A 144179-nucleotide genomic window follows, 5' to 3' on the forward strand; every position below is an offset into this window, starting at 1 on the left:
AACGTTTAAGGAGTGTCCAGGATCATGGTTTGAAAATACAATAAAAACTCAATTTTGACCTTCGACGAGCATGTCCCCCCTTAACAGTACGGATAATATATCATCAGTGCCTTTTCTCAATGTTTTTCCTTTTATGAATCTTTAAAAGTTTTTCCCGTCTTTCACCAGCCGGGCAACACTGCTGAAAGATATATTTTAAAATAAAAAAGGGCAAAGGTATGCGAGCTTTGCATGTTCTTTGAATAGAGCCGCTCGTTAATGTAATTAACTACGTCTTTCTACTCAGTTTAGATTAGATTTTTCTTCAAGACTATAAATTTGCTTGCAGTTTTTCCACTTGAGAAAATTTTATACAATGCATATTTTTATTAGGTAGATAATTGAACAGGGAAATGCGCTAAAATAAACGTTGTACATATTATTCTTCTAAAATTTATATACTGTCAAAGATTTTACTGAGCATAATTATTTAGTTATTCAGAATATATACAGGTAATACAATTAAGATAATAGAATATTAATTCTTCTCATTTGTCAGAATATCATGGTTGAGGATCGTGACTCGGATGATTTGGCTATAGAACAGCCTTCTCAACAGCTGTTAATATAATAACCTGCCTATCAATATTGAAATTTTAAAGATATTCCGTTGCTTCACATCGTCTTTGTTAATGCCCAGCACTCCGATCAATAGTTCAATGTTGCCTTGCATTTTTAAGAGGTTTACTTTAATTTCCTCTAAGAGAAGACTTTATCTGAAGTGTCTCTGCAAACCTTAGTGCTGGGATGTGATAGTGAATTTTCCCAAATATTATTTTTCGTCTGTCTGACGTGCCGAGCAGTTTTTCATGGAGAAAAAATAGTTTTTAAGAATTATTCTATTAATGAGGTGTGTTTCTAGCCGAAGGCATATCTTTCATTCTTTCAATAAATTTTTCCTTATTTTTTAAATTTTCTAAGAGATTGTGGGAGCTTCACCACGCTTCTTTCATATATTCCCCATCACTGAACGATTTTCTATATAATTATAGTGATTATGTTTTAGGCAAAACAACAAGCAGCTGCTATAATCTTTGAATGAGAGCCGATAAATTTTCTTATGTTTATATTGAATATTTTTATTTTTAATTGGCCGATCATTAAATTCTTTTTGTTTGTCCTTGATTTTCTCAAGGATTGATTAATCGTTTGTCTCATGATACTTTGTTCTGACTAGATTCCGCATATAAGTCCCGTAATGTCCCAGAATACAAAATACACACTGCTTTATTGCTGTCATTAATCATGCTATACCCCTCAGTCCACCAATTTTGAAAGTCTCAGCTGCTCTTTTTTAATATTATATAAGTACCTATATATTTATTTGAAAAACTTTTTTGTAAAGTAGGTACATTTTTTTCTTTAAAATAAATGCCATGAAAAAGCTTCTCGCATGCCATTACTGCTTATTTGCTGTCATTAATCATGATATACCCCTCAGTCCACCAATTTTGAAAGTCTCAGCTGCTCTTTTTTTAATATTATATAAGTACTTGTATATTTATTTGAAAAACTTTTTTGTTAAGTAGGTAAATTTTTTTCATTAAAATAAATGCCATGCAAAATCATCTCGCGTGCCATTGGTTCGCCACCACTGACTTAGTGGGTTTTATTTACTAAGTAAGTATTTTCCTACTAATTTATTAGCTCTGTGATCCCAGATAGCAAATACGCATGTAGTAGCCTAACTCACATACATTTACTTTTTGGCTTAATTGACTTGGGGTACCATTTCCTTGGTAGATCTTATGTCTCAGCAGGCACTACTTAGCAATAAGTAAATAACAAATGGCATACAATATGTCCACTGCACAATCTGTATTGCGTTATTGAAGCCTTGGAGGAAGGCTTTTTTATTGAGAAAGACGAAACGCATGGATTGAATCAATAAGTGAACATTATGCACAAATGGAAAAATGTATTATTTAAATTCAATATAAAATAATATAGTGGCATGACATTGCGACTGCATACATTTTATTAAGAGGTCACATAATATAATGTACATTATGTTTTAACATTATGGGTCTTTCAGGCATAGATTAGACCATGGTTTCCCAAACTATGGGTCGCGACCCACCAGTGGGTCGCGAGCGAATATTGAGTGGGCCCTCGCCACCGTATAAATGAATTTAAAAAAATAGGAAGTGATAAATTTGATATTTCATTCAGCTATTTATAATTCCTAAAAATTGAAATAAACTTAAGTTACGGAAAATATTGTATGTAAAAATATAAAATAATAATAATTTGAATTGCCAATGCACTGCAGATGGCAGCACAGTCGCGGAATATCGCCAGCTAGCGCTGGAGCTAGCGCCAGCCATACTGACAGCGCAGTCGGCGATAAATGGTCGGTGAAAAATAGTTTCAATCGTAAACAGTTAACGAAATTCTGACTCTCAGTTGCTGATAATTATCCTAGCCTGTTCGATGAAGCTATGAAAGTCCTCCTCCTCTTTACTACCTATGTGAGGTCGGATTTTCGGCTATGGTTAACATTAAAACTAAATACCGAAATAAATTGGATGTATCAAACTCACTGCGATTAAAAGTAACTAACGTTGAAGTTGATGCTAAAACAATAATGAAGAAAAATAAGAAACAGATACATCCTTCCCATTGAAATAACTTTGTAAAAAAACCTTGCAGGTGTAGGCATTTAAGTAATATTTTTTTTATTTAAGTTGTGTTTCTTATTTCAACAGTCTTTCATTCATATTGGTAACACTTATAAAAATTTAATTTTTTTATTTCAATTAGAACAAATAAGACAGCATTTAGTAGTTCCACGACTCGCCACTAGGGAATCTGAGTATTACCAATATGTATGCCCTCTTTTCTCTAAGACAGCTAAGAGGTGGGTCCTAAGATTGGAAATTTATGTTAGATGGGTCGGAGCCCAGTCAACTTTGGGAACCACTGGATTAGACAGATATTCAAGTGTGTGAGAAGTGTAGAATTTAAAAATTTGTATTGCTAAGAATTTCAACGATCATAATATTAAGTTTCTTTATTACGCTGATCGATGTATGCCCAAATCTCATAAAAAATCACATAAAATGACTCAAAATTGCTAGTTACATGTCCAATGTGACGAGTTGGGTCAATTTCTACTACGATTGTACTTGATAGTAGCTTGAAGGCAATAGTTGTGTAACAAAATTAATTGTCTAGAATTGTGTAGTATTTTATTAATAAGTTATAAAAGTGTATGTTTATCGTAGTTTTAATACATCTATTTTAAAACAATAACCCCTATCCTATCAATAATAATACTCTCGATGTTTGTTTTTTTAGTATATTTTTTAAAACGTTTTTCTTAGCTCGTATTCTTATTTGTCCGGTGGTTGTTCGTCCGGTACAAATCTTTCAATCGATTTTTAACTAACTTCCCGACTAGCTAGATATTTGAAACTTTTAGAATATATCAGAACACGATGCCAATGCATTTTTTTAATACTTTTAGTCATCTTTAAGTAGAATTTAATTCATTTTCAGTTAATTCTGTTTTGTATGAAAAGTTATTTCGATACCATTATTGGTTGCTAAGTGGGTGGTCATAGCAACTAAATTATTAATATATACGTGCGTTACTATGGAAATCAATAAGAAATGACATTTCATTATTCAGTATTTCTATCAAGTAGGTACCTACAAATTTTTTTGATCGTTTAAGCTACTCAAGTCAAGTTTATATGATTCAACAAAAAATTTACGAACGTTGTATATAAAAAGTTCTTTTTATCTTGTAATTTTATTTATTGTGACCCTACATGATAGGTAGGTTTTCACCTACTTTATTGTATTGATTTGTTTTATATATGTTAGTTATTATTATATTATATAGTATTCGTTGTCAGTGTTTATTTAGCTGTAGAGTGTACACAGTGCATGAAGATGCCGAAAGGCGAAACCCGGGTCGCAAAAAACGACTCAAACGAAATAGCACAAAACTTAAATCCATTAGAATTTAAATTCAAATTCCATCAAGTACCTTCGGTCGATAGTATTAATATTATTTTCTTTAGCTTAGAACATTTATCACGATTCGGCAGAGGCGTCTTTATATGGCGATCAATCATTTCACAGCCGTTAGCTAAACTAGAATATAATATATTTTATTTATAAATAGTTAAATTAAATACTTGATAATCAAAACCGTCTTCGATTTGATAGTCGTGGTTTTGAGTCTCGACCTCTCATTTCACACGCAGTAACCTACGTGGTAGTTGTCAGCGGCTTGTTACATTGGGGTTTATCCAACCGACAGACTGGCATTCCGTATCAAAGGTAATAGAGATCGACATGTCCGATATTAAATAATAACATTTCAGATTGTTCTGTCTTTTCAATGTCAGAAATTTGTAGGAGAAAAAAAAATAAAATCCCCATATAAGCAAATAATGTTTTTGAACTGTTATTTTTTGCCGTCAATTAAGTTTACGGTATATTGTCTGCGGAGCTTTAAAAACGTCTTGTTATCATAAGGCTCTGGTGCTAAACCAACGGCAGAATGACAGCTTCTATGCAGGTACCTAAATAATATAGTTTGTAACTATTAGATTGTAAGCAGGGTCGTTCAAATAATATTTGAAATTCGGGGTAAACTACTGTGTTTTAATCCCCTCCTTTGAAATGTAATTTGTGACTTACATAAAGCTCGATTGAAATATAAAATATGTACACTTTTTTATTTTGTAGAAAAATCACGTTAAAAAATATATCTACCTACTTACAAATTAATACATTATCAAAATCTTTCTGATACTGCTTTTATGATTAAGGAAAAATACAGTAATATGTCATCATCATCAGCCTGAATCTGTCCACTGCTGGATGAATCCTGTGCGCTACATTGCCATGTACTTCCGCAGAACTTTATCATTTCATCGATCCAGCGGCCTCTAGGTCTACCTTGCGGATGTTTTAAACCTGATGACTCATGTATTCTCCATTTATGGGAATCCCTTTATCATTCCAGTCAAGTTGCCTGAATAAGTGAATATGACGTAATAATCAATAAAAACCTTTCACCACAGAACAGGTTAATAAGATTAGTTTATGACTTAAATGGTGGTCATGCCATAAAACGTAAGAAATACAAAGCCCGATACATGTTACCAATATTGAATGCGCGTTTCGTTGACGGGCCATCTTTAATATATGTTATGACATCGATGTAACAATTAAAAATAACATTCTTTAACATATTGTTCCCATTATCCCATATTTTTACATATTCGAGATTAAAATTAAAATATATTAAAATTATTAAAACTCTAATATAATTTATCAGTAAATTATTTTGAATTGCATGCTTCGTATGCTGTCGCTACATGCCTCTAATAGTACTAATAGAGGCTTAAACAACCCACGGCTAGTTCTTCCAACAACTTCTTCAATCTATCCTTATCCTGGGCCAGTATCCTACAGGTGGTTGCACCAGCCGCTCTAGCATTCTTGTTGACATCGCCCAACCACCAAAGTTTGGCCATGCCAGAAACACATTATTTAACAAAAGTTTTCACGGCTTTGCGCCAAGAATTTTAAAGAGTTATCTGAATATTTTGTTAACCATCGTCAGTCAATAAAATGTTAGGTTAATCTAGTTTATATCTCGGCCATGGTGTCTTACGGTGTGAATTTGATTCGCGGATTAGCAAGCGATCGTACTGACCCACGTAGGGCATACCCGCATACATCATCTAGACTAGAATAATTAGTCAAAACAATATATCTACTTGCCACTGACTAAAGTGACCGACCGGTTGTCTCGTAATAGTTATCATATTAAGCCCAATACGTGACAAACATCAGTCGATTATTGCATTGAAACATACTTTCTCCGAATTGTGTTTCCATCGTGGATAAGGCACTTGCTGACTTACATAATATCTTTTGTAATGATAAAAATTATCATGCAGTGAGTTAAGTGGTGTGGAATAATCATAACTTGTTTTGTGGTAAGCCTGTATCCGGCACTCGGCAGTACTTGTGCGTGGTCGTCATCACGGAAAGTTTCTTTGTGATCATTCTGTATACCGAATGATAATAATCAACTTCGAAAATCCCAGTCGCTTGCCGATCTTCTCGTGGCTTCCTTAGTAATGGCAGCATCCGGTACCTTCATCGAAGATACCATGTAGGTCAGAGATGGCGAACCTATGGCACGCGAATGTTTCATTTTGAAGAGAAAAGAAATATTACTAAAGTACCTACTTACTTATATGTAATATTAAAAAATAATGACATCTCCATGCGTATTTTCTTCGGTTTTTCATATTAAGTTTAGGTACCTACCAATCGATGCGGAAACGGAAACGACGAAATACATCCATAAATAATGACAACTCGCATTGTATAAAGAATTGCAGGCAAATCATTTTAAAGAATAATCATTACGTTTAATGTAAATATACGATTAGATAGGTCGGTCCTTAGGATCGGGCAATTAAAAATAATAATATTCAATCAACAAACCTTATGAAATTAATTATCGGCAGTCACTCATATATAATAGCTGCTCGTTATTTAACCTCAAACATAATCTCTAAAAATGGAAAACCGCTCAGTGATGGAGAATATAATATGAAAGAAGAATGGTTTAAATGCTTCCACAACCTTTGAAAACAAGGAAAAAAAATATTCAAAGAATAAAAGACAATATAGAAATATAGAAATACGGTGAAAGATAGAATAACTCCATTGTAATTTTTAAACCTTTTTACTCTAGCTCTAAAAAACTATTTTTTAGAAAACTAAAAAAAAAATTCGCCATAAAAAACTGCTTGGCACGTCAGACAGTCGAAAAATATTATTTGGGAAATTTTGGCACGCGTACGTAAAAAGGTTCGCCATCCCTGATGTAAGTAAACTACACAGTGACGTGTGGGTAGGCAGATTTAGCGTCGCTTGGAGGCGGCAGTAGGGCGGCAAATCGACGAGAATCATTTGGTATATATTGAAATAGCTACCTAAACTTAGTAATTAATAACGGAAATATCTTTCCATTTAAACAATCAGCTCAGTGGTAGGTAACAAAATGTATTAATTAACATACAAGGTTTAACAGTTGTCAGCGGGTCTATTCTATACAAAAGGCGACTATCGACCGCTAAAGTGCTAACGTGATAATGTGTTAGTATTTGTTACATACATTTTATACTGAAATATTATAATTGTAATTGTATTGTAATCAGTTAATTAGTCGAAACTGTCTCTCTCTCGCTCTCTCTCTATCGCTCATGCTCTAAATTTTAGCACAGGCAGGGGGCATGCCGTTAAAATATATCATTTATTGCAACAATTAATACCGGCTAATTATAATTGTTACAATATGTGTTAATAATTTGATACAAACATACCCTAGTTAGCGGTTTTAGCGGACGAAAGCAGCCTTTTGTATAGAAGGTGTATTTTTTAAAACACCTATCTGAAACCGTGGACTCACACTATTGTCTATTGAAGTAGAGATGGAATTTAAAGATTTTTAAAGATTTAAATATTAAAAGTTTCAATGATTAAAAACGATTTTTTTCGGTTCCGTAGATGTTCAAACACGCGCGTTGACATGATCTTACTTCCTACTCAGCGCTCGAAATGGAAAAGTTTACGAACCGGAGCGCTCGACAAATTTTCTGAAGATATTTACATAGTCATCAAATCGTATGTGTATTTTATGAAAATAAGTTTGTCAGACTTTCTATTCTATGGCCTATCTAGCTCAGACGGTCAACACATTTTTTCCACGAGACGGAGCGATAATTTTAGAAATTTCACGAGCCGGAACGGCGCTCCGGTGCGTTCCGTTCCATTTCGAGCCCTGTTCCTACTTCATTTATCGTTTGTCAATTTATAGCTACTGCCACAATACTCTACAATAGAAATGAATCAACTTTCGTTAAAAAATATATACTTCCTTACGTAGTCAAAAATATGTATAAACTATTATTTATAATCTAATGTATTTTAGTTTTGTACTATTGTCAGTGTGTGTTTGCCTTTGGTGAGTGTACACAGCGCCTGAAGATGCCGAAAGGCGAAACCCGGGTCGCAGAAAACGACTCAAATGGAATAGTGCAAAACATAAATCTATTAGAATTTAAAATCAAATTCCATTAAGTACCTTCGGTCGATAGCAATAATATTTTTTATACAACGAATAATTCACAATATTAATGTAAAATTATTTTTACTTTTATACCCACTTGAAAAAATCTTATTTAAACAAAATATGACACCCAGCTGGACAAGAACCCGTCTCCAGTGGATTCATGCCATTATACATTACCAATTATTGGTTCTCGTGCATCATATCTAATTACGACGAAAATACACTAAGTAGTTTTTACATCTCCAAGCTCTTAAACAAATTGGATTAATTTTTGGCAATCGGTTTTTGTGTTTTTAAATCAAAATCTCAATAATTTACCTTAATTAGGTATTAACCAGCGTCAGGGTTTCTCCAAATTTTAGATATAACGTAATTGCACTTGCTAATAATTTAATAAACTATTTTTTATTCAATGAATAATTCACAAGATTTGGGAATGTAACATTTTTTTATTGAACATACATAATTTTAAAACACCTCAGATATATATTTTTCGAGTACGTATTATGTATGTCCAACAAAATAAGCATAAAAGTATTTTTTTGTATATTATTAATTTACACATACCTATAATTTATTTCAGTCTCTTAATTTGTATAATATTATATATAATATATCAACGTATGTACAACATACGTACATACTAATTATTATGGTCGGCCCTCGTGGTCCAGTGTGTAAGTCGCTGGCCTTTAATCCAGGGGCTGCGGGTTCTAACCCTGTTAGGTCACAATATATTTGTGATTTTCTCAGTCTGGGTGTTTGTAATTTCACTTCTATTACTAATTTCAGTACTATTTCACTACACTGCTGTCATGGTCTGTTGTAGTCACAGAACCGATAGGCTATTATACTAATACAGTAAATTTTGACACAGGGTTTTGAATGCGTGAGTGTCCTACGAAAATGAACCACGTATTATAGACGTGCAGTAGTGTGTGTAATACACCAATATTAAATGAGCGTCAATGCATAAACCGAGAGTAGTCAGTATTCGACGTATGACGTATTCTTGACACGTGTTCAAATCTATCCCATTTTATTACTTACTCGAGAACAGTTGCCTGCTTTTCCTTACCCGTTAGGTATTTCAGTTCCCAATATTTCAGAATTCCCTGGTTGTAGTGTTAAAAATAATATGTAAGTACATGTTTCATGTATTTTATTTTGTTCGTATTTTACGACTGGATTTTTGCGATGCCCCTCCCCCCATTCAGTGTTAAAACCTAGGGGCGGGCTAAAATCTAGGTTATATGAAAGTATGGTGAAGCAGGCAAGTATGGTGAAAAAGTATGGTATAGAAGCAGGCTGGTAATCAATTTACGGAAAAATTTCCACATTAACATTATTTATTATATGGGTACGTTTTAATGCCCATTCAGTGTTAAAACCTAGGGGCGGGTTAAAATCTAGGTTATATGAAAGTATGGTGAAGCAGGCAAGTGTGGTGAAAAAGTATGGTATAGAGGCAGGCTGGTAATCAATTTACGGAAAAATTTCCACATTAACATTATTTATTATATGGATACGTTTTAATGACCAAAGTAAATTCTCCGTGATACCCTGCATTTTTTTTTATCGCGTCGCTATTTCTCGTAAGTTGTCAGCTATTGTTGGCCTGCTTCATTCAGTTGTATGAGAAAGCCGATTCCTAAAACTCTCTTTTTAATTAATACCTCTATGGTTAAAACACAGCAATGAAGTTGTATTGCAACACGTAAAAACCTCAAAGTAAGCACCCGTTTTTAACTATTTTACGAAGCAATCGTCTCATGTGATTTGAGAAAAAAACACCGATTCGTATAATATAATAATGATGATAGCTATGTCAAAAATAGTTAGTTAACTATATTATCTAAATCTGACTACTGATTTATTTATTGATTTATTTATAGCTTGATAATATTAGTACCTACCTACTTATTCTCAATTGAGTAGGTAAGTTAAATAATATCTTAATATTTCAAGGCTAAATTTGTTAATACTTTTATGGCAATTATGATGCATACAGTTATGGAGAAATAGTGTTGTGTGATATGGTAAATAATATTGTTTAGCAATAATAAACAGTTAATTGAAGAGAAATTCCAAGAATTTCGTCGTTAATGAGCGATTTACTGGAAAGAGTTCATTCGTTCAATACAAACTGCTTTAAAAATAATATAAGAACTAATATATAATATATGTTGTGTAAATTAAATGAACCTTCGAGTACGTTAACTTTCTTTCTGTGATATGAAATTGATTTACGGTGTGTTATCGCCGATAAAAATGTTACCGAATGAACTAATATTACTAGATACTAGTACATACAATATGACAAAATTCTATAACATAGGTGTGATATTATGAGATTTGTGGACATCAGAAGCAAAGTGTCATACTTGCAGAAATCAAAATTTTTGGTTGAGGTAAAAAATTAATTCATTTCGGTATCTTCTTTTGTCATTCACTTACTTGTAAATGAATATGTTTTGATTGTTTTCAGACCGATGGGATAATAATAATACACTCACTCCAATAGTTTAATTTAATTTTTGATAAACTAGCATGTTTCCAGTTTAATTCAAACTAGTTAGGTAGGTAGGTACCTAGTAAAAATAAAATTATATAATCTCGGAGAATAAATACTGCTGTTTATTAAATGGGCTATCGCATATGTATATATTTTTTTACTAACGTACATAGTGAGCTTTCTCAAGTATGAGGACCGAAATTTACATTTGAGTTTGTATAGGGTTATTATAATTATTGATAATTCAATACTAAATATATAGTAGGGCTGGAAAGGAAGCTATAATAATCTGTGAAAGGGATAACACATATTTTTGCAGGGGGGATACCGAAGCTGTCTGTGCCTCGAGGTCTTGAAACTTGTCAGTGGCCTGGGCTTACACGGACCCAAAACCGCCATTCCCCATAGTTAATGACTCATCGATGTAGGGTAGAAAATCAAATAATTAGAGCGAATTATGTAGGACTAAAATCACTAAGATCTCCGATCTTAGTTTAAATCGCCAAAAATGGAGCTTCACCAAAATAATGGTAGAGCGATGCTATAACTAATGATTGATGCACATGGCCCCCACAAGGGGGGGCTGACAGGGCTGTAGCCTAGGGGCCCGGGCTCATGGGGGACCCGGCGTGGCTAGTCGACCAGATAAATGAGATAAACACACATCTTAAATTTTCTCTATTGGCAAAAAAGTCGCCTGCGGTGCTATTTTACTTTGTTAAGAGATCATTAAAAATACACTGAATTTTATTTGACCTCGAACACCATTTGAAAAACGCCACTGTAGTGCGACAGACTGCCTTTAACCTAAGCGATGGGTAGGTGGGGCCGCCAAAGATCCTGGCCTGGGGGCCCGCTTCAGGATGTGGGGGCCATGCTGATGCATCACAGTTGTGTACAAAACTACCGAAAAGCATTCTTTCAAAATCTCATAAGGGAGCATTGATACACAGCATAAAATAATAAATCTACATGCTCTATCAGTTGTGGTGTCTTTTTTTCGGTTATTAAACTTTTTGAATATTTATTTCTTTGAACTTTTATCCACCGTCGTCCGCAGTGACGTCCCGTGGGGGTAGGCAGAATGAGCGTCGCATGGGGGGGGGGGGGCAGTTACTCCAAGGGCGGCAAATCTAGGTGAATCATTTGGAATATATAGAAATATCTACCTAAACTGAGTACTTAATAATGAAAATATCTTTCCTTTAAATAAATCAGCTCACTGGTTGGAAACAAAATGCATTAATCAATATAACAGGTTTAACAGGACTGTATTTTTTTGGCGGGTTCGCGATGTCTAGTTTACTTCCGTTGCCCTTCGACATCCTTGGTGACCAGAAACGACACGAACACGGATGATAAAAAATATTGTAAACAAATGTGGGGCGGCATTATGGCACTGCCCAGGGGCGGCATTTTGTCTAGGGACGTCACTGGTTGTCCGTAGAATATAAAATATATCAATATAACTATAAAGAACAATAAACCGCGTTAAGTCATTTTTATTGGGTTTACGTAAATATTTTGAAAGGGGTTTTTAATGCAGCTGGAGAACGCACAAGTCGTTCTTTGAAAACGTTTTTATTTTTATTCGACTATGCAGTTAAACAATATGCTTGATAGACCAGCTTGCATTTGGTAGTAGATGTTAGTACTTAGGTGATTAAACGTGTACTTATACGGAACTTTATTAATAAATCTAGCTGTTTAGACAGCCTATGGTTCAAACATTTCTTTATTAAAATCATAATATTGCAATTATTGAACTGTGGTCAGTTTTTAATATCAGACAATCGCTATCTTTTTTGTCTATTCTTTTTTATTTGTCTTTTATCTACGTAACTTTGATAATATTATTTTATTACAATAAACAATTATTATTAAACAAATAAATATTACAATAAAATTAAGTGCGTGTCTGCAATTAAGAAATATTTGTCTTTTGAACTGCGTTTTGATTCACAAGCACAACATATAGTTTGTTTTTTAATTCTTTCTGTGTGTTCTGTTATTACTAAAAAAATACTGGGCATCTTATAATAAAGAATATACATAATTTGAAAACAGCTCATGCATATACACACTATAAAAAATCATTTTGTATTAAAAAAATACGACACCCGACGGGACTTAGTACTTAGGACTAATATACTATAACCGATAGCCAACATTAATGCAATTCGATAAGCATTTTTTGTGACAACTACCTACTAGTTAAAATCGTCGTAGTTCAATGAGATGCCCGTAGCTTATTTGGAAAAGTATACACTGGCGTGAATCCAGCAGATACAGGGTCAAGTCCCGACGGGTGTCGTATTTTTTTCTACAAAATGATTGCTACCAAAAGTTGGTAAGTCGATAATTTAGGTATTTTGAGTTAACAACGGATAATGTGTCTATATTATTTATAAATATGTATGCTAGAAAAAAGTCAAGGACATCCGATATATAGAAAATGGAAGCACAAAGAAATTAACATTATGCCTGATTTTAGAGGGAATGTCAAACTTCAAATTGCAATTACTCCATAACACGATTTCGAGACTTACCAACTTTCGGCAGTAACCCCATGATATTATATATTATGTGTGTTAGGATTCACGATGAATTATTTATTATTTTTGATCCCATGCCGTAACCTAGATGTTATACTTAAATATTTTAGTTCAATTTCTTATATTATTGTTTTTATAATTTCAGATTCGTCACAGATGTGCGCCCTGAGTGACGTGTCTTTTCCGGAGATCAAACGCTGAAGACACCCTCAACTCATCAGCTCCTTTCTCTCACATCCACATGTGAAGAGAGCAAGAATGTCCAAATCGAAGAAAGTCACCTCCAAAATGGCAGGGGTGATTCTAATACTCGCCCTATTTTTTATCGACCGAACGTGGAGTGCCCCAACGACGCGACCACTGGAACATTCTCCCAGCGACTTAGCCTGGGATGCGTGGCTTCAGCAAGGATCGCGACAAGTTCCTCCACCCAGAAGGATAACAACAAAATCTCTGTTTGTATTCCCTCAACTCGGATCAGAGTCATTACCACCGTGCGCTGAGGGATATCGTCCTGATGCCATGAACCGCTGCGTGAAAGTTGTCAAAGTGGACGAAACGGCACATCTTGAGTTTTTACTGCAAAAGCTAAATTCTCAATTTGCGACAGAAACCTCTGGAGGAGGACAAGACGAATCGTATGATTATGAGACAGAAACAGATGCCCCAGACTCAGCTGGACCATTTCAGTTTAATATACCAATAGCTTTGCAAATAAAAGGACCTAAGCCAGATGACCACGATGGGTCCGGAGAAATAGGTCTACTGATAAAGAAGAAAACACCGCTAGTTCCGACGTCTTCGCCAGAAGTTGTCCCAGAATACAATAGTGACAAGAACCAGTTTTTTCTTGACAGCGCCCCTGCGGAGTCTCAGGATATTCCTCGCAAGAATACTTCAGATGCTGCAGGGCCTGTATCGATACTTATTAGGAACTCAACCTACTCAGGAGTTACGCTTTTACTCTCGTCGAATGGAAAGTTTGAGAACGTGACGGCCCATTCCAGTGATGAAGAAGATCTTTTGGAAGAGTTGGAAAATGTCAGACACAACAGTACAACCGATTACGAGACATCTGGAGAAACTAAGTATGAAAAGGATACAATCAAAAAAAGTCCAGAAAAAGTAAACTCAGAACACTCTCATGATGCAGGAAATAAAACATCTACTAAACAAACTGAAGGAAAGGGAGAAAAGAATATGTTGACTGAAAGAACAGAACTTGCACCAGAAAATCTCATGTTGAAAGAGAATCAATCTCCTTCAATTGTATCATCTGCTACACCAAATGGAGATTTTCCTCAAGTCAATCAGACATCTGATACTATTGTGAATGACACTGTATCTAAACCTGAAACTTTGGAAGATGAAATAGCATTATTGAAGAAAGATCAGTCAGAAATTCTGTCACTAAGTTCAGACAAGAAAAAGCCTGTTCCAATGAATGCTTCAGAAGAAAAGGGGATTCACAATAAAGATGAAAAAGTTCCAGGAAAACTCGATGAAGAGAAAAATAAAAACTTCCCTAAACTGAATATTTTGCCAGCAAGTGATTTTGAACTGGACAAAGAATTGGGATTACTTCCGTCGAGCAACAATGATTTTGAAGAGACAATTAAACTCATTAGTCGATTTGCCAATGTTTCAAGAAACACTGATCCTGAAGAAATAGCTCTACACAAAAAGACAATCGAGAACCCAATTAAATTTCCCAATGAGTCTCCTGTTGCAAACAATGTGAATGAAGGGTTTAAGATACCAGCATTGGACACTGCTTCTATCAATACTGTTAAGTTTCCATTTGATAATGCCAAGCCTCAGAACATTCAGTCAGATCGACAGATTCCTTATTCCCTGGAGTACAACGAAAGGAATCAACCCCTCCAGGATATACCCAAGCAGAGGTTACCGTACTGGTGGTTACCTTACGGATGGAACGTACGGAATTCTGCTGAAGAACGCGAATTGATGGATTTCATATCAAAGGCTCCATCCGTTCAAGAGTATCCTTTTGATGTACGACTGGAGCACGAGCGACACCCTTCGCATTATCAGACTCTTTATCCGGGATCTCATCATTCTGAAGGAAGACTTAACGTAAGGCACACGGCTGTTAATCATCGAAGGGGCCGTATTAATAGAAAGCGGCAGATCCAACTTGAGGATTTGATGAACTATAAACGGGGAAGGCACCCTCATTTTAGAGAATCCGGAGAAAAACTTGATGGAAGATGAAGGACTCAATTCGAGAGAATTATGTAAATATCACTCAAACGTTACCACACATGGACACTAATTTTTTATGTGTTTCTTATTGTAATCAAACCAAAAATCTGTAATATAATTTTTCAATAGTACAAGCATTTATTTTTAAGTGTAAATACTTTGTTAAGGTAATTTAATTTTATGTTATTTATAATTTAATCAATAGTTTTTCCACAGTCACATTGATTGATAATTTAAGATTTATTATTATTGTATTTTATTACTTGCTAATATTGCCAATATTTATTTAAATAATCAATTTATTTTTTTAATATCATTGCAATCAATTTTCTTCTAACATAAATCAACTGGTCAGCATGTTGGACAACAAAATTCAATAACTATTCAGTACCTATATATTATTTTTATTGTTTTCTATAAACTCTGTTAATATTAATAATTACCATTAGCTGTCAACATATTAATTCAGTGTATATTTAATAAATGCAATCATATAATTTGCAATATAATTGCACATAGAAAATTGTCTCGACTGGGATATGGTTATGTTGTATGTGATAATGTTGCAATTCTCATCAGCATGCACATGCTAGACCATGGATAGTGACGTCACGTGGCTAGCCGAAACAAATGACAGAGCAGCTCTGCAGCGGACATTTGGCTATTCTGCTTGCCCCCCATGTCGATTGAAATTTATTACACTCGACAAGCAGATGTTTTTTGCGACAAACAAATTCGACGTGTTGCAGTCAAGATGAGTTTCTATGTGCAATCGGCTTAAATGCACTATTGTTGAAACTGTATTTAGTCCCAATTTTGCCACCAAAAGCAGTCGTATACAATGTATATATCCCAGTGACGAAGACTGAATGAAAACGAAAAGAGTAATAAAACACATCTAGACAGTGATAAGTTTGTTACAATATATATATAGTAAATTATCATTTTCACTCCTAAACAGAGCATATGGAGGTCCATAGAGTGGAGGTTATATTAATAGGTTTTTTTGTGAGGAATTGTTGTAAGCCATTTGCCAAACCTAGTGGGTCCTTTCACTCAATCAAATAAACTTTATTGAAACCGTGATCTACGGCTTCGTATTTATACAAAAATGTCCACTCTACCAACTAGGCAACGTGAGTGCTTAAATATTATCTGTAGTGTAACCAAGAAACAAGCATTAATTTGTTTAATCATATTTTTGTATAGAAATTGAATCATTCCAATTTTTCCACTTATTACTTGTTCATACAAATATTAATTAATTTCATTTGTTACTCGTGGAATAATATATCAATTTTATTCGTGATACTCATCGAAATTGCGTTGTAGGTAACTATAGGATATTCTCATATTCATGGTAATTGTTAAATGACAGCTTAGTTTCAAGTCTTTGGCACTGGTATATAATATAATTCTGGTATTATTTTCACTTATTTATTATTACATACATATGAAGCATGGCCGTGTATGATTTGTGAAATTGGGACATTATGAAGAATATAAGTTTACAATAATATAAATCTATAATATATTGTGGGGTTACTGCCAAAAGTTGGTAAGTCTCGTAATCATGTTATGAAGTAATTCCAATTTGAAAGTTTGACATGCCCTTTAAAATCAGGCATAATGCTAATTTATTTGTGCTTTATGTGCATGTTCTATATTATTATTATATCAGATGACTTTGATTTTTTTCTACCATACATATTTATATATAGACTAGTGGTGAAGGGTGGAGGTGGGCTGTTAAGATCAACCATACATAGTGCAACTTAAACTTTGTCAAGCGTATGTATTTGTTTTCATTGAAATAAGACTAAAATTTACAGATGCTGTTGGTTAGTTTTTAAAATTCAATTAAGCTCTGCGAAAACCAACCCATTATAGGTAATAGTCAAAAAATACTCGTCTATCTATAACATATCTAAAATTATGCAATTAAATCATACATAACTTTGGAAATTTTATAGATAGAATAATATTTTTTATCTATTGTAGTTTGGTTTAGGCAAACATGACCAAACTAACTAACACCACTTGTAAATTGTAGTTATAGTTCAATAAAAACAAATACGTATGACTAACAATGTTTAGTGTACTATTTATGGCGGATCTTAATAGCCTACCTCCACCCTTCGCTATTGATATAGACACATAATCGGTTATTAACTCTAAATACCTACATTATCGACTTACCAAGTTTTGGCAGCAACCCACGTATAATAATCTACTTATTATATTTTGGCATTCTTAGAAAAATACACCATATTGATTCAGAACTATTTATAATACAACAATTATTCAGATAATTCAACAGGTTAACAATAATAATGTATTTTATAATTTCTAATATTATATATTACTGGAAACTATATAATGAGATTCATCACCCCGAAGAGCTCAAAAGTTAACTTTTACTACCGTGCATACAGTCAATAATTGGTAGTGAGTGCTAAAAATTGTTTGTGCCCCAGGCAGGTAAAGGAAATACTGAGATTTTAGTAGACAATCTAATTAGCCATTTTTTCGTGTCTATAGTTATTTAGAAAATTTTGTCAAATATCTCGCCTAGAAGGATCTTTGATTTATTTAGAAATAATATTTTTAGATTTTTTTAATTTATTGTTATGAAGAATTATTTCAGATATAAGCTTGTCTAAATTATTTAAAAAAAAATATTTATATACCTATTGATGTATTTCTAATAATGTGAAATTTTAATAATTTTATTTTGTGTAATCTAATCAAATAAGAAAACAATAAAAAAAATCCCACATACTTAATGAATAGTACAGAAAACTAAATTTAAATTGATACATTTTTGACTAAATTTTGTAAGATCAAATCTATTTCTATAAAATAATACATAAAAATTCCTTTGAATCACTATATAGTATATTAGTCTATGCACCTGACTATACTCTTGTTAACTTTGAGATTGGGGAATGTCGTAGATATCTTTCAAAATTGCTCGTAAATTTTAAGAATTTTAGTAAGTCCATGAAATCATTATTATTAATAATTATACTTTATGTTCAACTTCCTACCACCTATACACATAATTTTAAATATTATTTTAGTATAATCGAAATAAGAAAGAAAAACAAAGCTTTGCCAATTTGATGTATTGAATAATAAATGTTTCTCATTGTAATCATCGAATGTAATTTAATTAATAACTTAGGAAGAATTTGAAGTATTACGATGTTTGAATCAATCTCTATATTTGTATATTTAAAATGGCCTAATAATACTGACTTCATTAAATCCATTGACTTAATTAGCATAATTATAATATAACAACGGTGAATATGCCAGCTAATTTTTTGATTGAATATGTTGTGACAATCTGTATTATCAAATGAATCTAACTGCAGTGTTTATTATGTACATGTAAATTAACATTAATAGTGCCATACATTTTATTACGTTATATTAATCTGTTTATCCAACTTGGTCATAATAAAATTTTTATTATAGTCAGTACAATAAACTGTAAGGCCATCCTCCCACGGCGCAACTTATGTCCGTCGGAACTGAAACTAAAATTCCAGCCAGTATCTAGCTAATGTATTTCAATGGCGGCTCGCTGACGGCGAGACTGGAGTCTCTCAGCTTCAAAACGGTCACGAAGAGACGCGACATGCTAGTCGTGCGGTCTCTGAAGTTTCTAGTCACCGTAAAACAGTGGTACCGACATCATTAGATTCGGTGAAAAATCATATTTTCTTACCAAAATTGGTCGCACTGCGAACATGTGTCATGCTATAAAAATCATTAACAACCCAAAACGTAAAAAGTACAAGATAAGCAAAATTGAAATAACTTAATTCTATTCGAATAAACGCAGCAGCGTGCGTGTTGTCGGTTTTTGTACAAAACAGCTGATGGTTCAGTTTGACAGTTTGAGGTTATGTGATTATTATTTCAAGTGGTTTCAGTAGCGCCGTGTGCAAAGCATCACATCGGCCAGTTTATGAGTTCCTTCACAAACCAGGTCAGATTTCAGTTGCGCCGTGGGAGGAGGGTCTAAGCCATTGATTGCAACCCCCAAAAAACATCCCTATTACTAATCGTGTATTATTGTCTCTTATTTTAACAATAATATAATCATCCACGAATCTACATTACAACTTTTCAACAGCTCTGATAATTTTCTGAAATCTGATGAAAATTGGAAGGAAAAATATAATCATTTGTCAAAAAATTCAATTCAAAAAGTCAGAAGTTAGTCATGTGGTCAGTAAATCAAGAATAAAGATTGGAGTAATTGATTGATTAGGGTAAAGTGCTCAAACTATTCAAAATGGTTGGACCACGCTTTGTCTGGCTTTGCCATCCACGGAGCACTGACTCCATGAGATCCACCCTTACTGCACTCTATTGTCCATAACACTCTGTTTGCTGCAAGCTTCCTCCACTGATTTATTTCTAAGGATGGTTGTTCCATCCGCTCCATTGAAGACTAATTTCCTGATTGTTTTCTACTGTTGAGCTTGGATTACCCAATGATATAATATATTCAAATACAGTCCCAAAACTCTTCTCAATATTATCTTCCCTTCAAGATGTTTTTTAAACCTACTTAGGCTGGCACTGCAGACCATTCAGGTCCATAGCCGACTACACAATCGTCTCTATCTCAAGCTCCCCTGTCCAGTCAAGTCACACTCAACCACTGTGTACCTTTTCACGTTATCCGCATATTACATCTGGGAGCAGCCCAGGGACCGTGTGCCTACATAGATTCATTTTCCAGAATCAATGGGTACTTTATGAAACTACTTCTGCAAACCGACGACTTCTACGGGGTGAACCGCCGTTAAAATATAGTAAATATGACATGCTGGTAATTTCTATTAAACATCTTTTTATATACATACAGATTCTTTTATCATCTCCAATTTTATTTGTAATTTATTTCTCTACACCTTTGTATATTTCTTATAATATGTGAACACATTTTTAATTCTGAGTTCTGTGTAGGACATACCAGTATATTATTTAAATGTTTTTGAATAACCTATATTATTTCTGGCGCACACCTTATTTAATATTACCTATTGTAATATCTGTCAATGATCATGTTAAAGATATCACATTTTTAAACTGACCAAATTAAATAAGAGTTATGACTGCCATCTGCTGGCAAAACCTTAAATTAAAAAAAAAATTGATATAGTCTGATTTTGGTCTGTCAAGTTTTGAATTAAGAAGATAAAATTTTTTTTTTCTGTTTCTCTCTTCAATGTTACTGATTTAAGTCAATGGTTTAATTATAAATTTACCAGTAGTGGTGCCAAACAAAACATACTTTTTACTTTTCTGTATCGTTCTTACAAACTATGTAATATGTAGTGCCAAAAATTAAATTTATTGGCACTCCACAACTAAAAAATATTAATTAATACACGCTAATATATTGTAATATCTTATTTTACATCCATGAAATGCATAAAAATGATCAACATTGTTATAATGTCATGTGTGAACAAGGATTAAATAATATGATGTACTGGTTTGTGTTATTTTATATATTGAAATTTAGCTGCAAGGTATTGAATAAACTGTCTGTGGTCCTATTCTAGCTGTTGAGCTAACTGTTAAGACAATACGTAGTACCTTTTAATCACTTACTCGGTCCAAGTCCGCTCCTTAGAGCATACTATGGATACCACACTATGCCTCCAAAAATGTCAATTGCTCGCCAGTTTTCTTACGTCACGGATATACATCCATATAGGAACCTACTAAGATACCGTAACCTGTTTGAGACTCTTTTGAAGTATCTGTAGCACATACCAGAGGAGCATGCATTCAAGAGGCTGTATGATCTGCCTTTTTATCTCCTTGCTACTCTTAAAATCACACCAATATTCACCGCAAGCATATTCGTTGTCGAACCTCAGTATATGATTGCTTCGTAAGGTGTCATGACTCGCTACTGTAAAGAAGCACTGTGAAAATGCAAGCGTCGAACAGGCGACATTTAGTTTTAACTGAGTATAGCCGTGGGTCCAGACATTCCTATTCGGATAGCGACCTCGCTTTGTGGAGTGCCATCAGCTTTCATAGATATGCATAAAGAATCTGCATGTGTACAATAGCATAGTAATAAATAATGGGCGTATACTTTTTAATTGCGTGAAATGGTGCTAAATTTAGTGTAAACAGTATAAACATCTGTTAGAATAGGACTATTGGTACTGTATATAATTTCCCAGTCCCTGTGTTGCCTAATAAAATCGACACTGCATACCTTCTAAAGTATAAATTTAACAGAATAGCTGGCCGGGACTTGTTCAGAGTGTAATTTAGTGTAGAAACACAAATATTGATAGAGTAATCGTAAACCAAGAAATGTGTGTTGCCAACTATTTGTGAATAATATTAATTAATCAAGTAAGTTGTTTTTCTCGTGTTTGATCAGGTTTTTTCAATGTTGTTCAAATAATCATTCTTGTTTCAATTTACATAATTAAATTGCATTTTCGTAAAGTGTTAAACTAATGTAGTACTTAGCATGTATCTGTGATTAAGTATACATTATATTTATTATATTCTTTTTTAGACTTTTTACAATGTCAGTCTGCCATTTTCAACGTCAGACTACACATATTCTGAAGTAAAACAATTTATAGAAATTATTACTCAATTGAATTCATAAATTTTTAATCATTAATATTATTACTATTTTTTTAATTTGTAAATCATGCTTTGACTGAATTTTTATTGTAACACAAATGTATTAATTCTCTTTATTGATGAAAGAAAGTATTTTCGACATATAACATGAAATTATTATAAATATTATTATTTAATTAAGTTGTATTATAAATTGTGTATTATTCAAAATTAAGTATTAGTAAATAGCTTCTTAATCATATTGACTTTTTATTTCTTTAGTGAGAGATGAATTATAAAATTATTACTATTGAATATCAATGGATTAGTTTACAGATGTTGTATGTCTAGATTTGTATGTTTTCAAGAAATCTAAATTTAAAGATGTGAAATGGATATTTGACAACATACAGTCGAACTTGGTTTTTATGAGGAAGATGGGACCGACTGAATTTGCTCGTTATATCAGAGAATAGGTATTTTTAAATGAGTGGTCACATAACAAAAAAAGTCGAAAAAAACGTTGAAAATTAACAATCTGAATAAAAATCCCCAAAAGAAGCATGGCCTTCATAAACTACAAAAGAAGTTGTTTATTGTAATGAACGCTGGTAGGTACCTACGGACTTCACAAACCTTGAATTATTCAACCATGTGTGTGGATACTTTTTCATTATTGTCGGCGAAAACAACAATTAGACACTTAACTAGTGTCATAAACTTAATCCATCCCCCGGCGGCATCCTGTCCGATCGGATTTTATTGCTTTGGGTCAAAATATTTTTTAACGATCGACCCATTAACAGTATTTTAGCTCGGTTTATCCGATAAGTTGCTTGTCATAACAGTGAATAAATGGAGAAAATCATAAACCAAATGTAAACGAATGTTTCCTCATTACATCCGAGATCTCGCTATGTCCGAGATTATAATAACCGAGTTCGACTGTATTTGAAAAACACAATGATAGCATATTATTTGGACATATAATATTTTTATAACTCAAACATATGCAGATAGGTATTTGCATTTATATTAATTCAATTTTGCTGAAAACTGGACTTACAATATCTGTGCACTAATCCATAGATTTATTAGAATACATCGTAGCCCTCATAGAATAACTAAAGTGAAAAATGGCAATAGTTGACTGTTGTTGTGAAGTAGTTATTTAACACTATGTGAGTGTGGTGTAAATGAATCGCTAGCTTTCTCAACAGTAACAACACAAGTTTAAGTGAAAGATTATAAAAATGACGTGTAGGTTTTAATAACTTTACTTATATTTTATGTAGGTAATACTGTGCATTCATTTTGTACTTTTGTTATTCTATGGCATCCCTAACAATACGGGTCAATTAATTTAATAAACATTTACTTTCTTTTTAATTAGGATATTTAAAATAAATAAATAATACTTTTTGTTTGCTCTAAGAGTAGGTACATAGAGTACATCTGCTTTTCATGGCCATGTCGTGTTTTATTAGGTTTAAAATAATATTTGGATGTATCTTAATGACCTAGCTGCTTATTATTAGATGTATTTCTTCACATTATTCTATTTATATTGTGACGTTGTATTGAAATAATAAAAAATAACCAAAGTGATAACTGGAGAAACGGTTTTTAATTATTAATGACATTATTTCAAGCAAGATTCTCATTTTATTCCACCCATTTACACACAACACAATTATTGGAACAATGAGTAGGTATTTACAATAAAAACAATGTTTTATTATTATTGGCATAATGCCATTAATAAATAATTAGGTAGAGAATTCAATGTAGGTACATTCGTAAATCCAGCTGTTAAAACATCAGACTACACTATGGAAAGGTATAATAATTAGTAAGGCCTTGGTAAGTAGATGCATTCAATATTGAAGACACAATCAAAGATATAGTTCAACCAATAATAGTTGTAAGTTTCCCATCAAGAACAAAATATAATATATATTGCAAAAAATACTTCAAAACAGCGAACATCTATTAACGCGGTCAAAATTGGCGGGCGAATGCTTGACAGATGATTGCAGTGTTGCTAACTGTTGTATCACAACATAGATTAATTTTATAAACATTATAATGGTCGATTTTAAATCAATTATTTAACCTTTTCAACCACAATGAAATATTGTCACTTACAAAAAGAATTCAGCGATTGAATTAGTGAGTATTGAAAGTGAATATTTTTACCATAAAGAGTTAAAAGTAAGGGATTTTAATTTTTAAAGCTGTAAATGTTTTTAGTCTATTGCCAATCGTATTGAAGTGAACTGAGATTGGACAACTGTCAAAAAACAGCAAAATAATAATATTTTAATTCTTAAATAGTAAAATTAGTCAGAAGTCTTTCGCTTTTGAAGCTATAATATTACTATTATACCATGAATACAAGTTGAAATAGTAATATCTAAAGAAGTTTATACTACAGAAATGTCTTTTAACATTATATTTAGAAGTTTCTCTACATGCCGAGCAGCATTTTCAAGAGAAGTTCTAAAAGATGCCAAGCGGAAAGGGAAGAGCTCGCAAGATTGGCTTTTGAGGCAAATTTCGGACCCTTATGTTGAAAAAGCTAGAATGATGAACTACAGGTTGATGCGAAAATAATAAATTATTTTAGACTTCTAAAAATACATGTGTTATTGTTATCAAGAGTTATCTTGTCTTCAGTATTGTTGGTCATCAATCAATTTATCTCTTTATTGCCACAGTCGTATATTATGATCGTTACAAGTGATTTTTCTGTATCGCGATGAACAACAAAATAGTTGCTCAAGTTATTTTTAATGAACTTTTGAAAAAGTCATCAACAAATCTGCTCCTAGAAAGGTTTGTGGTTTATTAACACTGCAAAATTAAACAATCAAACTAGTAAAGAATTCTTAGCCATTTTCTTATCACATCTCATTGTTATCTTATTTTTCTTTAAAACAATATTGATTTGATTATGTAACACTAGAATTAGTTTTAAGTACACCTAGCTAGACATATTTTGAGAAGACACAAAAAGTACTCCATATCGTCAAATAAAACTAGAAAAATGGCCTGTAATGCACATTCATATCTAGATAAACGTATGCTACACCCATTTAAACCATTTAAAAATACCTCTTGGTGTCTGTCGACAAGATGGCAAGCTGCCTGATGGTATTACGATGATTCCATAAAAGGAAGGGAAATGTATGATTGGGATGTCACTGTGGTGGATACACTTACAGCAACTCTCGTGGTGCAGTGATGGCCTTTCATCCGGGAGCTACGGGTTCAATCCCTGTGAGGTCACAATATATTGAAGTGATTTTCTCAAAGCCTGTGGATTGTTTCACTTATGCTACTAAATACACTACCATTTCACTACACTACTGTTATTGAGCCTCTTGGCCTGTGTAGTGTTTGTTATTAAGAATATGTATATACTTACATATTTTATTTATTTAAAAAAACTTACCTGGATAAATCAATTGAATCATCAGGTTCAGCAGCTCTTTTAGCTGGGTCTAATAAGGTCAAAAAATACTACCACATATTATCACCAAATGATATTTTGTCCCCTGGGTTTCGAAACATTTCAACCCTTGGAACCCTCTGCTTTAAAGATGTTGGGTGAGATCGGTCATCGCTGGACTGATAAAACAGGTGACTACCTGAGACAGCGAATACGCATAGAAATCCAAAGAGGTAATGCTGTCGCTGTTTTGGGTACTAGCATCTGCCTCCATTCAGATCTGTCCAAAACCGTTTCTCTCCAGTTTAGGACGCACTAAGTTTTATTCAAATATTTTTGATGTTTTTAGATGTCGGAGTGCTTTCAAGCTCATAGAGATGAACGATAAGGTCAAGTTTTTGACTCCGGGACAGACTGTTGTGGATATTGGAGCTGCACCCGGGTCCTGGACTCAGGTGGCAGTCGAGCTAGTCAACGCAAATAAAAAAGATGCCGATCAACCCGCCGGATCTGTATTTGCAATTGACAGGTTGCAAATATTCCCAATTAAAGTGATTATGATTTTACACCATATTTTATTATTGCTGTATTTATACTGTACGTATTGTTTATTTTGATTACATGTAAAAATTTGTACAATTACATACAAACACTTAATTAAAAACTACTGGAATACAAGAGAAAAACCCAAGAAATTAAGTTAATAATACAATCAATGGTCTACTCTAATTCAATTTATTACAACATTACTGTCTGTAAATAAGCGTCACATCTCAAATAAATAGGACACTTTTTTTTTTAATTTTAAAAATTACCACTCGGTGAAATGCTGGTCAAATAACGTGTATTATGGTCTCGAAACTTTTCAGCCATCTGCAACGCGTTCAAGTGTTTTCGTACAATTTACCGGGTATAGTTTCTTTTATATTTTTCTGTTGCATTTTTGAAAAGTTACATTGAGTATTAGAGCATTTTTTATTTGTTAATGGTAGAATATACATTAAAATACACTTAAAATGTGTTCTTAATGTTCTCTGCATATTACGATGGCTAGGCATTACCACAAATCGCAGGTTCGATGTTCAATGCAGGAACAGTTTGAACATGAAGATATCAGGGAGAATAACTTGCGGGTATTGCTCATACTCCCGAGTATTCCACCGTCACCACATGCAATACCCGCACATTCCCCCACGTGATAGTACCACTATAAGTGTATTCGTCCAGTGATTGTCCTCTCCTTGAGCGATATGTCTGGCCCATTGACAATTTCATCAGCTTGGTAACCTCTATTACATCGCGTACTCTTGCCTGCCTCCTTATACATTAGTTTCTTTTATGGTTTTTCTGCATTATTGCCGGACATGAACCATTGCTTTCGGATTTTTCTTATGTTAAAACTAAGTGTACGTATTTCGCTTGAAAGGATTTTATTATGTTGATTTAGATATTTTAAATTATAACCTTAAAAAGAGAATCTTTCACGAGTAAATAGTCTCATCTTCTCTTTGTCTCTCTTAAGTATTTATAGTTTCTTTTTTATGTTACAGGGGGCCACGATCTTGAGTTCTTTAGATTTCGAAACAGAAGAGGCCCAAACCAGACTGAAAAACCTCCTGAATGGTACCAAAGTCGATACGGTATTGTCAGACATGGCGCCCAATGCCACCGGAGTACGGGAGCTAGACCAAGACAACATAATCAGTTTGTGCTATAGGGCTTTCCGTTTTGCCGCGCAGGTCTCGCAGAAGAATGGAAACTTGCTGGTGAAGGTTTGGGACGGTGTCGAGGTCCCCGTACTTGAGATGGACCTAGCGAGGTTTTACAAAACTGTCAGGATACTAAAACCCATGTCGAGTAGATCGGATTCTGCGGAGAAGTTTCTATTGGCAAGGGGTTTTAAAGGATTGCAAGAATGAGTTTTTTTGATGGTCGTTATTGTAGTTTTTACCGTTAATAAAGTTAATGAGATTTTCAGCAAAAAAAGTTGAGCAGTAGTTAATTTTGAATCACTCTAAATGAGTCAATAGTAACTCGAGATAAGAATGTACGGCAGCAATGTATTGATAACTAAAAATCCCATTTTCAAAAGGCATTCTCTGAAGTTTTTTTTGCATCATTTTATATCGAGTTTGCCAAGTTAAAGGTTAAAGTTAAAGGTGGCTGATAATAATTTCATTCTTTACAAGAGGGCAATTAAAAATATCAAAATTATTGGTGTCGTCGAAAGCTGTTAAATCTTCCATTATGCGCCGGCTAGACGGCAGCGACTTGCCTGCACGGTATAGCAACTTGCCTGCGCGGTATAAAAATATGGAACACTTTTCGGTACTTTGCGCGTACAGTTTTCCCGTCCATACACACGGGCTTCCCGATACAAACCGGTTTGCGCAGGTAAGCTTGTGGTAAAGCATGAGCGTCTAGCCGGTGCTTTACACTAAACTAAACTTTTAAACTAAACAAACGCCTTACCCAGTTTGTATCAAAAGTAGTAGTAGAGGTTCGTATATTTAGACTCCCATCTCTATAGGGGAAGGTTCTTTACAACATTTTTGAGATATTATCATGAGTGAGAGCTGTATTAGTTCGAACTTAGGTTATCAAATTCCATATGTTCACAGGCATCCATCTCAAATCAAATATCGTTACATGTTTATGAGTTTTTATCCGAGTTACCAAGTAAATGTGTCATTTGTTGGGGTCTCTAGGATTTTATGATTAATTACTTGAAAATCATAATAAATATAATTGTATTATAATATAATTAATATAAAGACGTAATTTATTAGACACCCCAAGGCTTCTCGTGTCCAGAAACTTGTATGTATGCAGTTCGCCGTATCACACTTTACCGTGAAATGTTGTATCGGACATATATGGCCGTATATTAAAGACCGTCCAACTTCTTTGATAATACTGACATAAAACACGGTTCTTGTCGGCTTACACTTTACAGGAAACCGGCAGCAAACAAATTTTGAAAATAGGTTAGGTTAGGTTTTCATTCTTGAATTCAAGAATTTTGCCAAAATCAGCCATGAAAATTGAATTAATGTTCATATAGAATCTAATAATATTGGAGACCGTATAGTATACAGCCATCTCTTTCCGATAAGAGAGCTCACGGCGAACTGTGCCACAGTAAAATGTTTTGATGCCCGCATTTAAAAAAAAAGAATTGATTAAATTTTATAGAGAATTTAAAGAGAATTGATGTGATCAATATCTCTATAAACTTATATAAAAAAAAATGCATTATTCTCAAAGTAATGGTTTTGAAAAAATTGTATATAGATCTAATAAATAGTTGATAATTTCACTTAAAAATTGAAAATATGTACAATTTACTTGTAACCGAATCTTCTGCTTGTTATAGAAGAGTCAAGCTCGGTTGAGACAACTGGCGCACAAAATGGATGTGTCTATATCGGATGTTACTGTGTTATCACTTTAAATTGTATTTATATGCATAGAAAACACCTTCCTTTATCAAGCTAATGAATTGAAATACAGAAAAAAGTAATCCTAGAAAAATACAATAAGTATTATTATGGTATCATATTTATTGATTTTACGTGCAATGTAGTGTTCAGTTTTTGATTTCGGCTCCATTAAAGGATAATTTAATATTTTTCTCTTCGATCATCTGCAGATAATGTTAGTTGATAATTTTTGTAAGATGTCTTGTACTCATTTTGTGATTTCCTAATTGTTAATAAATAGTATTTTAAAAACGTTATAAAAATTTCTTTATGATGACTGTGTTTGATATTCAAACATCGCTAGATTATTTAATGAATTAGACGAATGACGTGTTATCTCAGCAATACTTTTAAAATAAAATTTAAAATGTTTTATTATTGTTTTATTTTATACAAAACCTATGACCCAATATCTTATTAGAAATGAATCGGAATCGATGGGACCACAGAACAGATTAACACAATCACTGCTGACCTTTTAATTACCACATTTAATGGGGTATTACCCAATTCACTGCAGGGTTTTGAATGCGAGTGTCCTACGACAATTAGCCACACATTATAGACGTGCAATAATGTGTGTTGCAAGCTAAATACACCAATATTGAATGAGAATCAGTGCATAAACCGAGTGCAGTTGTCAGAACAAAGTACAAGCATATTCTTGAGACGTGTTTAAGTTTATCTCATATTCTTCCACACTCTTGTCTGTTACTCCACACCCATTAGGTATTTTTGTTCCCTGAATGGGGGTTTCCCTGAGGAGCTATTGTACATAATGCCACCATCAGAGTAAGATATACACATTCACTATTTTAGTCAGAAGCTATGTGGTATTATGTTTTGATTCGAGTTTTGTTATGCTTTGATACCCGAAGGTATTATTTGGACGGTATTATGCAACAAGGAACCAACCCTCAACATGTTAAAATATGAGTTAGTGCTATGTGGTTCCCATAAGAGTCAATTTGTTAGGAAAAAAATGCCACGCGTGTAAGTGAACAGTACTGCCATTTATCATTGTAAGTCCCAACCAACATTTATCTATGGACTGTTTCAATTTTGCAACAAAGAATCATAAAAATGCATTAGTTTCCTCAGATAAAGCAAAATTTAAGTGCACAATATAAATAAATACTATAAGGGTATTTTAATAAAAAAAAAAAACTATAAGGGTATAAGTAGGTACTAATATATAAATAAATTACTACTAAAAAAACTAATAAATAAATTCGTAAGGGTTCGTTGTGTTGATGAAGGCGAAACTATGGCGAAACCTGAGCTCGTACCTACCTCACCACAATAGCTCACTATACACTGATAGAGTCACGGAAAGCCGTGTGTACCGTTGTCAGTATAAGCAAGACTATTATGTTGAGATGAGTTTGCAAGAGTAGCTCACTGTACACTGATAGAGTCACGGAAAGCCGTGTGTACCGTTGTCAGTGTAAGCAAGTCTACTATGCTAAGTCAGGGCCAAGCTGGCCCAAGGTTTACTGATTTGTTTGGGACTGCGTAGCGCCTTATATTCTCATCCGGGCGACCCTCTCCTCGCTGTCCAGCCGAGACGCCGGCGCGCGCAGGTAGGGAACGCCTCGATGGGAGGCGCCCGCGTGGACTGTAGGCGACGGCCGCGGTGCGAGGGAGAAAGTATTCGGTGCGAGTGAGAGGTCCCGCGCTACAATACTTAATTAGTTTCAATATTTTCGAAGTCCCGAAATGGTTGTTCATGAATACCACATTTTTTACCAACACATAACTTAAAGGCATTTATCTCAGAAGTAGATTTTTGTGGATTGGTTCTTTGTTGCATAATACCGTCCTATTAATGATTGATCATTCGGAAGTGGATTTATGTCAGACTTCAACTCCGTGCGTCTGCAATAATGGAAGAGCGATTTAAACTTTGTTATCTCTTGAAGAACGCAGTCAACAAAGAGTCTGAATTTATCATTGTGATCGTGTATCAAACTGTTGAATTAAGATTGTTTAGAATTATTATTTTTTCCAACAGCCTGCAAGAAATAAATTGCTCGCAGCAGACCAGGAGGCAGCGGGGCACACTTTGAATACCATGGCTCTAAATTGTAACCTCAGCAGCATTAAATTAAGATGTGAGGCAGATGAGTTTTAAAATTTCTTGGTTATAAAATAGCTCTTTCAAGCATCGACAGAGAGATTAAAAAGTTGGGTTCTCTTAAAAAAGGGTATGTACGAGGGTGGGTCAATAATTCCTTAGAAAAAAGCATTAAAACAGGTTTTATTTTTGTATTTTTTTTTTATTTCTCAACATAATTTCCTTGGAGCTCAATACACTTGGTTAGACGTTTCTCAATTTTTTTTAAACCGTCAGAAAAATAAGTTTTCGGAAGGTCCTCAAAATAAGCATTTGTCCGATCGATGACTTCTTCATTTGAAAAAAAACGTTGTCCACTTAGCCATTTTTTTAAGTTTGGGAAAAGGAAAAAGTCACTGGGGGCTAAATCTGGCGAATACGGTGGGTGGTCGACCAATTCGAACTTTAATTCTTCAATTTTAGCCATTGATCGTAAACATGTGTGAACACGGGCATTGTCCTGATGAAAGAGGATTTTTTTTCTGTTTAAATGAGGCCGTTTTTCTTCAATTTTGTTTTTTAGCTGGTCCAATAAAGATGCATAATAATCCCCTGTTATTGTTTTTCCTTTTTCCAAATAGTCAACGAAAATAATTTCACGTGCATCCCAAAATACAGTAGCCATAACCTTACCAGCTGATTTTACGGTTTTCGCCTTCTTTGGACATGGTTTGCCTTCGCAATCCACTGCTTTGACTGTTCTTTCGTCTCGGGAGTATAGTGGTGTATCCATGTTTCATCTACAGTCACAAAGCGACGGAAAAATTCATCCGGATTGCGTTGCATGAGCGACAACAGGGCTTTAGAGGCCACCACCCTACTGCGTTTATTGTTGACTGTGAGCAAACGCGGCACCCATCTTGCAGAAATATTTTTCATGCCCAATTTGTCATGTAAAATAGAAATGACGCTACCTTTTGAGATCCCTGTAACCTCAATTATCTCACTCAACTTTAATTTTCGGTCACTTAACACCATATCGTGGATTTTATTGATCATTTCTGGTGTAGTCACCTCTACAGGACGTCCTGAGCGTGGTTCATCCTTTGTTGATGTACGACCACGTTTAAATTCATTTAACCAGTTATAAATAGTTGCAAGTGAAGGAGCAGATATGCCGTGAACTAAATCCAATTAATTTTTTATTTCCTTTGCTGTTAACCCTTTTATATTAAAATGTTTAATAACAACTCTAAACTCAATTTTCTCCATTTTCCATTTTTCCATTTTCCACAAGCAAATTTTTTTTTTAAATGTACGAGAAACACACAACAACCCGACCAATCTGATTGAAACTTCGCAGCATACTGAATCGGTAGTGCCGCTGCATGAAAACAAACCGCTTGCAGTACTAGTCGCGCCACCTGTCGGCTTTTCTAAGGACTTATTGACCCACCCTCGTATCTTAATAGACGTAAATAAAATCTGCTCAATTAAAATTATCGTTTTTCTTGATTTACTAAAGGAACTGATAATAAACATTATGCCTAATCCAGACCAAGAACATCTGTATGTTCCCGTCCAGGTGGAACACAAAAAACAAGGTTGTTAAATTTGTATCAGAACATTTAAAAACTTCCTAGATGGCAAAAAAATGTTTTGATAAAACTTACAAACAGTTTTTATAGAATGTTCATTAGTTCAGAAACAGATGTATCTGTTCTTTGGACTGTAGTCTGGACTAAGCATCAGACTTACCATTACACTGTAATGAAACGTGCATGTTGAAATGCAACTTCTCTCGTCGGTGTACAGTGGTGGTTGGTGATAATAAAATTAGGGAGTGCAAATAAAGACATGCATTTTCCTTTTCGTGGTTTTGAAAAAAAATTGGCATTAGCCTTCGAGGTGGAGGTAGGCGTATGCTAAACGATGCTTACATTCCCGGACAGCATTTATTTGTTGCCAAAGTTACAAAGTTCAAGTCTCTGGTATGATAAGTATGATGCAAAAGGCAATAGGTACACACTCTTTTCGATTTTTATTGTAAATAATTACACTTCATATGTGCTGACATAGTTACCACGTTTGTCACTCCTAAACTTTCATAAATCGTAACTGATGTAAGTATTTTAGATATGTGTCATTGAGAAAAAGCCGCAAATTCCTCATTTGTCATCTCACATTATTCTCATAAACGCGCTGTATTATTTTTATAAATACTATGGATCATTAATTTTCCAACGGGATTGATTTGGACTTGTTACTATCTGTTAAAAATTTGCTACTACTTTTGTACACCTTAACTCCAGAATTGCACTCCAAATGAGACTGATTTGAAAGACATTCAACGTCAAAAATAATAGTATAAGTAGGTACTTACGTAAAAAGTTGTAGTACCTACATGTTATTATGCAAAGGTTATTAACAGTATATTATATGTATTATGTTACTTAACTTCCTTTGCTGTAGATTTATATTAAAATTATTTAGCGTTTAATTTTGAAATGTAAAATAATTATAAAATTGGTATTTGTATGTTGAGATTGCTGTGTGCTGATCACAATATTATTCTAATCGATATTTTGATTGATTCAGTATTAATATGGCATCATACAACGGAGCATTTACCACATAACGTATGAAATAATAATATAATATTTTTAAATACTGCGCGGGAAAGTTATACCTACTTAATAGGCGCATACGTACAATATTATAAACGCGCCAGTCAACGCGTGATCTGTCGGCTAGGATTAGAAGCTCTCATGGGGAGAATACTGCACAAAGCAAGCGAAAAATTGTACGTTCGTTGCGCTTACATATCGGCAGCATGCAAAAAAACCGTGTACGGGCAGGCAGTACAGATCCTCTGTAACACATTCAACAAATACTATGAAAGACATACATGTATTCATCCAGCTTCGCGTCCGGTCAAAAATACTACAGAAATATACGTGCATGCGCGTAGAGGACGGGCGACAAATTAAAGATATTTTACAATAATTAACTACTTATTACAATATGTAGGTATTTGAACACGTACATATTATTACATATAATAATTTGGGAGATCAATGCACACTTTGCTCCTATACAAGAGCCGTCCCTGCCTGTGGATAATTATAAATGTCTAACAAGTTTGTAATAAAGCTTAGAAAAAATACTAATAGGCTTTATAATATAATATTTTAAAAGGCTTAATATGTCACATTCGCTTTTTATCCATAACACAAAGTGGATATTCGCCCTTACAATTATCGTTTATAAGTACTTTTCTGCGGAGATACAAATTCGCCGTTTTTACACAACAAAGCTAATGAGGTACATATTATTTTTTCATTAAAATCTCAATTTCGCCAAAATGGTCGATTCGCCCTTTTTACAAAACATCCGCGATATGAAGTGCCTAGTATCACAACCCCCTAAAACGATTTTAGGCGGTTTTGAGAAAAATGTGAAATACTCATATCTATGAAATTTGTGAACTTTATGTATTTATTATTTAATATGTACATTCTAAAGAGTATTTTGGCTTATCTATTTTAGGGGTATTTGTAAAGCACACCCAACCATTTTAGCGGGTTTTGAAATTTACCCTAATTTTTGATCATACGTATTGACGGTTTTTGGTGTTTTTTAAAGTTCAATTGTTGGCCATCATATAGGTAACAAAAATATCTATCTGAAAACATATCTAACTCAAAATTTTTCAAAAACTGTTTTAGGGGGATTTGAAACCAGGCGCTTCATATTATGTTTCTATGATTTTTAAAACTTCCTTCATATCTTTATTATAAAGAATTGCACTATGATTATTTTTTTAGGTAAAGTATGCAAAAATATGATAGGTAAGTACGTAAGTAGTATTCATCAGTGTGTCGTGAAAAAATTATAGTTTGAATTGTGCCTACCTTGAAAAAGGTTGGGAAACAGCATACGTAATGTGTGTACAATTGTGATGACCATAATATACATTATATCGTATTATGATTTAATAAATTTTATTCAACACGGTTCAGTTTTCAGTAATTTATTTTAGTTATTTGTTACTCACGCAAATACATGATTGATTATAAATCATTATAAATAATATTATAATTGTTATTTCTCAAACAGTAAAAGCATAATATTCAGTCTACAGATAGGTGTATTAAAATATATCTCTTATATACAATAGTTATAAAATTACAAATATACATAGGTACAATAGAACCTTGAACACCCTCAGACTGATTAGGAGTGAAGATAGTTCGGATAATTAAATCATATATTTTTCTTACAATCTTATTAAATTGATGATCATATTATATAAATCTATTCTACCGTAATTTAATTATAAATATATGTACTGATGAAATAATAATTTCATTTGTACTAAGTAGTAAACATTTTGATTATCTATTTCTGATTTCCAATACATAACATTCATAAATAAAGAAAAATATAATAAACACTAAATTAACAAAAATATTCTAAAATACTCTCCTTCTTTGTGTATGTCTAAAATATATTATTAAATTCATATCAATGGACTTAAGTTAAATTATAAATAGTAATTTTGACATGGGTATAATTTTTCAATAAGTTTTTTGTGGTCTTCCATTTGGTATATGCAAATATTTGATTGTTTTTTTATATAATTCACCATTACAGTTTTTTCTCAGTTTACATAGAGATATTAATGTTCCAAACTCTCCCAATGAAATATATCAGTTTGCAAAAATTATTATTGACCAAAGACAACATACGGCAGAATGTCCGCTGAAGCCATGTGTTGCAGGTTCGAATTCTGCGTCTGACAGATTCACATGTTGTTTCTTCATCCAATGGGTTGAATGGATGACTATAGTGGAACAACTTAATATCCCGTTTACACGTGCATGGATTTACTTCTGACAGTATGTATTATCGCAGCCATAACAAGAAAATACATGAGTAAACACATTATTATTGTACAAGTTGCAAGATTGCATACAAAGTTGAAGTTTGTGCGATGAAAAAAATACGAACTATACTGCGCTGATCATTTTGCGTTTACCAATTTTCACAACATTATACAATGACAATAATGTGTCTCAATTACGCTTGACGAATGACATTGGCGAGACAGTCGGCATTTTTGCGTGTAAACAGTTATTATCGCCAGTAAATTCACACACATGTGCAGGCACTATATTGAAATTGCGCAGATTGGGATTTTTTCTACTGCGCACGAATTACATAGGGCAAATTTAATTATTGCTACCATTATTATTTCAGACTGCTCTAACATGAAACCTATTGCATCGTTTTCAGTCGCTCTAACTATGTTATATTTTCTGTCAAAACTATCAAACATCATGCTTATATGGTATGTTTATAACAATAATTATTTCTCGTAAAAAGATTATTATTATTTTAGAGCCAATTAAAAAAAAATACTTATACTTATTTTTAAAACCTCTAACGGAGTACAATATGTATAACTAAATATAAAATATATGACAATTTTTAATTCAAAATCGTATTCCTCCAAACTTTATCAGTCGATAATTCATAAGATTATAATTTGGCATAGTCAGTTTCATAGATACATCGATAAGGCATTATCCAGAATACACAGTGACTAACGATGACTATTTACATTTTTATGGATAAAACCGTGGTCGTACCGGCGGCAATCTCTTCGGCGTCTCTCTCTGGATGTTAGTGTTATCATGTTGCCGACTATGTCCAGATGTAGACGGCTGACTTTCAGGGCTGTAGACCTGAGACCTGGTTGACAAACGAGGAGTGTAGTCCAAGTTTTTCCTCTTCGGACTGCTGGCATCCACGAATTGGAACCCGGCGTTTGACGGCTTGCGAGATTTGTCATCTTCTTTCACAAATTTCCACGTACTGGATGAACCGGCATCGTCCGATGACGGTTCGTTCACTTGCTTCTGACTGTACACCCACTCTGTAAAAGGATGAATACAATGAATAAAGACGCAAAAAATATATTACAGTACTCTCTCAATACTTCGCCACCCCAAAAACCAGACAACTGTCCAATTAGTGAAAGCGGAGGATTAAAGTGCATATACCTACACACAAAATATAGTTAAAATTAAAACAGGTATTTCGTAAAAAATGTTTTTTTGAGAAATTTGTACTAGCAAATTACGGTTATATTTATAATCAAAATCACGTGTTTACTAAATTATACGTATTTATAAACTAAGTTTATTAACTAAGTTCAGTGAGGCAGTTATTCTTGAATGGCTTAGGATTCCTGGCTTTCCCTATGACCAAAAGCTTCAGTTTGTATGTCCCGGTTGCATTGGAGCACGGCATAAATGTGATGCGGTCCTTGGGCACATTCCTCCCTGGTACATTACTTTCTTCACGATGAACGTATTCGCGTTATACGAAGGAGAAGTTTCCAAAATAAATCTGTCTCATCTGCGTTGTATACTTGTACGCAGCGGACTACTGAATTTGACAATCGAATGCCGGCAAATTATAGAGCTTGATTTTGTGCTTTCAACTAGTAAAAATAACGGCGGATTATAGTAGTTGTCGGATAATCGAGCGGCGGATTATTAAGAAAAAATTTTGTAATTTTAAAATAAATTGTGTAATTTGACCATTACATATAAATGTTAGACTCAAAAGGAAGCCACAGTTCAAAAAACGTTGCTCATCACTGGTCTGGATATTATATAGGATGCCAATTGTATTTCCTGCTAGTGTCCTAATAATATGAAATTGAAAAAGAAGTGTTGGCCATTGCAACGTGGTATCTAAATTAGCAGTAATAATATATTAGGCAGTAATAATAATATATTAGCAGTAATAATATATAATATCCCTAATACAGATATTAGGCCAACAGTACACTTACGTCCATCACTGACATTGGCGATAGCGTTTAACAGATACTCTTTATCCTTGGACTCCAGTACGAGCATGTGACGTAACCTCTCCACCAGCTCTTTTTGGGCTAACGACTTGGCACGGAGATAGTATGCCGCAACACTGAAATGAGAGTACAAATAATATACTTATACTAATAAAGACATTATCGAGAAATACAGTTACAGTAAAACCTCATTAATTAGAACACAGCCAATTCGAAATTTGCCATAAAATTAAATTTGGCATATAAAAATATTCAATAAATCATAATTAAGTACACTATTTCATGAGTCAGTCATTGAAAATTGTGACAGACCTTTTTTTTAAAACATAAATTGCTTTTTTTATGAAGGTAATAAAAATAATCCTGACATATCAGTGGCAAAACTGCACTCCACTCAAAGGAAAAACAATAACATGTCGTGTTTCCAGGCTGTAGGTATTTGATTGTGTATTGGATTTTCACATAGTTTTACTAGAGAACCAATGCCAAACAATTGTGATGACAAATTGGAAAAATTAAAAATATTTCGTGTTTTTTTTAAATTCTAGCTCAACACATGGTGGTAAATACCTACCTACCTATATTACTTGGTAACTTCAATTAATGGATTAATGACGCATAGTATTTGCACAGATTTTAAGTTGAAAGAATTGTATCGGAAATTAGTTAGGCATGTCTATGATTGTAAACAAAAATTTTTAATGAAAATCATTTTTTTTTTTCAAAATTTTAGTATTTCCCCCCCCATACATTTCATATTTAGTAATTCGAATTTTTTTTCGATATTCGGTCCCGTGGAATTCGTATTAAGGAGGTTTTACTATACACTTAAACTAATAAAGACATTAAAATTCTAATGGATTCAAGCTCTGTATTATTCCATTTAAGTCGTTTCTCGCGACCCAGGTTTCGCCTTTCGGCATCTTCTGAGCTTGAATCCATTAGAATTTAAATTCAAATTCCATCAAGTACCTTCGGTCGAAAGTATTAATATTATTAATAATATAATAAGGACATTATCGAGAAATACAGTTATAAAAAAGTTGAAGTGTTGTAAATAAAGCTACAAAATATTGTATTGTTTTATTATTATAAGGTCTCTGTATTATTCTTTAGGTTTTTTAGTGGTTTGATGTTGTATACTGCCGTACTAAGCACAGAGGCCGTATCTGCATTTTAGGCAAGTGGGAGATCTGAGCTTTCATATTATTTTACTTTTCCTGCTAATACTGGGGAACTTTTTATTTATTTTATTTGCTTATAATAGTTAATTTTGGTTTAAGATTTGTTTACATACCTTGAAAATTTGATTTATGTTATTATTATTATCGTTATTATGTATTGATATTAGCCATATATATGTCAGATACGGCTAATATGCCTTAGTAAATGATAGTTACAACCAAATCGCTTAGTATTAATCGAGTTTATTTCTCAAACTCCGTAGATACGGCTATTAAAACCCTTGATTTCTCCGTAACTATAGCAGTTACGGCTTGGATTTATTCACCGATCTTATACAAAAACTCTGCAGAATTCAAATATCTAAAAACATGAAAATACCTAAATACGTCAGTTACGGCCTCTGTGCTTAGTACGGCAGTATAGTTGTCTATGGTACATTGCTTTCTGTTCCACTAATATAGTGCTAATATGTATGACAGCAGAATAAAAAAGATTATAACATTTTTTCAATCATCTTGTAGTGTTTTCCCTCTCATTTAACATTATCATCTTCATTTCATCACATATCATTAACGCCTGCAATATAAATGTGATTGTAAAGTTACCTCATGCCGATCATGATGAAAGCGACGACTCCCGGCTTGGTGATGTACATTATCACTTTGAAGAAGACATTGCCTTCCTTGATGTCCAGGATTCCTTCTAAAAGAGCCAAGTAGACGTGTTCATACGTCTTAAAAGGACCACAGCCGCCAGTTCGTATACTGAAACAAAACAAATATAGGTATATAAATCCATATAAGCCATGCATTCATGGCTCAAGGAATAAAAAATAGCAAATTATTTGGCTTCAAAGTTAAATATCGATGGCCTAATATCAATATTCCGTAAGTGACTTTAAAAATTGTGCAGGAAGCTAAAAAAACTAAATATTTAATATCCCGTATCTGACTGTTAATAGTTTACACATGTTGTAACTACACTTTTTTTTTTTCGACCATGTCCGATCCTAATAGGATCATATGGGCCTCCACAGAGTAGAGGTTTGTATTAACAGATTTTGTTTTTTACGAGAAATGGATGTCAGCCACTTGCTCAACCTATTAGGTCCATACCCTGACTCACACACAAATTGAAAAACAATATGTGTACTTGCCAGATCCAGGATTCGAACCTGGGACCCACGGCGTGATAGTCCAACGCTTAAGCTGCGCGGCCACCGTGGGTGTCTACTACATAGCATGCCAATAACCCATAACGTAAAAAGTGGTAAAGCAAAGCACATAACGCCTAATATAATGATAACATACAATAAAATGTGACATACTTATATATAAAGATAAACATCCAAATTTCTTATATTACTTACTGTTTTACCTTTTAAATAATTCGAAAGTGACATTTTGAAACTGAATTCAACACACGTCATGCAACACGCTTGACAGCTGAGAGTCAAGATACGGGCTATTGCAGGTTTATTCCTGCAATGCAGATTCGGGAAATTACTAAAATGGCTGTATCATTTTTGTTAAAATAACTACATATATGGGAATTTCGCAGTCGATGGGCAGTATTTTTGTTGTTTTTAGTACATCAAAAAGTAATTTTCTTCATATAGGTCAGATACATTGACATTAGACATTATATATTACAATATTATGTAACTGTTTTCAACATTTTGTAAATAAACTCATGTTCTCAAATGATCTATTATTACCATTTCATGAAAAAATATTGATATTTCTTTGTGTTTATTAATGTTTTAAAATATTTTGTTTTTAATAACAATTTAATACTAACCTCACAAAAATATATCCTAAAGTCAGCAGTATTCCCAACAGTGACAGGAATATCAACACGAGAAAGAAAGTGTGTGTCTGCGAAGCCCTCCATGATTTGCTGGACGGTTGACAGTTACGCATGATTGTGGACCTCTTCACGTAGAAAATTAGTGCCATCTTGAGGGACACCATAACGGATAGCAGTGGCGAATAGAACAGCCCCATCCATAAGAGTGTTTGATTGTAAATCAGTAGGAGAGTGTTGCGTGCTATGTCGAATTCTGGTACTCCAAGATTTACCCATTGGCGTCTGAAAAGCAGAATAGCGGCTTTAAATCAACCTTTGTTAAGTATATTAAATTAATAAAGTCAATTCAGTTGTGTGGTAATAATCACTTTTAAAGTAGGTAATACAATTTATAATGTGCCAACATCTATGATATGTACAGAAAAATTCTTTAATTCGAAATTTCAAAATATTAAGAATTACGAATTACAAATTATATCAATATTGGGTGGAAGTGACGATTTGTTGCAAAAGAGCAATTTGAAGTCAGAATTTTATTTATTGACTGCACTAACTGCTCAATTAAAGAAGCTAACCTCATAAATAAGTAATTTTTATCAAAATATCTGTTATAGTTTAGACCAGGGGTTCCCAACCTTTTTGTACTCTAGAGCACATTCTAAAATATGGGTAGGGTGGCGGGCACCACCTATTTTTAATCGACAAACTCCTTCCATAACTTCTCATTTTCCCATAATTTATTTTCTTATATTCATAATTTATTAATAAATAATAAACAAAAATGTTTCAAAATAATAAAACTATTATTCAAATTGCATACACACAGAGAAATGTATTTACAAAACGTAAACAAAGTAAACAAAAAACACAAATACAAAGAAAACATTTTATAAAAAAATTGAATATCAATATGTCAATGTGATCTTTGGCATTGCATATCCATTGGCCAGTGCCTCATAATTAGGAGAGTATGACGATAATCCTGTTAGCAAACAATCATAAAGATGCTCATCGGTGAGTCGAGATCTATATCTTGATTTTATTAAGTTCATGTTTGAAAACAATGATTCGCATAAATATGTCGAACCGAAAAATGATTCAATTTTATATGCCGCTTTTTTCAAAAATGGGAACTTTTCTCTGTCCACTGTTTTCCAAAAGTCCTCTGATATTGAGGATTTAAGCAAAATATCATTCTTAAGCTCCAAAATTTCTAACTCTAGTTCTTCTATCTTACCTTGAACAAAATCTGCAATACATGCGGCCATTTTCATTACATTTATTTGGCAAGTAAAAGGATTGATACAGAAGGAAACAATTGGCTCGATATCTGTAAACTGCAAAAATATCTCTTCAAATTGTTTTTTTAACACTTGAAGATGGTTAATAAATAATGACCCGTTTAATTCATTGTTACCTAGCATTTTATTCATATGTGGGAAATGCACGAGAAAATTGATCTGCAGATGTGATATCAACAAATCCAATTTAGCTTTAAATGACTTGACAGAGCTTATTATCACTTCGGGTTTTCTGCGTGTGTCAGGCTAGCGTGAAAATTCTGTCTCTGTCGAATAGTGGCGGGCACATACGAATCGTTCCACGGGCGCCATGGTGGGGTTGGGAACCCCTGGTTTAGACGTTCGTGGATTTACTGCTAGCAGTATGTATTATCGCAGCCATAACAATAAAATGCAAATATAAACATGTATTATCGTGCAAATTATTAGACTGCAGGCATGGATCAAAAACGCGATAGTTGTAACTTGCGCGATATCTGCATATGTGTAGTAGAACGATAGCGAACCTGCTGGAAGAAATATGAACTACACCGCGTAGCACGTTAAACCTTCACGCAACCGTGTGAAATTAGCATTTCTGTGTGTAGAAAGCTATTATCATGATAGTTTTATTGCCATGTTATTAATGGCTGATAGTAAATTCATGCACATGTACAGGCGCTATTATGCTGTAAATATTTAGATTAGCAATCTCGGTAGTGTAAGTTTTAATTTATCAATCATTTAAGAATATGACATTTTTTTTTCTTTTTTCTGACCATGTCCAATCCTAATAAGATCATATGGGCCTCCACAGGGTAGAGGTTTATATTAACAGATTTTGTTTTTACAAGAAATGGATGTCAGCCACTTGCTCAACCTATTAGGTCCATACTCTGACTCATACACAAATTGAAAAACAATATGTGTACTTGTTAGACCCAGGATTCAAACTTGGGACCTACGCCGCTATAGGCTGACGCTTAAGCCGCGCGGCCATCGTGAGTGTTGACATTATGGTAAACGTATTTCAATATTACCAAGCAGAAAAAATATAGTTTTTACTAGATTAAAAATGATTTTGATTAGGTAGTAATTCGTATGGCAATAATATTGTGGAGTTGAAAAATAGCCAAACACTTGAATTTAAGCAAATTTTGAATTATGAATGTTTAAAAAACTGAGATTTACAGCGGTTTATATGTTGCACATAGTTAGATTTATAATAATTCTAATCGATACAATCTAATAGACTCAATTGAAGGATTAATTAATACCTGCTGATGAGAGATCGTAGGAATTCAAAAAACGGCATTGCAATAACGGAGAAGATGAAGTCAAACACAATCAGCCTATAAACTTCTTGACCGAGCGACGTTTCCCAGCACTGAAAAATAAAATTAATAACACAACATTTTTAGCTTCAATGTTGCCAACTGAAAATTTATTTGCTGTCAGAACTATTATCTATCTAATATATAAAAATTAATATTTGTGTGTTTGTTTGTTCGTATTTAATGCGCAGCCATACCGTTCATCCGATTGCGATAAAACTTTGTAAACTTATTGCTTGCATTTGCGGGAAGAGTATAGGCTATACTAATATATAAAAATGAATGTCTGTCTGTCTGTATGTCTGTGTGTCTGTCCCGTATGCGTTCCTATACCATTCATCCGATTGCAATGAAATTTTGGTAAGTGGTTGTATGCATACCCATAAAGGTTTCTGAATTAGAAAAATCATCATCTTCTTCTTCTTCTTCATTATATTTTCTTTTATTCGTATGGTTCCTATACCATTCATCCGATTGCAATGAAATTTTGGTAAGTAGTTGTATGCACACCCATAAAGGTTTCTGAATTAGAAAAATCATCATCTTCTTCTTCTTCTTCATTCTATCTTCTTTTATTCGTATGGTTCCTATACCATTCATCCGATTGCAATGAAATTTTGGCAAGTGGTTGTATGCACATCCATGAAGGTTTCTAAATTAGAAAAATCATCATCTTCTTCTTCTTCTTCATTCTATCTTCTTTTATTCGTATGGTCCCTATACCATTCATCCGATTGCGATGAAACCTTCATCAGTTGTTGTGGTAACACCCGCAATGGTTTTTGAATTAGTACAACCATCTTCTTCTTCTTCTTCATCTTCTTCTATTCTATATTCTTCTATTCGTATGCGTTCCTATTCCATTCATCCGATTGCAATAAAATTTTCGTCAGTAATTGTGCCAACACCCGCAAAGGTTTCTGAATTAGTACAACTATCTTCTTCTTCTTCTTCTTCTTCATTCTATCTTCTTTTATTCGTATGGTCCCTATACCATTCATCCGATTGCAATGAAACCTTCATCAGTTGTTGTGGTAACACCCGCAATGGTTTTTTAATTAGTACAACCATCTTCTTCTTCTTCTTCTATTCTTTATTCTTCTATTCGTATGCGTTTCTATTCCATTCATCCGATTGCAATAAAATTTTCGTTAGTAATTGTGACTACACCCGCGAAGGTTTCTGAATTAGTACAACCATCTTCTTCTTCTTCTTCTTCATTCTATCTTCTTTTATTCGTATGGTCCCTATACCATTTATCCGATTGCGATGAAACCTTCGTCAGTTGTTGTGGTAACACCCGCAATGGTTTTTGAATTAGTATAACTATCTTCTTCTTCTTCTTCTTCTATTCTATATTCTTCTATTCGTATGCGTTTCTATTCCATTCATCCGATTGCAACAAATTTTTCGTCAGTAATTGTGCCAACACCCGCGAAGGTTTCTGAATTGGTCCAACCATCTTCTTCTTCTATTCTATCTTCTATTTGTATGCGTTCTTATACCATTCATCCGATTGCGATGAAATTTTGACCAGTTGTTGTGAGCACGCCCGCGAAGAGTTCTGAATTAGTACAACCATCTTCTTCTTCTTCTATTCGTATGCGTTCCTATACCATTCATCCGATTGCAATGAAACTTTGGTGAGTTGTTGTGCCCTTGCCCGCAAAGGTTTCTGAATTACTACAATCATCTTTTTCTTCTTCTATTTGTATGCGTTCTTAAGCCATTCATACGATTGTGATGAAATTTTGACCAGTTGTTGTGCGCAAGCCCGCGAAGGTTTTTGAATTAGTACAACCATCTTCTTCTTCTTCTATTCGTATGCGTTCCTATACCATTAATCCGATTGCAATGAAACTTTGGTGAGTTGTCATGCGCATGCCTACGAAGGTTTCTGAATTAGAAAATCATCTTCTTCTACTATTCGTATGCGTTCCTATACCATTCATCCGATTGCGATGAAACTTTTGTCAGTTGTGTGCGGTTTCTAAATTATTATTATATAACATACAAAGTTTGTTGTTTGTTTGTTCCATCCAATTTTGATTTTTTTTTACTACATATTTATAACATTAATAACGTTTTCATATTTTGGATTCGATTTTAATTTAGTGTTCTTATGTTTGACCTTTACTCCTATTATAATTATTTTCATATTGCCATATTGTATTACACAGATATTTTAATATTAAAGAAATAATTACCTCTTATTATTTTTCAAATATCTAAGATAAATATAACCACGAAGCGACCCCGTGCGAAGCCAAATATGACAACAAATGAAACAGATTGAAAGGCCCACATTGAGATGACTTGTCTTCGGAAATTCAAACCCGGATGCAGCTGTAGAGAAATATCATAAAGGTGGTCAAGGTCCACATCGGATTGTTGTCTTTATAAAATGGGAGGTTGCATTTTAAGGTACTGTTAATACTTCTGTCAATAGACTTCCATTATTGGATAGTGGATTAGGAATATTCTTCTAAGTGAGCAGCGCAGTGCGCTGTTATCTATCACAAAGGCCTACCGCATGACTTCCACGGACATGCTCCCTGTCCCGGCGGAAATCCTTCCAGTTGATCTGCACATACAGGTACACAGTGCATCCACAATGCTCCTCAAAGGTGAGTAGGCTGTTGTGGGTGACTTTCACTATGCCCCGCCTCCAAACCTTGATACTGGAAAAGTATTCACGAGGAAGCAGATAATATGTCTTATGACGCTGGACGCACAGTCGAAGACCTTGCATCGAAAGTGGGATGCTTCTACTAAGGGCAGGCACACATATTTGTTCTATCCGAATATACAATTGCGATTGGAGATAACCAAATTGACTCTTGACCACTACACTAGTCAGTTTTTGACAGGCAATGGTGAATTCGCTGCCAAGCTCTATGAGTTTGGACTTGTTAGCTGGCCAACATGTCCATGTGGCAGAGAACTACAGGATGCAAGCCACGTTCTCTGGGAATGTCTGAGAATATGCTCCGAGATGGAAGAGATGCTCAAGTCAGTCCAAGCAGCTGTTGGACCCATCGGGCCGTCTGACCTGGTCGCCACGAAAGCTAATTATATTGCATTAAAAAAATTGTGGCGTCTTATTGCGGATGTGAATATATCGTCACATAGTTTTGTTTGTCCGTATTGTTTTTTGTATCTTATATATAGGTTTCCGTGCCTTTATCTCCCATGGCACTTTTTATTAAATTACGTTTTTCATGAAGCTCAGTTAAAGCTCACTTGAGAGCGTGTTGACGTCAGTTTTGGGTATCTGCCCCTGAGACATTTCCAGGCGTAAACAACTGCTGATGCTTCACACCAAACGTAGGGCCTCATGATAAGCTTGATTAAGACCGAGTGTGGTGCGTGGCGGGTTGGTTTGGATGGTCCATGTTGGGGTTGTTATGATACTCACTGAACTTCCCATGACGTGCTTGTTTCAAATTTATAAGATTACATTTGTTTACTCTACTAAACGGCTATCATTGGATTGTTGGATAGTGGATAACGAAAGATTAAAACTTTTATATATAAATGTTTGATTATGGCAGCATCTACACTCTCGCACGCTCTACGGGTGATAGTATAGAACAGGCGTGAAATTCAATCTTGAATTTAATTAACATTGTTCTTTGGTTACTTACGTAGTTATGTGATCGTAGCCAAAATATGCACAGCATTGATACAACGACCACTTCCAAAATGAATGTCCTGAATAAAGTGATGAATACGGAGGTACGCGGGTCATTATACTGTTCATATCTGGAATAAAATAAATAAGACAATAGTAAGTTCATTGAAGTGCCGAAGGGTGGAGGTAGGCTGTTATGATCCTACATAAATAGTTCACACTAAACTTTGTTTGTCATACGTATTTGTTTTCATTGAACTAAGACTACAATTTACAAGTAGTGTTGGTTAGTTCTTAAAAGTCATAGTATTATGATAGAAGTTGTTGAATCTGATCATCATTTCGTATCTGACTACAGCGACGAGTTCATCCGAGCAGTTAGCAGCAACCCCGTACATTTGAATTCATAATCAGAAGTATACATGGGGTATGTATGTGTGGGGATTTGTTGACTGACTTCAATTTCTAATCAGTGACTGGATTGTGTAAATTCTCTAGGATGAACATTAAAATTCCACATGGAAAGTAAAAAATTCAAGTTAATATGTTAATCTCATGTGAATACGGAAACTAACATACCTGCCAATAAAGCTAAATATCATCGGGCATATAATCATGATGAGTGTGACGATAATGGCCATGAGGATAGTTCTGTATTCCGAAGCGCGTATCGCTGTGATCACGCCCGGCACAAAGCTGGACGTCTCATCCATCAGAATCCACATTATGAGGCCTGTGACGCCGAGAAGTCCCAACACGAAACCGTTTACCACTACCTTGATTAAGTGCTGATAAAATTTTGCCATGTACGATCGTTCAACACGGCTTTTGAGACAGTCACTTAAAAGTTCCTAAAACAAATGTATAACATTAGCATGTACAGAACAAATCTTTGCAATAGTTTCAATTTTCATTATTTTTAAGCGTAAACATTACAAATTGCAAATGTAATGTTCACAACCAGTGGCAGTTAGTTTGACTCCCTGTAATTTTTTAAGCATAACTTTATGTGTATGTTATCTAGACCAGTGGTCGGCAAACTGCGGCTCGCGAGCCACATGTGGCTCTTTGTCCCCTTGAGTGTGATTCTACCACAAATGACCACCTACGGACTAAAATAGTGACAGATAGAACAGTCAAAATGTCTTCGAATATAACCAACCAGCAAGTCAAAGATCTTAAATTGGTTTCAGCTTTATCAATAGTTGTTATATAATAGTTGACGAGTCTTGTTACATAAATGATACAGCACAAATTTGTACAATTTATTTCATCTACTGGTCTTAAAGAAGAACTTTTAGGATTATTGCCACTCAAAGGTCAAGCACGTGGAGAGGATAATGCTGCAATTGAGTGCATGGAAAAACGTCATATTCTACTCGATAAAATTCTGTCAATTCCAACAGACAGGGCGAAAAGTATGACTGGCGTAAGAAAAGAGTGTTACTATTTTGAAAGAAAAAAAATGATCACGAGATACTTGCTTACCATTGCATCATTCGCCAAGAAGCGCTTTATAAGCAGACATTTCCAGAAGAAATTTGCAAAGTTACGGAATTTGTGATTAAGATTATCAAATCCATTATAGCTAAAGCTCTTAATTGTCGCCAATTTAAAGAATTTTTAGTTGAAATGGAGAGTGAGTACGCAGATCTTCTGCTGTATAATAAGGTACGTTGGTTATCAAGAGGAAACGTTTTAAAATGTTTCGCTTCCTTATTAATATAAATCAAAGCATTTCTCCTTAAGAAGGGTGTTCACTATCCAGAAATAACGGACGATCAGTTGATCCAAAAATTTTATTTCATGGTGGACGTTGCGTCTCATCTAAATCAGCTTAATCGTAAACTGCGGGGGGAAGGAAACACATTTTTTTTTCAATGTTAGAAGAAGTTATTTCATTCAAAAACAAATTATCCCTTTTTGCTCAAGATTTCGAAAGAGAATCTTTGCTAACTAAGCCTGCTGAAACATTGCCAAGAAAATCATTCTGATATTGACATTTGCTATTTCAAAACAACAATTATCAATAAGAGGGAAGCTTTTCTCAGCAGGTTTCAGGAATTCAGAAACAGCAAAGCGACGTCAGTCTTTGTTAAAAAAAAAACCTCTTAATGCTGAGGTACCTAACAGAATTAATTTTTCCCCCTTAATATTGAAATCGGCAACTTTGAAATGCAATTGCTGGATTTAAAAATAAAGAATTATGGATCTCTAAATTTGAACGTCTCTGTGCTGATTGGACATATTGGAGAAAAATAAATATGAACATGGTTCATAGCACAAGTAGTCTGCTTTGAAAGACCTGGAGAAGGAAGACATGATGATTTTTAACACCTCGAATAGTATTCCTGACTCATATGATCGGTTGAAAAAACTAGCGTTTGCCGAAATTTCACTTTCCGGTTCTACATATTCATGCGAACAATCTTTTTCAAGCATGAACCTTATCAAGAGTAAATTGAGAAGTTGTCTTATTGATGAGAACCTGGAATCGTGCCTGAAATTAAAAGCAACAACATACAAACCTGACTTCCCCAAAATTTTCAAGGATATGGGTATTAAGTGTTTGTCATGATTTAATTGTATGGATACCTTACTTACAATTTAATTTTTATCAATAAATACGAACATTATCAAGTTTTATTCAGTGTACTTATAGTTTAATTAAGATTTAAAACTTTAATTAAAGTTTATTAAGTTACTAAACAGTGTACCTACATATTATAATATATACTTTAAGTTTAAGAAATTTGGCTCTCAGAAGAAATCTCAATCGTTGTATTGTTAATATTTGGCTCTTTTGACTATTGAGTTTGCCGACCACTGATCTAGACCAATGATACTCAACCTTTTTTTCTTCGGGCCAAATACATATTTGTAAAGTAACGCGGGCCGCATCACTACTGGTGTGACGAAAAAAATCATGAAATCCCCCGTTTTTCACAAAACATTTGAGATTTTAAAAATTATAAACTAAAACAGAATAATAATATACATATCTGTTCGTCAAAAATTACAATAGTGAAAAAAGAAAAACTAATAAATGTGTTTCGGGCCGCACATAAAAGCTTAAAGGGCCGCAGGTTGAGTATCGCTGATCTAGACTAAGGAATCTAATCCCGGACAATTTTAGATACCTTTGAATCCCGGAATTAGTAAACATAATCCCGAAACATTCGGGATTGATTTTTTTATCAATAATAATTAATCGGTATGTGTAAAAAATCATTATGTTAGTTACGTATGTACCTGCACATGTCACAGGAGGGATTGCCGGATGCTCACAAATAATAAATAACCATTTTTTGCTGCCATACACAATCGTAACAGCACCAGAAAAATAATAAATCCATTTAGTAACGAGTTATACGCCACTGACGTGCTGGCATGCGAACAGCGTCTAATCGTCGGTGTCACGGATATTCAGGCATGCATTTGTTTCTACCACGAATTTTATGAATGTATTTTTTTAATTTTCTCATTGAATTTAATACAAAAACATCCACGAATGAATAGCAATTATTGTTAGAATCTCGGAAAGTTTGTGAATTTTATTATATATACCTACATATTGTATTTATTGTCAATTAAATATGTTATTTGTATTTATTATCTTTTCTTAAATAAATAGATAAAACTGTTTTACTTTCACATAATTATTTATATTACAATATTATATACTCCATTAAACTTATGTATTTCTTTGACATACACAATATTAACAATAAATGTCTTAAATAGTATAAATTATACTAGACATTTTATGACTATAATAAAATTTTATATTAACTATCAAAAAAAATGCCAATCCCAGGATCATAAAATTGTAATCCCGAAATCCCCAGATCAAAATTTTGGCACGGGATTGCATTCCCTAATCTAGACTTAAATATGTGAGTTAAAGACATTTTTTCTACCAAAAAGAACATTATTATCACCTATTCAAAAAGTATTTAGGCATTTTATCAGTCTACTACAAAACAAAAAATAACTAGACACAACCAGCTGCCACTGTGCAAAATATGAAAAATATATTAATAAGAGAATTAAGTAGCATTGTTAAAATGTCTTCAGAATATAATATCTTTGAAAGAAGATATTGAGAAGAATCTTCAAAAGGTGGTGAGGAAGGTGCGACTACAAACTATACTCATTATATAATGCAGTGGCGAAGGTTCCATAGTAGGCGATTATTTAAAGCCTACCTTCTAAGAAAAATAGATCTTCAAGTAAATAGTTTAATTTAAAAAATAAATAAATACACTGAAAAATACATCCAATTGAGAGTCATCTATCGTCAGAATTTAGAAGTTTTATTTTATTTAGTAAGGTTTATAACCATATACCCATACTAGCGCCGCCTGGATTCAACTATATTATGAATTAATTTGAAGCCTTTTCCAGATCTGTTTTGTATGACTTCAGTCTCTTGGCGTCGATCACTGTCTGGTTTTTTATTCCGAAATCATAAGTTGTTTAGTTAGCGCTTACATCACTAGGGCACATTTATTCAAAATAATTGAATTGAAAAAATAATTTCTATGGGATTTAATCACATATAAATATTGATTGTTATTAAAAATATAAAATAATTTATCTCCCGATTTTTATTTATCAGTTATTTATACCAAAGTCTGTGTTTTAAATATAGAAGTATTTTTAAATGTCTAGTTTTGCAGGTTTATTTATAAATTGTTATGGAACATAATTTATACACAACCACGGATATTTTCAAAGATGATAGGTAATATATTTTGAGCGTAGGTATGTTACGTTTATAAATGTTTAGGAAAATACATAATTCAAACTAATTGCTTATTTATAAACTAATTATATCAAACTAATTGAGCTTTTGAAATTTCATCGATTTAGTGTACCTATTCATCAGTAGTATTTTTTTTTTTTTTTATTAAGGAAACAAGCAGTTACATATTGATTACTGAAATTTAAAATATAATAATGAAAAGTTATTGCAACCAGCAAAGTTATATTGTAAGTAATATTGGGTTATCTTCTTATTTCCCGTAAATATATCTGACAAGCGTGGCTACTCCACAGCCTACCTCTTTCCAAAAGTCACCCTTCGCCACTGATATAATGAGTTGGCCATGTCTCAAGGATGGAAGACACCCAACCATCCAAGAGGCTCCTATTCAATAAACCAGATGGGTTAAAGGGGTGGTTACGACACATAGACTGTGGTGGTTGCATTGTATGGAAAGTGACACCAGCATTGCCAACTTAGCATTTTTCTTGCCAGATCTAGCTTGAAAAAAAATGCATCTAGCTTATGGCATTTTTATTAGCATTTTTTGATGCCTTCTAACAGCTTTAAATTTTCTGAGAATGAGCTAGATTTTTAGTTTATTTATTCAGATATTTAATGAAGGTAGGTCGGAACTTTCTTGGCATTATAGTGATATAATGGCATCAGATATTATAATTTAATGTGTGCTTAGGCATGTGGCATCGAATTGACGATTATGAGAGATTCTACTCTCTGGTGTTACCTAATTATGACGTCTTATTGTAGGTTGTTACATTAATTAATTATTTTTTATCAATTTTGAAATGAGTTTTTGGGAAAATGGGGTGTGATTTTTATACTTATAGCTACCCATTTTTTCAATTCAAATCTAGCATTTTTTCCTGCCAAATAGCTTGTTTTCGTACCCAGTCTCGCATGTTTTTGTCAACGATAGTTGGCGACACTGATTGATACAGCCAAGGTGTTAGGAGGAGCTTGAGACAAACAAACGCATATCGTCATTGAAACTAGAAAATTGTGTAACTCCAAAAACACTACTTTACAGGAGAGACAAAAAACATTATGGTTTCCTATACAAATATATGGTTTTGGAGTTGAATCATCCATGATTTAACAATGTTACAATTTTTCTGGAATTACCAAATTTGCAAGATGGATATATATATTATCAATGGCCACTAGATGGCATTCAAAGTCAATTTTCGATTAAAACGGAGTTACACAATTTTCTAGTTTCAACGACGATATTGGGCTGTACAGATGACGATGATGTGAATATGTGAATCTGTCCGCATGGTCTGCGTATGGCCTCAGGGGAGTCCGTTTTGCCGGTTTCAATTTCAACTTGAATACATGGTAGAATTTCTTTGATCACATACAAGATAATACTATAAATGTATTCACTTACTCTTAGTTCATTGTAAATGCTCTTAGATTTGAGGGTTGCCGCATGAGATGACGCTATCCCGAAATCCCAACCGCAAAAGACTTTATGAGCAAAGACATTCTTCATTCCTCCAGCTGTTTCTATGAAGCTTTTTCTATACGAACGGGCCATACTGTAATTTAAAACATAACTTATTGGGTATCATCGTTATCGTATGACATTTTTGTTGTCTCCCCCCAATTATGTCCGATTCTAATAAGATCATATGGGCCTCCACAGAGTTGAGGTTTATATTAACAGATTTTGGTTTTACGAAAAATGGATGTCAGCCACTTGCTCAACCATACTTTGTTCATACTCTGACTCATACAAAATTGAAAAACAATGTGTACTTGCCAGACTCAGGATTCGACCTGGGACCCACAATGCTATTGGCTGACGCTCAGGCCATCGTGGGTGTACCTATAGTAATATTGCATTTCTTATTTTTTGACATTTTCATGTAATAAACCAATTTCTATTCTAGTCAAAAATAATTGAACTTTGAATGCCACTAGTTGCATTCATAATTCATATTAACTGGATATGTCGACCGATCTAAAAAAGTTACATGTGGCATTCACGCATATCAAAAGAAAAATTTAATGATGACCTTCAGATTAAGTTAAATAAACAGATGGAGTATTTCTACACTGAAATAATGCGAAATAGCTTGCCAAAGAATTTAATCCAATTCTGAGATTCAACACATCTACTATTCTATTTTTTCATAATGGAAAATTATTGTCCTATGACTGTGCTGGTCAGTGTAAATGGCATAAGTATCAAAATGACCTCGTTTTCGAACAAACTATGCCCAGCGCATCTATTCTGTACACAAGGCTGCTAACGGCCGCTATCGAGGGTAGTTTATCATATTTATGTATTGAGGTACTTATTATAATTGTCACAATAAGTTAGTTGTAATTGTAATAATAAGTACTTTTTTTAACAGCACCTCTCTTGGCAGTGTTAACTTTTAGAGCGAGATTGACAGTTTTGACAGTTTATATGGCTAACTTATTGTAACAATTATAATACATCAATCATGGCCCCCATAAGGGGGGGCTGAAAGGGCCCTAGCCTAGGGGCCCGGGCTCAGGAAGGGCTTGGCGTGACGCGTCGACCGATAAGTGAGATAAACACAGACCATAAATTTGCTCAAATAGTAAAAAAAGCTATTGTAGTTCAATAATTATTAATAATTAAAATATTTGATTGTGCGATCCAATTTTTATCTGTGTGCAACAACTCGACAACTCCATAATTCAAATGGATGTACATATTAAAAATACAAAAAATTGCTCAAATACACCATAATTTTAGCGCCTACACCATGGAAAACGCTACTGTAGCGCGTCACACTGCCTTTACCCTTAGCGATAGCTAAGGGGGCCGCCAAACATTCTAGTTTGGGGGCCCGCTTCAGGATGTGGGGGCATGACATCAATACATAAATATGATAAACTGCGCCCGATAGCAGCCTTGTGTATAGAATAGATGCGCTGGAATTGTAATGACTAATACAGCAGGTACAAATTAATCAGTTAAAGGTAGCAATAAAACTAATAATTTTAAGAACAGATTGATATTTTGTGTTTATTTAGAACCTGGAAATCGTCTTCTTCCCCTACTGCTAAAGCCAAAATAAAGATGACGGAAGATAGTCACCCAGGGGAATCATACAGAATGAAGGTCTCGACTCATACTCAGTGGTTTGGATTTCTCTGTACTCCCACAAAGGAGAGAAGGATTTAATAGCCATGCTATATATCAGCTTTCTTGAAATAATATTTATCTTTACAAAAAAACTCTCTTTTTTTTGATTTAAACATTTTCAATACCAGGATTTAGAGATTGTTAATGTACTAGTACAATAATTTTATTGTTAATAAAAATGATTACCTTATTGACAGTGCAATGAACATAGCCACATACATTACGAACATAGTGAATAAGTACGAATGCGGAATATGAAAGGGTTGGCCAGTTAATTCGTTCAGTGTGTTATTTGTGTAGAATCCGTAATACAGGGTCGTGTTTGTGAAGGATCCCTGTAAGGAGAGAAACAGTGGTGACAACCATGCAATATGTTATGACAATATCTATTTGACATACAAATACAGGAAAAAATATGAATGTTATTTGGCATCGGGTTGTTAAATAAAATTCACACAACACTTTTGCAACCGAGGGTGATAATTAATTAACAACAGCTTCCAATTAATAGTAATCAGATTAACTTTCATTTTAATTCATAATTACACCTCTTTCTGGTCAGAATATATGAGTGCAAACGCATTTACCCTAATTTACCCAAAATATAAATGGTATAATTAAATTAATTTTGTGTGTGAAAGAGAATAATGACTTAATAAAGGTGGCTATTGAGAACAGTTCATCATATTTATCTATTGATGCGGTTAATTGTTACAATAAGTTAACCGTCTGAACTGTCAAAAAGTGCTATGTTTTAAAAGCACCTCTCTTGGCTGTGTTAACTTTTAGAGCGAGACAGACAGTTTTGACAGTTTAGATGGCTAACTTATTGTAACAATTATAATATTATAATTAATATAGCCGACTATAGCTGCCTTGTGTATAGAATAGATGCGCTGGTGTCATTACAGAATCTTTCACCCCCTGTCAAAATTATATCACATTTTTGAACTTCTGTGTGGAATAGCACTTGAGTGGAATAGCACTCTTCATTTAAAAAAAAAATTGTTGAAAATTAACGATTTCAGACAACATTCTGATGGAATATTTAATTACGTATTAGAAAAAAATGATTTTATATTTTGTTGATTCTGACTTTTCAAGAACTGCCCTTATCCCTTTCATCACAAAATATGAAATTATCAGACCCCCCACCCTTCTTAGAATGTACCTAATGTCATATCGACCACAGACTTTTTGAGCAGAGCCAAAAGAAGATTTGGACAACTCTGTGAATTTCTATGTGAAATTTACTAATTCAGCTATCAGTCCGACTTGACCCTTTTTTACTTTACACATGTACGCATAAGCCGGCTCGTATGCCTAAACTCGTCTCGTTTGCAACATGTCGAATACGTCATCGTTATTCTCAAAACACATGTTACAAAATCGCACTACGCACATTAGTGGAATACTATATTTTAGTTTGAAAAAAAAACAACTAGTGTTACTAGCAACAAATTGCATGTGTTTCGAACTGCGAGTCGAAGTCGCCAGTGTTACGGTTACACATATGCATATGCTACGAATTGGATATTCATGTTTAGATGTCGAAGCTCGCCGGACGTCGCATCCCATACATATCGACGTTTCGAGACGTTACGTGCGACTGTCGTTCGGCGCCTATGTGTGCGGTCTTCATAATATGCTACATCGGTGCGACTTTACTAGAAAGTTTGATTTATGGCTGTGTGGCAGATGAGGCGAGTTTTGATGTGCAGACGGCTTACGATTAATTTGACATATTCAGTTTGTTTTTCAATTATCAAATATATCTCTTCCACACACAGAATATAAGGCATGTAAGATAGTATATCTTTCTCTATAAAAGATAATACAGCGATGACAGATTATTTATTTGTATAGTTCTGAATTCTGAAGTTCTGAATTAGATATTATAGACTCAAATACATTTTATTAATTATTAAGTTGTAAAATTGAACAAAACCAGGTAAATGTTAACTCAATTAATTTTATTATAATACATACCTCTGAATTTCCTTTTGGTTTTAATGTCATGTAATCACTTTGGTAAGACATGTGTAATCATTAAAATAATTAAAATATTAATTAAAAACGTCTTAATGATGGGGAAAATATTACATGTATAATAAAATTGAAGCCTCCCCTCAATAAATGATCTATGTTATATTTAGGCAGTTTTGAACTAAATATGCAACAATGATCTACATCACATCGCCTCTGTTTTGACATATTTATTTTTTTGATCTAGCAACATTAAGTCACTTGTTTTTGATCCGTTATGTTGGCCTCCCTACACCTATTGTTGAAAATTATTTGGCGTTTCACTTATGTATGCTCTTAAGGCGATACTTCAGTGAAACGGCAAATAATTTTCAACTATAGGCGCGACGAAATTTTGGACTTCTTCTCAACAAAATAGTTTTATTTGATTATCTCAAAATGCCCAAATGTAACATAGATCATTATTGAGGGGGGGGGGCTTCAAAAATTGATGAAGATGTGTTATGTTAAAAATTTTGTATATTGTTGGAATAGTGTATTTTTTATATCAATTTGAGAATGTCCCCCCCCCTATCCCTAAACTATTGTATAGATTTATCTGACCATACTTTTACAAAAGCAACCAATTCACCTAGATTCAAGTAAGTACAAAACTGATATTTTTCATAAGAGTTAGAAACGGGGGACACAGAATTAAAGGGAAGTGAAATAACTAATGGGTGTGGAGTAACAAGCAACCAATTTTGAATGTGGAAGATTATGGAATAAACTTGAACATGTGTCAAGAATACGTCGTTCTAAGTTTGTCCTTCATTCTGACAACTGCTCTCGGTTTAAGCACTGACTTTGAAGGTTGCAACACACACTCTATTGCACGTCTATAATGTACAGTACAGACTCTCACACATTCAAAACCCTGCTTCAAAATGTAGTATACTGGGGTATAGCCTATCTGAATTCTGTTTATTAATCTGTTCTGTGGTTAGAAGCATTAATTTCTCCCTCTAAATCGTTGGAAGAAGCTGCAATGAAAATTTTATAAAACTAACCATCAAATACTATCATTATTTTAATAGTTTGGGTTGATCAAACGAAAACAGTTCACAAAACTGTGGACTTATCGATACTGTATAACCTATTTTGCAGTAAAAATGAATTGGCCAAACGTTCCAGATATATTATTAAACTAACAATAGCCCACGACTCTCTGTTGTTATGAAGAAATATTGATCCGATTAGAATCAGTTCCAATCGATATATATCGAGATATATAACATTTCGTTCTAGGTGCGTACCCCTATTACTGCACTTTACCTCACAACTCCAAAGATGCTATTTGGCCACTTTGGCAACTATATCGAGATGCACACGTCACCGCGGCCGTTTCTGGAACTAAAAACATTGCTATTGCAAAGGATGCAAAAAGCGTACGACATAATACTGTCATCACATATAGCGTCATGCCGTAGATGTCAATATATAGAAGCCGAACAGTAGTGTACTATTTTCGAGAAGTTTAATCTTGTAATATCGGGACTTTTTTAGATATCGAAATACGACTTGAGCAGGTACTACAAATTTTGTTATATTTTTATTGATATACGGTGTTTCCTCCAAGAATTGATTGGTAAAATCATTGAAGTGTTTCAAGTATGTATGGTGTAAAATTATTAATTGAATTGGCGTCTAATATCCAAAGATATGTCAAGTCCGTAGAACTAAATCTTTCTAGTAAAATAAATGATACTACTTTTTTCCCCTTATTTTTGACCATGTCCGATCCTGATGGGATCATATGGGCCTCCACAGGGTGGAGGTTTGTATTAACAGATTTTGTTTTTACAAGAAATGGATGTCAGTTACTTGCTTAACCTATTAGGTCCATACCCTGACTCAAACACAAATTGAAAAACAATAGTGAATTTGCCTTTACTTTTAATTTTGGCATAGCCCGAAAACTGTTAACATTTCAAATATTATCGTATTTAATTTTGTAAAAACACGTGCAATAAATGAATGAATGCAACATTGAGAAGGTCAATATCAATACATCTCTTTTCAGACATCGAAGCAAACACCTAATATAGGATCAAACCATTAGCTTATAATATGATAATACGAGGGTGGGTCAATAAGTCCTTAGAAAAGCCGACAGGTGGCGCGACTAGTACTGTAAGTGGTTTGTTTTCATGCAGCGGCACTACCGATTCAGTATGCTGCGAAGTTTCAATCAGATTGGTCGGGTTGTTGTTTTTTATTTTCGTACATTTAAAAAAAAAATTTGCTTGTTTACAAAAATGGAGAAAATTGAGTTTAGAGCTGTTATTAAACATTTTAATATAAAAGGGTTAACAGCAAAGGAAATAAAAAATGAGTTGGATTTAGTTCACGGCATATCTGCTCCTTCACTTGCAACTATTTATAACTGGTTAAATGAATTTAAACGTGGTCGTACATCAACAAAGGATGAACCACGCTCAGGACGTCCTGTAGAGGTGACTACACCAGAAATGATCAATAAAATCCACGATATGGTGTTAAGTGACCGAAGATTAAAGTTGAGTGAGATAATTGAGGTTACAGGGATCTCAAAAGGTAGCGTCATTTCTATTTTACATGACAAATTGGGCATGAAAAAAGTTTCTGCAAGATGGGTGCCGCGTTTGCTCACAGTCGACAATAAACGCAATAGGGTGGTGGCCTCTAAAGCCCTGTTGTCGCTCATGCAACGCAATCCGGAAAATTTTTTTCGTCGCTTTGTGACAGTAGATGAAACATGGATACACCACTATACTCCCGAGACGAAAGAACAGTCAAAGCAGTGGATTGCGAAAGGCGAACCATGTCCAAAGAAGGCGAAAACCGTAAAATCAGCTGGTAAGGTTATGGCTACTGTATTTTGGGATGCACGTGGAATTATTTTCGTTGAATATTTGGAAAAAGGAAAAACAATAACAGGGGATTATTATGCATCTTTATTGGACCAGCTAAAAAACGAAATTGAAGAAAAACGGCCTCATTTAAACAGGAAAAAAATCCTCTTTCATCAGGACAATGCCCGTGTTCACACATGTTTACGATCAATGGCTAAAATTGAAGAATTGAAGTTCGAATTGGTCGACCACCCACCGTATTTGCCAGATTTAGCCCCCAGTGACTTTTTCCTTTTCCCAAACTTAAAAAAATGGCTAAGTGGACAACGTTTTTTTTCAAATGAAGAAGTCATCGATCGGACAAATGCTTATTTTGAGGACCTTCCGAAAACTTATTTTTCTGACGGTTTAAAAAAAATTGAGAAACGTCTAACCAAGTGTATTGAGCTCCAAGGAGATTATGTTGAGAAATAAAAAAAAAATACAAAAATAAAAACTGTTTTAATGCTTTTTTCTAAGGAATTATTGACCCACCCTCGTATGTAAAATATAACTAACCTGTCCAGAGAATATATCCAAGAAATGAAATGAAGTAGTCGGTATAACTTCGGTACTCGTCCTCATGTACAACACTTGTGGTATGATGATGAAAGAGATTATAAAAATGCTGACAACAATGTTCATGATGAACAACCATCTTAAAAATTTAAAGTAGGTCGCAACACCGGATCCAAAATGGCCTTCCACGTTCCTTATACTCTCGTACCATAGCTCCATGGTGAATAATAAATTTCTCATGTTCTGTTTCATCTGGAAGTAGTTATATATGTATATAAATAAATATCAAAGATGTTGAAGAAAAACCTTCTTCTAAAGGTGTGTTTAGATCAATGATTGGCAACCTACATTCACCAGTGGCGAAGGGTGGAGGTATGCTGTTAAGATCTGCCATAAATAGTGCATATTAATCTTTGTTAGTCATACGTCACATATTGAACTAAGATTACAATTTACAGATGGTGTTGGTTAGTTTTTAAAAATCAATCAATCCATCAATGGGCGACACAACAAAATTGTGCACACTTTTTCTTTCACATTTATTTGTTTTTGTTGGATTAAGAATACATAATACAGTATATTGTTGGGTTCATTCATTAAACCCTGTCTAAATCAAACGAACGTAGATAAAAAATATTATTCTATCTATAAAATATCCAAAGTTATGTATGATTTAATTGCATAATTTTAGATAGACGAGTATTTTTTGACTATTATCTATTATGGCATGGTGTTCGCAGAGTTCAATTGAATTTTAAAAACTAACCAACAACACCTGTAAATTGTAGTCTTATTTCAATGAAAACAAATACGTATGATTGACAAAGTTTAGTGTGCACTATTTATGGCGGATCTTAAGAGCCTACCTCCACCCTTCGCCACTGACATTCACTGAAGTGCCACATAATTAAGTGAGAATAGAAACAACGTTAAAACTTATCATAAAATACAATATGTGGATTCTCATTTTTATCAATCATCATAAATGTTTTTTCTTATTGTTTATGTTTACATGTGAATTAGCAATCATCACATTCTCTTTTATGTTCTATTTTTCCATGTAGCTTACATTGGTTTGGAAATAAAATTATTGTTAATTTCGCAATATAATAGAAGGCGTCAAATCAGTTTTGTCAGATAAGATTTATAGAATTTGTCAGACAGAGATCTAAACTAGAGGTGAGTTGGAAATACTGTCACCAGTGTGTGTACTCAAGTCTCGGCATGCAACTACCCATACTCAGTACGTGTGGCCCAATAAACTTGTTCCAAGAAACTTGATCGAACGCATGCGATGAGATCATCGCGATTCGTCTTTCGATACTATTGACATTAAATGCGCGCGAGCTAGATAACATAGTACACGTATGTCGAGCCGTGATACACTCAACTGTCATCATTGCTCTCTCTTTCTCCCCAGTTGTAAAGTTGGTATAGTGAAGGACAGAAATGGTGACAAGTTCGTTTTATAGTAATAACATGGAGTTAGTTTTAGTTCTAGTTGAGTATGAGACTGATAAGAATTTACGCGTTTATCTGTTTTTGTCAAGTCGAGTTTCTCGATTTTATAGTGTTATAATTGGAAATTGTAAACTGAATTCAAATTTTATGCGTGATTGTGTAAATGGATATAAACAATTTGTGTAAAAATGGCTTCTAAAAAGCACTGACACAGCCTTGCACGCCAAACGCTCTATATAAAATCCCAACTATATACTAGTAAGTATTTTGGAACAAGTTTCGATACTAAGTATTTTTATGTACTGGTAGTAATCTAAACTTTCCCGTGGCCCATGGCTTGGGAACTCGTGTGTTTTGGTGACTTTTGATCCAGTTGGGACTTCCTACTAAATGCTGGACTGAGATATGTAGACAACTGGGTGATTGTAAGTGATGCCTCAAAAACGGTTATTTAGAATTAATGTGTTATATCGTTTCAAGAATCAGTTTGCTTCATTAGTTTCGTCATTATTGACACAAGATTGTCATCAGGGACGTTTCTCATTATTGTTGTGATAATATGTTGTTTCATACCCTTTTCCACCAAAAGCTCAGTCTATATTTTGCCCTTTTGAAGTATCCTATGGGTCTGCGCGATGACTTTCGACTGACAGATGCCGATATCTTTGCTCTGATGTTTCTCTTCACCGTTAAGCATTGTGGCATATCTCGGAGGGCATCCCTGAAAGAAAAGAAAATAAATACGATATTAACTATTTTACAATATCATCAGTGGCATAATAACTCAGCCTACTTTAAGAACTTCTTCCATCTCCCTCTATCCCGGGCCAGTGTTTTCCAGGTGTCTGCACCGTCTGCTCTAGCATGCTTGTTGATGCCATTCAACCTACGAAGTTTGGACCTGCCAGTCGATCAGCGACCATCTGCCTGCTATTTAAGATGCTTTTCAGTAGCTGGCCACTGTCCATTCTTCCTACACTTTCGTTTTTTATGCCAATTTTCTCCTATTATTTGGGAAAAATGCCTTACAATAATATAACAAATTAGCAGAGTCAGCTGTCTTGCTAGGTCTTGCAGACAGCTTGACATTCTATCGACATGTGGTAGATTTTATTATAATAAGTGATACATTGTTGGCATCGTAGTTTTCGCTTTGGGATGAAATTTCAATCACCTCACGAGAGTTTGAGAATTTGCTGATTTGTCACTTTTACGATTTGCAATTCGTTACTGCCAATATAAATTTGGGGCCATTTGCGTACACATTTAGCTATTTGGGATTATAACCAAATGATATTTTGGCTTTCGGGATGTCGACTGACACCACCTCACGCTACTAGGCCTAGGAGAACAGCTGGCAATCGCCGATTGCTAATACTGATATTTTGATCAATTTATGTGTACCTACGTATATAAATCTTTCGTTATATCACGTGCATTTAAATATGACAATTTATACATCATAATCATTCAAATATAAATCAATATATGTGATTATCATAAATCGCGATCCAATATAATGTGAATTAATCTCCTATGTGTCCCCTTTCGATAATAGAAGAAGGTTAGCCATGTAAAAAATAAATATAAACATTAAGTTGTTCCATTGTTTATAAAAAAACAACTATGTACCTACTGCTTGCAGACATAAAATACTATTAAAAAATCAAATTTTGAACAAAAATTTCAGCCTTAAATAATATGACTTTTACCGGTGCAGGACGTTCATATCGAAACAAATGTTGATAAATAAAGCAATGCATAGATCTGAGAGGAGTGGAATTAGCTCGGAAAGGACTTCGTTTAGCAGTGGATCGGTCGAAGCTGATGAAGATAATGATGATATAAATGGGTATATAAAATTACCAAATCTGATAAGTACAGAAATTCATAGGACCTAGAGGAATAGAATCAGCATGGAGAGGCCTGCATCCAGCAGTGGATTGATCCAGTCTGATGATGATAAATCAAACTTTGATAAATGCAGTAATGCATATATGAAAGAGGAATGGAATTAGTTTTGAGAGGCCTCCATCGAGCAGTGGATCGATCCAGGTTGATTATAAATATAAAGGGTATATAATATTACCAATTTTGAAAAATATAGCAATTCGTATAAGCAAAAGTAGTAGAACCAGGTTGAGGAAGCCTTCATACCGTAGTGGATTGATAAAAATAGGTAGAAATTATATTATAATATCACCCGTTGTTAACACATTCCCGGACATGACGTCTATAAATGTCGTGTTTTGTGAGATGTGATATGACAGAACGTCCATTGACGTCCTGTTTTGTGGAACAGAATACGACACGACGTTTAGAGAAGTCGTATTTTGGATTAAACAATATGTTCCCTGCTACTTGTGTCACGGTGCGAACATATTTTCATTGGATAGTGTCGTATCTAAAGACTCATTTCTATATAAATTATCTAAATCGAAAATTTTAAAAATTAAAATTTTAATATGTCATATCATTAACATGTATTAGCTAACATGTGTCCACGAATATGTTAAATGGTGTCTGACACATAGTAATATTAGATTATTTCAAACAAATAAATATTTAAATTTGTTTCTTTGTTTGCATAAATAATCAAAAGATTCAAATTTGGCATATTATATTGTAATCCATGGAAATTGGTAGCGTCAAATATATTTAGGTGACTATTCAATTAAAAAATAGTGTGTGAACAGCCGTAAACAAGTATTTAAAATTAAATTTAGAATATTACCTATCATAACTCTATGGAATAAATCCAGTGAAGGCGTTAACAAAAAATATGTGCATTGTGAATTGTACCAAGATTATATTTTTATCACTGTCTTTTTCTATGTGTGGCAATGCGTATATACAATATGTGAATTAAAATAATTGGTTCTACCTGTCAATAAAGGATTAGAAGGTCTTATCCGACGAAAACACCATCTTGTTCGACGTCAACAGTACTATATCGAAACGCAAACATATGTAAGGAAATGTCGAATTTAAACGTCACGTATCTGTGAAATCATCAGATAGTTCTCTGTGTCCAAATCAATTGTTAGACAATTCGGGACCATACAAATTGAAATGAAAACGTTTAAAAATAAACAAGATGGCATTTAAATAAGAAATTGGTGTGTTATATAAGAGATAATAGTGTCAGTTATGTACAAGTGGAAAAGCGTTTATATAGTCGTGGGTGAACAGGGTTTGAATCTGGCAACTGGAGAATTCAGACTTTGTGTTTGGATCTGACATTAATTTATCTTTAAAAATAACCCATCCCTGTGGCGGCGAAAATCTACATCGGATTGTAGAGTCAATTAAATATAAAGAAATATTATCATACAATCTCAATTCTTCGGCGTTGGGGCTGTCTTCCATGAAGCTGTCATCCTTTTCCATCTGCTCAACGATTTGTTGTACCTTGTGCTCTTCTGTCAGGGTTCCTTCGACAGTCTCCGACAGCAAACCAATATGTTCAGTGAATTTACCGCCTAGAGTGCCTGAAAATAATACGAAAATATAAATTACATGAAACTAGTTTTTATTTTATACCACAATCAGTTATTATATTTCCATCACATAGTTCTTCTAAGAATCTCTGTCTCTCACCAGTCTACATGTTTCATCCATCTCTTTGATGAGTATGACGTCATCAGATTTATCAAAAGCCATCGCCTGCGATGGATCACCTATAATTGACCAAGCACCAAGAAATGGTCTCACATTTAGTGGACCAGAAGGAAAACGGAGGGCGGGAAGACTTTGTCTTCAGATGCGGTGGAGAAGTCTGCTTGAGGCAGTCAAAGTCCATCTGCAACTGTAGCACCAGAAAAAAATAGAACTCCATTTCAAGTTATTAAATTCTACAGATTTCATTGTTAGTCGATAGCTATTTTTCTAACAAGATAAATTAAATATAGCTATAGTGTACCAATATGCCTGGACGGAAGAAAATTGATAGCGCTTTGATGAGCATTTCGGTGAAGAGATCTGGCCCTTCGAACAGTCTGCGTTGTCCTTAATAGTTCTTCATGTTCGATGGCATTCAGGCTGTCTGTTTCCATGCTGATACTTCTCCCAATTGTGGTTTGTGTGGGTGGTGGCCGCTGAGACATTTCAAATGAGGTCCTGGGTTCCAGGCCTTCGCTTATTGTGTCTACGCGGTTGCCACGCCGCATATTTGTCTGAAAATAAAATGTTAACATGGTATAAAAGAACTGTTAATATTTTACACATAATAAAGCTTAGGAGTGACGATTGTATTGTGTGATCACTATTTCCTGAACTACGCATAAATTTTGTCACCAATCAATCTACAATAACGTAGAACATATTTGTTAATTTTTTATTCAAGACTGAATACATATCGACTGTAGAAAGGAAAAAGGGCGTAATCCACACAAATCAAATTTTACAGGAGGCACAAAAACGTTTTTGTTATGGTTTTCGGTCAAAGTTAAAATATAAAAGAAGTGCATGATAAATAATAATTTGGTTTCTATTGCAGGCCTTGGATTACAATTGAATACCAATAACAATATGAGAGAGGAAGTCCAGTGCATAAGGTGCTGGGCTTTCACCTGGGGGCTCCGGGTTCGATCCCGGTGAGGTCACGTTATATTTACATAATCTAATATGTGAATTCCGCATGCCTGGGAGTTTTACCACTGTAATTGGGCTTCACAACCTGTTGTCGTATTTAATAAAAAACAAAATAATAAACTAAGACGATCGTAAGTGTTATTGAGGTGTCTAAGGGCACCCTAAATTCTCCAGATTATCAAGAAAATAAAAGTTCACCTATATACAACACCATTGTAATCAGTATTGTGCTACAGTTCTGGTAACTGTCAGTGATTACCAAAAGCTACAGTTTTTTGAGGGTAGAATCTTGCGATATATTTTTGGTAGGCCAAGCCGAGGATAGTCACAATAATCATGAACTCTACAAGTTCTTCGACGAGCCTGGCATTGTTAGATTTATCAAAATCCAATATGTGCAATGGGCCGGTCACGTGACACACATGGATGAACATGCGTCGATAAAGTGTTTCAAGTTCAATGGTCCAGAAAGAAAACGGAGTGCGAGAAGACAACAATTTCGGTGACAACTGAAGAAAGAGAGCGAAGGACCCAACAGAGTGGAGGAGTCTGCTTGAGGCGGCCAAGTTCTATCCTGGACTGGTGCCAGATAAGAACAAGATTTGAGAATATAGCTAATGTTTTTTATTCGAATACAATCCAAATTTATATTTTTCATTATTATGAGCCAATCTGATGGTCAGTAGAATATGGTGGATGTGCTATGTCCCCCCCATTTAAACTGGTCATAGTTTTTAGAGAGTCGTGCCTTACGAGGTCTGGCATTTTTGGGATGGGAAACGGTACTTCTCCTGTTGGCCAGGATTGGTCTTTTTTTCTTCCTTACCTGGTCCATGGCGTATGCCCAAAGCTATCAGTTGAAGAAAATTTACGCATTACTTATGGAATGACACAATATTTATTGGATTTTTTTCTTGTAAATTCAGTTTTGAATAAAAAAATAATTAACAAGTGTGGCGTGACTACACTGCATCAGTTTTAACCCATTCACTGCATCCAACGCAACTGGTGTGTTGCCCATCAGGTCGCCATTAGATATAATTAGCATGTTATTTAAATGTGGTAATTAAATATTAATTAAAAGGTTTGCAGCGAATCGGTTAAAAAGAAGGATGGTGGTTGCACTATTGTTGCAATATGAGCATTGCTGGAGTATTGTTATACATATTATGAGTATTGTATTCTAGTTTAAGTTGTCGCAGTCAAAAATGTTGAGTAATCCTGATTCTACTTTAAAATCAAATTTAGTAGTTAATGTCATTACCTTAATTGTAATAATAAATCTGGTAGTCATTTCTTGTCAGAATTTGAAATACCTCGGATAGCACAGTTATTAGAAATTACAGACAATTGGGTCAGTAACTCAAATAGTTATGAGCACTAGCTTGGCAAGTGAAGGATGTGTCTAAATCACACATGGTCCTTGGGTTTTTCTAATAGGTGTTTTTCTGAGACATTTCCAAAATTATTTACGTTCGTGATGATGTTTCATAAATTATAGACTTCTATAATATTGTAGAGAAAATAAATCATTTATTATATAATAATTAAAATCATAAAAGGTATTTTCATATTTCATACATAATTATATTAATGTACTTCTGTCATGCTGGATATTTCAATTTTAAAATACATTATTTCGAAGCATTAACGGTATTTTGTGTATTTTAAAATAAATCCACTTGAATTATTGAGTTGTCGGCACACAACATCATATTATTATGAAGCACTGATCACGACCCTCTTTTGTGGTAACATGCAACCCTTCTACATAGTTGATAAATAGCCATTTTTATTAGTCAGAAAACAAACATGAAAATAATTATAAAATAAAATTCTACAAGTGAATTATCATTTAATTATATCAATCGTCAATCACATTAAATTGCATCGGAAAGCCACATATTTTAAAATATTAACATTCTTTAAGTAAAATAGCGCCCTGAGGACAACTTTTTTACTATAAAAGAAAATTGTGGTGTGTGTTTATTTCACTTAAGCCTCAATTACATTGAGCTTCTTTACGAGCTGTTTATTGGCGAATTTAAAAGCGGGCGATTCAGCTACTGCGATTTGATGATTACACACAAAACTTTCCATTCGCTGAGAAGCCACAAGCCAGCAACTATTTTGACGGAACGTAGTTGGTTTTTTTACCGGGAGGTTGGTACTGCGCTCTACTGCGCAGACGCAGTAGGCCCACATGCCGGCGTGTAGCGTGTAAAGTCGACCGGCTTTCAACTTTTCTCGGTAGAGTGTTTACAACCTGCTTATTAGCTTATTCGATGATTACACTGGGCGACTTTACAGGCAGATTGTAAATTCGCCAATAAACAGCTCGTAAAGAAGCTCAATGTAATTGAGGCTTTAGTCACACACTGACCCCTCCCTAATCCAAAGATTTTTCTGCATTATAATGTTGTAATTTGTCATAGTATAATCATTTTACAGCCATACAATTCAATTTTGTAAGCTACCTACTAGAATGGAGTAATTGGAGTTACTATTTTATTACAATACAAGTAAGAAATGTAAAAAATATATAAATACGACCTTTTTAGAATTGCTACCTCTGCAACCGCTATTCATAGAGATACAACGTTACATGCGAAAAGAGAATTTTTTAAGAGGATTCTTTAAGTATGCCTGATGCAGTGGCGAAGGGTGAAGGTAGGCTGTTAATATCTGACATAAATAGTGCACATTAAGCTTTGTCAATCACTCGTATTTATTTTTATTGAACTAAGACTACAATTTATAGACGGTGTTGGTTAGTTTTTAAAAATCAATTAAGTACACCTTGCCTAAACTAAACTATATTAGTTTTGTTGTGTTATGCGTGATTCGACAAAATAGTGCACACTTTTTCATTCATATTTATTTATTTTTGTTGAATTACGAATACATATTACACATGCTGTTGGTTAGTTTTTTAAAATTCATTAAGCCCTGCCTAAACCAAACCACTTATTATGCATGGTTTAATGGCATAATTTTAGATATTTTAAAGATGGACATTTATTTTTTTGACTATTATCTATTATGCCTTGGTTTTCACAGTGTTTAAAAGAAATTTAAAATCTAACCAACAGCATCTGTAAATTGTAGACTTAGTTCAATGAAAACAAATACATATGACTGACCAAGTTTATTATGAACTATTTATGTCGGATCTTAACAGCCTACCTCCACCCTTCGTCTCTGGGCCCTGAAGTAACTAAAAACAATCAAAAAGTGAGTTAGTGCTTTGTTCGTTTATGGGTAATTTTTTTTTTTTTATTAATACCTATATTACTTACATCTTATTTTGTTCTTCCGTAATTATTGGATGACAAATATCGTCGACACTTATTTCACAGAATTAAAAACGACGACAATAACAAAGAGGTTTAGTCAAAGATAATATTGTCTACATTAGTCACTCAATTAAAAATAATATTGAAAGGCTATGTACTTATATAGAAAAAAAAAACATTCTAACAATTAGTAGACATAATTGCAATATTGAATACTCAGGTTGAATGGTTATTAGACACTTAGTTTCAACAATGTTTGAACGTTTTGGGTGTAGCGAAGTACTTGATTGTATTGTTGATAGTAATATTATATAAAACGAATGGATACCGCGTACCTAATCTTATCATCAGAATTTATCTTTATTGTAATTTATTACTAAAGCTAATTCCATCCGCTAATTACAAATGACTCAGCATATCTATTGATTGGATTGTAATTAGATATTAAACACTGCACAAAATATCGACTACGAAGAAACAATCGCAAGTTTAAAACCAACTAAACTAACATTTAATTTAACACTTGCCAAATTTAAAAGAATTATTTTAATAAAACATACCTGCTATTATCCTTCAAAGAAGAATTTTACTAGAAAATTCTTCTATTATAACATTTTTGGTAATGTAAGCACAACTAAAGAAACGTAGAACAAAATAGAATAATATTATAGGTTATGTTCACTTTTAATATCTGTCAAAACTTCAAATCAGCTGTTTTTATTTTTACGACACACCTACTGCGAAACAAAAGAACGTCTGATAAACGAATTTAAATTATTCAAATAAATGAATTTCAAATAGTCAGTTTGTAAAATGCAGACGTCATATATTATGAAAATTGAAATAGATACAGAAATAACTGATATAATATTTTACATATGGAATAATAAATAATAATAAATCGTAAAAACAATCATCATGATGTAAACAAAAAATTGTGGCCGAGTGTTTAATTTTTCTGGCAACACTGCCGAATATTTTCCGACACATTTATTTTTGTTCAATGTTTACGAGAACGTAAATTTGAAGATATTATTACAAACACAAATATTTGAAATGATATATTATTATGTAGTAAAAGTGTGAATATTTTTTACCTTACGTTATATTTTTTTGTTCGTTATAATACGGTTCTTTTAAATATCAAAAATATTTAGATACCTATCCACTTTGCTAATTTACCTACCTCTCCTATTGAGTACGTACGTTTTTTCTCACGTAGGTATGTTACAAAAATAACATATGAGCTGAAATAATAGGAAAGTACATATTCGCTTTATATTGTGATGTTGCAGATGTTCCCAACAATTTGCCCATGGGGGTCTTCTATTTGTGTGCGTTACGTGAATTCCTAATCCCAGACGGTGTCTACGGGTCCATCTCGACTAGCTTATCAAATTGTGAAAATACGCTTTTGGTAGGAACTATCTGAAGAATTGACCACCTCATCTGCTACATGTCATGCAAAACCAGAGTCGGTTACTACCAGAGACGTCCCATGGTGGTAGGCAAGTCATGCGTTGCTTACGGGCAGCACATAATAAAGGGCGGCAAATGAAATAACGAATATGAATATTACAACTTTTGAGATAAGTGACGGTTTTATATGAAGCAGACGATACGGATTCAAGAGTGAATAAAAAAGAATGAAGGTTATACGGTATATTAAGTTTCACCAATATTGGTTATAACCACAGAACAGATTAATAAAATAAAAATGTGAAAGCCAGTTTCCCTGGACCAAGATGTCGAAGCCGTGATATTTTTATTATTTTATGACCCAATCCAAAGAACACAAAGCGCGCCGACAGTCCTCAAATATTGAATTTTGTTAACGTGACAAATACATTAATATTATACGGACGTAACTATTCAAAATATCATATTTTATAACGTTTGTTTAAGTTTATCCCAGGAAACACAAAATTAATGAGAACTGGCTTACCCTACTGGGTGTGGTATAACAGACAACGGATCTCGAGTGTGGAAAATATGGGATAATCTTAAACACGTCGTGTCGTATGTATGATAATAATATGCATTAAAGTTTGTTACGTACTTAAATGTTACGTGCATCCAATATTGAGTGACGTTATATTTGGGTTTTACGGCTTGACCGCCATAAAATACCCTGCTTCAAAATATTGGTCCATGGCGATGTCTTTTCATTTCTGTTTATTAATCTGTTCTGTGGTTTATTCCATATTGCACCACACTCAAGTTCTGAAGCCTGTTGATACCACACCCGGTAGGGTAACCAGCGCGTCTATTCTATACACAAGACTGCTATCGGCAGCTATCGAGGGTAGTTTTTCATATGTTTGTATCGAAGTATTATAATTGTTACAATAAGTTAGCCGTCTAAACAGTAAAAACTGTCAATCTCACTCTAAAATTTAGCACATCCAAGAGAGGTGCTGTTAAAACATAGCACTTCTTATTAATAACAGTCACAACTAAGTTATTGTAATTGTTATAATAAGTGTTAATACTTCGATACAAAATTACCCTCGATAGCTGCCGATAGCGGCCGATAGCAGTCGTGTGTATAGAATAGATTGGCAGTTATCATTAATTAATATTCCCTGGTTATAACGGAACATTAATTATTAGGTATTAATGGTATTATGTACGGACAAGTTTACTATAATTAGGCTTACCATAATTATTATGAAACTCTAAACCAGGATATGAACGGGAGATAAGGCAAAGAAACAAATTTAAAGAACAAACATTGTTTATTATTAAAAGTATGTAGGTACAAAAGCTGAATGCAGAATGTTTGCTGCAGCAGAAATTTAAATTGATTTATTTATTGTACCAGTCGTACTTCTCTCTGGAATGAACTTTTTTCAGCACTTTATCATTTTTTTAAAATTTTCTAATAAAAAAATTGCATGTACCTAATGCTAAAATAAGTTCAATTTGCAGTATACAGCAGTATAGTACCTTTTCGTAGTAGCGCCCATACCGTAGATTCCTGCATACGGCCTCGGTCATCCGACCAAATGTGTTTCATGATCGAGAAAATACGCTCTAAAGCTGCGGACGTTCCTGATAGACGTAACATATTGCAGTGGCGCACTCAGGATTTAATATTGGGGGGAGCCCAAGGAGGAGAATCTAAATTAGTCCCATAGGCTCTTTTTCTTCTTCATATATTATTTTTACATATTTTCACAATACACGGCGGTATATTTGTACAGTTTCTCCTAGCTTTTATTAAATTGGAGGCATAGTGGCTGTAACCGTTGAGCGTGTCATCAACGACTGGCGGATTGGAAGTGAATAACAGCGACCATGCTGGACATGTGCGCCTAGTATGCTAAAACATTACTCAAATAATATCGGCTGTGCCCCGCTTGGTCTAGAGAGCTACAGTATTTATGCCGAATTCCACTGAAATAAAATGTTCTTTTGATTTACAACACCACCGACTAGTGGGTGTAGTCGTTCTTTTCGCCGAATGTTTATCATCGATTTTTGGTTTTTTATTATTGAGGTTTCAAAATATTAATTGAAAATGGATAAAAAAGGTATTATTGCATTTAACTTATACACAAACCTACTCAACACAACACAGCCTAATTTCTCGGTTATCGGTTTTTTGTCTATTGCACTCGGTGTACCTACACCATGGCCCCCATATCCTGAAACGGGCCCTCAGGTTAGGATATTTGGCGGCCTCCCTTCGGCTAAGATTAAAGACAGTATGAAACACTATTTTAACGTTTTTCAAATTGTGTTTTAGTTCAAATTAAGGGTACTTATACAGTGAATTATTGGCGATTTTTAATACATCTACTTTAATAATGTAGCTGTCGAGTATGGACAATAATAATCAGAAAATATGTTGCACAATTGTGTAATTGAAAATGTTCATGGTCATGAAGTATAGTAGCGCTGCAGGCGATGTTTTTTTACTATTAAAGCTAATTTATGATGTGTGTTTATCTCACTTATCTGGTCAACCCTACACGCCGGGCCACCCACACCCCGCCCGGGCCCCCAGGCTAGAGCCTCTCCAGCCATGACCTACACCACTCCGGAATTCGGGTGGACACCGAGAATTTTTTGACAGTTCCATTAGGGATTGGGTTTCTAAAAAAACCCGACATTAGTGTTTCGAAATTTTTGTGTTTGAAATTAAAATTTAAGATATTTTTCTAAAAATGGTGCTGGATAATTACAAATCATTTTTTTGCCGTGTTTTTATTTGTCTAAACCAAAGGTATAGTTTATTGGCTTTCAATTTCAATGTTTAAAATGATTCTGATAATTTTCATGTTTAGGGGTGCCAGGATGCGCCACTGACATATTGTATTGAATAATTTTTACTAGGTTGGGTACATCGCTGTATAGTGCTCGTGAAAATGTTTGAATAATTAGATTTGGGATATGAAAATATTTATATATTTTACAACAATGACAATTTATTATTCACAATCACTCATACGGGGTACAACAGCCGGGACAAAATGCCAAACCGGCCGGGACGCCTGGACCAATAATATGTGAAACCGGGACGTATTGTAAGCCTAATTTCAATTTCAATTTCAATTTATTTATTTTACATATTGTGGACATTACAAATTATAAGTTTAAGACGTTCACAACATGACATTTAGAAACAAAGAAATATTATTAAAACAGTATTATGTACATAACAAAAGAGATAGATCAGTATTAAGTAATTCTACCGTATAAATGTGTAAATACAAAAAATATGAAGTATATAGGTACAAGGAAGTACACCGGATGAGTTAAGCAGACCCTATTTTAAGAATTTATAAAATAACGTCCACCTATACTCATCCTCACGTAGATGGAATATATCAAAATCCGAAGCGATTTGGTTGAACAGAGTTATTACCCTCCCAATTGGCATCACCAATGGCAGGTTAGTTCTGCTCCTCGGGAGAACAAACAACTGATGCTCCCGATTTCTAAGATAGTTATCAGGGACACACAAGTCAATACTACCAAGAATGGCAGAGTTCTCATTCACACCACGTATAAGTCGAAAAAAATACGTGGCCAAATATTGATATCTTCTAGCACTTAAACTACAGTATGTAAGCATACCTAAGAGAAAGTCAGTCGGATAAAGCCACGGATAGTATCCATATAACCTCAAATAAAGGAGTCTCAAAAATTTCTTTTGAACTCGCTCCACCATAAGGTCATATTTCAACTGATGCGGGGCCAAAATAATCGACCCACTCTCAAGCCGGCTTCTCACTAAGGAATTATAAACAATTTTTAAAACAATAGCATCCGAAAAGACCCGGTAAGTACGCAAGACGAAGCCCAACATTTGTAGCGCCTTTTTACAAATGATAGCTATATGACCACTAAATGACAGCTTACTGTCAAACGTAATGCCAAGATATCTTACAGATAGTATTCGCGAAAGAAGTCTGCCATGCATCGAATATTGGAAAAATAATACTCGCTAACTATTACTTATATTGTGGTCGAGTATCATTCAAATAATTCGAAACTATTCAAAACGCTGGTGAAATGACAAATATCTCAAAATCAAAAGATACCTATATACCTACCTACTTCAATTTTATTCTTAGATTAGAAGTACAACTTTTTTGAAAAACCAAGTAATAATAATAGGTACCTACCTATGTACGAGGATACACTAATAATCATTGTATACCTACCGGACCTAAATATCAAAGTTCAAATAATTATTGCGTGACTACCTTTGTATGAATAGGTAAGGTATGCATCACGTTTCTATGACGATTTAAAGATATGAATAGGCGAAATCAAATATTTTTTTGGTTTTTTTTTTACCTATTTTTTGCACTCAGTGGCGTGCCTAGCCAACAAAAATGTCGCCCTTATAAACTCAATATTATTAAATTTGAATGTAAGCATAATCTTTACATTTGGACGCCTGAATAGTATCTTCAAAGGTGACTTACCATTGTCTCTTAAGCATAAAGTGTTCAACTAATATGTGCTACCGACGCTCACGTATGCATGTAAAACATGGACTCTTAATGTAAGAGAAATCCAAAAATTACGAGTAGCTCTACATCGCATGGAAAGGTGTGTTTTGTACATAACGCGCAAAGCTCACAAAAAAAACCAATGGATAAGGAAGCAAGCAAGAGTACGGGATGTGGTAGATGTCGCTAAGTAGATGGAAATTGCAATGGACTGGACATGTCGCTCGACGAGTAGACAACCGCTGGACAAATGCCGTCATACAGTGGTACCCAAAGGGCATTAAACGCCCACAAGTGCGCCCTAAAACCAGAGCTCATAAAGTTAGGTGGATGTAAGTGGCATCAAAGAACTAGAGATTGAGAAGAGTGAAGATAGCTAGGGGAGGCCTTCATCCAGCAGTGGATCGACCCCGAGGGATTTCTGTTGAAATTTGATTGACTCACATAAATCGCTTGTTTTGAAATTTTAACAATATTATGTTGCAAGATACATTGTAGTTATAAATTAATGGTTTCCTGCCAAGTCATGCTGGATGGTAGGGTATTCACCCTACAAATATACATGTTTTTTAATGACAGCAAAAAGGGTTGCTTCAAAATGTTATTGCGACCAATTATTGTTGAGACTTTTCCAATTCCTCATAAAGGGGAACTTGTAGTCGAGTGACACGTCCAATCAATTATTATGACACGCTATTTATTGACCAGCTCACAATGAAATAATATGTTGAAATGATTATGCAACAAATTGCAGATCCGCTATCTCATAATATTACCAAATCATTATTATACTGACTGATTCTACGTGAAAATATTAATATTTAATAAATAATATTATAATTGAGATCTGGGTCACAGGAATCCAATGACAGCTACATAATAATATGTAATATGTATTTTAAACTATATAATATACTTTTTATATAGTTCCGCTCGCGGAACACAATTTAACGGAAACTGGCTTACCCTACGAGTATATATTAATTTTATTTATTCAAAAATTATTTATTCACAAACAAAATAAAATAAGAAAAACTTACTAAACGTGAAGCCTACAAAAACAATTTAATGAAAGGGATGTGGTTGCATGTTTTTACAGCACTTGGCCATTGCGACTTGAAAAATTTCTTAGTTTTCAAAAAATTTGTCTCGAACGAGAAAGTCTTTCTCATCGAGGATTGTAACCATGGCCCCCACATCTTGAAGCGGGCCCCAAGGCTAGGATCTTTGTCGGTCCCTCTACCTATCGCCAAAGTTAAAGGCAGTATGACACTCTACAATAGCGTTTTCCAAATGGTATTCGTGGTAAAATTAAGGGTATTTTTAATACTTACATCCGCTTGGAGTTATCAAGTAATGACACACAATTAAAAATTATATCGCACAACCACATATCATTATTAAAGGAAAGCGACTTTTTGCTATTAGAGCAAATTTGTGATGTGTGTTTAGCTCACTTATTTGGTCGACTCGCCACGTCGCCCCCACATGAGTCCAGGCCCTCAGGATAGAGCCCTGTTAGCCCCCCTTGTGGTGGCCATGATTGTAACACATCTACCTTATTTTTCATAGAATTAACAAAAAACTCTGTTTTAATACCAACTTGTTTAATCAATTTCTAAATATTTACAATCCGGACACTTTCTTGTCACCACTTTAGCTTCATAAAACGTATTCGCAAAAATTGTATTTTCTTTTGCGCTTCCACAGAATGTGACACCCCTAAGCAGTGCGTTACCACACGCGACGCCACTGTCCGCATTTACGTATTTCTTATCTAATAATACAGCAGAGGTTGAATGCCACCCCAACCGTTCATATTTCTTGGTAAGGATTCGAAGCCTTAGGATAAACATGATAAACACGCCCAAAGTAAAATATTGCGGTGGAATAGCCTGGCGATATGGAAATAATACTCATTTATAGATTAACTACCTACATTATGAGGATTAAAAAAAGATATTAAAGGTTGGTAAACTGACATTTGCAAGTATTTATTAAATTAAAACAACATGAATAATATGTAAAGTATTATCAGCCAATGTTTGTGACCGTTGACTAAAATTGACTTGTATTCTGATTCACGATGTTTTTAATCACAGAACAGATTAATTAACATAGGTAATTCAGATAGGCTATACCCCAATACACTACTTGTTAAAGTTTAGACCAGTGGTTCTCATGTGCGACCACCAACATCATTTTCAGTGCCTATTTAATTTAATTAACTGGGCTAACGTTAAATATGCGTTATTGGAAATCAGTGACGTCCCTAGACAGAATGCCACCCCTTAGCCGCGCCAAAATGCCGCCTCAATCTTTATAAAGTATTTTTTATCATCCTTTCATGACTCCAATATCTAAGAAATGTGTTGTATGGCTACATTACTAATAAAACATAAACTGTAATTATTCGCAAATCTGCTCGTGTCATTTCTGGTCACCAAGGACGCCGAAGGGCAACGGAAGTAAACTAGACATCGCAAACCCAACAAAAAAATTACAGTACTGTTAAACCTTTTATATTATATAATACATTATGTTTGTTATTTATGTTTGTTGAGTAAGCTGAATTTTTAATGGAAAGATATTTTCGTTATTACTAAGTTTAGGTAGATATTTCTCCTCAATTTGCCGCCCTTCCAGTAACTGCCACCCCCAAGCGACGCTCAATCTGCCTACACCCACGGGACGTCACTGTTGGAAATGAATCGTGGCCAGTGGCGCACCCAGGATTTAATATTGGGGGGGGCCCAAGGAGGAGAATGTAAATTAGTCCCATAGACTCTTTTTCTTACACAGCTTAATTTCTCGTTTATCGGTCTTTTGTCTATTGCACTCGGTGTACCTATACCATGGTCTCCACATCCTGAAACGGGCCCTCAGGCTAGGATATTTGGCGGGCCCCCTACCTACCGCTAAGATTAAATGCAGTGTGAAACACTACATTAACGTTTTTCAAATTGTATTTTAGTTCAAATTAAGGGTACTTATACAGTGAATTATTTGCGATTTTTCATACATCTACTTTAATAATGGAGCTGTAGAGTATCAACACATAATATTCAAAAAATATATTGCACAATTATATAAGTAATTGAAAATGTTCATGGCCATGAAGTGTAATAGCGCCACAGGCGACTTTTTTACTACTAAAGCTAATTTATGATGTGTGTTTATCTCACTTATCTGGTCAACCCGACACGCCGGGCCCCCAGGCTAGAGCCCTGTCAGCCCTCCCCAGCCATGACCTACATCACTCCGGAATTCGGGTGGACACCGAGAATTTTTTGACAGTTCCCTTAGGTATTGGGTTTCTAAAAAAAACCTGACATTAGTGTTTCGAAATTTTTGTGTTAGAAATTAAAATCTAAGAAATTTTTCTAAAAAGGGTGCTGGAGAATTATTACAAATCATTTTTTTGCCGCGTTTTATTGGCTTTCGATGTCAATGTTTAAAATCATTCTGATAATTTTCATGTTTGAGGGGTGCCAGGGCCCCTTGCCCCCCCCTCCCTGGGTGCGCCACTGGTGTACACCACTCCGGAATTCGGATGGACACCGAGAATTTTTTGACATTTCCATTAGAGATTGAGTTTCTAAAAAAACCCGACATTAGTGTTACGAAATTTTTGTGTTAGAAATTAAAATCTAAGAAATTTTTCTAAAGAGGGTGCTGGAGAATTTCAAATCATTTTTTGCCGTGTTTTTATTTGTCTAATCTATTGGCTTTCAATTTCAATATTTTGGGGGGGGGGGGGGGGGGCAAGGCCCCTTGGCCCACCCCCTGGGTGCGCCACGGATCGTGACCAAGTAGGTACTTAATGTCAACTTAGAAGCAGCCATATTGTGGCTCGCATTGGAAAAAAGGAGTATTGAGGAATTTCCATTTGCATTATTTTTAAATAAATAGATATTATGTACTAAAATATTCAAATGTCTTTTATTAAATGGATTAAATTGATCCATTTTTTTAGTACCTAAATTAAATTTAACTTTAATTATTTCAATCACAACAAAAGTGAAATTTGGTGCGGCCACCAGACGTTTCTATAGAACTGTCAATGTCAATTGTGCGGTCACAGTTCACAGTTAAATTTCACGTGAGAACCACTGGTTTAGACTATCGCGCTCTATCTGATACTATACGAACGAGGCCGCGTTGACCACAGTGTGACTCATCTAAAACGCATCGGTTCAACCTTGGTTGCACCAAATCTGATACGGTAATAATCATCCACCCTAAACTTGTCATTATCATTTATCCCAAAACCCAAGTGTAACCGTGATAGTGACATTCCGAACAGTCTGTTTACCAGTGCATGAGTGCGTGAACACCGAACCAGCTCCAGAGCGCGCCGGCCCTCTCAACATGAAATATCAGTGTCTGGCACCCTGTTGACCCCCCCCCCCCCCCTAAATCCGTAATGCACAAACATCTTCCAAAAGCGCAACTATAAAGCTTTCTCTAATGCACAGTAAAGATTTTTGACTAATTCATAGTTCAACTGTTTTTTTATATTTATCTTAAAAACATCGATTCTTATAAAAATGCAAATGCATTTAACGTCTTGAAATCCTCTTTTACTTAAATTTAATATTTTTTAAAATTTAAAAAATTTTTTAATTTGTTTTTTTGTGAAGCCCAATAATATAATAGATCAGCTGTAGTATTATGTCAAAACACGATATGTCCGTTTTTATAAATTGTTTTGGAGAGAAATTTTAAACTTCGAAAGAAATTCAAACAATGGACATATTACATTTATTATTCCAACCTATAAGACATAGACATACTTACTATATTTTGATATTATCTTGTCGAGTCTGAAGGTACATATTATATTATTTAACTCATTTTGCGGTTGCAACAAACGGACATATCATGTTTTGCCATGTTTAACTTTGCTGGTCTTATAAAAAATGAATTTAATAAAAATTATAAATTGATCACAGTCCACCCCTTACTTACTAAATCCTTCTTCGGCGAAAAATTCATCGCGTATGCGGACGCAGTAATGGATACGGCGACTGTCGATGAGTAAGTTATTGATTTATTGCACGCTACTGCTGTTCGAAATTCGATGAATTTCATCGATGCAAATTCGCGAGCTTATCGGAGCGTTATGTCTGTAAATAAAATGCGGATTGTCGGTGGTTTTTTGTTTCGTATTTTGTGACTTTACGGGTATGCTCATAAAAATTTACAAAAACATATTGAAGCGAAAAATGAGTGTGGAATATCACTGCATTTTCGTAAATTGGTCAAACTATTCTTCAACTGGGCGACGGTAAGAGGAAAATGCACATCAGTTTAAAACGCAAGGATTCACATCTTCTAGCCGTGAATGAATTTGAAAACTGCTTTCATGTAAGATTCATTAATCATGGCCCCCACAAAGGGGGGCTGACAGGGCTCTAGCCTGGGGGCCCGGGCTCAGGAGGGGCCCAACGTGGCAGATCAACTAGTTAAATGAGATAAACACACCGTAAATTTATAAGCTCTAATAGATCAGTAGTATTTTATTTTATAATTATTTTTAGTGTCTCCTAACTAATGAATATGACTATTTATCCAACATGGCGGAGGGTCAGACGTTACTTGGCTATCACAAAAGAGGGTCGCGCTCAGTGCTTTATAATATGATGCTGAGTGCAGACAATTCAAGCTGATTTATTTAATAATACGAAAAATCGCTAAAAAATACACGGAATACCCTTTATTTTACGCGGAACCCTGGAGTTCCACGGAATATTATTTAGGAAACACTACTATAGAACATTACACTGCCCTTAACCTTAGCGATAGGTTGGGGGGCCCGCCAAATATCGTGGCCTGGGGGCCCGCTTCAGGATGTGGGGGCCATGTGGTTAATACTATACTTAATAAAATGAACGCCCACGGTGGCCGCGCGGCATAAGCGTTGGACTATAAAGCCGTGGGTCTTGCAAGTAGGTACACATATTGTTTTTCAATTTGTGTGTGTCAGGGTATGGACCTAATAGGTTGAGCAAGTGGCTGACATCCATTTCTCGTAATAAACAAAATCTGTCAATACAAACTTCCACTCTGCGGAGGCCCATATGATCCTATCAGGATTGGACATGGTCGGAAAAAATAAAATGAATGACGGTGAAGAAGGGTGCCTGTTGAAGGAAAGCGGGCATTGGTAGGTAACCGAAAGAAACTCCTAGGACATCCATATTTACAAGAATTGAAATTGTTGTCAATTTTACTGAGCAAAAAATATAATATTTTACCTTTTTACAATAGACATTTTCACGAAAAAAAGACAACGTGCATTAAAATAGATATAAAAAGTAATGTGAGTATAAGTAACCGCGTTCGAACAAGGGCTAGGAAATTCTACTGTCCTGATAGTTCAGCGTTTTGTTGAAGGGACCATTTTGCATCAAATCCCATCACGTAAATATTTATATAAACACACCACTGTAAACATGTCAGGTTTTGATATTTTGTGCGTGAGTTTTTTCCAATACTTATGTAATCTATAATTAACTATTTATTTTATTCAACGAATAATTCACAAGATTTAAGAATGTACCATTCTGATTATTGAACATACAGAGTAGCTTGATTTAGAAGAACGCTGATGAGTAGGTATTGAAAAGGCCAATAGTTACAATTTGTCTCAATCAGTATGTCACTGCGTAGCATATAGGTAAATGCGACGGACGGGGCGTAAACCTAGGAGATGCAGGGTTCCAAACCCTGTCGGGGTGGCTTACTTTTTTCAAAAAGATTTTTTCCATTGGTTATAATATATTTTCTAAGAAAGTGTTTTTCAAAATTATGTATGTTCACTTATGTAATCGTTAGTGTGTGTTGTATGCGTGAAATGTACCAAATTATCTGTAAACGTATTAGTGGAATTGCTACGTGCCATCTGGTTTACCAAGTCGATAATCAATTTATAATACATATCTACCTATAGACAGCTGATGTCTTCGGCAAATTATGGTTTTTTATAGAACATAAAAATAAATAATGACGTTAATAGGCAATTATTATAAATGTAGGCTTTAAATAATCGTCCACTATGGAGTCTTCGCCACTGGGGAATGATTAATACTCACCCTTCAAAATCTCAATGAAATCATATTATATTGCAACTGAATATAGGTACCTACATGCTTTTTTTATATTTTCACGACTCCGACATGCCTGGTATAAAACGATCGCCTGAATATTGATATATTTGGACACAGGAACTTCAAGTATTAGGCGCCAGATATTAAACCCATTATAATGAAACATCGTCTTCTCAAAAAGCATTAGATACTTTATAGTTGTGAGCAGTGGCGGTTCGACGACTTTCTAGGTGCTATGTATTAAATATACATACCAACCTACTTTCTCATATTATACATTATGTGCCAAGCTACTTATAGTATTATGATTTTATTAACGAGGAAATGAGTATTTTTTTAGAATAAATAATATGATTATCTAGGTCGTTACTTAATCACATATAAAAAGCGTGCTGAAAATATTAATTTAATTAATAATAATTATTATTATAGACTTACCATTATCAGTTTAGAACAAGGAAGTTTTTACTCATCTAGGGGTTATTTGATTCGCTCCCTAGCATGCGTATACGAACGCTAATGCATTCACATCCTTCGAAGAAAGAGATTTGTACCGCGGTGACAGCATGAGACTGAGTGACCGCGGTCAGCAAAAAATAGACACCACAGCTTTCTTAATTTATACATAGGTGTCAATGTAAAACAGGGCATATTTAATTTAATTAATTATTTAAATACCGCGTAATTATCATTGTGCTATTATATAAATTACAATCATTGCTTTATTTATTTGTATAATAATAATAATAAATATTTCTTATAAAATTGCGACGGGTTTAGATAGATAAAATAAATTAAATAGTTCATTATTTAATCATGTAATTAGTTAGGTATATTATGACATTGATAAATATATATCGGACGTATATTTTTGTCATGAGAACGATGTGGGGATGGTTCCTATGAACCCTTAAGGTAGAGCCGCCACTGGTTGTGAGTATCTAATTTGATCATGTGTGTAGTATATTAAGTTTCCAGTACCAGTAAAGCAGAGATAAATCTACGCGAAATTGTATTCTGTTAGACGTTGACCATTTTTCAGGAAGCGTGACGTCATAAAAGACTTCGTAAACAGGGAACGTGATCTGTTAGTTCTAAAGCTCAACAATTTTTACAGTGGCCTACGTGGACCATATAAAAACTCATAAATTTAATCCCGAATCTTCCTCACACATTCAAAGTGTAGGTACAATCTGAACTAGTGATTCGCAACTAGAGTTGGGTTTCGGGAATTTCCCAACGGGAATTCTCGAGAAATTTTCGGGATTTTCCCTCCCGAATCTCGTGAACGGAAATTTTTAACATTTCGGGAAATCCCGTATCTCGAGAATCTTTTCTCGGGATTCGGGATTTCTTTATTATCAAATATTAATTGAAAAAAAGATTTTCTATATGGAAAAAGTGGACAGAAAACACAAAATTCAAGGACTGATCGGGGCGTTTAACACAATTAAGACAACGTCGAATCAAAATGAGCGTAATTTTAGCAACATCAGGGAAATTTGTGTCTCAAAAGCGTACGCGATTGTCATACGCAGCGATTGACAGTCTGTGTTTTTTGAAATTCCATTTTAATAAGTAATGTTTCAAATTATTTTTGTTTTCCTACTTCTATTTTGTTTGTCTTCTTACATAAATAAAAAAAATCACATTTTTTGGAATTTGTCTGTTTTAACCAATGACACAGATTTTAGGATTTTTACAAGTTTTTTTTTTAAATTTCCCGATTTCTCGAGAATTCTCGAGAATTATTTTCTGGAAATCCCGAATCTCGAGAATTGAAAATTTCATCATTTCGGAAAATCCCGAATCTCGAGATTGAAATTTTCTCGGGAAATACCCAACTCTATTCACAACCTACTTGGTCTGCAGGAACCCTTGACATATTACTTTGTAAAATCTCAAGTAGCTTTTACCTATGATACACATTAAGTCCAGAGAGATAACTTACAAAGTAAATGTGTAAAGTAATAGACGTACCTGGGAAAACTGTGCCCTTTATGATATTATAGCGCCTGTACACGTGCATGGATTTACTTGCAGCAATAGTGTGTATTTTAAACTATCGCGATAATAACTGTTTACACGTAAGCCGGCTCTCACATCAAAGCTCGTCGCGCCTGCAAAGTATCGAATACATCGATGTGACGTCATCGTTATTCACAAAACACACGTTGCCAAATGGAGCTCCGCAGATTGGTCGAATGCGACTTTTTAGTTTGAAAAAAACATCTAACAATCGACAAGTTGCATGCTTCTCGGGCTACGAGCCGAAAACGCCGGGACGCGTACGAACACCATTGAATAAATTGGTCATTTCTATACCGGCTCGCCGATTGCCGCATCCAAATATCTATACGTTTCGAAGATTACGTGGGACTGTCGCTAGGCAGATGTGCACGGTCTTCTATGAAACACCGGATCGACGTTCTCGGAAGGTTTGATTTATGGCTGTGCGGCCGTCTGCGAGTTTAGATGTGAGAGCCGGCTAAAAGTGCTGACTATCTCGCCAATCTCATTATTGTAAGTCTGTGAGTCTGAGTAAGCGAGACGCGATATTGACATTTTATAGTACTATTTGACAGGGCGAGAATGAGTCTGTGTGGTGTAGTTCGTTATTTACTGGCGATAGTGGCGAAACTATCGTTCTACTGCACATGCGCAGATGTAGAACAAATACCAACTGTCGCGTGAAAATTCAGAAGCTTCCGAACATTTTTGATTGATGCATGCAATCTTACAACTTGCATGATAATATGATATGTTTACACGTGCATTTTCTTGTTATGGCCGCGACAGTACGTAATGTCAGCGGTAAATCCATGCACGTGTAAACGGGTGCGAATGAAGTGCACTGCTACTGTATAATTGTTGAAGGCATCACTTAAATTAAACACGTTGATAAATTACATTTTAAAAAGATGAAAATGATTAACTTGTATCAAAAATATTCAAAAGTAGGTATATTTTTTATTCCATATATAAATTTAAAATTTAAAAATAAATGTTAAATATTATTTTTAAATTATTATTTATTATTTTCGTGTTATTAAAATACATTCTCACTTATTTTTTGTTATTTAAAAAACATCCATTTTTCTAGAGAATAAAGAAAAAAATACATCTTGATTTCCTTTTCATTTATATCTAATTGAGCTTTGGAAAATCCTCTCTTCTCTGAAATTTTAAGTAAATTTCTTAGCTACTATCGAATGCACCTGAAGTTTTTTGTCACTTTCAATAATATAATATTATTTGACTGACTTGATCAGATTTCACTGCTGAAAGGGTTTTTAAATGACACTTAGGAAGTATTATATTCTAACAGTAACGTTAGCGTGGATTTTTTAAACGCGTCGGCAAAAACGAAAAGGAACAGTGCTTAGTAGGCGCCTAATTTTTTAGTTCTTCTTTCGCTGGTACTACAAACATTTTACTCTCAAAGAAAACTTTCGCTACTATAATAACTATGACACGTTATCTAACTAAGCTAAACTTTCCAAATGTTCATTTATTTTACAAATAGGTCACGACAAACCCTTTTAACTCAAAGGTTTTAAAGTTTAAATTGTACCTTTCTTGGCTTGCGGAACCTCAGTGTTTCACGGATCCTGCTTGTGTATCACTGATGGCATACGTAGTAATATTATTATATACTGAATCTATTTTTTATACGTTTTAATAACAGTAAGGTTGTGAATTTATTGCCATCAAAATTGTGTGTTGTTTTGTTTTCTCTTCAGTAGTCATTACCATGTTTTATCAATAGACTTAAGTCCTTGTTACCCAAAATTCTAGTCTTCTGTGGGTACATATAAATGGTTAAACGACGATTCATCGTAAAAACATCAGCTGTTAATAAAATCTCGTTCGTCTTTTTTGGAAAACTTATAAATTCCATTTTGGTAAAAAGATAGATTTTACAATGTTTTTCTTAGCTCGTATTATTATTTGTCTGGTGGCTTATTGTCCGGTACAAATCTTGCAATCGATTTTTAACTAACTTCCCGATTAGCTAGACATTTGAAACTTTTAGAATATATCAGAACACGATGCCAATGCATTTTTTAATAGTTTTAGCTATCTTTAAGTAGAATTGAATTTATGGCGATATTACATATTACAAATTGAATTAATAGGCATTTCCATGTAGGTATCAAGTTATAGCTAACTCTGTAGATCAATTACCGCGACAATAATCTTTGTATATCTGTTCTCACTTAGTTAGTTAATAGCCTAATTATTACATAATTATAAGTTGATAAAATAATAATCAGTACGTCATGATTGATAAAAAGAGAATTATTCGATTGTAAGTTTTCGACCGAAGCACATCGCTCTGTGCTGTGATTCACATTATTGTAACAATTGTACACCTGTACTTATGCAATTTAAATAAACTCGCACCCTTCATAATCACGACGACGACTTCTCATCACTCTCCTCATCACCATACCATTGGCCCTCACATAGACGACCCCCTACAAATTCATTTTCTGTTAATTCTGTTTTGTATGAAAAGTTATTTCGACACCATTATCGGTTGCTAGGGGCTGGGGTCCTAGCAACTAAATTATTAATATATACGTGCGTTACTATGGAAATCAATATGAGATGTCAAATTGATATTTCGGTATTATTTCTATCAAGTACATTTTTTTTGATCGTTTAAGCTAGTCAAGTCAAGTTTATATGTTTCAACAGAAAATTTAAAAACGTTGTAGGTATATAAAAGTTATTTTTATCTTGTAATTATTTATTGAATTTACTATTATTATGTAAAATTCTTTTATTGTAAGTATTATTAATACCTTCTAACTCGTGTCCATACAAAGCGAAAAATAGCATACCTCCTAAATACCAGTAATGTGATTCCTTTATGATGTCACATGTTGTCACATTTAGCTGCCGCTACGGAAAAAAGTGTATACATACTAATGTCGGTTTTCTCGTCTAGACACGTTGGGAGCGTTTTTACTAGAAAGAGCGCGACGTGTGGTCTCTTGGAGTGTTGTTTTGATTGAAGTATTTTTTATGATGTGGACTACCCAAACTCGTATCCGAAAAATTGTAAGTATGTATGCAGTTCGCGTTCGCGTTAGTTCACCATGAGTTGTTGTAGCGAAAACAGATGGCCGTATAGAATCAAATCCATGTCCGATCCTAATTGGATCCTATGGGCCTCCACAGGGTGGAGGTTTGTATGAACAGATTTTTGTTTTTACGAGAAATGGATGTCAGCCACTTGCTCAACCTATTAGATCGACACTCTGACTCATACACAAATTAAAAAAAAACAATATTTGTACTTGCCAGACCCAGGATTCGAACCTATGACCCACGAAGCTATTAGCCGACGCTTAAGCCGCGCGGCAATCGTGGGTGTTTTATATATGCATTTATATAAACTTCTGAGTGATTCAAAAGTAGGTGCTCGTGAAATGCTCCCCGAACAATGCGTCATTTTTTTTATCTCCATCCTATACGACCATCTGTTTCCAGTAGGTACGATAGCTCACAGTGAACTGCACACGTACAATTTACATGTATCCACCCAAACTACATTTAATTTGATAGTAAAGTTTTGCAAGTGTGGCCATTCGTTGAGTTTCATATATACATATATTTGTGTACCTACAGCTATTTTTTGTGTAGGGACAATAGTTTATATTATACAATAATTGTTGTTGGGAATGTGTATGCAGATCTCTGATAGGTCCAATGTGCGAATATATGCGAATAAATGCAAACATTTGTATGAACATATGCATGGCTATACATACAATACTGATATACATTTCACCTTCTATTAATTAAATAATAATAGTTAGGTATGTATTGTGAAAGTAGTCGAGTTGACGAAATTTGACCATGTATTTATTCTTATGCGAGCTGTACAACACAGGGTGATTAGAATAATACAATCAAAATTAAAAATATATTATATTTAATTATATTATAATTATATTATATATAGTGCCTATATTTAAAAATAATGTCAATAGCAATGAATTTGATTCGTCCGCGATAGTCAAAACGTGATAAAGTGTTTGCTTATAAAGTCGACGGGTCTCGTGTTCGAATCCTGTATCTGACAAATTCACGTGTCTCTTTTTGAATGTGTGTTTAGACTTTAGATCCTTAGAATGGACCTAGGGAATGGGACAACTGGGATCCAGGATAATTGGACGCCGCACTGTCGAATGACATAAATATACCTACGTTTGTTACGATAAATATTATATATTATACAGAAAGTAGACGAGAAATTTTAATCAGTTTCTATCTACTACTTTACATAATGTTTTTTTTATTGCGGATTGAGAATAATTATCATGCCTGAGGCTTTATATAAAAATAAAAGAACTCTTTTCTCGTTGCAAGTTAATTACGTGTGCATATTTAAATTCTCACCAATTTTTCAATTTAAATTTCTTAAACATATATTTTAAAAGGACTTATAATTCACGAACGTCTATTTTATCTTCGAATTTGATTCGATTGCGTGGTGCCCAGTTGTCCCGGCGCCGATTTGTCCTAGATCATGGACCTGCTGGGTTAAGTCAGGTGACTAACATCCATTTCTTGTAAAACAAATCTTATAAAATTATATACCTAGATACTAGCTTTACCATAAATAATAATATCATGGCTGTGGACTCTTGGCGACGATCTGCAGAAATACCGGTCCCTCGATAATTAAATAATGACCAAAACTCCTCAACTAGGGAACACAAAAATAATGGGAAGTGTCTTGTTACCTTCTGAGTATGATTGTAAGAAGATATGATTCTCGAGTGTAGAAAAATATGATATTTTTAATATTTATATCTGTATCATTAAATGCGTTGTAGTTTGTCACGTAAACGCAATGTGTAATCCAATTGGTATACTTTGAAGATATTCAACGGGATTTGTACTACTTGAGTTTAATGGCTTTTATCTCATTTAGTCCTTAATTGCAGTCAAAGTCTTGGTGATTGGCTTTCGAATTTCTATTTTATTAATCTGGTCTGTGTCCTCAACACTGCGCTATAAATTCGTTTAATATTTTTGAGGAATGTGAAACTTTTTTCCTGATTGCCCTGTGCGCAAGAAATTGCAAGTTACTCAATTGATTTAATGTTATCTACATTTGTATAGTATCTCGTAACTGGGGGCGTAGCTCAGATGGTAGAGCGCTCGCTTAGCATGTGAGAGGTACCGGGATCGATACCCGGCGCCTCCAAATCCCATTTTTTCTCCGTTTTTTTTTTACTACCTTTGCACAATAATTTCGAAGGTTAAAAGGAAAAAGGAGTTAACCCATACAAATCAAATTTTACAGGAGGCACAAAAACGTTTTTGTTATGGTTTCGGTCAAAGTTAACAAATACAAACCTTAAGGGGGAGGGTTGTACCTACAGAGGCACCTAGCGGAAAAATACGAAGCTTGCAATTTGAGTTTTTTTTTTTGATAATTTACAATTTCAACTGTATTACGAGTAATTAATAATATGTATCTGAAAACAACGCTAGGTGCCTCTGTAGGTACAACCCTCCCCCTTAAGCTCACAAAGATAATTATTTTGGAGTTTTATGTTCCCAATCTGATATTAGTAAGTTATTGATGTAATTAAAGAAAATCAATACAAATGATGGTTAAGTCTTCTTTCTCACTTAATTTCTTCTTTAAAAAAAATATGCTAATAATTGATAATAATTTGACATTTGCAGCTATAATCATTTCGACACAACGTGTATTTAGTAGGTTATATTTGTGTAGGGTGGAGGTGGGCTGTTAAGATCCGACATTAACGGTGCATACCTAAACTTTGTCAGTCAAACTTATTTCTTTTCATTGAACTAAGACTAAAATGTGTAGATAGTATTTGTTAGTTTTTGAAATTCAATTAAACCTTGCCCAATTCAAGCCATAGTATATTATAATAGTCAAAAAATATTCGTTTATCTATAAAATATTTAAAATTATACTATTAAACCATACATAATTTTGGATATTATTTTATAGATAGAAGAATATTTTTATCGATTACGGCTTGGTATATGCATGACTTATGAATAATTTTAGAAAAATAGCTGACACCATCTGTAATATGTATTCTTAATTCAACGAAAACAAATAAGGATGACTAAAAAAGTGTGCACTATTTTTATCGGATCCCCCATAGCATACCTGAACTATTATGACTTTGGCGAATTTAATTGTATTTTCAGTTCAACGAAAACAAATATTTATAACTGACAAAGCTTAGTTTATACTATTTATGTTGAATCGTAACAGCCTACCTCCACCCTTCGCCACTGGTAAAGGCCGGTCCGGACCGGGCGAGAGATTTGGTAGAGTGGCGAGTGATTTAGTGAATTAGTAACTGAAAAGTGTCCGAATACAGTTCATTAGTGAGTGACGCGTCAAAATGAACAGAGCGTCGAGAGCGACGGATATTTCAAAACGGACACCATTCGCGCGACACGAGAGTGCTGCCGTCTGTCGTAACTTTAAAAATAATTCAAACGACACTATGCAAAAACGGCGTTGTTGAATTAAATCGATTTATGCTCCAAATTCCTATTGATGAATACTAATTTACATAGGATACTTACCTATTATATTTTTGTGATTGCATACATTTTTGTATGCTTACCTATGTATTTTTGTAGTTTGTTTAGGTAATAAATAGGTACTTTATGCACAATATTAAAACCACACCAGAAATCTATAGAACCGCTAAAGAAATGTCTTACACATTCCCAAATGTAGAAATATGTTTTTAACAATCGCCTTATCTAATGCATCAGGTGAAAGATCGTTTCTGTTTTAAAGCGTGCAAAAAATTATTTGAGAAGTACTATGGGAGAAAAAGATTTAATTTTGTATATAGAGCAAGAAATTTTAAACCGAATTGACACTGCCAAAATAATTGACGAATTTGCAAGACGAAAATTTATTTAAAACATGTTTTTTTTATTTTATTTCTATTACCTTTGTTATATTTTATGTTAATAAATTAATTAGTGTTTCTATGTATAAAACTTTTTTTCTAACTTGAATTTGGGGGCCCCGAAATTTTTACCGCTCAGGGCCTCCGCTTGACTTGATCCGCCCCTGATTTTATGCTCCATTGTCCTTACTGACTATAAAATATAAACAGAATGATAAATGAATAATTATAAATTATAATTATTTTAATGAACTACTGTGTACCTACCTACCTACGTCTTTACCTACTTTCAATAACAAGTTTTCTGTGAAATATTTCCATTATTTATCAAAGTTTTAATCAACAAATTATCCACACTACCTACCGGCATGACATAATATCCTTCATACTGAGTGTACAATGTACCTAAACGGAATAATAAATGAATATAATAATTATATATATTAATATAATATATATATAATAATTATAAGATAATGTGTACCTCTTTACCTATCCTCAATAACAACAAGCTTTCTGTGAAATATTGCCATTTATCTACGGATCTATCAACACACGTTCGCGACTTTTTGTCGCATTGAAGTATAATAATATACCTAAGATATATTTTTTCGAGTAGTAATCTTTGTTTCAACGCTGTGCCATCCTACGGCAGTCGACAACTAATGCACTCGCCTGTTCAGACTTGTTTTGTGGCTTGTTTAGTATATAGTGAGAGGTGGTGGGGATCGCTACTCGCCCGAAATAATAGAACAAAATGGATCGGATTGACTGACTATTTTACTAAACTAATCGACTAAATTTGTCTGTTCAGACATGGTTTTTTACCAAATCACTCGCTACTTTACTAAATCACTGTCACAGTCCGAACAAGGCATTAGTCGTGTTCAATGTTATTATCAAAAAAAAACTATTTTGAAAAAACTGAGGGTTAACACCTCTTTCCTTTCTACAGTCAATTTGCATGTAACTACGTATTTAACTTTATCGATATTTGAGTAATTCCATTCAATAGGGGGCGTAGCTCAGATGGTAGAGCGCTCGCTTAGCATGTGAGAGGTACCGGGATCGATACCCGGCGCCTCCAAACCCCGATTTTGTTATATTTTTTTTTGTATAGGAGAAGAAATTTTGTATAATAATATGATTTTTATAATTTCTATATTATAAAGTTAGTTGATTATTCTTAGGGTCAGGCGGTTGAGTGGAAAGGAACGGAATTTAGCCGCAGCGCCTTACCCAGGCCCGCGTCGAGCAAGGGTGCTGGGGGTCAGCTTCACCCGGGTGGGAAGTTTCAAGGGGCGGCAAAAGACATTTTTTAATAGTATTATTAAAAATAAATTAATTACCTACATAAGTCGAATATTCTGTTGGTACCTATCTACGAATTTTGCATACTTACAAATGGCGGCGAATCGATGTACGCTACATGTCATATTGAATATATGTATACTTACATAATAATATTCCTATTTTTAGGGGTTCAAATTTAAGATTTATGATTTGTAGCAAAAAATACCAAAAAGCACAAATTACTTATACAAATTTCTTTTATAATTTTCGTGCATCAAAAATGGCCAGAACCTATGATACATCGATTTTTAAAATGTGTCTAAACACTCGCGTCAATATCATTTTTTTTCCTACTTCAATTATAGTTTGTCAATTTATGGCTACGGCCGTATGTTGAAGCTTAATCACTGGGGAATGACAAAAGAAATGGCGTATTTCAAAAAAACACTACCTTATTCTTAGGTCAATAATTATTATAAAGCAATCATTATTCGTAAGATGTTTATCACACTTGAATGGCAAAAGACATAGTTTATAATAAGTATCTTTAGAACCATCTTCAAATGTGTTAATCTTGCCGATTTTTTGAATAATAAAATGCCTAATTCTTGTCAAATTTGGGATCACAGAGATTATCAATATATATCGTAAATATTTTACTAAAATTATCTCGTCATAAATTATACTAATGGTTTTATAAATCCGATTAAAAATTAATAAATGTAAAAAATCTTAACACCACTGCACATTCATGTACAGAAATATGACTATATTCTAAAACATTAGAGCGAGAGGTTTAAAAGAATACTATTTTATGTAACAAAAATACTTTATGCAGTCATCAAATGTTTAAGTCAAAATAAATATAAATGATAATAAGGCTACAAAATTATATAAATAGATTATATACAACGTTTAAGGAATGTCCAGGATCATGGTTTGAATATACAATAAAAACTCAATTTTGACCTACGTCGAGCATGTCCCCCCTTAAACGATCAAAAAAATTTGTACTTGATAGAAATAATACTGAAATGTCATATTGATTTCCATAGCAACGCATGTATATATTAATATTAATAATTTAGTTGCTAGGACCCACTTAGTAACCAATAATAATTTTACTTTTTACGGATTTCTTCCGAAATAACTTTTCATACAAAACAGAATTAACTGAAAATGAAATCAATTCTACTTAAAGATGGCTAAAAGTATTTAAAAAAAATACATTGGCATCGTGTTCTGATAAATTCTAAAAGTTTCAAATGTCTAACTAGCTAGTCGGGAAGTTAGTTAAAAATCGATTGCAAGATTTGTACCGGAAAAATAAGAATACGAGCTAAGAAAAACGTTGTAATAAGATTCCGTGTACATTTCGCTAGTGAATCACGGAAACTTTTTGATTCATTGAGTTTAATTTCTTTATTTATATGTATATTTTCCAAGTTTCTTGTATGAGTTTATCATTCGTAAATGCTGAGTGGTTTGAATTTATTGTGGAATATTTCTCGAATCGTTGCGGGGTTGAATAGATTTCCCATTCGGTTAGCTAATTTAATTTATTCAATTACAATACCGCAGCGGAAAATAATAATTAAAGCTTTCCCTGTAGTTGCCCTAACAGGCCGTTATTTATAGTTAATTCTGGGATAAATAATAATTCATTAATTCCGACTCATTCAAAACTAACCAGATGCAAAATGAAATATTGTTTCGCATATTTGCTCTTGTTTGGTCGTTATTAAACGAATTCTGTACCCGAAATAAGACCCCTTTATTGAACGTTTGGAATTGTTTGCCGCATTTTCATAAGCAATATAAAATGATAGAATATACATATATAGACACCAGTTGGTTTCAAAATTTTTCATTCCGTGGCGCCCTTTATGTCGTATACACATAAAGATTTTTTCACGGAGCCCTAAAAACAAAGAGCGCAGAACCGTTGACGTTAAGATGATGTTTTTAACTACCAGAGGCTCCTAGCGGAAAAATACGAAGCTTGCAATTTGATACATTTTTTAAGCGGCTTTAGCGTTGCCCTATTGCGTCGTGGGTCCCAGGTACGAATCCTCGGCCTGGCAAGTACACATATTGTTTTTAAATTTGTGTAGGAGTCAGAGTATGGGCCTAATAGGTTGAGCAAGTGTCTGACATCCATGTCTTGTAAAAAACACAATCTGTCAATACAAAACTCCACTCTGTGGAGGTCCATAAATGATCGTATTAGAATCGGACATGGTCGGAGAGAGATAATTTCAACGTGTACGTTTGCTACATTAGTCCCGTGCAGCATCGCTTCGGGACAAGGAAGTGTGGCACTAAAATCTTTTCATTCTGACACGTTTATAGCGTCATGGAAGGCGGCCGTGCATAAACCGCGGCTTCATATACATGGCGGGTGGAGATGGTGCAACTCAAATCATTGTAGGTAATTAATACATAAATATGTTTCTAAAACATTAAAAAGAAAAATATTTTTTATTTTAAGTAAAAGATAAACTGACAATTGTAAAAAAAATGTTATAAAATGTGAATTTGTCAAAAGACCTCACCTTATTATATAACATATTATATTTATGGTCATATTTATTATTAAAATTTAGTTTATTAAGTTATCTAATATGTTACACCTTACCCCTAGGGAGATTTTCTACTAATTCATAGTTTTAATATTAATTATATTTATTTAAAAAAAACACAGATCGCGTTGACGGTTGTTTCAGCCATTCCTATTAGAAAAGCTAGCTCTCTATGTAAAGTGCCATCACCCATAATTTGCACCCCTAAGTATTTAAAGTAATTTAAATAAATACATTATAATTAGCATTGAATTAATATTGTTTGGAATTATTAACATTTTCAAATTGTCTGCGGCATGGCCCCCACATTCTGAAACGGCCCCCCTACCTATCGCTAAGGTTAAAGGCATCATGTATTAGAGGCACTGATAGCGACCACTTTTTGTGGTATAAATAGTCAAGTAACATGCGACCCATAGCCATATTTGACAAATAGCCATTTTGATTAGTCAGAAAACACACAAAAATAAATATAAAATAAAATTCTACATGTGAATTATCATTTAATTATATTCATGATCATACCTATCATATCAAATTCTATCACATAATCAAATCATCATCAGCCTGAATCTATCCACTGCTGGATGAAGGCCTCTTCAAGCTGCTTGCACTTCTCTCGGTCCTGTGCATTGCGTTTCCACGTACTTCCGCAGAACTTAATCATTTCATCGATCAAGCGGCCTCTAGGTCTACCTTGCGGACGTTTTGTACTTCTTGGATACCACTGGATGACTAGATCAAATTGTTCAAATTCAAATACCTAGTTTAAAATGTTTAAAGAAAATAGACTTTCTTTACTATTGTAGCAAATCTGTGGTGTGTGTTTATCTCACTTAACTGGTCGACCCATCAAGCCGCCCCCCCTAAGCCCACCCCCAGGCTAGAGCCTTGTAAGCCCCCTTGTGGGGGCCATAGTCTGTGGTGCAGTATCGAAAGGTGGAGGTAGGCTGTTAAGATCCGCTATAAATAGTGCACATTAAACTTTGTTGGTCATAAGTATTTGTTTTTATTGAAATAAGACTATAATTTAGAGATGGTGTTGATTTGTATTTAAAAATCAACTAAACCCTGCCTAAACCAAACCATGACAGTTTTGGTACACTTTGGGCGATACAATAAAATTGTGCACACTTTTTCATTCATACTTATTTGTTTTCGTTGGATTAAGAAATACACATATTGTTGGTTCATTTTTTTAAATTCATTAAGCCCTGCCTAAACCAAACTATAATAGATAAAAAATATTATTCTATCTATAAAACATCCAAAGTTATGTATAATTAAAATGCATCATTTTAGATATTTTATAGATAGACGAGTATTTTTTTTACTATTATCTATTGTGGCTTGGTTTTAATTGAATTTTAAAAACTAACCAACACCATCTGTAAATTGTAGTCTTATTTCAATGAAAACAAATTACGTATGACTGACAAAGTTTCTTCTTCTTCTTATTGTGCCATCCCCTAGCGGAGGTCGGCCACCATCAAGGCGATCTTATCTTTGTCGTCTGCTACCCGGAACAGTTCAGTGGACCTGCACTCGTACCAATCACGGAGGTTCTTAAGCCACGAAATGCGACGCCGCCCTCTGCTACGCTTACCGTTGATCTTTCTTTGAATGAAAAGTTGGGGAATGCTGTACTTTGTACTCTAATAATGTGGCTGAGGTACTGTAATTTCCTGGTTTTGATACTATGTAGAACTTCTCGGTCCTTTTTTTTAGTTTAGTGTCCACTATTTATGGTGGATCTTAACAGCCTACCTCCACCCTTCGCCATTGCTGTGGTGCTTCTGGAGATTCGTCGCGGCGCACATTTTGAAAACTACTGCCATACGCACTAAATAATAAAGGATTGTTTCCGCCTTATTGAAGTAGAGATATTTTACGAAGTTCACCTGCGTAAATATCGAGAAACTATAATAACGAGCATAATAAATAAAATCGTTGGGTAGATGGCTTCGGAATTTACTATCTAGGAAGACTTTTGCGGATGCCATGGGGCATGGACAGAGCGATGTATGATCACCTGAATCTTTTACGAAGCGAACATTATCGAACAACAGTCCTATTTTACAACGTTTTTCTTAGCTCGTATTCTTATTTGTCCGTTACAAATCTTGGAATCGATATTTAACTAACTTCCCGACTAGCTAGACATTTGAAACTTTTAGAATATATCAGAACACGATGCCAATGCATTTTTTAATACTTTTAGTCATCTTTAAGTAGAATTGAATTCATTTTCAGTTAATTCTGTTTTGTATGAAAAGTTATTTCGATACCATTATTGGTTGCTAGGAGTCTGGGGTCCTAGCAACTAAATTATTAATATATACGTGCGTTACTATGGAAATCTATATAAAATGTCAAAATGACATTTCAGTATTCTATATTTGTTCAGTATTTCTATCAAGTACAAAAAAGTATTTATTAATACATAGAATTGTCAAGTTTATATGATTCAACAGAAAATTTAAAAACGTGGTATATAAAACATTCTTTTTATCTTGTAATGATTTTATTAAAAATCGGGAAGTCTGGCAACGCTGCACATGACTGCAAAGTTTAGTGTGATTTATATATGTCGGATCTTAACTTAACTTAACTTAACTCCACCTTTTGCAACTGCTAAATACACGTCGTGTCGAAATGGATAGCTGCAAATGTCGAATTATTATCAAAATTTATCATAATATGATATATATTTATCATAATATTATCATATTATATATATTTCTTTTAAAAAGAGGAAATTAAGTCGGGTAAAAAGACTTAACCATCATTTTTATTGGTTTTTATTTAATTACATCGATAATTAAACATATTGGGAACACAAAACTCCAAAATAATTATCTTCTTGTGCGGCTTGTATATTATGTTATTAGTATATTATGTTCTTCATGGTCAAAGATCGTGACTAGGCGATGCGCGGATTGTGTAAATGACGCGAGCCGAACGAAACATAATTTATCATAAAAATTCAACATACGTCCTTTTAATGTCATGTTTATTATTATATTCGTAATAGTAATAGTATATTCATCATCTTTTCTTTTTCAAGTAGATGTGGAACGTTTTTTAGTCATCTTTACACGATTTAAGAATATATTCTTCCGACGCCATCACAAAACAAATTGACGTGCGAACAGGTCGACTGTCGCTCTCCGACTGGCGAGGAATGCGAAATTTCGTTCCACATACTGTTGAAAATTATTTGCCGTTTCACTTATGTACGTTCTTAACTAAACTAACTAAACCCGAAAACCATAACAGAAACGTTTTTGTGCCTCCTGTAAAATTTGATTTGTGTGGGTTGACTCCTTTTAATCTAGCCTACCTCCACCCTTCGCCACTGGTCAAGACAGTATATTCTTTTATTGTGCGAATATAGTAATATATTTTCCAGTAATATAGAAGCAACTTCGTAGATGGTGGTTAACTGTTTCCTGTTATCTACAGACCGGATACGGGGATCTTATAACGGAAGGCTCCGAGCAATGGGCCACTTCCGGTCATCTTAAATGGCCGTCTCATGTTCTTAAGGATGTGTTTAACTTATTCGATGCGTAGTTTCCGGACAGGCAGCTAAGAAATCGTATTACGGAATCCCCGCCATGTAAACAAGCCCCGAATGAATCTCTCTTATTGAGGGAAATCTGTCAGCTGGAAGGGAGGATTTAATTACGAGTTCGGTGGAGCAGAATTTCGTTTTAATTTGACGCGAAGGTTTCTCTGCAGAAAGTCTATTGTGACTCCATTGTCTGAATCAGAGTTTCCTATACTTTGACAACCTACTGCCCCCTTTACAGCATAATATATTAACTTAACAGAAAATCAGTCGAAATAATACTTATTTATCTATTCACGAACGGCTCATGCACGTCGAAATTTTAATATATTCAATTTTAACTTTGATAATTAAAATACTTATTGAACACATATAATTTGAAAACATCTCATGCATATAAATGTATATACCTCTTAGAAAAAATCTTTTTAGAAAAAAATACGACAACCTGCGGAATTTGAACCTATGACTACTTACGTATCATACTTATGACGATTTTAACTTTTAAATTGCATTGGCTATCGATTTTTTAATATTAAGGTAAAGTAAGTATTACTTAATTCCTTAATAACTAACCGACGTCACGGTTCACTCCATTATTTAGTTTTTATAATGCACTTGGACATGCTAATAATTTAATAAACTATTTATTTTACTCAAAAAATAATAATTAATAAGATTTGTGAATGTAACAGTCTATATATATTGAACATATTATATAATTTGAAAACATCTCATGCATATACCCAAAAGTATTTTTCCTATTGGTTATATGCGTGGTTGCATCACAACTCCTGTCACGTTGGATTGAAAATCAACGCGAAGAAAACAAACGTCTTGTGCAATAGCACCTGTCCTGATCCAGATTTCCCTCTGATTAGCGATGGACAAAACATCGAGAGCGTCGACAGCTTCAAGTACCTGGGGGTACACATCACGGGAGATGGCATTTTGCAGAAAGAGCTCGCTATCCGAATGGGAATGGCTGGAGCAACATTCAACTCGATGCGAAATGTCTGGGACTCACGATTGTACTCGGTCAAAACCAAATGCCGCCTATTCGATGCTTGCATTCTAACCGTGCTGCTTTACGGTAGCGAATCATGGCACCTTACGAAGGCTCAGAGCAACCGTATACTGAGCTTCGAAAATAGATGTTTGCGACGAATACTGGGTGTGCGATGGTATGACTTTAGGAGCAACGAGGAGATAAGAGAACGCACCAAGCAGCTTCTCATCACGCTGAAAGTGAAGAGGCGACGTTGGACCTGGCTCGGCCACGTGCTGCGGATGCCAGAACAGAACTTTAGCCTGGCTTGCCTGTTCTTCAAGCCGACCGGATTCCGGCGACCTGGAAGGCCGTTAAATACAATTTACAGAGTGTATACGGCGGAGCTATGGGATGCTGGTTTGACCTGGAACGAAGCAAGAAGACTGGCGTGCGACAGGGATTCTTGGAGGCGCCGCGTGGTGTCCATATGCTCCAGCTAAAGGGCGGATATGGCCAAAGAAGAAGATATGCGTGAAATGTTTCTGACGGGATTTGAACCCGTATAACCATTGGTGTCGCGCCAATCCGTGCATTAACTAATTATGCTACGAGCCTTCTATCGAATTACGACAATTTAAACTAGTAGGTCATACATGAAATTCTTATCAAATTTATTGCGTTATTATTGACTATAGGTTTTTGTATATTAAAAAAGCAAGGAATTTTAATTACCTTAATTACTAACCGATGCCCGGCTCTCGCCAAATATTTGAGTTATAACGTCTACTTGAACTTGCTAACGGTTTTTAATAAACCTTTTCTTTTATTCAATGAATAATTAACAAGATTTTGAGAATATAACCTTCCATCGGGTCTATTCTATACAAAAGGCGACTATCGACCGCTAACGTGCTAACGTGATAATGTGTTAGTATTTGTTACATACATTTTATATTGAAATATTATAATTGTAATTGTATTACAGGCGATTTTTTTTTAAACATTAGAGCAAATTTGTGATCTGTGTTTATTGCTTTTATTTAATAAAACGCAATTTTTTTGTTGTAGTACTTATTCCACTTTTAATCATTAGATTAGGACCGGTTTCGTCGGCCTCAGTGGGAAATTTTCAACTCTACACTGAGGCGGCAACTCTACACTGAGGATACAACTCTACACTCTCCCACTGAGGCGGACGAAACCGGTCCTAATCTAATGATTAAAATTGGAATAAGTACTACAAAAAAATGCGTTTTATTAAATAAAAACAACAATACAATGCAGTTCCACCATGAATTGACAGTTAACAAAATAAAAGAAATCTGTGTTTATCTCGGTATGGTCGGCTCGTCACGCCGGGCCCTTCCTGAGCCTGGCCCCCCAGGCTAGAGCCCTGCCAGTCCCCCCTTGTGGGGGCCATGATTATTATATATTATAATTTATATAGTAAGTTCTGAAAAGGTTAAAAAATGTACGTTTTACGTAACGTCTTTTCACTTACCCTTACTACAGGATAATAAATATTTATGATCTATTGGCAGTATTATTATGAATCCAGTGAAACATTTAAAAACTTTTCACCGTCGAACAAAAATATTCCGTTTCGTTTTACATAAATTCCGATGTTTTTTACATTTCCCATGAAGTATGCTCCGATATACAAACAAGACAGGGGGCGGGGAAGTGCCGGGTATAAAAGCCGAATAATTTACCAGCCATCCATTAGTATTAAAAGTTTGTTTATGAATAAATAAATTTTCCGAGGAACTTTCTGTATTAATCTTCTCTAAGCTCCGATTCCACCGACTTCACCCAAAAAGAACACGACTTAAACATACGTTATGGCGATTACTAAACAATTATTAAATGTATATGGATATAATATATAACTATTGATAGAATATTATCTATAACAGTGGCGAGGGATGGAGGGGTAAGCTAATTATTACTTTCAAAATTGTAATGTTTTTAATATTTGTCTATGCTAAGTTATACGATCAAATTAAAACTATATTATATTAACATAAAAGATACTGTTTATATTTACCTAATATTTAGTACCTAGTAGCCTGTTGGCGAGGAGTGGAAGTAGGCTGTTAGGATTCGACATAAATAGTGCACACTAAACTACTGCCAGTCATACTTATTTGTTTTTAATTAACTTTTTTTTTATTCAACGTATAATTAACAAGATTTAAGAATGTAACATTCTAATTATTGAATATACATAATTTTGAAAATACATCTGAGAAAATATAATATTATTATAACCAATAGAATTTTTTTTTTTGAAAAATGTAAGCCACCCGCAGGAATTGAACTTAAATCTCTCGGGTATCGTGCCAACGCACATAGACTACTATGCTAAAGGAGTCATACTTAATTGCGAATAATTTTAACTAATGGTTTTTATTATTCACTGAAGCGCTTTCTAAATTGAGCTACTATTGGCGTTCGGATTTTGTATTTTAAATCAAAGTAGGTATTACTTTAATTACTGACCGACGTCACCTAACACACCCGTGATGCGACTGGCGAAAGTAATATTTGGATAAATTTTAAATTAGAGAAGTAAGTACCTATCTATTTATAATGCAAAAATGTATTTAGAAAATCTGCACGTGTCATTAGCCAGATCTACACTCGAGACTTTTCCGTACGTCTCACGAATTGAACACAGGGCATGCGTCGTCGGCCCTCAAATCGGTTTTTAAAACCGGTATTTCGGTAAGTATCGAAAAATACTGGGATACCGGTTTTGAAATACCGGTATTGCAATCCCTACATGCACCTAGTTAAATCGAAAAGATCACTTGACTCTGATAAGGCTTACTGGGTACAGTGTTACCCGTTTTCAAAGTGCAAGCAAGGCTACTAGGTGAATTAGATCTTTTGACGGAACCAAATTCAATTGAATTCCAATTCCAATTGATAACTGATTTCCCAACCTTTTCTTTTAACTAAGACCTTGTGAGGTCTAAGAGGCAGACTTCGATTTCCAGGCTTATTATATTTCTAAGGTTGGGTCTTATATGTATATAAATGACCTTTCCCACATATACTCTAGGTAGCTAAGTATTGAACTTACTGTTGATTTTACATTTACCTTCGCTTTTCAAACAAATTTTTCGAGGGGAAACAGTTAAGGGCGGACGTGCTCAGCGTGGATCAAAATGGAGCTTTTTTCTATTTTCAAAGCATGATCCTGGACATTCCTTAAACGTTGTAGATAATCTATTTATATAATTTTGAAGCCTTATTATCCATTATATTTATTTTAAACATTTGATGACTGCATAAAGTATTTTTATCACATAAAATAGTATTCTTTTAAACCTCTTGCTCTAATGTTTAGAATATAGTCATATTTCAGTACATAATTGTCAAATTTGGGATCACAGAGATTATCAATATAATTTTTTATCGTAAATATTTCACTGTAATAATGTTAACATAAATTATACTGATGGTTTTATAAATGCGTTTAAAAATTAATAAATGTAAAAAATCTTAACACCACTGCACATTTATGTACTGAAATATGACTATATTCTAAAACATTAGAGCGAGAGGTTTAAAAGAATACTATTTTATGTAATAAAAATACTTTATACAGTCATCAAACGTTTAAAATAAATATAAAGGATAATAAGGCTTCAAAAATATATAAATAGATTGTCTACAACGTTTAAGGAATGCCCAGGATCATGCTTTGAAAATAGAACAAAAGCTCCTTTTTTACCTACGCTGAGCATGTCCCCCCTGAAGAAAAACCCTCTTCCGAATAATATTGTCCTTATGGGTCCAACAAACAAAAAGTTCATCTTTTTATGGAATACTCAGCTTGAAATTATGATCTTGTTTGGATAATTTGATAAAATCAAAGATATTTGCCCAGTCCCTAGGGGGTATGCTCCGTTTCCAATTTCTATAACTATAGCTCTTACCACAATCTCATTCTGATGTACATTCTAAAGCTACCCAATGAACCTCTTTTACCTCTACCGTGAAACCCTGGAAGGGGTCTCACGGGGTCAGTGCATTTCCAGCCACACCTGCTGTGGAAGAAGTATCTGTAATTGAATAAGGAGAAGGTGAATTATCAAGAGTTGAGAAGTCGAAGGTCATCATCTTGTGATGGAGTCTTGTTTCCTTGCGCGTGTACTTGAAGTTTTGTATTTTGTTGGAAAATAGTGTAGGTTTCTTGTGAGGCCCTTCTGTCAAGCTATTGCTAACTGACTTGACTTGGGATATTCCTATTTTTATGGGGCACATATGCAATTGCGTCATCCCCTTCGTCTGTAGTTGCTTATCTGTGTTGTAGGTTTGTTGAAATTATTCGGTTTTCCTGGCACTTGACAAGGTCCAGCGGAGGTTTTTAATATCCCACTTGCAATGGTGTTGTTTGAAAAGTTCAAATATTCAGTCAATTTTCTGTTTACCCCTCTTCTTCTGCATCTCGACCAGTCTTCGTCTGCGTCGTAGCGCGTTTAGGTGTCTTAGGTTTTATGTTGCTTTTGAGTCCCTCTTCTTAGATTTGTTCTTCCTCTTTTGGTTTTTTTTTGTCGTGATTATTTCAAATGGTTCTGTTGATGATCGGCAAAACGTCGCCTTATATAGTTAAACAGGTGACCCCTTTTCTGCAGTCTGTGTGATGGACGGACGGTGCTGCATGCGACGTCTGAACGAGTGAAAGAGAGAGTGTTCCAAGGTCCCCGTGCGGTGCTATATAAGATATTTTTGCCTACATAATTTAAGAAATAATATAGGTATGAAATAATATTTATTATGTTTTCTAATTTTTTAAGTGAGTCAAAAGTTAGCCATCTAGTCAGTGGATTGACGTTAAAACGCTCGAAAGAAAATAGTTATAATTGTTGTCACAACCACTTCAGAATTAGGGTGTCTATTCGATTATATCCGAATATTAATAGCCAGTTTAGAATATAACATAACTGCGACATAATTATATATGTGTCGCTACATTTCAAAATTAGCCAAATCCACCTTTAAGTATTTTTGTAAATTGCTGAAGAACTACTGCTTTCTAACATTTATGCATTATCAAAATGTGGAATTTATTAATTTTAAATATTCTATACTCGAAATAATATAAACTTTCATCCTTGTGACTGTGTATTTGATAAAATAAAAAGCTGTTTTTCTCCTATTCATCTATTATGGACTTGGCTGATTTTGAAATCTAGCGACACATATATTCACGTTAGGTTAGATTAAAATTATTGTGTCTAAAATAATATTGATTATACATATTCGAAGAAGTGCCAGAACGTGTAACGGCCTGGAAAAAAGTTTATGATGTTATGCGACCTAGGAAAGATTTTTTAAAATACAATGTAGAAGAATGAATAAGATTATTTTGTTTTGTAAAATAATCTGCATAGATAGATATGTGGGAGTGATGGTGTTGTGGATGAAGAAGTCGAAATTCGGTGGTTGCTCCAATGGATGGAGGAGCGAGTTTTATTTGCAGCGTAAACAGTGGGTACAAGAGTATGTTACAGCAGTTATGATACTGTTCCGAGGTCAAAGTCTCGGTAGAATGAGATGTTGTGCAGGGCGATATAGAGACTGAGATACTAACATACCGGGTACTTATATTCGAGTGACATCTCCAATGAATTATGATCCGCTATTTATTGACGTACTTATAATCAAATTAAATTAAAATGAAAAGAATATTTAGGAAATAATTAAGTATTATAATTGAGTCAGCTACTCTATATGGAGTTTACGCCATTGGATATGGCTGAAAAATGGATATTGCGGAAATTATAATTGCAGTACGCTATTTACTGAGTTTGCCATAAATGGACACTACGTGAAATGGGTATTAAAGAATTATTTATGATTGCGGTCAGTTATTTAATATCGCCGATCAATATGCTGACACGGATTGAGTTGTTTATCCCCATAGATAATTATGCGAAAAATATTTTAATATTTAATTTAGTCTTGAAGCAAGAAAAGGTAGTTCATCCACTGTGTTAAATAAACAAATATTTTTTTTCTAAATAAATACATTGAATCAGATGTGTAATTAAAATCGAAAAACTTACCAAATCGTGGACGCCTTCTACGCAGTAAGGCATATTGAATATGGGGCAGTGGCGAAGGGTGGAGGTAGGCTGTTAAGATCCGACATAAATAGTGCACATTAAACTTTGTAAGTCAATCGTATTTGTTTTATTGAACTAAGACTACAATTTTACAGATGGTGTTGGTTAGTTTTTAAAATCATTTAAACCCTCTCTAAGCCACACCATAAGAGTTTTGGTATACTTTGGGCGATACAATAAAATTGTGCACACTTTTTCATTCATACTTAATTGTTTTCGTTGGATTAACAATGGATATTACATGTCATATTGTTGGTTCATTATTTTTTAATTCATTAAGCCCTGCCTAATCAAAGTTGTGTATGGTTTAATTGCATACTTTTAGATATTTTATAGATAAACGAATATTTTTTGGCTATTATTTACCTACTATGGCTTGGATCAGGCAGGGTTTCATTGAATTTGAAAAAATAACAAACACTAGCTAAACATTGTAGTCTTAATTAACTATTTATTTTATTCAACAAATAATTCACAAGATTTTAAGAATGTATCATTCCCAAGAGACGCAGGTTCGATTCCTACCGGGTGTCTTACCTTTTTAAAAAAGATTTTTTCTATTGGCTGTATTTTCTCCGAATTATGTATATTGTAGTCTTAGTTCAATGAAAACAAATAAACATGACTGACAAAGTTTAGGGTGCACTATTTGTGTCGCATATTAACAGCCTACCTCCACCTTTCGCTACTGGTATGGGGTATGTTTCAAATATGCACAGTGTACGTCAAGCGGCCTCGGAAGGCTTAAAAGGACGACGAACGAGCTCCGCCGATCTGTGTTTTTGATTTCCTGCGGGCCTTGCGCAATTCCCACAGCCTAAATCGCACATGAAATTAGATATTATTACAGAGAGGTAGGTGAATGGGGGTGTCGCTCAAACGTAGGATACATTTAAACATATAAAATAATTTTTCTTTACGTTGACTCCATCCTTCGACATCTGTGTACCCCTTCTATAATTTTTCTAACACTGAGTACCCCTCGTCAAAAAAAATGCATATGCTTTAATAACAATCAAAATACATAATATATATTATATAATATAGTACATAAACAAAATAACCATAAACGAAAAATAAATTTCATTCATAATAAAATATAAATAAAAGTTAACTTTCATTATAATCAATGAGAAGAATGAAATTGTTTATGTTGAGACAGATCATCATAATTTGGTTCCTTGGTTGTTAATTTTAATCTGAAATACGGTTCCACATCCAAAAGCCTGTTCCTTTTTTGACTTAACATAGATATAAAATTGGAAAAGGAAAAATGTATTTCAGGACTTTCTCTGTTAAAACTGGATACACGTCATGTCGCATTTGCAACCAGAATGATGTTAAAGTACACTCCTTATATTTATTTTTCAAGAATCCGTCTGAATCCAATTTCAACAATTGCTCTTCTTCCGCATGCGATAAACTTTCTAGCAAGGACGTTGTATGGATGTCGGTTTAATGTTTGTTGCGAATGGTGCAGCCAAATTCGTTGTTGACCCAACTATCACCAATCGTTAACTGAGTCGTGTACGAAGAATATGATTTATTCTATTTTCATCACGATTCCAGGGGTCGATAGAACATTATATTTCACGATTGCTTGCGATTAGGGAAGACGATCGGCGTTATTCGTTCGATCTGATTGAATCTGCAAGTGGGCCACTGTAATTTGAGCTTAACTCGGCCAATGTGTATTAACTTCAATGACATAATGTCATTGATTAACCTGCAATTGGCGTCGCTAATAGATAGAGTTATTTATGCCGACTAACTTTCTTCAATGCATTCCCGCCTTTCATTCTCTCGAAGGTCACTTCTTCCCCTGCTCTCACGTGTTATAGTTTCCAATCTTCATATTTTAGAAAGTTTGAATTTTTATGCACCTGTCAATAAAATTACATGCTATTTTAGGTGAAAGCTGTTTCCTCATATAAGGCTCACCAGGCATCAATATCGAGGGCTGTGCAGCTGGTTAATGCACTCCCTAGAGATGTAGACATTTTTAGCGAAGCAATATGTTTTTTTTTTAATTCTATTTTATTGTTTAATTTGTATTTTTCTTAATTATTATTTTGTTTTTTTTTATTTTATTTCTTTTGCTATAAAATATTTTTTTGCTTTATTTTTTCCTTTACTAAGTTGATTTACCTGTACTTTTTATTCTAAATGTCATGTTGTAAACGTCTTTCAATAATTTGTTATGTGTTCAATGTGTATATTTAACGTAAATAAATAAAATAAATGAATGTTTTCCCGCAAATTATTTTAATAATATATTAATATATTATACTAGGTAGGTAAGTAAGAATGAATTTAAACCATAATTTGCGATCTAAGAATCTGTGGGGCGATGTGTACACTACACTGAGGAGCAAGTAGGTAATAATAAATATAGAAAGAGCCTAATAGCCTAATTATCCCTTGGCAAATTTGTAGGTTTTAGGGTCTTTTATATTTTTATCTTTTTTAATTCGCAGGCTCAGTTTTATTTTTAATTATACCGATTTGGTTACTTACATTATTATAATTACATATGACATGTTACTTACATCTAATATATAAAAATTAATATTTGTGTGTTTGTTTGTTCGTATTGAATGCGCAGCCATACCGTTCATCCGATTGCGATAAAACTTTGTAAAATTATTGCTTGCACTTGCGCAAAGAGTATAGGCTATACTAATATATAAAAATGAATGTCTGTATGTCTGTCTATCTGTGTGTCTGTCCCGTATGCGTTCCTATACCATTCATCCGATTGCGATGAAATTTTGGTAAGTGGTTGTATGCACACCCATGAAGGTTTCTGAATTAGAAAAATCATCATCTTCTTCTTCTTCTTCATTCTATTTTTTTTTAATCGTATGGTTCCTATACCATTCATCCGATTGCAATGAAATTTTGGTAAGTGGTTGTATGCACACCCATGAAGGTTTCTGAATTAGAAAAATCATCATCTTCTTCTTCTTCTTCTTCTATTCTATATTTTTCTATTCGTATGGTTCCTATACCATTCATCCGATTGCGATGAAACCTTCGTCAGTTGTTGTGTTAACACCCGCAAAGGTTTCTGGAATAGTACAACCATCTTCTTCTTCTTCTTCTTCTTATTCTTCTTCTTCTTCATTCTATCGTCTTTTATTCGTATGGTCCCTATACCATTCATCCAATTGCAATGAAACCTTCGTCAGTTTTTGTGGTAACACCCGCAATGGTTTTTGAATTAGTACAACCATCTTCTTCTTCTTCTTCTATTCTATATTTTTCTATTCGTATGCGTTCCTATTCTATTCATCCGATTGCAATAAAATTTTCGTCAGTAATTGTGCCAACACCCGCAAAGGTTTCTGAATTAGTACAACCATCTTCTTCTTCTTCATTCTATCTTCTTTTATTCGTATGGTCCCTATACTATTCATCCGATTGCGATGAAACCTTCGTCAGTTGTTGTGGTAACACCCGCAATGGTTTTTGAATTAGTACAACTATCTTCTTCTTCTATTTTATATTCTTCTATTCGTATGCGTTTCTATTCCATTCATCCGATTGCAATAAAATTTTCGTCAGTAATTGTGCCAACGCCCGCGAAGGTTTCTGAATTAGTACAACTATCTTCTTCTTCTATTCTATCTTCTTCTATTCGTATGCGTTCCTATACCATTCATCCGATTGCAATGAAAATTTGATCAAGTGTTGTGTTCACGCCCGCAAAGGTTTCTGAATTGATACAACCATTTTCTTCTATTCTATCTTCTTCTATTGGTATGCGTTCTTATACCATTCATCCAATTGCGATGAAATTTTGACCAGTTGTTGTGCGTAAGCTCGCAAAGGTTTCTGAATTAGTACAACCATCTTCTTCTTCTTCTATTCGTATGCGTTCCTATACCATTCATCCGATTGCAATGAAACTTTGTTGAGTTGTCGTGCGCACGCCTGCGAAGGTTTCTGAATTAGTACAACCATCATCTTCTTCTTCTATTCGAATGCGTACCTACACCATTCATCCGATTGCAATGAAACTTTGGTGAGTTGTCGTGCGCATGCCCTCGAAGATTTCTGAATTAGAAAATCATCTTCTACTTCTATTCGTATGCGTTCCTATACCATTCATCCGATTGCAATGACATTTTGATCAAGTGTTGTGCCCTTGCCCGCAAAGGTTTCTGAATTAGTACAATCATCTTTTTCTTCTTCTATTTGTATGCGTTCGCCGTTCTTATGCCATTCATCCGATTGTGATGACATTTTGACCAGTTGTTGTGCGCACGCCCGCGAAGGTTTTTGAATTAGTACAACCATCTTCTTCTTCTTCTATTCGTATGCGTTCCTATACCATTAATCCGATTGCAATGAAACTTTGGTGAGTTGTCATGCGCATGCCCACGAATATTTCTGAATTAGAAAATCATCTTCTTCTACTATTCGTATGCGTTCCCATACCATTCATCCGATTGCGATGAAACTTTTGTCAGTTGTTGTGCGCACACCTGCGAAGGTTTCTAAATTATTATTATATAAAATAAAAAGTTTGTTGTTTGTCTGTTCCATCCAATTTTTTTTTTTTACTACATATTAATAACATTAATAACGTTTTCATATTTTGGATTCGATTTTAATTTAGTGTTCTTATGTTTGACCTTTACTCCTATTAGAATTATTTTCATATTGCCATATTGTATTACACAGATATTTTAATATTAAAAAAATAATTACCTCTTATTATTTTTCAAATATCTAAGATAAATATAACCACGAAGCGACCCTGTGCGAAGCCGGGTACTTCAGCTAGTAATATATAAAAAATAATTTAATGAAATCATACTTTTTATTTAAAAGCTTTAAACATCATTCACAGTTAAAATATACATGAAACAGCTTTAACAAAATGACAAAATAAAAATACATTTTTTTAAATATAATATACCTGAATATATTTTGCCTGTATCCCAACAACCAGTCCATTTAACATTTCAATTAGATTTGCAGTTCAAACAAAATGAACAACTCCGAATAGGCTGGGCAAATAAAGTCCCCGCTTCTAAAAGCATTTCAATCACAAATCGCTCTCCAATCAATTCGCCCAACGACTCATTGCGGGGCGCTTGCAATTGCACGTCCGGTCCTTGTAAAGTCGCTCCAGCGAGCACACATCTATTTGATTAGATTGGTCTGAGTGGTTTCACGGTCATGTTGAGCGACCAGCATACTCATTTTGTTGATTTAACGTCACGTGACAACGTCACAGTATAACAACACGATCGTCGAGTTAGCGGTTAACCTAAAAGCTTATAAAATTAATACTATCAACTGAGGGTACTTTAAATTTAAATTCTAATCGACTTAAAGTTTATTACTTTTCCATTTTAGTATTCTCGGGTGTAATACTCGGGTTTCGCATTGAGCCTAATGCTGGAATATATCAAGGAAGGATATTGGTGGCGCTTTTAGCAAGTCGACTGTAATTTTAAGGATGATGTGGATTCCGGATCTAGGGGGGGGGTGATTTAACATGATGCCAGACACTGACCTTTTATGATGTTGATGATGGCTCCGTGGTCTGGTTGTACTATCACTCGCGCGGTATTGTTTGTTTGGATTACCCGGTGCGCAGCATATAACGGTACATTCTTTATGAATGATGATGATTGATTATATATTATGAACGATTAGAGCCGGTATTTTGGCTTGGCAAATATTCAGAAGTATCACTTGAACGAAGGCCATGAACTACTTCTGAATCAGTCTGTGCGGCAACACGCACAAGTGGTATTCTTGAGCTGATCCACGCGCGACGGCGGTTTTGGAGTAACTAAATGTTATTTGCATCACGGTCTCTCATGGCCCGTGACTGCCGGTAACTTGGTCTTGTGACAATAATACTGGAATTTGAGGGAGTTGGGAAGTAAGGATTACGGCCACTTACTTAATATAAAATATATATTACTACATATATATACTTCACTCACTAAAAGCTGATCATTACACTAGTAACGTATACATACTTATTTTTCTTTCTTTGACCATATTAGATCCTCAGATAGACCATATGGACCTATATTAAGCCGCATTTGGACCAAACGAGCGAATGTTTGTTCTCACCCCACTCCAGCGAAATACTTATTTTCGCTCAACAAAAAGCGTTTAAGTCAAGAGAATTTTGCTGGCTTTATAGAGTAACAGCTATATAATGGAAACTGATATACCTAACGGGTATGGAGTAACAAGCAACCAATCCGAGTGTGGAAGAATATGAGATAAACTTAAACGCGTGTCTAGAATACGCTCATCCTTCGTTTTGACAATTGCCTGAGTTTATGCACTGACGCTCATTCAATATTAGTGTATTTTAAGGTTGCAACACACACTATTGTATGTATATAATGTGCGGTTCATTCTTGTAGGACACTCACACATTCAAAACCCTGCGTCAAATTGTAGTGTATTGGGGGATGAGGTATAACCTATCTGAATTTTATTTATTAATCTGTTCTGTTCTTATAAATATTTAAAAATAAATATAAGGTAATAATGTATCACGTATATTTTTTAAATAAACGGTAATGAAACCTCGTCAACTTTAGCCTTTTCAGGAAAATAATATTAATATTATCGACCAAAGGTACTTGATGGAATTTAAATTTAAATTCTAATGGATTTAAGTTTTGTACTATTCTATTTGAGTCGTTTTTTGCGACCCGGGTTTCGCATTTCGGCATCTTCAGCCACTATGTACACCCACCAAAAGGCAAATTTATACTGACAACGAATACAATTAACCACAACAACTAAACTAAAGCTTAAAAAAGTAGGCATCATGGAAGAATATTATTGAAAATTAAAACTAATAAGTTTCAAAGACTGATAATATCATAGGTATATCCAGCGCCATCTTTAGATTAATAAAGCCTCAGCATATATTTTTTCAAAACCAGATTGCTTGAAATATTGATTCGCCCTTTCTCGTTTCAAATTGAATATTCTGAAAATTATTATTTTATATTATTATTATTATTTATTCTGAAATTCTGAATATTTTGAAAATTTTCAATTAATTATAAATAATATACATTCATGTTATTCATCAGCTGTCAAAGTTAGACTAGTTTCCACCTTTCCACGTTTTGACCTTCACAAAAAAACCGGTGGTAATATCGATTTCCAAAAAATATGTAGCATTGATCGATGCATTACATTTTTGTAGAAGGTGTGTTAATGCTAGTGTATTATTTATCATGTGAGGCGTCTAATTCCAAAAAGTGATAAGTCCACATTTGGTCAAAATCGAGAAAAAAATATGCACGTATTCTTTGTATAATTTTACACAATATGTATTGATCTATAAAATCCAAAACGCGACACAACCCTACGAAAAAAAACATTTTAAGTCTCGATTTATTACAAAAAGCGTCAAGTCCATGTTTCATATTATTTAAAGCTTGGTTGATTTCGCGCGTGTTTAACCAATAAGGGAACGTTCAATATTGGAAATGGCGTCTCCCATGCTGTAGCATCTGGTAAACTCATGACAGTGCCACGGAAATATGTGCCTTATGCGGAATAAATTAAAAAGTGAGGTACAAGTAGCGCTACGTCAAATTTTATTTTGCCAATATTTATTACATTTGAGAGTTTATCCGCTGCCATTTGGTTCTAATTTCGACATAGAATACAATAGAAAAAATAATCTCACGTTAAAACAAATAACTGAAGCTTGAAACATAAAAACGATGTTTTCCGAAAATATTGAATTGTGGACTTGTCGCTTTTTGTAAGTAGACTCCTCATATAACTTATTTATTCAACTCAAACCATTCCCTGTGTGAACACGACAAACGCATCAGTATGAACACTCTATAGATAGAACAATGACAGGTCATCCATAGACAACAACGGGAGGGGCGGAAAAAGTAGGACCAGTCGTTGTGAATGTATCGGCTTTCTCCTTGAGTCGGCAATGGTATATCATTATTTAACTCCATTAAATCGTAATAGGTTACCGTTGTTCCCAGAATGGACGATTTTACACCCTCTTGAGTGTAGCATTTTTATTGTTTATAATTACTAATGATCTATTATTAGGTTTTGACGATTAATATATCCTTATCGGGTGTATTATTATTATTAAAACGGTAGGCGTTTTTTACAAACAACTAAGTATTCATTATTTGTTTGCTATATATATTTTTTATTGTGATCATTGACTTAATAGGTAAGTGATAATGTTTTTACCTACTTTATTGTATTTATAGCAACGTTTTTATTAGCTCGTATTCTTGTTTGTCCAGTAAAAATCTTGCAATCGATTTTTAACTAACTTCCCGACTAGCTAGACATTTGAAACTTTTAGAATATATCGGAACACGATGCCAATGCAATACTTTTAGCCATCTTTAATCAGAATTGAATTCATTTTCAGTTAATTCTGTTTTATATGGAAAGTTATTTCAGAAAAATCCGTAAAAGTCAAAGACTATTATTGGTTGCTAAGGGGGTGGTCCTAGCAACTAAATTATTAATATATACGTGCGTTACTATGGAAATCAAAATGAAATGTCAAAATGACATTTCAGTATTCTATATTTGTTTGCTTTTATTTACTTCATATCAAGTACAAGTCTGTGCACATTGAGCATAATAATTCAACAGAAAATTTAAAAAACGTTGTATATAAAAAGTTTGGTACTGTTCGGTTATACGGAAAACAGCGGAAAACACATTTTGAAAATAGCCGATAAACTGGAATATTTGTTAGGTTAACCTTATTAAACCTAACCTAACCTAACCTAACCTAACCTAACCTAACCTAACCTAACCTAACCTAACGATATGACTCCTCAAGATGTCCCTCATCTTTTTATGCATTGCCCCATTTTCAGCTTCCAAAGACAGCAGCTGGAGGCGCGATACAGGAGTCTAGATGAGGACCTATGCGACATCGGATCCGTGATAGTTCACAAGGAACTATCGTAGTATCATACATGATTAAAATAGTGCAGGATATTAGCAAAATAAACGAAGCCAGGACACAAAATGCCGAACACTCTTCAAGTGAAACGGAAGGCCTGGTGATTTCTGTCAACAGTCCGTCTTCTCCTGAAGAGTTTTCTGTGGTTTCCTCTTCACAAGAGCAAATGCGGAGAAGTTCCTGTTAAGACCCACAGTAGTATATCCCTCCTGATCCCAACACTATATTGTAAAAAAAAGACTAATAAATAAAGAAAACTCCAATTGAAGATCTACAAACCTTGTACATAATAAGAAAGGTCAATAATAAATGCAACTCCCATATTAAAAAAAACCTAACTTAACCTAACCTAACCTAAACTAACCCAAACTAACAAATAATCCAGTATATTGGGTATTTTCAAAATGTGTTTTCCGCTGTATTCCGTATAACCGAACAGTACCAAAAGTTCTTTTTATCTTGTAATTATTGGTTATATAAGTTAGAGTTAATAAATTGTATTCGTTGTCAGTGTATATTTTCCTTTTGGGTGATTGTACATAGTGCCCGAAGATGCCGAAAGGCAAAACCCGGGTTGCCTAAAACGACTCAAATGGAATAATACAAAACTTAAATCCATTAGAATATTATAATATTTTTTTTTATCATCAAAACGCCATGAAATTCGCCATAGTTAAATTTTAATTCTGTCGCACTTGGAGAGATAATATTATATTTCATTAAAAAAGTACACATGTGTTGACGATATTAAAAGATATGTTGCTGTAGTAATTTTCGACTGCGTATGATACGAAATTTTCATTTATTTAAAAGTCACTCGGAATTTCCTATCCGGGAATGATGTTATTTGAATAATTTCCAGAGATACTTACACGCCCGGGAATTCGTTTGGAAAATTTCACCGGGAATTTTTAATAAGATGCCGTTTACCTACCCGGCCCATTGAGAATATTACGAAAATAAAAGATTACTATTTGTAAAACATTTATTTTGTATATTATGAATTGTACAGCGGAATACTCATCATCAGCCGGAGTTGATTCATTGCTATATATTATATACGGTCAAAACCAAATGCCGCCTATTCGACGCTTGCATTCTGTGCTGTTTTACAAGATCTTTTCACATAAATTTTGCTGTCTTTGAATGTTTGCTGTATGATAAGCTTCATTCTTCTGATTTAATAAGCAACGTAACTTCATTTTATTTTTAGTAATATCCATGTGCTTTTTCTCTCCCCGGCACTTATTATTTTTATTAAGATTTAGATTAGAGTAAACTCAGTCAGAGCTCTCTCTGAGCGTAGCAACCTAAGTCTTGGGCATTTTCTTCCAGGACACTCCTAGGCCAATTTTTAGATGCTTCACATCACCAATTGAAGGGTCCCGTGACACTCTCGATTAAGACCGAGGGTGGCTTATAACTTCATGGTAGCAAATCATGGCACCTTACGAAGGCTCAGAGCAATCGTATACTGAGCTTCGAAAACAGATGTTTGCGACGGATACTGGGTGTGTAGTGGGTGGTATGACTTTAAGAGCAACGAGAAGATAAGAAACGCACCAAGCAGCCTCTCATCACGCTGAGAGTGAAGAGGCCACGTTGGTTCTGGCTCGGCCACGTGCTGCGGATGTCAGAAGAGAACCTCAACCTAGCTTGCCTGTTCTTCAAGCCGACCGGATTCTGGCGTCGTGGAAAGCCGCTAAATATTATCTATAGAGTGTATACGGTGGAGCTACGGGATGCTGGTTTGACCTGGAACGAAGCAAGAAAACTGACGAGCGACAGGGATTCTTGGAGGCGCCGCGTGGTGTCCATATGCTCCAACTAAGGGGCGGATATGGCCGAAGAAGAAGAAGAAGATACGAAAACATCGCATATTATTTCCTACCATTTCTCTATGCTTCGTCTGCAACGTATCGAGCTATATATAATCGAACAGTTGTAAGAACGAAGGATAAGCTTAGAATGACGTATTCTTGACACGTGTTTAAGTTTATTCCATATTCGTCCACACTTGAGATCGGTTGCCTGTTGCTTCACTCCCATTAGGTATTTCAGTTCCTATTAATTCTTTGTTCTCTGTTTATAGCACATGAGAGAAAACAGGTGAAAATGTGTCGCGAGAGAGAGAGCGAGATAGGGAGAAGATGTATTAAACATACACGTATAATAAAAAAAAAAATATTTGAAAAATCGGAGAAATTATTTATTTTAATCGGGTCGTGAAAGAATATAAATATATAAACTCTAATAATAGTTTGACAGATATTTACAATTTTGTAAAAGCATATCTAGAGATTAAATATAATATATAAATAACCTACTGTAATCTTCGGCAACATAGACAATCAATCAAAAATAGAACATTATGGATAAGGAATAACCATCAGATAAGTGTTGCCGCATGGCAAATGAACGAGTTCAGCGATGGCGTATTTTGAAAAGTCAGGATACTTCATAATGACTCTTCCAATCTGATGCAGCAGCTCACAGAAAAATAATTGAGCCTGGAACACAAGAACAAATACACCTTTTCCCTCCTGGGTTTCCTTCGAGGATCTTCTTCGGTATCCGTGACTCAGGCATGCGCTGGACATGGCCTGCCCAGTTTAGCCTCTGGAACTGGAGAATACTAGTTTTGAGTAATTTGACTTTGAAGTTGTTAAAATGTTTGAAATGGTCTATCATGTGAGTTTATTAAGTAATCGTAAAAAGGATGACTTAAAAATAACGAATTTTTATTTATTAAGAAGGTTTCCAGACGGTAAAGTTTGAAATAAGGAATATTTTGGTACTAACTCAATCTGTCATTTTTTCGAATTAGTGTCTTCTGCCAGAACAGTGATATTAAAATACATCATGTTTTGTTTTCTTGCCTCTTTCAAATTAAGTTGCTCCAAAATACACTACTAATATTATATCAGGACGACTGCTTATTTATATTGTATTTTTTTAAAAATTGTATTTTACTTTCCTTGTATTGCCTGTCTTTTGTATGTATATACTTGATTTATTATGCTTTTTGTATCCACCTGTTATTGGGACCATCACATATTATTTTTTTCTATATTATATTCATATCTATCCTCTGTGATTGATCCTGTTTGTTGACCTAAATAAATAAAACAAAAAAAAAAATAGTGCATATATTTATTTCTTCTTTGCACTGTTTAATACTATTCCTTTATTTTTAAATTTCAAAATGTTCAAAAAATGTTCACCGTGTATAGAAATAAATAAATTTGAATTTGAATTGAAATTTGAAGTCAATTTATTAGTTTTTAAATAATAGGAGAATTAAATTTGGCTGAATGGAAGGAGCTGAGGGAGACCTTCATTAAGTAATTAATTGACCACGTCACATTTACTATTAGTAATTACTAAGTATACTTGATACATTTTTAAAGTGCTACGGTTGCCTGATGTATTTTGATTTCAATTGAAAATAGCCGCTGTCAGCTAGGAACATCTCGAAGCCAAGCAATAAGTCTACGATGGAAAGTCGCTACGAAAAATGTAGAGGCGTAGATGGTATTTTTAGCGCACAAAGCTACATAATATTACATTGAAAATTTTATTATTATTTCTCTTTTGAAGGACGTTATCCGCGGGAGCTTTCAATATAATATCTTATAATGATATAAACACCGCCAAAAATATCGCTAATTAAAATCAGCTGTTCTATACAATTTTATAAATTTTCATGACTTTCTTCTCTTATATTTAAATAATTACAAGATAAAAAGAACTTTTTATATACCACGTTTTTAAATTTTCTGTTGAATCATATAAACTTGACAATTCTGAGTAATAATAAATACTTTATATTTGTGCTTGATAGAAATACTGAATAAATATAGAATACTGAAACGTCAATTTGTCACTTCATACTGATTTCCTTAGTAACGCACGTATATATTAATAATTTAGTTGCTAGGACCCCCTTAGCAACCAATAATAGTGTTTTATTTTTTACGATTTTTTTCCGAAATAACTTTCCTTACAAAGCAGAATTAACTGAAAATGAATTCAATTCTGCTTAACGATGGCTAAAAGTATTAAAAGAATGCATTGTCGTCGTGTTCTGATATATTATAAAAGTTTCAAATGTCTAGCTAGTAGGGAAGTTAGTTAAAAATCTTCAATCGTCCAATACAATTCTTGGACAAATAAGAAAAAAATTATACTGGACAAACAAGAATACGAGCTAATAAAAACGTGTTAAAATCATATCGCAGACACTTTTTACATTTTAATAATTATAACTGCATACTGATAATTACTAGGTACAACAATATAAACAACTATTATAACCATTTTGCTGTTTATTTGTCAATGTTTCGAATAATTATTGACTTAACCTCGTCAATATGATTTGATTTTAAGTAGGTCACTACGGTCACGGCCCTAACAATATGTAGGACAATAAGTCAAACCATATTGATGTGATTACATCATTTCAAAATGATAATAATTGTCTCCCTGTCTGTTGTCTATTATAAAATAATAATGACAGCAATCAAATAAAATGGGGATTTCTTAATCTATCATAATAAAATATGTATATGAATTGTTTACCGACCATCGATTTTAGATCAGATTTAATATTTAACTGTATCTATTTGATTCTCTTGGTGATCAATGGACTATAGCATCATATTAAATTATTACTTATATAAATATATCCGATATTATTTTATTTCATAATATTACTACAGTTACAGATATTTTAAACGCCGCTCGGTCAAATGCTGGACAAAGAACGTGTCATTCGGTCATTCTATTTCGGCTATTCTGATCTTCTCTCTTATTTGAGTTAATGTTCACGGCCAAGTTGTATGTGTACAATTATTATTAACGCACTATTTAAATGAGACCGGTAACTATTTATGCTTGAAACACGCGAACGAAAAAAATCCACAAATACCGTATCCAGAAATTTGTACGCAAACAGTTCACCGTAGGACACTTATTCGTGCACCGCAGTTCGTGTAACATTTAATCAAATGACGAGTTTTTCGTTGAACATTTCACTGTGGAGTATATTTGTACGTATGCTACAGTATGCAAACAGTTCACCGTAGGACACTTATTCGTGCACCGCAGTTCGTGTAACATTTAATCAAATGACGAGTTTTTCGTTGAACATTTCACTGTGGAGTATATTTGTACGTATGCTACATGTGGCGAATTTTATGAGATGTCTTTACTAGGTTATGTTAGGTTAGGGTTAATCTAATTGGAACAGTACTATTTGCAGACTATCGCCGCATTTTGTAAGATACGTACAAAATGTATTCCACGGTGAAATGTTCAACGAAGAACTCGTTATTTGATAAAATGTTATACAAACTCATGTTTCACGTACTGCGACGCACGAATAAGTGTCCCACGATGAACTGCATACGTACAACTTACATGTAACCAACAAATACTTATTAGTGAATTTGTCGTCTTGGAAAAAAGAGACAGATAATAAAGTTGTAAGTGGTTTAATTAGATTATGCTCGTTCAATCGAGTTGAATTGGTTTGAATCTCACAGAGTAATACTGCTTTTTAGTTTACAAAGAGAAACACTCACAGAGGCTTATTTATAGGCGAAATGCAAGCCGTACGACTTCTGTTCTCTGTAAACTCTTTGATGTTGGTGTAGGTTCACGCTAGTGGTACTTCGACTTGTGGTTTTTTCTTGTAGTGCACTTCCGTAAATTTGATTCTTCTCCTTTTAACCTTTTGACTACCAGCAACTTTCAACTAGGATATTTCTATGGATAATTAAATATTTATGTTTTTGAGTACACAAAAGAGTGAAACACAAAAATTTGGAAAGTTTTCGAGACACTACTTTTATTCATAACAAAAATTTGGATGCATAAACTAATAGGAGTATTATAATTCTAACAGAATGTAGATAACTGGTGGTGTGAATATAACGTTTTTTATAAGTAGATAATAATATATTTGTTAATAAATTGAATATTTTTAGAGATTCTTTTATAACCGAACTTTGTGTCGAAATTTCGGAGAAATAAAAGCGGTGGTTGGGTCAATTATATTTGCATTCATCCTTTCTTTCCACCAACCTCAAATCCCCAATTATTTTCACAAGACGGGGCATGATCGACCGTTATGAAAGTTAAGTTCAGTTACTCCAAGACAGCCGACACGCCTAGGCTTATAAAGCTATCGCGATCTATTTGATACGATACGATAGAGACCAGCACAACACTCAACCACAAACTCAGTTTGTGCAGCAAAAAACCGTGCATAAACTGTATAGTGTAAAAAGAGCGTGAACTTGTTGCCGATTCGGATTTTTTCCATACGGTTAAAACCGTATAGTGTGAAACAAGGGTTAGGCTGATTTCGCGGCAGATTTTTTACGCACCAGATAGTAATTTTAAAGACAAAACTACTATATTATAATTGGTAATAAAATCTTGGAAAATAAATCACTTGGAAAATAAATCAATTGATTGACAAATAATATCCTAGCACAAAAATAGTAACAGTAAACAATACAGATTACGAAATCAAATAATATTGTGTATTTTTACAGCCAGGTTTGCACTACCAGATTACTTTGTGACTAATGCAGTATTAATATGTAAATGCGCTGTAAGCAGCGGTTATATAAACATAATAATGTATACTATATATTATTATTATATAGCCTACATGATTTGAAAAACTCATGGAAATTGGTCCAGATCAAACAGGACGAGGAAGAGCTTTCTCGTTTTTGTCATGCCAAAAAAGAGGGGACATGCTCAGCGTAGGTCAAAATGGAGCTTTTATTGCATTTTCGAAGCATAATCCCGGACATTCCTTAAACGTTGTAGATAGTCTATTTAAATAATTTTGAAGCCTTATTATCCTTTATATTTATTTTAAGCATTTGATGACTGCATAAAGTATTTTTATTATATAAAATAGTATTCTTTTATACCTCTCGCTCTAATGTTTTAGAATATAGTCATATTTCAGTACATAAATGTGGAGTGGTGTTAGGATTTTTTACATTTATTAATCTTTAAACGCATTTATAAAACTATCAGTAGATATAATTTATGTCGACATTATTATAGTGAAATATTTACGATAAAAAATTATATTGATAATCTCTGTGATCCCAAATTTGACAAGAATTAGGCATTTTATTATTCAAAAAATGGGCAAGATTAACACATTTGATGGTAATTCTAAAGTTACTAATTATAAACTATATCTTTGACCATTGAAGTGTGATAAACATCCTACGTATAATGATTGCTTTATAATAATTATTGACCTAAGAATAAGGCAGTGTTTTTTTTTAAATACGCCATTTCTTTTGGCATTCCCCAGTGATTAAGCTACACCATACGGCCGTAGCCATAAATTGACAAACTAAAACTGAAGTAGGGAGTACGATTATGATAATGCGCGTGTTTGAACATGTACCTAACCGAAAAAAAATAGATTTTTTTGGCCCTTAATGGTGTGGAATTATTGTAACCCCATCGTTTTTAAATTGAACAATTTTTTACTATCACATTAATTAATAAAGCACAAGATTAAAGAATGTAAGATTATTTATTAAACATACATTATTTATAAGCACTTAGACCAAACATAAGATTATCATTAGGGATTGCAATACCGAATGAATATATCAATACCGGTATTTCGATATTACTAATTAAATACCGGTATTAATACTGGTATTCGTCAAAACATATTAAAGTAAGAAAAATAAGTACCTATAAATAAATGTAGCTATTAAAATCTATCGAAAACAATATTTTATAGCAACCAAAAATAACCTACCTTATTGACCTTTATAAATATGTATGGATCATAATATTTTAGAACTACTAATTTCTAAAAATACTATCAGTCTGGATACAAGAAAATCGCTCTCAAATTCAACGTTTTTTGGATGCACTATCAATGTTGTATCAATAGTTATAGAATAATTGAAATATTTCTCACGAATGTTTTCTTTTTCGAAATATGAATGTTAATTCATCGCGACAATCCAATAGGCATACTAGAGAGATTTTATTTTATTATTATTTAACTTTTGTTGGTTTCAGTCAATATATTTGCGGTTTGGCAGCATTAATCTTTACACTAAATATAATATAACTACAGTATAGTTAAGTAAGTAATGAAAAAAAATAATTTTCAAAAAACATTAATGTGTATGCTTTCTTAATACCAAAAATACCGGTATTTTGGATTTTTGAAACCGGTATTTCGGTATCGATAAATAATTGAATACCGGTTTTGAAATACCGGTATTGCAATCCCTAATTATTATCTATTAAAATTACCAGTAAAATCTTAATTAGTTCATGTCATTTCAAATATTGTCAGTATACAACTTTACTGTTCTGGTGTAATCTCGTATATATAAATGACATAGTTTTACGAACAAACTCATGAAGTTTCATCTAAATTGTATATTAATTTTATGAATGCGTTGCATTTCTAATGAGAGTTTTGTTTTTATTAAAATGCCAAATATAAAATTGCACTCGTAATGAAAACAAAATGACAAAGAAACATTGTCATTTGAAACATTTGAATTAATTAATTTAAATTTAATTAATGTATTCGCCATTATCACAATATATGTAATATTAAATATATAGTAGTCCTATAGTGGCATCTAGTGGTAGATATATATAGATATGTAATTAAATAGTATAGTTTATTCAAAAAATGTTCACCACTCAATTCAAAAAAATGTACCTATGTAAAAAATACCTTATAATATTATATTTGTATTAAATTATCTGTAATGCATGAGAGAAAACATATGAAAATGGGTAAGAGAGAGTGAGTCAATGATATGACGAATCAAACACTCCTACATTTATAAACACAAATTCCAAGTTTAAAATATCGTACGAGTCGTTTATTTTAATTAGGTCGTGAAAGAAAACAAAATGGTACTCTCATAATAGTTTGACAGATGCTTATAGTGCTGTAATAGCTAGTGATTAGAGTATGGAGGAAGTAGTATGTTATCCAAAAGATTTAACCTTAGGCAACATACACAAAAAAGAAGCAACCCGTCGCCGTTTGAAAAATGAACGAGTTCAGCAATGACGTGCTCGGAAAAGTCAGCAGACTTTTTTTTGCATTGGAAAGTATTTGAAAATGTTATTTTTTTAGTTGGCGACCTGATAGAAACACCTTGCGACCCATTGTTTTGGGCCTAGTGTTTTCCAATCGTGGGGTACATAGACCATTAAAGAGAGGGGGATTTAATATATAGGCTCAAAGTACGCCCGAAGATACGCCCTGTGTAATTCGTGCTCACAAGAAGTCGGATCTGCACATGTTCAAGGTTAAATTATTCCACTATAGTTTGAAGCAGTAATAAGGAGCACACCATAAAGTAAAGGGAAATTATTTTTTTAAATAAAAAACGAGTATTTATCAACCTGCGTATCATAAGAAATAATATGCTAGATTAAAAAAAACTAATTACCTAATGGTGGGGCTTTTTGTAGTGGACTGTATAATTTTGAAGGTGATAGTGGATTCCGGATCTAAGAGGGCGGGTTTAACAGGATGCCAGACACTGACCTTTTATGATGTTGATGATGACTCCGTGGTCTGGTTGCACCATCACTCGCGCGGTATGGTTTGTTGGGTTACGGTTGACGGTACACTGTTGAGGTTGATGAATTATGAGAGCCGGTATCACGGCTTGCCAGGTATTCAGAAGTATCGCTTGAACGACGGTCACACTATATCAAGCTGGCCAGGCCGTCGCTCACGATCAACTTCTGAATCAGTCTTTATAAACGAATTAATCAATAAACTGTAGTTTACCGGTAACAGACTTACGCAGCAGTTGTCTCGAGCTAACTCACCCGCGACGGCTGTCTTAACGTCACTGAATATTATTTGCATCACTATGACTGCCATTCACTTGGTTTTGTGCCAATAATACTAGGATTTGAGGGAAGTGGGAAGAAAGGATCCTTAGTCATGAGGTCCTGACAAAAAGATGATTTAACTCTCAGTTTCTCAAATGATTTTAAGTTCGAATGAAAGTATGAATCTCTACAGAATATTCCGGACGTATGAAAAGCTTATGTAGAAAACAACTTGAAATGAAACCCATTTTTCGAAGCATACGTGATCTTTTTTTTTCATTATTTTCATATCACATATATCTTTTTTGATATAATACAATATAATCAACAAATCCATCAACGTCACTGCTATAAGTTGTAATCTTTCACTGGATTTTATGTGAAATGTGATACGGATTTACTGTGTGAAATAATACCCTGTAGGCAGTAGGGTAGGTATTTACCGCTCGTTTCGCTTCCCGTTATGATTGATTGAAAAAAACAATATGGCATCGTGGTAATTTCGGTTGACATAATCTTTTTCGATCTTTTATATTTGACAGTAAGTACCAGGTTAAAAAAATATCACTTCTTAAGTTCTTGCTCAAATAATTTAGACTATGAATATACTATTACATAACTAGATGAGTTTATCCCAAACTTCTTCGACATCACGGCATTCTGTTCTAATTATAAAAAAAATACTAGACTGATTACACACTAGAAAAATACACACTGATTAAAACATAACCTAACCTAACCTATACCTTTTCTATTCAATGCTTCCCAACCTAAACCAAGGATGTTGTGTGGAAAAAATAAACATTAAGAATCTCAGTTAATTACAACGTTTTTCTTAGCTAGTATTCTGATTTGTCCGGTACAAATCTTGCAATCGATTTTTAACTAACTTCCCGACTAAAAAGACATTTGAAACTTTTAGACTATGTCAGAATACGATGCCAATGCATTTTTTTATTACTTTTAGCCATCTTTAAGTAGAATTGAATTCATTTTCAGTTAATTCTGTTTTGTATGAAAAGTTATTTCAACACCATTATTGGTTGCTAGAGGTCGTGGGTCCTAGCAACTAAATTATTAGTATATACGTGCGTTACTATGGACATCAATATGATGACATTTCAGTATTATTTCTATCTAGTACAATTTTTTTTGATCGTTTAAGCTAGTCAAGTCAAGTTTATATGATTCAACAGAAAATTTAAAAACGTGGAATATAAAAAGTTCTTTTTATCTTGTAATTATTTCTCTTCAACATACATTCGCGTGCCATGCAAAATCATCTCGCATGCCATAGGTTCGCCATCCCTGGTATAAGTCATTAAGCTTCAGGTTTCACACCCATATAGAACTTTTGGTTTCACAGTCATGTTAGACGTATATATACTATTAATTTCGTCATATATACACCGAATATAAATTTCACCGACTATAAAAAGTAAAATTCTCCCATATTTACCTACCTAGCAATATGTTAGATATTTACAAAGTAGACATCCAAAATATTACTAGTTATGCAAATAATGGAAAGTTTTATTTTTTTATAGAAGGTGAAAGAGTCACCCCCTTTTTAATAAACTGAACATTCAACATTGTTTAGGGTAGTTTTTAACCGGAGGCTATCTAACGAAACTGTATCAAACAAGTAAGTACATACCTGGTACATGCTTATATATTAAGTCTGTAGCTGTAGTATAGTAGCGATCAAATGTCTATTGTTTAACGTATCAAATTATTCTGCAATAATATATTCCCAGCGAATCAATTTCCAGTAAACAAATCTTAGCTAGATCAGCAAGTTGATTGATGATATTAGATACGGTATATTATTACAGCTAAATATCACAGCGCATTATATCATTACGGTGTATTAGCCGAATAAACATTTTTCATTTTCATTTCTTACGACGGTAATAATAATTAATATTTCACAAGCTACTCGATTTAAAACGCTGACTCTATAATTAGTCCAATATGATTATGTACCAGAATTTAATGTTAATGTATTACTTTTTATTGTATAAATAACGAAGAATAATTTATCTAAATGTCACTCGATTCCAAGTACCTAGCTCGTAACTATCTCAGTAGATTATATGTACTATCATTGTATAATATACTATTGTACCGATACGCTGCTAATAAATCTCACCCTGCTACATCGTAGACTTCATTATCATCATCCTCAACCCACACAACGAATACCACAGTAGTGACCCAACAAGTCTTTCTAGAAAATAATGTCACATTTTCAACAGCTATTGAATAATAAATAGGTACACCTTAAATCAGGAAGGGGGGGGCAAACTGCGGCCCGCTGGGTATTTTTTTGCGGCCCGCCATCACTAATTGTACTTCTAATTACGAATAACTTTTTTATATTTTTTTCAAAAATATTGACAATAGATTAAAATTTGTTTAGCAATAGTACGCGATCCATTTTCAATAGATATTGATAGTGTGCCGACAGAGGTACAACTTGAGATTATTAATCTGCAGTGTGACACTGATTTAAGAGAATTGCATCGTCGTGAAGAAATCTCCAAATTTTACAATGCCCTTAATTCAGACAAATTCGACCAACTTAAAGATTATGCAAGAAAAATGTTCGTTATTTTTGGATCAACCTATATACGAGTTTTCGATCATGAACCTCAATAAAAATTCTTTATGATCAAATATCTCTGATGCCCATTTACAAGCAGTTTTGAGAATATCAACTACAAAATTAACACCTGAATTTAAAAAGAAATGTTAAAAAATGTAAGTACAACAGTTTCATTTTTCTCATAAATTTTTTTGTAATGTTCATTTTTCGTGATAATAAATAGTGTATATCTATAAATGGTATTTTACTTGCGGCCCGCCGCTCATTTTAAATTCTTGAATTTGGCCCTCCATCCAAAAAGTTTACTTAAATGTGTATTAAATGAAGTAATCAATTTTCTATGTTATGTAAAAATTACATTAATTTTTATGTAACGGTACGTCAGGGTAAATTGAAAAAAATCTCTCACGCTACCACGTACATCCACCGAACTTTATGAGTTCGTATATCCAGCGGGTTTTAGAGTATCCTTGTGGATGTTTAGTACCCCCTATGTACACTACTAAATGAAGGAATTTATCCAGTGGTTGTCCAATCGTTGAGCGACATAATATCCAGATCATTGTCGTTTCATCCGCTTAGCGACCTCTGTCACATCGCGTACTATAGTCTGCTTTTATATAATATATATGAAATATACACACACATATTATATAGTCTATTTCAATCCACTGCTACGTGAAATTAACTTTAAGCTCCTTCCGTTCACCTCGGTTCTGTGTTGCTACTAGGCAATACAGACATTTAATTCTATAATTTTTTTATTTATGTCAAATCGAGCTTTGATGCAACCACACTACCGAAGCTCGAATCAACAGAGAAATTTAAAATTTAGAAGGGATTTTTATTCCTACATATTTTTTCAGACTTATACGTGGCGTAAATGTGAACTCTGGGTTTCTTGGTGGTGTTGGCTTGTGTGTCTCTGATAATTACCTTAGGAATAGAGGGCATCCGTTGTTTGTTCTCCCAAGGTGCAGAACTAACCTACCATTAGTAATGCCAAATGGGAGGGTAATAACCATGTTTAATGAAATCGCTTCCGATATTGATATATTCCACTTACGTGAGGTGAATTTAGGTGGACGTTGTTTTATAGGTTTTTAAGATAGGGTCTATCAAAGTTCACTCCGTGTGTGCTTCCATCTACTTTTATTTTATTTCTTTTCTTGTTTTATTTCTTATTTTATTACTTATAATAACTTACTGTTAATAACTCACATTTCTCTGAATTTTTATTTTTAAAAATTATTAACACTTATTTTATGTCATGTCGTGAACGCTTTGAATTTATAATTTGTTATGTTAATTATATGTAAAATAAATAAATTTGATTTGAAATATAAATGAAAATAAGTTATATTAACTATATGTTTCCCTTTTCCATGTAATTCGATGTTATTTACATTAGAAACAATGTAAGATAAAACTATTAATTACAAAAAAAAACGTTTTTTGACTTTTTAAAGTACTTATCAAGCGATTTTTTTTTAATTACTAGGTATCTACGTAGGGGCAAGTTGTGTTCCTCTGGACGATTGTTCCTCTGGACAGTGGTGTTTTCTCGTAAACCGGTAATCACATTTTTCTTCTTTCATCACATTCGAATACACATTTTTACACCAGGCAAAACTGTTTTGACGTTTACTCTCATGTCTCAAAGTGAAAGACAATCATAGTGTTTGTCTTTTTTTCAATGAAAAAGTAAGTATTTTTGTTTATTATCAAGTGACTTTTTTATTGTAAAGACGCCTTGTATATGGCACTATTTAATGTCACATAATAGTGTATTGTTTTAGAATGCTTTAGAGCTAATTACCTCTTTGATAACTTAACCCCACAAAGTATAACATTAAAAACCGTTAAAAAATGCCATGTCATGTTCCTCTGGACAAATATTTGATTGTTCCTCTGGACACGTCCAGAGGAACAATGCGTCATATTTTTATGAACAAAGTAACTTAATCTCTACCCAGTTTATATTAAAGTGTCACGCAGTAAACATGGAAAGACAAGGGAACACCTCGTGGATCATAACTTACTGACAATCTGTAGTACGCAATTTTAAGTAACAGGTAATACTCCTCTCAACGATGCTGTTTTTACAGAAGATAATTTTTTATCAGCATACGTTAAAGATCCTCTGCAAAATCTTGAACCGATTATAATAAACCAACAGGAGGACGGCTCTATTTCAGTCATGGAAACAAAGAATTCTGAGTCAATCGAAGTTGCTCAGATGCCAACTGAGCAGGTGCACGACACATTTTCTTCTTACCTCGAGTTGCAGGAAAATGGTGCATACAAGCAAATTACCTGAAATAGTTAGTCCTTACCTAAAAGCACCCTTAAAGAAAATCATCCGTGGAAGTAAACCAGGAAAATCCCGGATCAATATCGGTGTGTTAGTCAATACTAACACACCAGAGAAAAATGCATTAATATCAGTGTCATTGAAAAGAAACATAAAAAAGGAATCTAAAAACAAAATTATACGGGATATATTAAGCCAAAACTTAAGGGGGGACATGCTCGTCGAAGGTCAAAATTGAGTTTTTATTGTATTTTCAAACCATGACTATGGACACTCCTTAAACGTTGTAGATAATCTATTTATATAATTTTGAAGCCTTATTATCCTTTATAGTTATTTTGAACATTTGATGACTGCATAAAGTATTTTTGTTACATAAAATAGTATTCTTTTAAACCTCTCGCTCTAATGTTTTAGAATATAGTCATATTTCGGTACATATCTGTGCAGCGGTGTTAAGATTTTTTACATTTATTAATTTTTAAACGCATTTATGAAACCATTAGTATAATTTATTACGAGATAATTTTTGTAAAATATTCACGATAAAAAATTATATTGATAATCTCTGTGATCCCAAATTTGACAAGAATTAGGCATTTTATTATTCAAAAAATCGGCAAGATTAACACATTTGAAGATAATTTTAAAGATACTTATTATAAGCTATGTCTTTGACCATTCAAGTATGATAAACGTCTTATGAATAATGATTGCTTTATAATAATTATTGACCTAAGAATAAGGTAGTGTTTTTTTGAAATACGCCATTTCTTTTGTCATTCCCCAGTGGTTAAGCTACAACATACGGCCGTAGTCATAAATTGACAAACTATAATTAAAGTAGGGAGTAAAATGATATTGACGCGCGTGTTTGAACATGTACCGTTTAAAAAAAAATAAAAAAAAATTCAGTTAGGTACATGTTCAAACACGCGCGTTAACATAATTTTACTCTTTACTTTAATTATAGTTTGTCAATTTATGGCTACGGCCGTATGTTGTAGCTTAACCACTAGGGAATGACAAAAGAAATGGCATATTTCAAAAAAACACTACCTTATTCTTAGGTCAATAATTATTATAAAGCAATCATTATTCATAAGATGTTTATCACACTTGAATGATCAAAGACATAGCTTATAATAAATATCTTTAAAATCATCTTCAAATGTGTTAATCTTGCCGATTTTTTGAATAATAAAATGCCTAATTCTTGTCAAATTTGGGATCACAGAGATTATCAATATAATTTTTTATCGTGAATATTTTACAAAAATTATCTCGTAATAAATTATACTAATGGTTTCATAAATGCGTTTAAAAATTAATAAATGTAAAAAATCTTAACACCGCTGCACAGATATGTACCGAAATATGACTATATTCTAAAACAATAGAGCGAGAGGTTTAAAAGAATACTATTATATGTAACAAAAATACTTTATGCAGTCATCAAATGTTCAAAATAACTATAAAGGATAATAAGGCTTCAAAATTATATAAATAGATTATCTACAACGTTTAAGGAGTGTCCAGAATCATGGTTTGAAAATACAATAAAAACTCAATTTTGACCTTCGACGAGCATGTCCCCCCTTAAACTGAAAAAGGGATACAATTATTGATTCTGTCGATCTCCGTATCAGCCAAATGCCACAAAATATGCATCGAGAGATCTTAAGTAATGAGTTAATGGTTACTTGTAGCATTTATAAAAGGTTAGGTACTGAACCTAGCGTATTTAGTAAAATGTGATTGATACATGCCAGTAATACGTTCAAAGGTCATGTATTGCTAAGAATCATAGAGAAAACATACCAAGGAGTGACGTGAAGGGTTTTTTTGTGTGTGAAAAGTGTAATATTTGAAATAATGAATCGGACAAATCTGTTAGTAGTGAGTATCAATTAATATTTGCAGATGTACTTACAAAGACATCAAATTTGACTATGTTTGTCTCATTAAATAGTACTTATGTATAACAAAAATGTATTATTTTTATTGTAAATTTAAATAAAAATATTTTGAGTAATAAATATCGTTTTATATATAGGTTATTCCTAAGTTAAAAATGATTGATTTTGTGCTGTCCAGAGGAACAACACTGTCCAGAAGAACATGGCCCTATGTCCAAAGGAACATACATGGGCATGTTCCTCGGACAATTTAGAGGTTTTTATAAAAGCGTCTATATCTCGCTTATTGAAAAACATTTACTGAAACAAAAAATAAAAAGTGATGTAGGTATCATTTATCTGAGCTCGAAATAATTTAATCTTTTTTTATAGTTTTTGAGAAAAAAAATTAGGAAAGCTTAAAACTGGAGATTGTCCAGAGGAACACAACTTGCCCCTACTAATAAAATGTAACTTCTAAAAACAAATATTCTTATAGTTTTTTTTAATAAATTGTAAGCTTATTTCTTATTTATAAAATAGTCTTAGACACGTATTGATTGTTCAAAATGAAAAACATCAATTAAATGTATTGAATTGAAGTTTTCAAATTCCGGATACAGTTACCGGTTTTTGGTTTACAGAAAAGTATGTAGTATTAAAAGGTAATTACGTCTACTTTAGTTGGTCCTAGCTGGCATCTGGATCATTCTAAATTTAAATTACATGAGGATTGGTTAATTTCGTCCTTATTAGGTAGGCTGGAGGAGGCTAAAATGGTAAAGCATATTGGTGGGGATCCAAAGGATGCAGGTACTTACGAGTCTAGTCTTTGAAGTGCGTCGATTTGACCAACTGACTAATTCGATGAATGCTCGTGATTTTAGTTTTAACTTTACCTTTCTCAAGACCCAGTAACTAGTTTACTAAACTTAGACTCTCATATGTCGGTTGAAAGGAAAGAGCTTCTCAAGTCGGTCCGAACCTCAGTTGGACCGGTCGGCCATTGCGACTTGGTTTCTCCAAGGGAAAATTTCTCAGCCTTTAAAAAAAGATCGAGAATCGACCGTAATACATTATATCGCAGTAGGAATCACGCACCTTCTAGTGTACGCCAGCCAAGATCTTGGGAAATTGCTCCTGGGACCTGGGACGGTTATTACGCCACAGTGTACGCCTGCATAACAGATATGGAGACGTGGCGGGTGGTGGAGGGAAACCCAAGTGATTAGCCGCTATTGAGAAACTGATTAATTTTATGAACTATGGTTGTTTTAGTTTTAGCTTTATTTTTCTAAAAACCCGGTTGAACTGTGTACCTACCAGCATATTGAATTAAAATTACATGGAATTAATAAGAAGCACTTTGAAAGCCTCTGATCTAAGTTATGGTAGAACAATATGGGACATACTGTTATCTGACACTCTATTGTTATATTGTAACAATTGGCTTTACAACTATTGTTTTAGCTAAGATTTATCAACCCGGACCATTTGTGAGTTTAGTCCATATTTATCTACGTACAGCGTGAATCCAGTGTAGATTTGATTTCATAGAATGATTCCGTTTATCTTTGGAAATTTAATTTATTAAAAATTTGTCACATCAACGTAAATGACACCAATAATACAACGAACCCCGGTATTGCAAATGACTGTAATAAAAGTACCCATCTAGTTTATTAGTAAAAAATATTTAAGTATAAGAAAAAAAATTTGACGGTTTTCGTTACACATCAGACGGATTCACTTCCACTATTTTGTTTAATGTAATAATAATTATTATGGTCACACATAAGAATTGCAATATCGAATGAATATGAAGCGCCTAGTTTCAAAAGCCCCTAAAACGATTTTAGTTAGTTCTGAGAAAAATGAGAAAAACTATTTTATGTAGTTTTGAAAAAAATCAGATAAAATCATATCTATTAAATTTGTGGATTTTATTTATTTATTTTGTAATTCGTTACATTCTATTTCCAATAAAATTTCCATTTTAGTGGTATTTGAAAAGCACACCCAACCATTTAAGCACGTTTTGAAATTTACCCTAATTTTTGATCACACGTATTGACGGTTTTTGACGTTTTTTAAAGTTCAATCTTTGGCCATATAGGTAACAAAAATAAAAAATATCCATTTAAATACGTATCTAACTCAAAAATTTTCAAAAACCGTTTTAGGGGCTTTTAAAACTAGGCGCTTCAATTATATCAAAACCGGTATTTCGGTATTTTTTTATTGAATAACGGTATTAATACCGGTATTCGTCAAAACATATTAGTATATATAAGAAAAGAAGTGCTTGTAAATAAATACTGTTAAAATCTATTTAAAATACTATTTTATAGCAACCTGTACGTCTCTACATTTATTATGTTGACCTTTGTAAATATATTGCACTTATATATGATACTATTTTAAAACTGCTAATTTTCAGGCACAAAACAATCTCTCTAAATTTTAATGTTTGTTGGATGAACTATCAACGTTGGATTAATAGTTATAGATATATTGTTGGTTTCAGTCAATATATTAGCGTTTTGGCAGTATAAAATATATATAATATATTAATAAAATAAAATTCATTTTTTAAAAACACATACGTGTATGCTTTCTTAATACCGAAAATACCGGTGTCTTCGATTTTTGTTAAATAGTTGAATACCGGTATTTCAGTCCCTAACACATTAGTTATAAATAGTATGAAAAGTTTCTGAGCGTCTACCTACACTATTATCTTTAAAAGGCATTTTTTTTTAATTCATGAATGGGTAATTTACTGGATTTTAGAACGTAACATTCTTTATAAAGCACAAAAAAATAGTTTTAGCAATTTCATATAGTTACGTTTAGACGGAAATTTTGTGTTTCCTGGTACTGGCTAACAACCAAGGTTATGCTTCAAATACACTCTATGACGATCGGTCATATATATGTCGAAAAACCCGTTTCTTATGTTGGCGTCCTGTGTCACAGGGTATTACAGAGTGTAAATAGGATGTCATAGCTGTCATACAATATGTATGTGTAATATGTCGGAATGGCATAGATTTGATCATATACACTAAAACGCTCTTAGCATATATGTGCCCGATCGTCATATAGTCTATTTGAACCTTAAGTATATATTATTGATACCCTGATTCTAAAGCCAATCGTCAATGAAAAATAATGTACTTCAGTTTTGTGACTACAAATTAATTTCATCGTAATGAGGTGGCACAATTGATAAAGCACAGCAGTCCTAATCCGACTTCGGCTCGGCGTTGTATTTTTTTCATGGTGTTTTGTAGATGTAACTATCTACATAAATAATTTACCATGGACCTTTTTATGGGTAATCTAAATTAGGTATTTGATTAACCATTGGTTTTAACTATATAATAGTGAGTATTTTATTCACCATCTCCATAGTAGAATGAAAGGGGCTATGTCCGAGGAGTAACCTGTATCCTTAGATGAAATAATGATTAGGTCAGAAAGCGATATGCATATTGTTATATAAGATACTATTGTTATTATTGTAAACTATGTAGATCAGATATAGCCAACAGGTTAATTGCAATGCAATTTTTACTCAGTCGTGTCAGTGTAGTTTTATAACATTTTCAACAGGTCAAAAGTTTCGAAGAGAATTTCGAAGAATGTTTAAACTTTAATGAAGACATTTTGTAATCCATAATATTATGTAATATTAAGAAAAAATAACTGTATTTTCTATAAGTGAGTCTGCACAGTGGCTAAAGATAACGAAAGGCGAAACATGAGTTAGAAATGGACAAGTACAAAACTTAAATCAATCAGAATAAAATATAACATGATTAGTAGATAAGGTGGGAAGATAAATCATTATTAGTAAAATACTTTATAAGTAGGAGAGCAATGTTTGCTCATTTAAATACTCGCGTCTTGATACTGCGAAAATAATTCATTTATTATACTAATTATTGGGAAACCGTAGTATTAATGTGTAAATATCGGTACCAAATTTGTCAATATTAATATTATCGTCATGGAATAAAGGAGTCGATACATCTGTTTGAAGGCCCCGCCCCACTCACGACTAGAGTTGGGTTTCGGGAATTCTCGAGAAATTTTCGGGATTTTCCATCTCGAATCTCGTGAATGGAAATTTTTAACATTTCGGGAAATCCCGGATCTCGAGAATCTTTTCTCGGGATTCGGGATTAATTTATTATCAAATATTAATTGAAAAAACGATTTTCGATGTGGAAAAAGTGGACAGAAAACACAAAATTCAAGGACTGATCGGGGCATTTAATACAATTAAGCCAACGTCGAATCAAAATGAGCGCAATTTTTGCAACATCAGGGAATTTTGTGTCTCAAACGCGTACCGCGATTATCAGACGCAGCGATTGACAGTCTGTGTTTTTTGAAATTCTATTGTAATAAGTAATGTTTTAATTTATTTTTATTTTCCTACTTCTATGTTGTTTGTCTTCTAACATAAATAAAAAAAACATATTTTTACAAGTTTTTTTGAAATTACTTGATTTACAGTACTGTTGTTGATTTTCACTACTATAATATCGTTGTATTGCTGCTAAAACTTCGTAAATCGACATTTTAAGTATTTAGAGTCAGTGTTTCCCAACCTTATTTCTGCTAAGCTAAGCCCAACTACAACGCTTCAAAAATCTAAATGCCCCCCTACAGTAAAAAATTACAGTTACCTGAATAATTCTGAAAAAAAATAGTGCGATCCTTGTGCTATGTTTTGTCTTCAAACGATTTTCAAGACGACCTTGTTGCCCCCCAAAACATTCAAATTGCCCCCCGGGGGGCGTACGCCCCACGTTGGGAAACATTGATAGAGCTGATGATTAATTATCACGTGTGCTCAGCTGTATTATATATATATGCCTACTCTAGATCTGATCTGACAACGGGAAGGTATTTTCTCAGGTAGATAGATTATTGATAAAAGTTTTTGATGAGCTTTTTTAAGTGGACTGTAATTATTTTGTGAGAAGATGAGGAGGTCGGATCTAGGGGTGGGCGTAATGGGACAGAATGCCAAACACTAACCTTTGTGATGATGTATGATGGCTCCGTGGTCTGGTTTCAACTTTTATTAGCGCGGTATTGTTGTTTTGGGTCACCCGGTTTGTACACTCACGCACTTTGTGACACAGTTTTATGGATTATATGTGAGGGTGTATGAATGATGATGATAGAATCTGAATGAGTCTGTATTTATTGAGTCCATCACTTAAGCGGTGGAAAGCTATTAGAAGCCCGCTCACGCCCGCTATCGAGATGCAACTCCATGTTCTTTGTAACACCGTCTCTCATGACCCGTAATTGCTTATTGATTGTCTGGTAACAATAACACTGCGGATTAGGAGGTGGGTGAGGAGATAAGGAGTGGACTGGGACTATAAATGCCCCAACCAGTTTGTAACTTCAATTTATGAATGCAGGGAAAAGTTTATAAGTCGACATAGACCTGTATAGAATATCTGCATGAAGCAAAAGGTTTTACGCTTTTCTTATATGAAATTTGGTGTCAAACGATTGCACTCTAATTCAAAGAATATTATAACAAAAATATATAATTATAATTATTTACAGCGTGTTGCGCAAGCCGGTAATGTTAGAGCGTACTTCAGTGAAACGACAAATAATTTTTAACAGTAGGTGCGATGAAATTTCTCACTAGTCGCCAATCGGAGACCGACAGTCGAGGTGTCCGCACGTCGATTCGTTTTGTCATGGCATCGGATGAAAATATTCTTAAATCTTGTAAAAATGACTAAATAACTTTACGTGCTTTATGTACTTGAAAAAGAAAAAAATGTCAATGAATATACTATTATTATTAGTAATATAACAATAAACATTACATTAAAAGGACGCATGTTGGATTTTTATGACAAATTATATTTCGTTCGGCATGCGTCATCTGCACAATCCGCGCATCGTCTAGCCACGATCTTTTTAGACCATGCATCAACTGAAGTATAGCCTTAAGCAGCAATTCTAACAAGAAAACTATCAACGTATGAGTTACAATGCATGACGGCTTTTTATGACTGGTATGTATTGATAATGCCAAGGCCTGGTATGGACCGCCCGACTAGGTAATGTAACATATTATCGTCACCTTACTATTAAAACCTTCTAAGTCTGTTTGAGAGGAATGTTGAGAGGATGGATAAAACGTAATAAAAACAATATTTATATAAACACCTCTTTAAAACCCTTTGGCTGCTACGATGTTGTGCAAAATCCGGTCGAAGATTGCTACCAATAATTGTCGATAAATTAAAGTATTGTATTATTTTTAGACACCTTACCACTCTAATTGATTCTGCGAAATCGGAATATTTTGAAAACACGTTTTTTTAATTAGTTAATCGTTTTGAATAGATAATGAGGCTATTAGATATCCCCCGCTTCGTCTGCCTTTAAAATTAATTGGAATTCTCTTTCTCGCTCTATCATACTGACGACCACGTGTGCGAGCGAAACGAACTATCGAGTTTATATTTTTAACAGCTATTGGAAACAATCGGTTACTTCAAAATATTATTTTAATTCCATTCGATTGCGTTAGCTAACGACACGTACTCCCCATAACATCTTATTGAGAAAATAATTCCTTATTTGGATTATAATTTGAATTCCTGCAAAATGATTACGGACAGCGAAAGTGATAGCGAAATAATGGCAGCTTTTCGAGGGACTAGAAGAATTAGCAGCTCTACCGATTCTGATCTATCTATCATCTAATTACCGATATTTTTTTTACAAGTATTCCACTGGCGCGATATTTATTTCGACGTGGAACTTATATAACGGGAACATAGAGAAGAAATATGGTGGCCCCGTTAAAAGATCGCGTACAATATGCTTGAGTTATGAAAAAGGTCTGCATGGTGTTTGCTTATCGGAACATTTAAAATATTGCAAATGATTTTTATTTCATTATTTTTTTTATAAATGAAATTGTTTTTATATAGTATAAATCCACTTTAATTTAATAGGAAATCTACGGTCCCTTCAGGGAGTCACGATCCGTGTATTTTACTTTAGTAAATTAGAAATAAGTAAGTTAGTATAATATTTAGTATTTTTAGGGAAACAATGTTCTAAAATAGTTTTCCCACTGTTTCAAATCTATAATATTAAATAAAAAATTGTCATTCCACCCAGAATTTGACTGTAAACAAATAAAAAAACGAAATTTGTTTATATTGTAAACTGAAATTTGTATTTGAAATTAATGCTTTTATTATAAAAATGCTGATGCGATGAAAAAAAATACAACAGTTATAAGTTCTAACCCTACCCAGTCACAAAACATATATACATCAAGTTATATTACACAACAATAAAACTAAATATATCAAAAATGTTTCATACCGCTGAAGCAGTAGTATGTTCCAAAATCAACTTAACATTTCAAGCATCAAATGCAAAACGACGATCGTTGTGGCCAATATCAAAAACAACGATATATCGTTGCGTAGCATTCTAAGGGTTAATCAACGAATCTGCTAACACTGATTGTGAAATACGAGGTTTTAATATTTAATTCCATGTTTGAAACCACGAGACTTAGGAGTTTTTAAAATTTGTCAATAGATGGACAGCATACTAGTTTAGACTCTAGAGAACCGAGGTTTTGATATGATTTAAAATGTTTTTTTTATTAAAATTTTATCGAGCAAACTTAATTTTTAAACAATAATATCGGACTTACGAGATGTTCCTATCCCAGGGTTTGTCGATATGGGGTAGTTTTTCTTAATACTTTCCCAATACTATCTACTAAGCTGAGAAGGGCATTGTAGTATAAGACATAATGGCGGAAGTTTGTCGATTGTCTGTCTCAAGTATCCATTGTCTTGCAATACCCTTTTAAAGACGTTCCGGGTGTCCGCTTGCATTAACAGGCTTTGCGGATCATCATTAATCCACGCCATCTTGGTCTGTTGGGGAAAATTTCGAAATAAATTCGCACGTCCGTCTTAACATGATCATGCCTACCGCAATTAATCTAATGCAGCAGAAAGATTAATTATTCAGAACGCCTAATATAGTAAAGATAGCGAAATATAAAATTAGAATAAAATGTAACACATAAGATCAGTGGCGAAGAGGGTTACATGTAAGTTTTACATATGCAGTTCATCGTGGGACACTTATTCGTGCGCCGCAGTACGTCAAACATGAGTTCGTATAACATTTTATCAAATGACGAGTTCTTCGTTGAACCTTTTACCGTGGAATACATTTGTACGTATCTTGCAAAATGCGGCGATAGTTTGCAAATAGTACTGTTCCAATTAGATTAACCCTAACTTAGGTTAGGTTAACCTAACCTAACCTAACCTAACCTAACCTAGTAAAGACATTTCATAAAATTCGCCACATGTTGTAGCATACGTACAAATATACTACGCGGTGAATTGTTCAACGAAGAACTCGTCATTTGATTAAATGTTACGCGAACTAATGTATCACGTACTGCGGCGCACGAATAAGTGTCCTGCGGTCAACTGTTTACGTACAAATTTCCGGATACGGGCGAAGAGTGGGTTTTGGAAATAGGTATGATATGATGGTCATACCTGTTATGTAAATATTTGTCAGACATAATTATATCATAAATCTTAGAAATTGAAATGGACACAATAAAATATTCATAATTCATATTTTTCATTCAATGTAGAGTTACGCAAATAATATAAATCATAATAAATACAAAATACTTATTTTGAAAACACACCTGAGAAATGTATGACCACTTGAAAATATCTTTTTGAAAAAAAAATATGACGTCCAAAGGGATTCGAGTCCATACCCATGGAATTCGCGGCCCTGTGCTTTAGGTACCAACTAAGCTTTGTGCGTCTTATGTAATTGTGAGGAAGTTAGCTAGTATTTTTACAATATTCTCTGAAGCGCTTTCTAAATTACGTTATTTTTTGGCAGTCGGCTTTTGTATTTTAATTTTACTTTGTAATAAAAAATCGCAATGCTTTAAAAATGTAACATTATTAAAAATAAGCTGGTGTTGACGGTGTGCTTTTACATTTCTATGTTGCATTGGAACACAGCGATCATCATCATCAGGGGCGCGACAATCCGGTGTGGGTCCTGGCCTCCTCCAACAGCTCCCTCCACCTGTCCCTATCCAGTGTGACCGCTTTCCAATTTGGTACCCCTAGAATACGGCAGTCACTGGGAGCTCCATCCAACCAGCGAATTTTTGGCCTCCCTCTTCTTCTACGTCCTATTGGATTGCTGGACATCACTCTCTTTGTCGGTTCATTGTCATTCATACGGTGTACATGACATAGAAATCGCAGTCTTCCAATCTTAATTGATTGAACTGCGCTGCAATTTTCGTACAGCCCGTAGAGCTCAGCATTATATCTTCTCCTCCATCGGTTCCATCCCTGATCGGTCCATATATACGGCGGAGAATTTTTCTTTCAAAGATGTTCAGGACTCGTTCATTTCGCAGAGTTAATGTCCAGGTTTCTGATGCGTAGGTGAGCACTGGCTTTAAAAGTGTCTTGTAAAGATTGCTTTTAGTTAGGCTAGATAGTATGCGGGGAACACAGCGATATTGCGCAATAATATTTACAAATTGCTCGATATTTTTTCGTGGATGCCAACTAATAAATTAAATAATAAATGTTAAATATTACATTTGCCAATACATTTTTTAAAATTATATTTGGGTGAAAATATAATAACTATTGGTGGTGTATATTCTAATTTTATTTTGTATAAAATGCCAGTCGTGAAATTATGCAATTAACTATGGCGTGTGGGAAAATGGAGAGCAAAACAAATGTTTTACTTCTGTCGCGTATATGTGTCATATACACGAATTTACGTGTGGATAATCGGTCTATTAAAATAGAAATTTAATAGACGCTTAATTATTTGAACCGGCGATACACGGCTTTTGAAGCGAGCATTTTACAGCTCATCCAAAGCGGACGTATAAGAAATTATTTAAATAAATTAATTAATTGACAATCGTAACATAACTAGTGATATTGTTACGAATATAGAGAAATTAATGAATAATCTAGGAAAGAATATTTTCTCTATGATTATAATTTAGATATTAATATGATAATAACGTAAATTTATTTTATCATAGTTTCACAATATTATTACAACAGCCGCAAAACGTGAGAAATCTCTATGCCTGGCTTTGTTCGAAATTTAAAATACTACACCGTAGAGCTTCACATTGTTATTTATGGTTTTTGAAGCATATGAAAAAGGAAAATTTCGAGTGAAAGCGGTTGTATATAGGTACGAACTAGTTTTCTGTTTGTCATTATGACGAAGTCTTTTGTTTCACGGTCTCGTAAAAACTTTTATACGGGAGTGTCTTGTGAATTATATTAAGTACTTTCTAAAGACATATTCTTCCAAGTAATCAAACGTTTGAAGATATAGTAAGTTATTTGCATACATTCATGTAGGTACTCCGAAGCGTTGAAAAAACTTGAAAAACACCCCTTAATTAAATATAAAGTACATATATTATTTTGAAAAAAAACACTTTCTGATAGAGTATATAATAACCAATAGAAAAAATCTTTTTTGAAAAAAGTAAGTCACCCCGACGGGGAATCGAACCCTGTATCTCCCGAGTATACGCCTCATCCGTCGCATTAAGCCATTATGCTACGGCGTGACATACTAATAGCGAACAAATTTTAACTATTGGTCAATTTCTATACCTACCCATCAGCGTTCCTTCCAAATCAGCTACTTTGGCAATCGATTTTTGTTTCTTAAATCAAAGTAGGTATATTACTATTACTTTTGATTACTAACCGACGTCGTGGAATTTCTCCAATATTTTTTAGATGTAGCTACTTGCACTTGCTAATAATTTATAATTAACTATTTATTTTATTCAACGAATAATTCATAAGATTTAAGAATATATCATTCTGATTATTGAACATATATTATTTTGAAAAAACACTTTCTGATAGAGAATAGTTAAAATTTGTTCGCTATTAGTATGTCACGCCGTAGCATAATGGCTTAATGCGACGGATCAGGCGTATACTCGGGAGATACAGGGTTCGATTCCCCGTCGGGGTGACTTACTTTTTTCAAAAAAGATTTTTTCTATTGGTTATTATATACTCTATCAGAAAGTGTTTTTTTCAAAATAATATATGTTCAATAATCAGAATGATATATTCTTAAATCTTGTGAATTATTCGTTGAATAAAAGAAATAGTTAATTATAAATATAAAGTGTTATTAAATAAGAGATATATGTTTTTAATTTAAATGTCAATAGGTTGATTGAGTTACGAGCTGTATGGCATGTTTGCTAGAACCATTAGCATCACATATCGTCCATATCAAAATCATCTAATTAATGCCATACAAATCAGTAATCAACTGCATTGTCATTTTCGTTTTAAAAAAAATATGGTGTAATTACACCTCCAGACCATAAACCAAACCAAACTATAATTTTTTTGTAGATGTAAAGGTGTTTCAAGAAAGAGTGTGGGTTTTCATTTTTTCCCCCGACCATGTCCGATCCTAATAGGATCATATGGGCCTCCACAGAGTAGAGGTTTGTATTAACAGATTTTGTTTTTACGAGAAATGGGTGTCAGCCACTTGCTCAATCTATTAAGTCCATACCCTGACTCACACACAAATTGAAAAACAATATGTTTACCTATTTGCCAGATCCAGGATTCGAACATGAGACCCACGGCATGATAGTCCAACGCTTAAGCCGCGCGGCCACCGTGCGTGCGTTTTCATTAGTTACTCCAAAATTCAACAATTATGCTTATTAACGACGCCATTTAACCAAAAATAAGCTTCATCGCTGAAGATGATTTTTTCATGAAATAATAGGTATGTTTCAAGTCCCAATCAGCAAATTTTTGATGCATTAATTTTATTGTTATGAAGTTTAAATTCTTGTGTTACCTATATTTTATACCCTTTATATGCACATTTTTGTGAAGAATATTCC

At 33.9% G+C, this 144179-nt stretch overlaps 3 protein-coding genes and 2 non-coding genes across 8 annotated transcripts in view; 4 read left to right on the forward strand and 1 right to left on the reverse strand.

The window, feature by feature from the left end:
* The window catches only part of LOC147070026 (uncharacterized), a 259354-nt gene extending 243770 nt beyond the window's left edge, over positions 1 to 15584 (forward strand). For all 3 annotated transcript variants that reach the window (XM_085949958.1, XM_085949959.1, XM_085949960.1), the window contains one exon: positions 13371 to 15584. In XM_085949958.1, coding sequence (XP_085806084.1) covers positions 13484 to 15460 — 1977 coding nt within the window. In that variant the 5' untranslated portion in view covers positions 13371 to 13483 and the 3' untranslated portion in view covers positions 15461 to 15584. The remainder of the gene's footprint in view (positions 1 to 13370) is intronic.
* Positions 15585 to 24352: 8768 nt separating this feature from the next.
* On the forward strand, positions 24353 to 29383 carry Mrm2 (Mitochondrial rRNA methyltransferase 2). Of its 2 annotated transcripts, none has more exons than XM_085949453.1 (3): positions 24353 to 24678; positions 25882 to 26083; positions 27083 to 29383. In XM_085949453.1, the coding sequence occupies exons 1-3, from the start codon at positions 24518 to 24520 to the stop codon at positions 27449 to 27451; spliced, it is 732 nt and encodes a 243-aa protein (XP_085805579.1). In that variant the 5' UTR covers positions 24353 to 24517; the 3' UTR covers positions 27452 to 29383. The 2 variants fall into 2 exon arrangements, with proteins under 2 accessions (XP_085805579.1, XP_085805580.1); XM_085949454.1 differs by lacking the exon at positions 24353 to 24678 and adding an exon at positions 24747 to 24916.
* A 7164-nt stretch (positions 29384 to 36547) lies between these two features.
* LOC147070028 (transmembrane channel-like protein 5) lies at positions 36548 to 70639 on the reverse strand. Its single transcript, XM_085949369.1, has 14 exons — positions 70442 to 70639; positions 65915 to 66167; positions 65327 to 65483; positions 62566 to 62713; positions 60532 to 60783; positions 55301 to 55449; positions 53378 to 53528; positions 47778 to 48049; positions 47212 to 47329; positions 43508 to 43617; positions 40942 to 41232; positions 39747 to 39905; positions 37939 to 38072; positions 36548 to 37011 (listed from the first exon to the last, which is right to left on the reverse strand). The coding sequence occupies exons 2-14, from the start codon at positions 66159 to 66161 to the stop codon at positions 36701 to 36703; spliced, it is 2499 nt and encodes an 832-aa protein (XP_085805495.1). The 5' UTR covers positions 66162 to 66167; positions 70442 to 70639; the 3' UTR covers positions 36548 to 36700.
* Positions 70640 to 90117: 19478 nt separating this feature from the next.
* On the forward strand, positions 90118 to 90190 carry TRNAA-AGC (transfer RNA alanine (anticodon AGC)). Its single transcript has one exon. It is a non-coding gene; the product is annotated as a tRNA-Ala (tRNA).
* A 2728-nt stretch (positions 90191 to 92918) lies between these two features.
* TRNAA-AGC (transfer RNA alanine (anticodon AGC)) lies at positions 92919 to 92991 on the forward strand. Its single transcript has one exon. It is a non-coding gene; the product is annotated as a tRNA-Ala (tRNA).
* Positions 92992 to 144179: the final 51188 nt, after the last annotated feature.

This window comes from Rhyacophila brunnea, unplaced genomic scaffold (genome assembly GCF_057557595.1).
Source record: "Rhyacophila brunnea isolate RB1 unplaced genomic scaffold, BYU_Rbru_1.0 scaffold_22, whole genome shotgun sequence".
NCBI lineage: Eukaryota > Metazoa > Arthropoda > Insecta > Trichoptera > Rhyacophilidae > Rhyacophila > Rhyacophila brunnea.

What these genes read in the sequence shown, in the direction of transcription:
- Mrm2 (XM_085949453.1), top strand. Translation starts at nt 24,518, where the DNA reads ATGTCTTTTAACATTATATTTAGAAGTTTCTCTACATGCCGAGCAGCA. An exon ending in GCTAGAATGATGAACTACAG is followed by an intron (nt 24,679 to 25,881) that starts GTTGATGCGAAA and finishes TGATGTTTTTAG; the next exon opens with ATGTCGGAGTGCTTTCAAGC. An exon ending in TGCAAATATTCCCAATTAAA is followed by an intron (nt 26,084 to 27,082) that starts GTGATTATGATT and finishes TTTATGTTACAG; the next exon opens with GGGGCCACGATCTTGAGTTC.
- LOC147070028 (XM_085949369.1), bottom strand. Translation starts at nt 66,161, where the DNA reads ATGCGGCGTGGCAACCGCGTAGACACAATAAGCGAAGGCCTGGAACCC. An exon ending in TCTTCCGTCCAGGCATATTG is followed by an intron (nt 65,484 to 65,914) that starts GTACACTATAGC and finishes TATTATTTTCAG; the next exon opens with GCACTCTAGGCGGTAAATTC. An exon ending in GGCTACGATCACATAACTAC is followed by an intron (nt 43,618 to 47,211) that starts GTAAGTAACCAA and finishes TTTATTTTTCAG; the next exon opens with TGCTGGGAAACGTCGCTCGG.